This window comes from Acanthopagrus latus, chromosome 21, assembly GCF_904848185.1.
Source record: "Acanthopagrus latus isolate v.2019 chromosome 21, fAcaLat1.1, whole genome shotgun sequence".
Taxonomy (NCBI): domain Eukaryota; kingdom Metazoa; phylum Chordata; class Actinopteri; order Spariformes; family Sparidae; genus Acanthopagrus; species Acanthopagrus latus.
Window position 1 is genome coordinate 2689830 of NC_051059.1, and position 144179 is coordinate 2834008.

At 40.1% G+C, this 144179-nt stretch overlaps 1 protein-coding gene across 1 annotated transcript; it reads right to left on the reverse strand.

Annotated features, from left to right (window-relative positions):
- Positions 1-15371: 15371 nt before the first annotated feature.
- cdh12a (cadherin 12, type 2a (N-cadherin 2)) lies at positions 15372-113010 on the reverse strand. The gene is made up of 13 exons (XM_037084040.1): positions 112880-113010; positions 85134-85815; positions 60297-60421; positions 57682-57851; positions 53005-53124; positions 52296-52463; positions 51955-52142; positions 43716-43969; positions 41420-41556; positions 36566-36687; positions 35037-35151; positions 32493-32744; positions 15372-16268 (listed from the first exon to the last, which is right to left on the reverse strand). The coding sequence occupies exons 2-13, from the start codon at positions 85434-85436 to the stop codon at positions 15658-15660; spliced, it is 2565 nt and encodes an 854-aa protein (XP_036939935.1). The 5' UTR covers positions 85437-85815; positions 112880-113010; the 3' UTR covers positions 15372-15657.
- Between the last annotated feature and the right edge of the window lie 31169 nt (positions 113011-144179).

Genomic DNA, 144179 nt, shown 5'->3' on the forward strand with positions numbered 1-144179 from the left:
TGCCTTCTTCTTTTTAATCAAGAATTGCGTAGCTCTAAATGAGGATTCGGTTGCTTTTTGGGAGGCTTTAACTGGCCTTGTGAAAAAAGCTTGCTGTTTGCACAAAGCTGCCTTTAACTCGCGGGCTTTTTCTGCTCGCAGTGCCCTGTGCATAGTTAGCATGGTAGCTTGTGTGACACGTTGTGAAATGTCTCTCCACATTGTGCCGCTTAGCCGTCGCCACAGTCACCCCGCAAATAAGACAAACACATGCTCCTTTCACAGTGGTAAAAAAAAACTCGACCTCCCATTCGTCGTGAAAATGATATGTCTTCTTTCTTTTTTCTGCCATCTTTTTATGGGTCAGTCATCTCCTCATTTTCGCTGCGCCCGCTAGGTTGTTTGGTCGTAGCAATCTGCGTAGACGCTACGTTTTGGTCATGCGCATCATACTGACCTTTGAACTATACTAGGTCATAGTTCATTTATATTAAACATTTTTAAAAGTTTCTTTTTAATATATTGTTATTTCCAGTTTATGTGTAAGTGTGATTTAAACAAGAATAGCAAACAAAATAAATTAGATGCAGCTCATTGGTAAGTGGTGCTATTTGAGCTATTTTTAGAACAGGCCGGTAAGCGACTCATGTGGTTCTTACGGGCGACCGGGTGCCCGCGGGCAACGTGTTGGTGACCCCTGCTCTAGTACATGCTGCCGGTATGCAGCAGGAATCCCTATCTGACGCACTGAGTCCCAGTCACCCACTGTATTGGTTTTTCCTAGTGGTGAAATCCATCCCCACATCAACACCCTGTTATCTAAGAAAAATTACTGACTCTCAGTACACTTACTGACATCCTCAACTGCTGAAAAACAGCTTATTCAAGTCACTGTGCATCACTTCCTGTGACATAATTCCTTAGTATAAATATATATTTTTGCTTTTTTCTTGCATCTCGGGGAGTAATGTCACTTCTGCAACAGGTCATGTTTTCAGCATGAGGACAACTCACATGTAACACCACGCAGCGACACAAATGTCATGCTGAGTGTAATACACTGGTGCATTATTGCTGGTTATGTTGTTTTATATAATGTGCTGTGTTTTGTGTATTTTGTTTAACTTCATGTTTTATTAATCAAGTTTCATGAGTATTTTCTTTTGATTTGAGTTTGATTACTTGCATGCCTTAGAAGGCTGATTATGATTTTAGGCAGTGAATGCTGACAGCTGCACCAGCCAATCAGCTGTTACAGCAGGCCCACAGACCGATTGATAACCAGGTCAGGTAGCCGGATGCAGGTGTGCTTTTTGGAACGGATGCTGACAGAATGGCAAGCAACTCAGCAGCTGTAGAGGACCTCGAGGGCCGATCAGAGACATCAGCAATGGTGTATGGAGGCCTTTGGACGCAAAGTGGTAGAAGCACCATCTCGTGTTCTAGGACCACTGGTGTCACTGAGAGCGGTTCAGCCGAGGTGGAGCTTGGACGACGGATGGGAGCAGCCGAGGGCCACAAGCAGCAGTGAGATTTTCGGTGGAGGATGGCTCGCGATGGCCAACCATTGTGGCAGGGGAGACTGCGCTAACGTTACAAGAGGACAAAGACTGGAGCTTGGTCGTGAGCTCTTGGACTGTTGAATTTTAACATTGTCTTAATTCTGCTTTTAAAAGAAGATTCACCCATTTTATAGAAGAGACATTGCCCAAATCAATTATTATTTCTTCCTAGTTCTTGCACAATAAATGTTTTCTGTGTGTAAAATTGTGTTTGGGTTTTTGAGTACTGCTTACCCTTGTACAAAAGAACTTGCATTACGGAATTTGGTGGCTTTTGATTAACACATGAACATTGAAAAGTAGAGAAAACCACCCTTATGAGCGTTTTCTAGCTGGAAATACAGTCATTATCTTGAGTTTGTGTCAGCCAAAGATGAGAATAAAAAAGTTTGCTGTACACTCTGTGCTGGCTGTACTCTTTAAAGGAGTAATCGGTATCAGGTTACAAGGTAACTGAGGCTGAAGCCCCAGATGTTTTGCACTCCTAGCGAAGCCCCTGACACCACCCAAAGCATATGTTTCATTATTACTGCATTGCTGACCACCCCATTCCCTCTTCCACCATCTGTTTTTCCTTCTGGTTCATTCAAAACAAAATACACCTAACACAATCATGTGGAATGTGGAATCTCACACTCAACAGTGAAAAAAGAGGCCTCAAAATGTCAATAAAAACATCACATTTGTCCATATTTTATCTATAATTGATTCACAGGGAAGATTTATCATTCGTTAACACATTTATCAAACAACATTCACACTTGCTAATATTTACGACCCCAGCAATGAGGATCCACCCTGTTTCCATAACTTCTGCTCTTTGCTATGTAACTCAACACATATAATAGTTGGAGATTTCCATACTGTCATCAACCACACAACTGACCGCTCTAGTATATCTGGTAATTCAAGACACTATACTTAACTGAAAAAATAAAAATAGCACAGAAATGACTGTGGACTTGGTGATAGTTGGAGAATGAGAAAGCCATCATTCTGAGAATACTCATATTTTCCCTCCCTCCACCAATCTTCCTCCGAAATGAATTTCTTTCTGGTAAGCAACTCACTCACCCAACACTTCCAAGATAACAATTCATTCAATCAAGAATGTGAATCATCAATATTTGAATCGCTAAACTTGAATAATTGCATAAAAAAGCTGAATTTGAATCACAATTTGAATGTGTATTATTTCATTTGAATAATTGCATTAAAAAAATAAATTTGAATCACATAATTTGGATTTTGTATTGTTTGATTTGAATCATTGCATTGAACAACTGATTCTGAATATAATAATTTTAAATTTTATTTATTAGTTTGGAAAATTCAACTCTATATATTCAGTTCTCACAATTCAAATGGACTCTTTGCACATTTCCGTAAACCTGTAATACGACCGTTATACTTCCTGTTTACTTTACGTAGCCTACCTGATCAGCAGACAGCTTGACAGACTTTAGTAAACATGAGTCTTAGTAAGGACAAAGTTGTATTCCAAAGGCAACAAAAACAATATCACAAACATTGTTGTGTACCGGAGTGTACAGCCTCTGCTAAGTTTAACGGTACTCTGTTTCCACGGTTTCCCCAAGTAGTGAAGAGCTGCGGAAGCGGTGGGTGGTGAATGTTCGCCAGGAACATTACACTCTGACAAGCCACACAAAAGTATGTGGCCGACACTTTACCGGCAACCAACTTATATCTGCAAAATCTTGGAGTGGGAAAAGAAGGCTACACAAGGGAGCTTTACCCCAGCTTTTCAAGTGTAACGACTATACACTCCCTCCACCACGAAGCAGTGTATGGGACTGAGAGAGCTGCCTGGAGACTGAAGATATCCATGATGTTGAATCTATGAATGGTGATGGAGAGCGCTCAGACTCAGAACCAGCTGCTGCCCTGGACATGGCACTGATCAAAAATAACATTTTGGAGGAGGAATCGCTAAAGAGGGAGATGGAGGCTGAAGCTTCATTCAACTTTTTGATTCAAACGATTATCTGACGAGGATACTCGGTACTACATGTTCTACAATGAGACACATAGGCTACTCATGATGTCATTATACCTGTATGCCTTTCCTCGTTTTAAATGAATAAATGAATGATGGATGCTAATTCAAGGTGGGATGGGGGACAGACTAACATGAGAGGAATAGTGTTAGAGAGACAGGGAAAGAAAGTAACTGTCGAGTTAATTCTCCCTTTTTCCCGGCATCAGTGCCGGCCCCAACTCGCTCGAGGCCTGGAGGTCAACAGAGAACGCTGGACACAACTCAGCTTGCTTTTAGTTACTTGTTTTATTCATCACGACTGGGATGCAGCAACAGTAGCAGTAGCAGCAGCAGGTTGACAACCTCAAAGAAAATAAACAAAGGCAGTCAGGCAGTCATTAAACAAGTACAAAATCAATGTCCTTATTAACACCTGAACATGAATAAATTATTAATTTAACTTAATCAAATGCATTAATACACTTTCTCACTTATTAAATTATTTAAGTCAATAGGTTTTACACAGTTTAAAATTATTAAACCCTCTCATGTTAAATCATGCTTTATGCTTAAATGTTTAACTTAATTCATACTTTTAACTCAAACTAATGAATTTTTAACCAATTTTAACTACTTTAATGAATGAAATATGTTCCAAACTTGATATTTATGTTTGGTCTATATTCAAATCTAATCATCTTTCTCTTAATCAATATGAGTTCAAACAATGAAAGGGAATAAAAGATAAATCCTAAGATGTGTCAGACCTCAAACCACCAGTGCCACTTTATTAACATTAAACACAATAATTTAAGCCTCATGCATTTAAATAGTAAATAAACACAAACATTTTAATCTCTTTACTAACTTAAAGTTATTTTATTTTTTAATGTGATTAAATTAAAGTTTCCTTACCACTGGTGTCTCTGAGGTCTCTATGCGGTGATACCACCAAACACTGTCTGTGTGACAAAGGAATGACACACCTGTTTCTGAGCCTACTTATACCCTCAGCTCTATCTCTCCAGCCTCAGGCCTCCCTACCTGCATTAAAGAGTCTGACCTGCACCTGATGTCACCCCCTTACATAAACACAAATGCAGGATTTCTTTGGCTTGACTTAACAGTTACAATTAAGATTGATTAATGATCAGTGTTGGGCAAGTTACTGTCAGAGTGCAATGCATTATACATTACTAGTTACTGTCTTTTGCAAGTAAACAATATTGCTATCTCTGAACTGTAAGGCATTACGCTACTTGTATTAGTTTTGAGTGAATGTCATCAAGTGAAATAAAAAAAGAAGCAGCTCTCAATTTAAATTGTATGCCTTACAATAGGCCTACTGCATTACAGCAAACGCCTATACATTACTGTTAATACATTACTTTTGTGACACATGGAGAATGGGGCCAGGATGAGAAAGAGAGCATTTACAGAAAAGAAGGGGAAAAAGAAAGCAATCATAAGAATGTATAAGAATAATCTTTAACTCTTTGCCTGCTTCCTGTCTTTACAGATTCACCAGTTACCGTACTGATTGAGCCATCTGTGCTTAAAATGATTTTCACATCAAGGACCAAAGCTGCTGAGAGAAGGAATGAAACAGTCTCTGATGTCTGTCATACACAAATGGTTTGTATTATTAGCCACACACACTACATCTGCTTTACATCAGTATAGATGAATAATTATTTTGTATTTTTTATTTGCAAAACCCTAACCAGAGGCAGGCGTTGCAACCCATTGATTTCTGCTGGTCTTAAGGAAAGGGACTTGGCAAACAGATTCAACATCTCTCCCTCCACTGTGAGCTGCATCATTTCTTCCAGATGAATTACCAATCCACAGGGTGAGTAATTGACATTGGCACACTGAGAATATTCCTTTGCTGCATCAAATTCCATTTGGGCCCCCTCCTTCATTTGCACTGTTTGTTTTGTGCCCTAATTATTCTTTCTGCCAGTGATTCTGCACTACTGTCACCTTGCACATGGCACACCTCCCTAAATCGTGACAATGTTATTCTAGGCTTTCACAACATGTGCCAGTCATGGACTGATCTCTGGTCTCTTGTTCCTTCCTCGACTTTGTGGGCCATCTCCATGGACAATTGCAGGCTCAACAGGTGCAAATGTTCCTCCTCTGTGCACACCCACTCACACTCTGACGCTGGCATGTTGTGGTCCTCTAGAGGCGGAGGTGGAGGAGCATTCGGATAGAATACCATGTGTTGCGTTGGGAGTTTAGGCAGTTGATAGGACAAAATGAAGCACAGACAGGTCAGGAAGCGTCCCAACCATCCCTCTCGTCAGAGTACTCCTTTGAATAAAACAGAACATAGGCAACTTAATGTTCATACTTCAGCTAGGGCTCGTGCCATTGTTGTTCTTGCTCTGTACAGCTGTGGACAGGAGGAGCCACTGGAACACTTAGTTGCGAATCGTGGGCTGTTTGAAACAGCAGGGCCACTGTGTGGTTGCTTTTGTATTTACCTATTAAACTGCTACCCTCCATAAACACGGAGGGTAAACACGTCTACGTATGTTATGTCTATGGGTACACCGGCCAAGATTTGCAGACTTTCTGCCACTCCACTAAGTGCTCCTCGGCTTCCTTGTATATATATATATATATATATATATATATATATATATATATATATATATATATATATATATATATATATATATATATATATATATATATATATATATAGGTTCTTTCTGTGTGGGACCTTTTTTAAAGAAAATAACAAAAAGCAATTTACAGTATATAAAATTGGCCTTTCTAAAACATTTATGGGGCCTCTGTTTTCTGTTTAAACCTCTACACATGCAACAGCATATTTCACTTAAATCGAAAACCACACAAACCAGAGGCTCTGCTGTAGCAATCGCAGTCTGTAGCACCGGGTTGGTGCGGCTTATATATCCGCCACAAAAAATCTGAAATGTGGAAATAGGAAGCCATTCTTACCTACATCTATGGTAGACACTGAGCTTTTTATATCACATGTTTAGGGAGTGGATAGTATTTTTCTTTTATGTTTAACACTCTATGGTACACATTATAAATCGAGTTAGGAAAAAAATGTTTGGGGTGTTTTTGTTTTTTTTTTTTGTCTTAAGATAGATACATAAATACAATCTAAATTTTAGTTCTTTATTTTTGTATGTTTTTGGGGTTTGTACCCTAACCAACATTGTACCGTAATGGTAAAGAATGACACTGAATTCATTCTGTAAATTGAGGAAAATATGACAAATAATAATAATATTATTATTATTATTATTATTATTAATAATAATAATAATAATAATAATAATAATAATAATAATAATAATAATAATAATGATAATAATAGATAGATAGATGATAATAGATAATAAAATATAAAGATTATGATGAATATATTATATATGCACTATAGTGCCAAAAATATTCACTCACCTGCCTTGACTCACTTATGAACACAAGTGACATCTCATTCTTAATCAGTAGGGTTTAATATGACGTTGGTCCACCCTTTGCAACTATAACAGCTTCAACTCTTCTGGGAGGCTTTCCACAAGGTTTAGAATTGTTTATGGGAATTTTTGACCATTCTTCAAGAAGCACATTTGTGAGGTCACCCACTGATGTTGGATGGGAAGGCCTGACTCTCAGTATCCACTCTAATTCATCCCAAAGGTGTTCTGTGCAGACCAACTTTGGGATGCAATGCAGTCAGACAAGTATTGTTCTTTGGATGCAGCTTCTCAGCCATGCAAACCCATTCCATGAAGTTCTCTACACACTTCTTGAGCTAATCTGAAGGCCACATGAAGTTTGGAGGTCTGTAGTGATTGACTCTGCAGAAAGTTGGCGACCTCTGCTCACTAAGCGCCTCAGCATCTGCTGACCCCGCTCCGTTATTTTACGTGGCCTACCACTTCATGGCTGAGTTGTTGTCGTTCCCGATCGCTTCCATTTTGTTATAATACCACTGACAGTTGACTGTGGAATATTTAGGAGCGAGGAAATTTCACGACTGGTCTTGTTGCACAGGTGGCATCCTATCACTGTACCACACTGGAATTCGCAGAGCTCCTTAAATTTCATTTTTGTTCAAATTATATTTCACAATAAATATTCTAATACATGTGGTAAAGAAAGATGCAACTAACTCAGTAGAGTTAACAACAATCCAGTCAGAGCAATAATCCACTGCCACGATAGTCCATAATAATCCACAGTACAAATGACTCATATGTATTAGTGTTGTTTAGCACACTTCACATTAGAGACCTAGAAACTGAGGACACACTAAAATAATCCTAGTGTAAAGTTACCTGTCAAATATTGAACAGCAGAGGAGGTCTATGATGGACCAGCAGCTCCCACTGGACGAGGATACAGCAGACATGACACAAATGGAATGCCAACATGCTGGACCTGCTATAATTCACCAGAACGGGTGTCACTTCAGTCTGATGGCATTCACATGTGACATATACATTTTTTTTAACCCTTTCCTAAAGCAAACAATAGCTAACTAAAAATTTGGCATTAAAGCTCCCCTTCCACCCACATCATGAAAACAAACCTTACCTTTATCCTGTGAGCGTTTTCCTCCATCTAGTTAGAAACGGCCCTGAGCCCATGCAACTTGGCTGGATGCACTTCACCCCAGCTACTGTGGCCATGTCCTTTCCTGCTGTCCTCTGTAGCAAGAAGATCAGGCTCATCACATCATAGAGGGGTGTTGATGAGTCGAACTATCACTACCTGTATCTCTTTCCTCTGCCCTGAGATTGTTTTAAGACTTTTAAGACTCCATTGACATTTCTCTGCTGCAGCTGGTCCTCCATCTTCCTTATGTAGCTGTTCTCCCCCTCTCGGATCTTCTTCCTCAGCTCCCTCTGCACAGCCTTCAGCTCCTCCCCATTGCCTGACCTAAAGGCCCTCTGTTTCTCCTTAAGGAGAGCCTTTATTTCAGGATTACTCCAGAGTGTGTTGTATGAAAGTCAAAGTACGGTTCTGGTGGGTACGGTGTTATCCACACAGAAGTTTATATAGTCCACTATGCGGCCTGCTAAACTGTAGATGTCCTCCCCATGAGAAACACACAGTTCTTCCCACACAGTTGAGTCAAAGCAGTCCCTCAGAGCCTCCTCAGACTCCTCAGTCCTGTCTTAATGATGCAGGTTTCCACTGGTTCCCTGTTAATAAGGGGCTTGTAAACAGGCGGGAGATGCACCAGGTTGTGGTCAGATCTTCCCAGGGGAGGGAGGGGGGATGAGTTGTATGCCTTCTTCATGTTGGCATAACATAAGTCCAGTGTTTTATTGTCCCTGTTGTGGCAGGTGACATATTGTGTGAATGTGGGCAGGGTGGTGGACAGAGATGCATGATTGAGGTCCCCAGAGATGAGGAAGAGGGCCTGTGGGTGCTGTGTCTGCAGTGAGCTTGTGACTGAGTGGATAACATCACAAGCTGCATCAGCGTTAGCAGAGGGGGGATGTACACAGCGAACACAATCACCTGTGTGAACTCCCTCAGGAGGTAGTACAGCCTCATGCTCAAGTTCGATGTCCTTACTGCAGACCTGTTCTTTAACAGTGATGTGACAAAAGTTACACCATCTGTTAACAAACGCAGCCAGCCCTCCTCCTTTCTTCTTACAGCTCTCTGCCGTCCTGTCTGCTCGCGGCAGTTGAAAGCCATCCCGTGTCCGGGGTCAGCGCCGTTAGCCATGTCTCCATAATGCTGCACTCACGGTATTCCTCTCTGATGTCAGGTCAGCAGGTTAGCTCGTCCATCTTGTTGGAGAGAGTTTTACATTCCCCATGATGACAGACAGGAGTACTCCGGCATGGCATCCATGCCTCCTCCTCTTCAGCTCACTCAGGACATCAAGGCGCTCATGCGGCGGCATGGCGGTGCTACTGAAGGCCAACAGCTGATCCCTACTGTGAACAATAGGACTTTGTTCATGTTTGTATTGCAACTACATTTTAATGTAACTGTCATAAGTGATCGTTTTGACTGCTAGATCTAAAAAAAAAGAAGAAAGAACACCAAAACATACATTTTAATAAATGAAATGAGACATTTATCAATATCATACTATCACATATATCAGCATATAATCATTGCATATATACGCACCTTTTTTTTCAGAGAAATTCATTCAACATAACTCAGAACAAGAAAAAAAATGATTAAAAGCATTTCATTTGATTTTCAAACATTGCATTTTGGCATTTATAACACGTTCACAACTCAGACAATAATTGAAAAAGCTGTAAACAAGCTGATCTGAAACAAAAAAAAAGAGAAAAACAAAGTTTAGGCCAATAGAACCTTAAAGCAATTTTATAATACATTAATTATACATTAATCATACAATTAATTTACTGATTACATCAATAGCACGCTTGGATTTTTCACCTTCACAGTCAAAACAAGTGACCATTTTGTATTGACAAAACTGACTTCATTTTGGTGTAGTGCTGCAGTGCGTGATTGTGCTGCTGACTGGGACCCTGTGCCAACCCCCCGGCTATTTGGCTTTGGCTGCACTCCTTGAAGAGGATCTGGGTATTGATCCCAGCCAGGTTGAGGATGTTATAGAATACAGTTATTGGCCCTCTACGTCTAGCGCCTTTCACAGAGTATGGCCTTGCAATCTGATCCAAGACATCCACATCGCACTTGGTGTTGTTAAAGTAAGTCAGTAACTCTTTTCTTTCAGTCCATCGGTGATGCTCGAACTTGCGTGTGCACTGTGCTCAGAATGCACACATTCCTTCCTTGGCTTTCCCTGCTTTGTGGTGAGCATTGCATCAGCACATTTCAGCACCTTTGTGCTCTTGTGCAGAGGGCTGCAACTGATGCTTCATTTTCCCCAGGGTGCAAAGCAGGTTGATCTTGTTGCCCTATAAGGTGGTGGCCAGTTGAAGTAATTAGCCCCATTCACACTGCTCTTTCAAGGCAGGAATTTTGCGCTGGTATCTGCCTCGCCATCTGTTTGAAAGTTTCAGAGGCACAGAGGGGGCACGGTTAATTTCATTCACCTCTGATCCATCACTGGAGGTAGTAACAGAGCCTCAACAGGGGAGAGACAACCTCTGTGTGACTGGAAATTCCAGCAGGGCGAGACAAGGGTGTGCCGGCTGATGGTGCTTATAGTCTGACTGCTAACCAGATCCATCACTCATCAAATAAAAGAGTGATGTCCTACACTTTGAATCCACAAAGCAATGTTACAAGACCAAACATCAGCAATTTGGTAGCAGGTTGGATCTTATATGATAAAAAATGACCACAGTAATAAGTGAAAAAGCCTCTGTCGTCTTGTCTGTCCTTTTTTTCATTTTCCCCCAAAATACAGTGTCTATTCCCGGCAGCAGAGCCAGGCAGCTCTCGCAGTTGAATGGCGGTGATTATGTGAAAGCAAAAACTTTAACTAGCCTTGTCCTTATGTGATGACATTAAGAGTAAAAAAGTGATCATTGTTTTTTTTCCAGATGCATGGTGGGTCAGGATCTCAATCGCAACACATGACGGCCGCAACGCTGCATGACACACTGGATCGTCTTCATGGTTGCAGCTAGACAAAAATTGATGCTGAACTTATCAGGCTCTGTCCCCATGAACAGAATACCCATTGCTCTACAGATATATAACAGGGCTTTGAAGCCTTTCAGTTCAGCCACTGTCAGTTCCTATGAGCTATCACAATGTTGTGCAGTCCCTAATGTGCATCAGCTTGCCATCATCAAGCACACGCAAGACGGTGGTGAGAGCATATTTAATGCATGCATGCTTTGCATTAGCTGTGGGTCCAGCAGCTTCAGTGAGTACATTTTGGCTCTGTCCTCTTCCTGGACATTCACATGTCTGAAGGACTGTTTGCATCCTTTCCCTTTTCCCAAGCTGCCTCCTGCTGAAATGATGCCAAGGATGCTTTGAGCACTCCAGTTGGCTCAATAGCAGGTACAGATTCAGGGAGGTCAAGAGCTTACAATATAGAATGAATAGAGTATGTATAGGAATGAAACATTTGAGGTGGTTGTAAGATCTAACTAATTAGCTTAGCATATTCTGCTCTCTCACAAAGTTTTATCTCCCATGTTTTATTGTTCATGTATTTTATTTGTTTCAGTTATAGGGACGTATGTATTTTTATTATTGCTTTCTCAGGAGTCACTACAAGTGTCTAAACTAATATCCCCTTCTAAACACACACACACACACACACACACACACACACACACACACACACGCATCCACATCTGTTTGGATGACACACAACATCACATACTACAGTGTTTCCTCTAGAAGAAGAAGAACATTTTGAAAAAAAAAAAAAACTTTAAATAGTGACTTCTGGTGAGATTTTTGAATATTAATTCAATATTATATATTTTTTATGGAAACAGAATCTGTCTCAGAAGTCACTGGGTCACATCACATGGACTCTATTAAAAAAAACAAAAATCTGCATGTTAATATTCATGTAACATAGAGGAAGCACAAACATACAATAAAAATAGGTGTGTCTCATTCATCCAGTTTACTAATACGAACTGCTGCTGGTATGGAGTCACTGGGTTACATCTTCAGTATTGTCTTCAGAGTCGCATTCTGATTAGGATGAGGATGAAATGTCCTCATGCACCCATGAAGAGTCACTGTCATCAGTATCCTCTGATAGATCCCCTCCATCTGAACTGTCGCTGTTTAAGTTTTGCAGAATGTTCCAGGCAGCTGTAGAATTAATAATTCTCCTCCTTTGCTCCAACATTATTGATTACAATGCAATTTCTTCATGTATAAGGAAAGTTTAGTCTACTTACTATGAGGAAAAGATGTGGAAAAAATGCCTTCTGCAAATGGAACCACAGCACCAACACGGTGCCTGCGGGCACCAGGTAGCCCCCAAGGACCACATGAGTAGCCCTCAGGCCTGTTCTAAAAATGAAAATTGAATATTGATATCTTCTCTTTCCCACCTTGTTAAGTCATTGTTGATGATTGTTGAATTATTGTGAGAAATCTTTAATCTGATCAGTGTCTTCACATAGATGAGTATCATTAATCATTAAAAATCATATATAACTGAAGGCAAACTGAGCAAATTTGTTATTTCAGAGGAGTGAATCAAGCTGGTAGCACTTTGTATGACTCAGTACCCATGAAGTGGCTCTCATTTTCAAAAAGGTTGGTGACCCCTGAACTAGAGGTTGCTCGCTTTTTTTTTTCTTTGACAGAGACAATGATGGTGACCAAGCAACCAAAATGTATCTCCCAGTGCAAAAAGAGTGCAAATCTGAAACCATGGTAAGAATTGTGTGGTCAGTATGTGGCCTAAATAGGTACAAATGATCACATTTTCGTTTATTTTAATTCTTTAAAGTTGCAACACATATGTATTTAAAACAGTCAGAATGACTTTCACGGCTATTCTAGTATTAACCTAAACTGTATAATTGGGTGACACATTGGCTTCATCCACTATTTAGTGGATGAAGCCAATGTGTCACCCATTGTGAAACCTCAAGCTAAACTGAAGAAGACTTGAAACTGGTGACTGAAACCATAAACTCATTAGGAAACTGTTTACTTAATAAGTAAAGAGTCTCTCCATGCAAGCCATTAGAATGAATGCAACTTCAAAGCACTTCCACATTGGCTTCACTTTTAAGAATAAGAAGCTCTGTCAGAAATTGTGGACATCGCAAATAAAACAAGGCAGAAGAGGCCAACATGCTCTGTAAATCTGAGGGGAACTGCAAGGTTGATGATGCATATCTATGTCTTCAAGTGACACCTGTGAAATCAGGCATCGTCATTTACTGTTGATTGTTGAGCAGTCTAGCATTATAAATAACTTAATACACATATTGTGCAAATAAAGCAACTTTTGGGCCCATTCTATTAACTTAAAGTCACTTACCGTGACAGTGGACAGTGATAATGGTAAAAACAGGAAAATCACATTTCCTAAATACACACAGGTTTGAGTCTGAGGCTCATGTAATCCTATATTTGTCTCAGCATCATGACCAGTGTAGAAAAACAGAAGCAATCAGCCTGCAGCCCACTCATCGGTGTCGACATGTGACCTGTGGCTGAGAATTCAACACTTGTGTCCTCCCCCAAACTGAAGTAATTTCCCAGACTAATGACTCAGAGCTCACCAAATGAAAGCTCTAACTGAGAAGCCCATCTGTTTTTATTTGTATTATGTTATTCTGTTTTGTCTGGTCTGCTTAATCCAAATATTTGCTCAACATTCGAGGCTGGTGCCAAGTAGATAAATTATAGCAAACTATGATTCACAGAAAAAAAAAAGCTGAGATCACAGCCCATAAAAGAAAATACAGATAAATGAATCTTTGAATGTCTAAAACAGTGGGGATGCTCAAGTTCAGGTGGTTACCACGCAGAGGAAACGAAAATTGAAAAAGAGATCTCAGTAGTGTCTCATTCATTTTTCCTAGACAACTATGAGATCTATGTGAGGCCAAAGTGAGGCTGTAGCTGATTTCTCCTGTTTCTCAGTTATTTCTCCTGAGAAACAGGTGCAGAAAATCTCATCTTGGGCTCCCTGTAAGTTTCGAAGGAGATCTCATCAAGCTCACTGTGAAGTTTCAGAACGTCTCCCCAGTGCTGGCAAGGAGCAAGGTTTAAGTGGTAAAGTCTCAAGTCTCGCCTAATGCTCCTAAGGAATTTTAGGAGAAACAAATGAGAAGTGTTTGAGACCAAAAAAAGACTACAACGAGACTGAAATGAGAACTCTCATTGAGCTCTTTTACGACTCCATAGCTGTAAAGGAGCAAGCTTTGAGCAGTAAGATTTTCCTCTGGGCATGGCTAACATCTTCATATAGCATCATGCTAGCTTATTGGTTCTAAATATAGATGAGCTGATGAATTGTATGAGTATCATCACATCACTGTGGTGCCAGCTGAAAAGTTTCCATATAGTCTTTTTGTGTGTATTATGGCCATAGTAAACATGACCGCTGATGCTTCACACATTCTGCCTTCTGCATTCACCTAACCTGCTGCACAAACTGCTCATATGGCGAAATCACTGAAGCAACGGAAAACTGAGTCAGTGCCAGAACAGAAACACAACTGTTATAGCTCACATCGTCATTGTGAGTCTTAATCATAATGCAGGCCAAGTTCACCATACAAAAAACTAAAATATATACATGTGTTCACATATCAAACTTCTTCAAATGGTATCCCAGACATTACAACTGAGAAGTGACAGGAAACAGGATGGAAGAGAGTGACATGCAGCAATGAGCCAAAGGTGGCCTTGAACCCTCGGGTGCTGCAATGGGGACAAAGCCTCTGCACATGGGGTGCACACTCTACCAACTGAACCCCCGGTGCCTTTCCCAGCGTGGCTATTGGCCTGATTCCACCAGGCATAATTTGATGTGTGTGGTGCAGTTTTGTTACATCCTTCCACAGCGCCTTACCTCAGCAGAAGCATTTCTTGTTGTCTTGCTGAGATTGTATTAATTTTGTAATTTTGCCTTCAGTATTGTGATTCTACCATGGGTGAGTACAGCTGAAGTGAATCCCATCTGCACAGGGTGTTGTATTTTGAAATTTGAACAGACGTTCTTCGCTGTTTCTGGGTCTGACTTCCTGTCTGGCTTGGTCTGCGCTGTGACACTAAAATTGACTTGGTGCACATTGTCTGCAAAGCCACATCTGGGGCACTTCTGCCTGACGGAAGGTGTAGAATAGTTGCAAGTGGCTGAATCACTTAGGAAATGTTTTGATGACACTTAAGAATCTGATGTTGAAATCAAAATATTAGTTGAAGATATTTTTTTATTAAGTTTCATGAATTAAAATACATGTAAACATACATATAGTACCTCAGGCACTTTGAGGAGCTATCAAGTTGACCTTTTCTCACGACTGTAACTAAATTCTCAGCTCTCTAGGTAACCAGTCGACAACTATTCTTACATGGACAGTTTTCTAAAAAGCCCTCACATCATTCTAGCCAGTGCCTGCCATAGTAAAAAAACATTACTAGAAAAGAATGCTTATTCCCACATGGCCACCCAAATTTTCTCTGCTGTGCAATTTCCTTTCAGCTCTCCTCAGTCAGAGTAGGCGGCGGTCTGTCTAGGATACTAGCCAGTGTTTTGAACGGCTGTCCCCAGTCACCAAGCGAGCTGAAGTCTCCTGTATCGTCAATTACCCACGTTTCCTCGATGGAGCTGAGCGAGCCAGCCACCGAGCCCTCACCCTCATAGGCGTAGGTCGCCAGTGAATCATAGGGAGGGGCGGCATAACCCTGCTGACTGTCCTCCAATCTCTGTTGGATGAACTCCTTGATCAGTTCAGTGTCACCCTCCGTCACTCGGCCACGGTAAGACAGTGGGGCCTTGTTCATGGCAGCAATGACACTGGCCGTTTGACAGTGGATGTCAGGTGTCCTGATGTCGTCAGAGCGACTGCTGAGGTGCAGCAGAACTCCATCTCCGTAGCCATTTTTTTCCTTTATGGAGGAGTTGCTGTGAGTGCTGGTGCGTTGTGAGTGTGTGTTGCGCAGAGTGCCCATGTCAAAGGCACGAGTGTCTGCCTCTCCGCCTCCCTCATCGTCATAGTGAATGACATTATCCCGGATGTCCTCTTTTGAAGTCATCAGAGTCTCTTTCTCTTTGTTGTGCCTCTGGCTCATGTATAATCCTGCCATAACTGCAAGACACAAAGAGAAGAAATTGATAGTTTATTTGAAGATATGTTGAAGAAACATTTGGACAGTCTACTTCCCATGTTTTCCCTCTCTTCTCAAAGAGTCAGCTCCTACTCAATGTCTGTTAAAACCTGTATGTATAAAGTGTTTTTGATTATAGCATCTTTGAATGAAAATTGAATGAATAAATAATGTTTATTTGGACATGTTAAAAGACAAAATAAGACCATGAATAAAAGCAAACAAGCTTTGAAAACATCAGGCATACAGCAAAATCACTAAAGACCACCAGAGAAAAGAAAGACATATTTAAATAACAGAACAACCTACACTTCCTATTCCATCCTATATCCATTCAGTATGTTGTCTTTGAACATTTGTTTGAACTTATTTAATGATGTACATGTTTTCAGTTCCTTGTTACAATTGTAATACAGTGATATTTTGTGTTTGTTCTCACTAATTGTTTCTTGAACATATTGGTTCCCCTCAGGCTGTACCGATTTTCTCTCAATTGAAACAACTGTTGGATACTGCTGGGTAATAATTTATTTTTGGCTTAATACATAATGTGAGCTGATTTGAAGTCGACCAAATCATTACATTTTAGAGCTTTTAACTTGATAAACTATGGATTTGTTGTTTCTCTGCAAGTGGCTCTTTTTTGAAGGATAAAGATTGGTTTAGTATTTGTTTTGTACGTGTTACCCCATAAAGGAGCAGTACAACGTGTATAGTGATGCTTGGTTTAGAAATTTTTAACATTGTATAGTACTGCAATTGACTTTGATATTTTAGTTTTGATGTAGTTTATATCTGGCTTCCAGCACAATTTATTATCAATTATCATTCCAAGCAATTTGATTTCAGACACTCTTTTAATGACAATATTGTTTATCATGAGTTTCCTATTTGAGTTTATTTCCAAATTTCCAAAAATTACACAAATTTGTTTTATTTAGGTTCAATGTTAGCTTGTAATCAAACCATCTTTTTTATTTTTTCAATTCCATCACAACCGTAACCATGAGTTGTTCCAAGGTATTGCCACAACAGAGTAAATTAGTATAATCTGCAAACACAATCATTTCTAATAACTTAGAAACCTTACATAGGCTGTTTATATAGAACTGGGCCCTGGGGAACCCCATAAGTGACCTTCTGAAATTATTAATATTATTTCTACACTCAAAGTGGAAACTGTTTCAGTCAAAGTTGCCTAATCTGCCTATTCCAGTGTTGGCATTGATGTCAACCTCGTCCACCTATTTATTAACTTTTTCCTGTAGTTCTACAATATATTAGTTTAGAGCTGCACGATATATCATTTGAGCATCGCCGTCGCGATATACACGTGTGCAACAGTCACATCGTAGGGCCTGCGATGTAGGAGGCAAATGAACTCATCTAATTTCACACAGTGATCCACCAATCACATTAGCTGTTATTCAGTGTGCTGAAGCAGACCACACCCCCGCACATGGAGTGAGTCGCTGGCAACTTTTTCATATCGCAATATATATCGCAGGGTTAAAAAAAATCACAATGTCAGTTTTTTCCAATATCGTGCAGCCCCACTTTAGTTATTCCATCCTCATAAAAGAAAAGTGAACTGAATGAGTTCATAGTTCATATCATGTAGGTAGCCATCTATTCTGGCAGTAAAGTGTTCCCTTTCTGCTGAGTGACAAAATCTACTATCTCATAGAAGAGTTAGCAGCAATAGTGGATTTGCTTATTTTTGTTTGTATCTGGAATCGTGGAGACAAGAGAACAACAGTGACTTCGATAATATTTCCTCCCTAAACATATACTTTATTTACACTGTGTGACACAACTCTATGGAGGACTGAAACTGCCAAAATCCTAAATAAAGAAATTTGGTATATTTAATTGCATAGTCAGTGCTTCTTGGCAAATTTCATATGTATCAAGATGATATTTGTCTATTTTTGATCACTCCCCTTTTCAAATTAGTCAGTCTGGTGTTGCCTGCTATATTCCACTACAGAGATGTCATGCCCATACAAAGTGGCAGTGCACCAGATTTCTGATCTTCACTGCTGGGCCCAAAAAAAGTCACACTAATATTTCATTTGACCACCTTTTGCTCTGATTATGGCTCACATTCGCTGCGGCATCATTTTGTTACGTTTATGCAATGTCATTTATTTTCATCCAGAGTTGCATTCATTTTCCACCAAGCTCAATGGGGTTGAGGCCTGGACTCTGTGGTGGCCGATCCATGTGTGAAAATGATGTCTCATGCTCCCTGACACAATCTGAGCCTGATGAATTGTGGCATTGTCATCTTAGAATATGACCATCATCATGGAGGAAAAAAACAATTGATGGAAAAACCTGGTCATTCAGCTATGTACTCAGCTGACCTCATTTTATGGGCACATAACATTAATGAACCTTGACCTGACCAACTGAAGCAACCCCAGATCATAACACGGCCCCCACAGGCTTGTAGAACTGAAAAAGTCAAGGCAGTCCTTCTTCTCAGACATTATCAACAAACAACAATAATGCTCATGCCCTGTTTGCTACTGCCGACAGGCTAACAAACCCTCATGTGCCAGTAGCCTCTGAATATCCGTCTACCAGGGCCTGTGATGAATTTGCATCCTTCCTCACTGCCAAAATTGAGAAAATTAAATAAGCAGTCAGTGCCACTGTACCAGTTACAGGAGGTGTGGTGTCGTCGTGTCCATCTAAAACCAACTTTAATACCATGGCACAATTTCATCCAATTAATGACTAAAACCAGCAAGACATAATACGGCATTTCAAATTGTCCTCCTGCTTCCTTGATATTTTACTAGCAGGGTTCTTCAAAAACATTTAAGACTGCATGACTTCAGATCTGCTACAGATTGTCAACACGTCTCTTCTCTCAGGCGTCTTCCCCCAAGCCATGAAAACTGCAGTCGTTGTAAAAGCTGAACAATTACTTAATAATAAATGGCTGTCTTGATTTTTTCCAATCTTAGAACCAACTGGAACACTGGGTTGGGTGCTTTGGTACAGCACTAAATTGCTTTAAATCATATCAAAATGATTGAGACTACTATGTGTCTATTGGCAATTACACATCTGAGCGGATGAAAAAGACAAGCGGAGCAGATAATGGAAAACATCAAAATATGTTACCATAGCTATGCAGATGACACACAAATTTATACAACCATATCACCAGGGGAGTATAATCCCATTGAAACGCTGAGTCCAAAATACATTTCTGATCTGCTGCCAAATTATGAACCATCCAGACCTTCAAGATCATCAGGTACCAGTCTGCTTTAAGTCCCTAGAGTCAGAACTAAACATGGAGAAGCAGCGTTCATTTATTATGTGCCACATATCTGGAACAACCTCCCAGAAAATGGCAGGTCTGCTCCAACTCTCACCTCTTTTAAATCAGGACTGAAGACCTTTCTGTTTGCCAAGGCTTTTCACTGAAGCAATTATAAAGCTTTGAACTGCACTATAACTTTTATTTTTCATTTATTTTGTTTTTTTTATATATACTATTTTAATTCCAAATTGGTAAATTCTTTTTTTCCAATCACATTACACACAGGTGCATGTACACACACACGCAGTGTAGAGGATATAAGCGAAGGGGCTGCCACACATGCCACGGCGCCCAACGGGCAGCGTTAGGGGTCGTGTCTTCAAGGGAAGCCTCGGCAATGCCCAGCATTCTCCAACTGCCAGTCCACATTGTTCTTTTTTTTTGGTCCAAGCCAAGCCAAGTCCCTACAGACTGAGCTATTGCTCATTAAATGTATTTTAAATGCAATTTATTTTAATGTTATTTGTATGAACCTGTAAAGCTCTTTGAGTTGGCTTGTGTCTGAATTGTGCTATACACGTAAACTTGCCTTGCCTTGTGCGGTAGGCACTAGGCATGACGGGTACATCACTTCTGCCTCTCTTCTTAAACTGATGCGCCCATCACTCTGGAATAGGGTACATCTGATAAATCTGAGACCTATTTTTCAAATTCGAAGAGGTGGAGAATCATTGACAAGCAGGGCGATAGAGATGCAAAGGTATAGAAGGAATGGGCAAGAGAAGGGCAGCCTTTGTACAACTCAGTAACATCTGGAATTCTAGAGGGATACAGTAACAAACATGAAAAAAATAATTTTCAAATCTAATCTAAAATCAGTGCTGATCCATGACACCAAAACCTGGTGAATGTTGAAGATGACAGTCAGTAGGTTGCAAACCTAAATCAACGGCTGCCTCAGAAAAATTGTTAATGGGATGAGGAGACAACAACTACCAACAGCAGATGAAATTGGAAAAGGATGGACATGCCAATGCTGCCTGCTCTAAATGTATACCACAAGAGTTTTATATTGTATGACACCTCTGTCCCACCAACTGAGTAACAATATAGGCAGATGTTACACATTGGTCAGTGGGTCCTGAGTGTAGCCATGTTATACAAGGATATCTTCACAACTAGCTTGGACAGAGTTAATGTTTGCAATGACCAATAAATCTTTCATCAAACATATGCCAGTCGAATTCATATATTAAGCATCACAAGTGCAAAAGGTAAAAAATCAAAAAATCAAAAGTCAATACTCCAATGTCCAGCTGTTCTTTCAGTTGTTATGTGTCAGCTGACAAATGGAATATCCTGATGGTGGGGTCTAACAGGATTACACTTTACTACCAAGTCAGATCCAGGGTCATTTGCTATGCTGTGAGCTGGAGTCTGCATGTGAGGGATACAAACTGCCAAAACTGAGTGCAAGCAGTTTTGAAAATAGCAAGAGAAGGAAGCTGCTCCCTCAAATCTTGTGATTTCTCTTCAGGCACAAAACATTTTCACACAGACACTAGCAAAGGCTTGCCTTTTTCGCCTGGCTTTGTTTGTTCCCTCTGAACCAAGCAGCACCAACGTGAAGATGCACCAATGTGTCAGTTCATACAGCATGACAGCGATGCAGAGCCAAAATAGGCATGATGGTACACATCATGACATTGAAATCCTTGTGTATTTTTTTTTTTTTTTTTTTACATGTTTCCTCCGGTTTCCACCTGTTACATGTCACAGTGCCACATGGAGCCACGTGTCATGGAGTGCCACACTTAATGGCTGAATGTTATCAATACAACATTTAAAATTTCCTTCCCATCACAAATGAAATTAAAATGGATATGTAAGAGGATAGAAAGGATAGTGAGGTCTGAAACAGTATTTATGATTACCTGGTATACAATAATACCTTAAAAACACTAGCACTGTTGTTATTGTGTAGGGGAGCTTACAGATTTGCAGATTTGTTTCAGGTAGAATAACCTTCAGTTCAGGTGTCAATAATTTGCTGTTGTTGTAGGTTGTGAGAACCTATGTAGCCATTTGTGAGAGATGGACTGTATAATATGACCATTTATGCTTTTTATTGCACAGCTTTCAGTTCCCCTCACAGAGAAACACCAACCAGTTTCTGTGTGTTGTGTCGCTGAATTCTGCTGCAGCAACCAAAGAAAAGTCACATACATGGATTAGTGAGAACAGAGAGCTGCTTTAGAGCCGGCTGTCAGAGTAAAGAGCAACACACAGTGCTGTGGATTAGCTTCCAAACTTAAGATCATTCAACATCAACAATGAGCCTTTTTCATTAAGCCTCTGCTGCAAGAATTAAAAGTAATTTATACAGAGAAGAGTTTCTGTTATTTAGTCTATCCTCAGTGACATAAGTGGGTGTGGAAAAAAATATAGAAACAACCCTTTATATATAAATTAAACAGCACCACAAACTACATCCTCTAAAATGGACATACAGTTAAGGCACCACTCTAAAGTATTTTCAAAAGCTGAACATTCATGAAATGAGGGTTAATTGAAGATGTTGTACCTGATAAATTGGAATCAGAGCAGACACATATAACATTTTCCTACATTCATTCATTATCTGTATCTGCTGGAGCTGATCCCAACTGACTGTAGGCGAGCAGCGGGGTTTGATCACAGGGCTGACAAACACGAGAGTGACCTAACTTGCATGCCTTTTAGATTGTGGGAGGGAGCTAGAGTACCCTGAGAGAACCCATGCAGGCACAGGGAGAAAATGCTAACTCTGCACACTGAACAATGCCGCAGCAGGATATTGAACCCAGGAGCTTCTTGCTGTGAGGTAACAGAACTAAGTGGTAATGCCAACTATCCTGGAAAAGGTTTTGAACTGACCACTGCATCATCACATCTACTGTATGACACAGTGCCAACACACACACACACACACACACACACAATGTTCAAATTAAGGAGATGAAATAAAATGATTTTCATATGACCACTTTTGGAGAATCATCACCACTGAGTGGGTACTCATGGTATGACAAAAAGGCTCAGGGGGTACACAAAACAAAAAAAAGTTTGGGAACCACTGCTCTAAGAGATACACATGCTAGAGTTTGAGATGTTTTAATGATGTATTTATTATCATAATGATGTGTTTTTGTTATTATTCTAATCATGAGAGAATGTTTTATTTTTTTCAATTAAACATTACACTGCAAACATCAGAAAATGGAATAATATCTCCTGAAGTCTTATTTTTTGATACAGTGAGCAAAAACATTAAATAAACTTAATCTCAGTGGCAACAGTCCAATAGAGGTGAAAAGTACTTTAAAATATATCATTTGGGTTTCGGTTACATGTTCTAACTGAGCAGACAAATCAGTTTTTACCTTTACAGCATTTTTACTTCATATGAAGTACCAATTCAACTGAATAAAAAAAGTCTATTTTGTATTCTCTTTTCTAATGGGTGCTGTCCCCTAACCCTACAGTACGCATATTCAGCACTAGCTATGTTGAAGTGATAGTAATTCCACAGTTACTGGCTGATGATAGTGTGTAGTACATAAAGGCATGTACATGTTTAATTTCATTAAAATGCTTCCAAATAAAAGCCCCTGTTATTTAGTTATCAAAAACCTTTTATAATGAAGCAGAAAATTAAGAAATGTTTGGTTGTCATCAGCAATAATCTATCTGGGAAAAAAATGAAAAAAAAAAATGTTTGGTATAGTCTTGTATATATGTTATGTATCTTTTCTGGATTGTATACAGAATGGGGTCAAGAACGTAGGCCTCACCCTTACCTCAATTACATGACAAAAAAAAATGTTATCTTCAGTACTTAAATGTAGTCAGCACTTAAATTCAATGGCACACAGAGATCTTTGACATTTGGTGAAATTGGTGCTTTACAGACGTTTCTACACTATTGGTGTTTTGTAACAAATATCAATAGGACAACTTTCCTTATACATCAGGAACCATTTTTACCAAGCAACATGAATCACTGCAAACTTAAATAAAAATAAATGAATACCAAAGAAATACCAAAAATACAAAAACATTGAATAGCTTACAATGGTGAACACTGAGCATTGCACCTGTTGCAAATTGAAAATCCATGTTAGTGGCATGCCATGAACTGACCAATTCGCAGTACCAGCACTTACACATTTTACCCACAAATTAGAACTTCTCAGAAGCTGCCAATACTCTTATCTGCCCTCCCCATATCATGTCATGGACACCCAGTCAACGAAAGGGCCGCAAAGTGTACCAGAGCACTGTCCACCTTCTTTTGGTGCATGGAGAGCAGAAGTTATGCCCCTTCCGGTTTGCCTCATGGGACTTTATTTGGGGGAAAAATGTACAGTAGCCAACACCAATTCAGCACAGAGAAGATACTGAGAACAATGAAAATCACAACAAATGTAGCCACACTGACATCTACAGTTAGTGTATGTGTAAGGAGAGTTTGTAAGTTCTGTGAGATGGTAATATACAGGAGAAACTCTCCAATGTTTAAGTTACAGGTTTTGGTGAGATGTTCTATGAGACAATGTCACTAACACAACTGTTGGCTGTGTAGTCTTTATGCACATTTTCACAGTCTTATATTTCCTTAGTATTTTGAAAAACTGTGACTTTCTTGACTTGAAATTGACAAACATCACACGTGTAGTTAAAGGCAAAATTCAAACAGGATCACTTGACTTGAACCTCTGAACATCAGACAGATGTGAAATGCCTGGACTTTGGAATAGACTTAATTATGTCTGAATAACAAAGACCATTTAAAGGTAACACAAACTTTCAGGATCTCTCCATTTAATACCATACATATTTTTTTTTCCAATATAAGGTCCTATGGGGCCCACCTGATGTGGCATGACTTCCACTCTGTATTTTGGCTGTTATTTGGGGCACCATGGTGTTGTGTTGAGCTGCCTGGGTGGCTCACACTCTGCAGCGATTGTTTCAGTATCCATTCTATTTCCTCCATTTCCAAAGAACATAAACACACTGATGAGAAATAATGTCACTATTAGTGTTTGGTTGTCTCTATGTCGAACTGGTACGGCTCTGGTTCTGAACCATTGTGGTCTTGGACAATAGGAGGCTCCAGAGGAGGTTAATCTTCTACTTAAAAAAAAATGTTTGTGCTGCTGAGCTAAATCAAATCTAGATAACCTACATCCATAGCTAATATGCTAGCTAATATAGAATACTGATGTGAGTGTGTGTATGTATGTGCGTATGTTATGTGTTTGTGGGACTGTGTGGTGGTGGTTCTCGCTGCAGCTATGGGTAGTGCCACACAGGAGTGAACGGGTATTTGTCTTAGCACCCCTTCCAACCCTGCCAATGTTCATAACTTGTTTCCATTGGTGGAATTCCTAGAGAAGAGACACTTCAGCTAAAACTCTTGGGTTTAGTTACCTTTAAAAGATCTTTGCTATTCAGACATAATTAAGTCTATTCCAAAGTCCAGGCATTTCACATCTGTATGATGTTCAGAGGTTCAAGTCAAATATCATCAAAACCTGTTTGAGTTTAGCAACTGAAACCAGCAAACAATCTAATTACTCTCTTGCTTAAAACTCAATGTGCTATAATCTTAAATTAAGCCAAAGCAATTAGTATTTTCGGTAGATCTTTTACAAGCTACCCAAGTACATTTTTAATGATAATTCTTTATGAATGTGACAGGATTTCAGTTGTGGACTGACTATTAAAATGACTGTATCTGGTTTCCATCTTAAAGTCTTAGAAGATAATCCATCGAAGGAAGACAGGGCTGTCAGAAGTCAGAGAGCCAATTATCAAAGAGCTCCAAGATGTAATCCAAGATGATTTTACCCCATCAGCTGAAAGTCCTTACTAGAAGCCCTTCATGCAGATTTTATGCAATTATGCCATCCTTATATGTAAACTGCTTCCCCTCACCTCCCTTCATTAGAAAACCAATTTCCTGATCCGTGGAGTAGATCAGTGCACTGGGAAGGAAACACAACAACATCCCCTAAGGCTATGTGCTATAGAACTAAACAAGGTCATGGTGGAGACTAGGGGCTGGGTTAATGGGGGCTGCTAGTTTGTACTGTAGTATATTGCTGTTTCAGCATGTTCAGCTATTTGGGATATTCAATACAAAAAACATCTTACGTCAGCATGAGGGCTTTTTTGTAAACTGATGCTGCTGGAAGAAAGAAAGACTCACAGATCGGTACAACTGAGGATTGTGAAAAGGAACCAGTGCTATTCCAGAAATAACAACAAAGGAGCTATAGTAGGTCAGTGGGGATTTCAAACAAGAGGACACATAGCTGACTGTTCACTGAAAGCCATGGGTTATTTATTAGTTTTCTTTGTGATGCACGCATCACTAAATAGTTTTAAAAGTGCATCAAACACAAAATGGACCACAGTAAGAAAAGGCAGAATAATGTCAAATCGTATGTTGCAGGTAGTGGAATAACAGTGTGTTAGAATTAGAGAAGACTGATTTAGGGTTGAGCGATAAGGAACTGGGGTTGTTGGTTTAGTAAATTACAGAAAGTTCATCAGGCTTTAGTGTAGCAGAAAGCCACTTTCTGACATAAAAGAAAAACTCAGAGCAGCTTCTGAGCCAAACTGAAGTTAAAAATAGAACTGATCTGACACTGGCAGCAATGACTGAAACAGAGATTGTAGTTGGAAGTATAATCGTTTTGTTAAATCTGTTTTTAATCATTCATTTTTTCTATTAAAAAAGTGTATAAAATATCAAAATGTAATGAAAATGTAACTAAAAATTGCCCCAAGTAAAGCTTCAAATGTCTGTTTACCATAACCAACAATGAAAAACTGAACCGACAGAGAAAAGCAGCAGATCCCTGCATTGGTAATTGTTAGATATCTTCACATAAGAAATGACCTAAGTGATGTATAAATCGTTAGTTTCAGCGATAAATGAAATGCAATATTTTTTTAAAAATATTTCCAACATTTTGATGAAGGTTCTCAGTCATCCAGGTCATGGAAATTATGAGTGTTGCATCGTAGGCAACTGGACTTGTTTCAGTTTCTAGAAGCTGTTTCACCTCTCATCAAAGAGGCCACAACAACACCATCTTGCTGGCAGACAAAGGGAGATACACAGTAATGCTAAACACAGCGGACTACAACACCAAAGTTATTGACAGTTATTGACATTATATTACCAACTATTCTTCCCTCTCTGAACATTGGCGTTGGCCTAGTTTGGCAGACAGGTAAAGGCTTCCAGGTTCAGGCTGTTGTTGTTGTAATTTTTCCTCACACATAAGGGTAAAATAAAACTAAAATACACACAAGAAATTCACATTAAATCACATATTTTAATCAACTATACAGTACGTGCTGCTTCAACACTTGCCGGCTACAGAAAACCCCAATGGGTCAAAGCTCAGTGGGCTCACCGGTGTCCCCAAAATTATCCAACCTCTACATGGAAGAAGTTGAGAGCAGAGCCTTAACAGGAACTACTCCTAGCCATTGGTTCAGGTATGTGGATGACACTCGGGTCAAACTCAGCACAAGGGAAGTGGAGGCCTTTAAAGAACATATGGAATGCTGTGGACAATAACATCAAGTTTACACGGGGAGATGTCAGAGCAGACTGTCTGCACTTCTTGGACTGTGCAGTACACACTGAAGAAGCCTTAACACTGAGGTGTACAAAAACCCTACAAACACAGTGCAATGCTTGATGTTCGACACTCATCACCAACCGGACCACAAGCTGGGGGTCATCAGAACCCTAAACCCTGAGGCAGATGCCATTTCCACAAAGACACGGGAGAAGGAGATGGAGCACAGGAACATCAGTGGAGCAACTAAAACCTGTGGCTATCAAAGTGGACCTTTTTCAAAACCTCTCAAAGTTCCAGACAGAAAGGATGAGAAAACATTACAACATTGTCATTCCCTGTGTTGCGTTCTGAGAAACTGAGGAAGATCTTCAAAAAACATCATATCCCTGTTCACTTCAAACATTACCAACACACTGTAGCAGAAACGTGTCCATCCTAAGGACACAACACCCAGGCATAAGCAGTTATGTAATTAATGTCGTTCAATGCAGCCAGGACTACACTATTTTTTTTTTTTTAAATTGGGGAGACAAAACAACTTTCCATAAATGAATGGCACAATACAGGAGGGCCAAATCCACAGGTGAAGACTATGAAGTCAACTTAGATCTGAAGGAGAAAAGTAATTACTTTAAGGGAAACAATGTCAACATCTTTGCCAGAGAAGACAGATAGTTCGAAAGAGAACCCTGGGCTCACCTCGGCCTGGCAACCCACATGAAGGCTGGTCGGGTCAATGACCCACAAAAGGACCTAATGACTGTGATACTCAGAGCTCACAAGCGTCCTTAATGACTTTGTAAGGACACTCCCACGCAGAGTTTAAAAGCCTGCAACTCCACTCAGTTAATTAGAACTGAAGAAGCCTCTTGGAAGAGAGGCGAAACGACTTCACTAGAAACACCAAATGTAAATATGTTTTTTTGTTTGGTTAAAAGAAATCTCTGCGGGGCACCTTCAAAAAAAATATACTACTGTTTATATCAACTGTATGTAGAATTATGGCCTCTCAGAAAAATTATTATGTAGAAGAGATTTTTCCACCACGGTGGAATGGAGGCTGTTTGACTCGGGCACCACTTGGTCTGCACAGTCATACTCATGGATCCACAATTTACACACACTACCAATCAAATATTTGGGAATACCTTCTCATTTCATGGCTTTTCATTATTTTCACGACTATTTACACTGTAGATTCTCACTGAAAGCATCAAAACTATGAATGATCATATATGGAATTATGTAGTAAACAAAAAAGTGTGAAATAACTCAAAACATGTTTCATATTTTAGATTCTGTAGGCTAGTTCACTATTTTTCTCATTCTCTTAGCTTATTACAATTCTCACCTTTCCTCCTCTCTGCCTTTCTTGCTGCAACTAATGATAACTTGGATTGATGCAGCCTTTTACCATTATGCTGCATCTTCGCTCTGATTCTGATTCAATTGCCGTTCTAAAAATAGACCCGCAGTCACCACGCAACCATGTTTACTTGCGGTTTTAATGAGTCAAATATATGGACCTCTGTGTCACGTGAGACGCGTTCATGTCATGATAATTAGATGGGCCTTATGCATTTGGTTTTTCGGCCTTATGTTTACATTTTTACTCGCTGAAATGTAAGGGGGAGAATGAAATTAACACGAAACTTAATAAAAAAAATACCAAGGACATGACCTGAAATGGTCATCAGCTGGAAGTCGATCAGAGAGGCTGTCAGTGATACTTTTTTGGGTGGTTTGCAATAGTATGATCAGTCATACAAATGAGGACCATAGCTATAAAAATAGTATCAATGGTTTGATCAATTCAGTATCAATTTCACACTTTAGGCTCTGTAAGTTTAGTTAAGTCTTTGATGTGGTATTTGATCTGAACACTAGCTTTTACTATCAGCTAAAAGGGTAGTTCAGTCATGTTGCCTCCGGACAGGAGACTTCTCTGTTGATCTAGAAAAGGTCATATATGCCTCAGTTCTTCACGCTTGGATTATTGCTCCAACAGCTGTTGCCCAAAGTGCTGCAGCCCTTAAACCAAGACTAGGTGACAGAAACAGAGAAATACCTACATGTCTACCTCTGAACTTGTTAGATTTTTAATGCCATGCTGCTAGCCCTTAAAGGTCAGCATAAGTTCTAAGACCACAGTAAGACCAATGTTAGTCAGTTAGACTTCAAATAAAGCTAGCTGAAAAACATTTAAAATATTATGCCATATGATGACTTTTGGACTTTAATTAACATTGTTAAATGGCCGTATTTGGTTGGGTTTAGACACAAAAATTACCTAGTTAGGTTTAGGAAAACATCGTTTGGCTTGAAATAAGTAGGTTACGATGTAACTTACCTTATGTTTTATGCACAAAATTACTATGTTAATAATTTAAACTAACTCACCGTTGACACTTGACATAAACAACGGTATACTGAATGAAAGTCCTGTGTTTTTTTATCCTGACCATCTACCCCGACTTCCTCCTGACTGTTGCTCTTTATCAAACAAATCACTGTGATGTTGTGCAAACAATACCAGTGTGGACTGACTGGATTTATATCACTGAAAACTGATGACTGTGTTTGGGTTTTTAACTGTTAGTTAGACAAAAAAAGGAATATGAAGAGGTCCGTTTGGGCTTTAGAGGGATGGGGATTATTGACTATATTATGTTTTATTGACTAAACAACAATAACTGCTGAAAAAATCCACAGGATGATTAATAACGAAACTGATATCTACAGTACTTCCAGTCTTGATGAATTTATGTTGTCTGGATCATTTTGGAAATTTTATTTTCTTGGCATAAAGGTTCTTTTGTTTGTCTGTTTCTTTTTGTTTTTTTGCCTGGATCCCACAACAGTTTTTTCCTTAAGGTAACACGATCTTACAGGAAGCTAATAAAACAATGGAAGATGCCAAGCCAAAAAACAATTGCTCAGGAAGACAAAAGCTTTGGAAATTGTTTCAGATTACTCTGTTGTTTACCAGCAGTGTCAGCCGTATCTTTTGCAGTCAGCCTTCTTTTCCAAAATATGGTCAATTTAGTATTCCATTCAATACACAAATGTTAAGAAAGTAATACTTCAGACATTAAACCTATGCCAGGATTCCTTTAAGCATTACTTCAAGCCCCCCTTCTACAGTAAAGTGCTCTGTTGCCATTCTGATATATGAGGAAGTGATTCTCTCCGTCAGGAATGAGAAAAGGTGGATGTTATGTGTTAGCAGCTCTTAGCCCATCCTCCATCCTCCTTCTTTATGTCCTCTTTCGGTTAGCCTCGCTCTCTTCAGACACCAATAAAGAAAGCGCAATGCCCTCAGGATGCAGTGATTCTTCTCAGTACACAAAAACACCACACACACACACACACACACACACACACACACACACACACACACACAAAAACACACTCACAGACAGACCTACGTGCATGGGGTGAATCAGTTGCAAGGGCAGAATAAATAACTGCTTTACACTGCTTTAATTTCATTTCTGCTATCTGTAATGTAAACACATGACATGTATGCACAGGCAAACACACACACACATTGAGATGCACAATGAGAGCCATGTATATGTGGCTCCATGTATATTCACTATGCTTGGACAGGTGCTTATGTAACTATAATTCTCTGCAAAAAGCAGAAATGAGATAATGGAGGACTCAGCCTCTCTGGGTGTACTTCAACATCATGTGATAATTAGAGGCTTTTTGCAGATTGCTGGTGCCCTCTAGTGTTACAGCACATGGTTTAATCCACTTGTAAAATCCCTCTCTTCATCATTATCTATCTACACATAAAAGCTCGCTAAATTAGATACGTTTGGGGTTTTTATGAGCACTGACCAGCCCACAGACAGGCTCCCTCCTACCATGCAGCTAAGCCTCTGCCCTCAGTGATGTGTCAGCAAGCATGAAGTTAACCCCTTAGAAGTAAGCTTGCTAACACTGGTCTAAATAATCATAATGTTAGGCTATTGTGTTACATGAAACGTACATGTATTTTATGTATTGAAGACAGTCATATAGTTGAGTAGAAGTGCCAATCCTAATCCTAAGAAATTAGATTATAACATTATACATTATAATTTTCGGTCACTCGGTCATTTATTTTTTAATAAATAAATGACCGAGTGACCGAAAATTATCCAATATTACATATCTGTGAGTGGCAAAAGTATGTGAACCTTTACTTTAAGTATCAGGTGTGACCCCCTTGTGCAGCAATAACTACAGCTAAACATTTCTGGTAACTGTTGATTAGTCCCACACATTGGCTTGGAGAAATTTTAGCCCATTCCTCCATACAGAAAAGCTTCAACACCCGGATGTGGGTGGGTTTCATGATACTACATCCACCACGTTAAGGTTCTTATGCTGGAATGCAGTGTTTTCCTTTCTCCAAACATAACACTTCTCATTCAAGTCACAAAGTTCGTTTTTTGTCTCATCCATCCACAAAACATTTTTCCAAAGCCTCCTGGCTTGTCCACGTGATCTTTAGCAAACTGCAGAGAGCAGTGAATTTCTCCTTGTAACCCTGCCATGCACACCATTGTTGTTCAGAGTTGTCCTGATGGTGGACTCATGAACACAAATATTAGCCAATGTGAGAGAGACCTTAAGTTGCTTAGAAGTTACCCTCGGGTTCTTTGTGACCTTGCCCATAATTGTATGTCTTGATCTTGGAGCGATTTTTAATGGTTGACCACTCCAAGGGAAGGTAACAATGGTTTTGTATTTCCTCCATTTGTATACAGTCTGTCTGATGGTGGATTTGTGGAGTCCAGACTATTTAAGATGGTTTTGTAACCTTTTCCAGCCTAGTGACCAACAACTCTTTTTCTGAGATCCTCAGAAATTTCCTTTGTTCGTGCCAAGATCAAACATTAACAGATCCTTATTCTGGACCATTTTGCTCAGTGCATTCAATATGTCTCACTTGTTTAATTGAGTTATCTTTATCAATTTTTAGGACTTGTGTGAAAATCTGATGATGTTTCAGGTCATATTTATGCAGAGATATAGACAATTCTAAAGGGTAAATATGACCAGTTGAAAAATTATCAGCAGCGTTTGGTTTTAGGTGCATGACAGCCAGCGTTCAGAACCAAAAGATTGGTCACATAGTCTTACACCAGAACCTGTTCCTGCTGAAAATTGTCATCTGTATGGTGTAATGTGCTGGTTTTAGTCTTAACAGGATTTTGGTGTTTTTATCAATCACATTTCACAGAAGAATGAAGATGATAGATAAAAGTTAAACTTACCAATCAACAGAGTGACACATAGCAGAATAGCCATCAGCGCTCCAGTGCTAAGGCCCACAGGCAGGAAGATGGCCTCAGCTGAGCAGGTGAGTAGTGAGCCTCCAGCCTCACAGGAACACACTCGTATAGTGAGGGTGGTTGTGCTGCTCTGGGCAGGGTAACCACTGTCTTCAACCACGACCGGAAGTACATAAACATCCTGCACTCGCTGCTGAAAGCCCGAGCGTCGAGTCACAATGCCAGCTGTGTTGTCTGGAAACCAACAGAGGATGATATTACATAGCTGTTCCAGACAAACTCAAATATGGTAGTGCAAGTACACAGATAACACTGCTGGTTTGAATGTTGATGAAAATGTGCTCACATAAAAAATACATATTTGTAATAGCCCCATATTTGTGCTTATAGTAAAGCGTAATAATTCTTCCGTAAGCTTTCAGTCGTAAAAATATCAGCCAACACAAAGCTTAAAAATCATTGAGTGCTGTGCGATTGTCACATTCCCTCTCCTGGAGCGCGAAGGAGAGGGCCGGTCGCTTTGGTAACTAACTGATCCAGTAATCATAATCAATGGTAGAAATCCAAGATTAAATCAAAAAGCATTAAAGAATGAATAGCCTACTGTTCATGTTTCATCAAATACAATTTTTGATTATGTAGTTTTTGTGTGAAATCACTGTGGTGGACATGATTGTGCTGTCAGGCGCACACTGTCCTCTGGAGACAGGGCAGTCCCCACACACGCACTCGGCATTCTGTAGTCAGCTCATCTGGACCATCCTCACCACCTGTGAATATGGACTGTATGATTTATGAAAGTCAGTAGGTAAAGTCATTGACAGCTCTCAAAGAATCATTACATTCCATATCCTCATTGTGAGTCCTAATCATGATGCAGGCTGAGTTCACTGCAATGAAAAGACAGTGTTCACCTATCAAATTTCCATTTTCAAATGATATCCCAGGCTAAGGGATACCACTGATTGTTGTGCATATTTATGGCATGTGAAGAAAAAAAAACAAAAAAAAAAAATTACATAAGGTATGTCTTATTACCATTGGTTATTACTTAGTAACACTTTTGTGTTACCATGAATTTACCAGGTAAATACCTGGTAATTAGGGAACTGTAAAAAAAGGCTTACCAGTGCTTGTTTTGGTGAACACACACGGCTGGAAATAACCAATGTCTCATCAAAAATATTGAGTTTTGGCTGCAACAAACATGGCGAGAAATTCTCAAACTCTGTCACTAGCTTGTCAGCTTTCTTGCCTTTTACTATTCCACTCTAGTAGTTTAACAACATACAGTTTTTTCACCCCATTTTGCTTCTTTCGCAGCAACAATCATTTGGCACACTTCTTGTTTCACAAAACACAAAATTACACAATAAATATCACACAAATATGTGTAATACCTTTAATATTTTATACTGAAGCAAAAAAAAAAAAAAAAAGACATGCAGCTTATATACAGTAGAGAGCACAGGATTTAAAATGTTTCTATCATCCAAACAGATGTGGATGCGTGTGTGTGTGTGTGTGTGTGTGTGTGTGTGTGTGTGTGTGTGTGTGTGTGTGTGTGTGTGTGTGTGTGTGTGCGTGTGTGTGCGTGTGTGTGTGTGTATGTGTGTGTGTGTGTGTCAGGAAAGATTAATTCTCCTGCAGTTGGACGGAAATGTAGCCTGACAAGGTAGACACCATTAAGGCACCTTGTTCCTGTCACACACACACACACACACACACACACACACACACACACACACACACACACACACACACACACACACACACACACACACACACACACACACACTCACTCCAGTTGCCCTTGGTGGCTGTAGGCCTGTGTGTCTGACTCTATCAGATGTGATGCTGACTGTATAGGTTCAAACATACAAAAATGTAACAATGCTTGTAGGTGAAGTGTTGCAGGGGGGAAGCAAGAAATGTCAGGAGAAGATTTGTAGCGGAACATCCCACAGCAACATTCAGAGACAACAGAGGCAGACTCAGTGTTCATTCATCAGGAAAGATAATGAATGTATGTTGAACAGCTGCAATCGTGGTTTGTTTATGTTTCAACAACAGAAACTCTTAAAGCAAATGACAAAACCATAAAAAGCAGCATCATTTCACTCTGGTAGATATGTTTTAAGACATGATTAATTTACTTAGTCCTATTCTTTTCTGCTCTTTCTTGCACTTGAGCAGTACTGCATGTGTAGTATTGAGTGAAACTGTCCAGCAATGACCAATAAAACAAGCAAGGAAGATAATGCTTGAAACTACAGTTCAATTAGTTATTTTATCCCAAACTACAAAGTTTTCCCTGCCTGACTACTACTTTTAAGTAGTTTCCTTGCCAGAACCTCACAAATCTGCAGGTGTTCAATAAAGGTCCTGTTCGTCTGTAACTGGCACACTGCTAGCATCATGTCCTTTTTGGGAGTCACTGGCATTTGACCTATTCAGGCACTAAAGAAGTCACAATACAATCAAATCTTTCTATCTTGTTCCCTTTTAATCCTCCCTCTTACTTACTTCCAAAATCTCGAACAGTGAAGTTTCTATTTCGGAGCTCTTTTGGGGACTTAAAGAAGAACCTCTGTCCAACAGGAGGAAGGTCTTTGTCCACAGCGCTGACTGTCTGGATCACCTGGTCATGGAGCAAACAAACAGAGAACCTGCTTAACACACCACATGTTGTTGTCTTACGAAATGTTTCATTTGTGTTTCAGTTCATAAAACACCATATTCTTCCAGTATGCATCAACATACACTACCAGTCAAAAGTTTGGACACACCTTCTCATTTAATGGTTTTTCTTTATTTTCATGACTATTTACATTGTAGATTCTCACTGAAGCTATGAATGCAAAACTATAAATGAACACAAATGGAATTATGTAGTAAACAAAAAATTGTGAAATAACTCAAAACATGTTTCATATTTTAGATTCTTCAATGTAGCCTCCCTTTGCTTTGTTGGCAGCGCTGCAAACCCTTGGCCTTCTCTCAGTGAGCTTCATGATGGAGTCACCTGAAATGGTTTTAACTTCACAGGTGTGTCTTGTCAGGGTTCATTTGTGGAATTTATTGCATTCTTAATGGGGTTGGGACCATCAGATGTGTTGTGCAGAAGTCAGGTTGGTACACAGCTGACAGCCCTATTTGACACCTGTTAGAATTCATATTATGGCAAGAACCAATCAGCTAAGTAAAGAGAAACAACAGACCATCATTACTTTAAGAACTGAAGGTCAGTCATTCAGATTTAATATTGTTGTCGGATTTGTCGTTAAAGATAAACAAAACTCACCATCCGAGAAGCCTCCTTGTTGTGATTAAGCCCTGTGAATCGATTACCGAGTGCAGTAGAGTCCCGCAGTAATGATCATCATTGAGCTGCGGTACTCTACTGCACTCGGTAATCAACTCACAGGGCTTCCCCACATAGAGCCTGCAGCTGGAGAGGTGAGATTTATCTTTTCCGACAAATCCGGCAATGAGATAAAATATTTGATGCCTCAAAATATCTGCTGGGATCCTGTTTCTAATGTTGCTGAAGTTTGGTGTTGTTCTGAGCATTATTTGTGGCTTTTTGGTGGCAGTTTTATACTTGGACCCATTTCCTGCAGTGTATTGTTGTCATGTGGTCATTTCTGAGGATGCTAAAACTACGTTAGCTTGCGGTCTGCAAGCTTTATCTCTCGAGGGGGGTCCTACTTGATGTCACGTTGTGTTAGAACATGGATTAAATTTACACCAGAATATCCCTTTAAGTCACCAAATTTCACTAAATATTTGAGTTACTTGTACTCAGGTAGTTTGTAATGCTTAAGTTGTTTGAGTTAATAAACTTAAACGGCTTAAGGCAATTGGCTTCCCCAAACCATTTTAATTGAACTAACTCTCAAAGTTTTACAGTGTAGATTTTAACATCAAGTGGAAAAAACAAACAAACATTGAATTATAATATGTTCAGTATGTCCCACACTGTCGTCTTACTGTTATCTTACTATCGTATGTACAATCATCATCTTATTTCAGGAAGATCCAGAGCTGTTTACCTGTCCGACTCTGGAGTTTTCACAGACGAATGTATCTGAAGGAACGGTCAGCTGAGGGGGGAACTCATTCACATCCAGCACGTTGACTGTCACAGACACTTTGGTAGACAGGAGAGGTTTGTCTGTAAAGGTCATCATAAAGACATGTAAAACATTATTTTATTTCAACATTTTGACACAGCCTAATGTGTTGATGCAACATACTGACAGTCTATCAGTGTGACCTCAGCAGAAATGATGGTGACAGTGAAGAGAAGGACAAGGACGGTCTATAATTCCAATAAAAATGCCTTCTCAGGTTCATCATTATGCATTATTTTCTTTTTAAACCTCTCAAAAAAGTTAATTTTAAATCCTCTGTATTACATATTTATGACACAGTGTAAGGCATTTAAGTTAAATCTGGAAGAAAACATCAATTATGTAAATATATATACTGAATTAATCTGCTTCCTCGATACTGTGTGTTAGCATTACCCAAGTGTTCATTCAAGATGTGACCAATGTTAATACTAGATGTGAACAAGGTTAGGTATAGTGGTAATGTACTCAGAGTCTCTCCCTATGTTGCCCACCGACAAGCATAGTTTGTGGTAGAGAGACAACGGCAAGGCACAGGCTGGTGCAAGTTAGTCCCCATCCCACCACCCAGTTGTCAGCATGAACCATGACAGAAGAGAGAACAGATAGAGCAAGAGGATGTTGAGAGGGGGAGAAGGCATTCAGCGAGCCTCCATGCATATTGGCAGGACCAATTCAAAACTCAGTCGAGTTGTATGTAAGACAGGAACATTTAGCAAAATAAAAAGAATTAGATATTGTTGCTTGCTAAGTGAGTGGAGACAGTGCCAGAGATGTCATCGTGTGAACAGCACAGCAGCCCCCTCCATGTGGTCCGCACCAGTGGAGGCTGACTGCTGCAGTGGAAGGGTTAGGGGTTAGTCACAGAGCAGTCAACTTGGGATATGATCACCAAAGTTGTATATTAATATGGGAGATAAGTAGCCTCATGGTTAATAACAATGCAGTAACGTGAGCATACAAATGTTTCACAGAGTCTCCTCTGTGATCTGTGTATATGATCTGGTTCTGCTTGTTTGTCACTGTTAACACCAGTTGGCCACTACTGGGCCATGGCACAGCTGTGCTTCTGTCTGTAGAAACCTTCACTGTACTGGAGGTAGCTGGTAGTCAGAAAGAGTCAAGTAAGTCACAAATCAGAATCAGAATCAGAATCAGAAAAAGCTTTATTGCCAAGTACGATGTTACACATACGAGGAATTTGTTGTGGTGATATTGGTGCATGCATCAAATAACTAATAAGTGAAAATATAACAAATTAACAATATAAACTATTTAAAGAATAGAAAATATAACAAATTAACAATATAAACTATTTTAAAAAGTAGAAAATATGACTATACAATATAAATATATATACACAATCTGTGATTCTGCTAGACAAAGCACTGTCCTGTAGCAGGTGTTTCTTCACTGTATGTGTTGCTTCTTTAGAAGTAGCCAATTAACAAATTGCTTTTTATGCAAAAATGTCATGTCATTGTCCGAACAGCTTATCCCTTTCCATGGGGTTGCGGGGTGTTGCTGCTGGAGCCAATCCCAGCCTTGTCTCAGGGCGAGGGCAGGGTACTCCCTGGACAAGTCGCCAGCTCATCACAGGGCCCTCACTAGTGAGCAACGTGGGGTTCAGTATCTCGCTCAAGGACACTTCGACATGCAGCTCAGCACTGCCCGGAGCCGGGATTTGAACCAGTGACCTTCCGATCACTAGTCGACCTGCTCTACCCGCTGAGCTACAGCCGCCCTTTCATGCAAAAATGTCAATACCCCAAAATAAAAGTTTTTATCGTCCAAATTTAACCAATCCTTTTATTCCCTCTTATATTAAACTAGTTTCCAAATCAAAGGTGAAAAGAGAGATGTGGCAGATTTTCTCTGGGGAAGAGAGAGTCTGCAACTTTAAAGTTACTTATTCAAAGTTGTGGCTCTCACTAAAAGGGGAAAATAAAAATTGTGCTCCTCCTTTGAACTACAGTTTTTCCACATCAAATTCTTTATGTCATTTGAAATGAATACATAGGCAAGTTAAGCACTGCACTAGGATATTTTCACCAGTTAAATAACCTTATTGCCATACTTTTCCAACTTGTGAAAATCCAGTTATTAGACTTACATTAAGTCTAACGTCTAGCCATCTGAAACTGAAGTCTTCATGTTGGCAAATTAATTTCTTTATTTTCTAACTCTGCCAGTCATTTAGATGTCACCACATCCATGAAGATGTGTAGGTCTTTAATTGAAAGTCTTTTTTCTCCTGCAGCTGTTGCTCCAGGGACTGTTGGTTTCTTCCACTTGAACTTGAATCCCAATCTTCTGGAGCACTGGCACAGCTTCTGACCATGTCTTAAAAGTCTTTGTGTTCATGTCAGGCATGAGTTACGAAGCATATAAAGACTGAGCCTCACAGTTTAATGATGTCTCACACCCGCCCCCCTTTCATCTCTGTTTCATTAGTGTAATCCTGGTTGAAATATATGTTGTTGTCTTACACATAATAATCAAGAAAGAGAAAAAAAAGTGTCATCCCTCCTTACGGCATTGAACAGGCAGTGTGTTCTCTCAAAGTGCACATCCAATTTTTCTGTTAGTCATAGTGATGGTCAGATGAGTTTAGCTACAATCACGGAAATCATTTCCTATCAATCAGAACAAATGTTGGCATTTCTTGTTGTCATACTCACAGTAGTCTGGCACAGGTCTCTGGGACTTGTGAATGTAAAATGCTATATATCATAGTGTAAAGTGTAAATAAAAAAGTTGGGATTTCCAATGTTTTTTTTTTTGTTTGTTTTGTTTTGTTTTTTTTTCTGTTGTTATTTTAAGAACGCTTGCGCCCACCTGAGCTTCATTAAATAAATAGCTGAACATCACAACATTATTCAGCCAAACCCTATCTGTCATCATGGCAATGCCATCTGAAGCAACAGTTTTGGCCACTAGATGGAGGTAGACACTCATCAGACATTCCCATGCTCCCCAGCTGTTTTTGTGTTTGTTTGTTTTTGCTTGAAACACCTGGCAGATAATCTCCTCCAATCATCCGACCATTTAGCTAACAAAGCCTTGTGTTTCACTCTGTAACTGACTGTGACTCTACAGCCTGTTGCCTCCTCAGGAAGCTTACAGGTGGAAATCATTTGGAGAATGCACAGTCTGGATCAGTTAAACTGCTTGCTTAAATGTATCAAATTTAGTCTCGACCAAGTCACTACCCACAGTCAGTACAGCTGCTGCTGAACTCCAACCAAAGGTGAAGTGGACTGTGGGAGACACTGACACAACTGAAATGTACCCATAGGATTAAAATAGGAACAGTGGTTTGTCTTTATATCTTCTTCTTCTTTCTGTCACAAGTTGCAGAATGCAGAAATTGCTAAAGTGAATACACTGCTGGGTAATTTGTGTTTTATCCCATTTATACTACTAATCAGTCATTCCCTGCCTCATTAAATGATAAAGGTCACATATTAGGATCAAAAGCTACACAACACCTATATGGAGTGAGACCGTTTGTTGTTCAAAGTGGACAAACTTAATCTGCTAATGGAGCTCAGATATGTGATGCAATGTTCAAATCAGAACAGTTAGTAAATGGATTTGAGGTGTGACTGTTTTTATATCCACAATTTGCCCTAGTTATGTGATCAATTACAGTGAATTCAAGTCTGCATTAGTTTTAGACTGCATTTCCACCTAGTACCAGTATGATTACTTAAGTTTTAATTCTTCTTCTGTAAACCATACAACCTTTGTTGTATACCTTGTTGGGTGGTGTGCTTACATTATCCTAAATGTTTCTGACAATGTTCAAACCCAGAGAATTTTGTATTTTTCTTCAAGGTAAATGTGCATTCATTTATTTATTTTTTTTTGTCTTTAACTTAAGGAGAGAGTCAAGAGTGTCAAGTAGGTCTATATGCGGACCCAAAGTAGCTACAAGACACAAGTATTACATGGCACTACATGCACCGAAACTTACTGGTTTGGGTTAGGGAAAGTTATCAGGGAGGTGTGTTGTGTAGCAAGTGAAGTGAACATGTCAGCTTGAGTCAAGTCAGAAAAAGATGTGAAATGTGGCTGCAGGTTAAGATGACATGAGATAAGCTTATCCTTTATTAATCCCCGAAGGGGAAATTCAAATGCTGCAGAGTTGTTAAGGACATGTGTGAGCCACTTGTGGGTCGTTGGCCCAACCAGCCTTCATGTGGGTTGCCAGGCCTAGGTAAGCCCAGGTGTGAATGGTTATTAAGCTGTCTCTGGGGGGAACTCAGTACTGCACTGTAGGTGGATGGTCATCAGTCATGTTTATTTGTCTGAAAAAACTATCCTGAGACTGATATGTGTGCAGAAGTCCTGCCACATTAAGCTCTGATACAGTCCTGACTGCACTGTGTATTAATGCTACTTAAAGTTTATTGTGCTGTTCACTATTTGTGATGATGTTCATTATGATGTGACTGTCTTTGTAAGCGTTATATAAAGATGTGTTTGGAACATCCCCAAAGCTAATAAATACACTGCGCAGACTGAGCATTGGTAAGCAAGTGGAATTGCATTGCAACAATGAAAACAACTATCTAATTAGGTAATATCAGTACATGCAATGTCCATTGTATTTCTGAATGGCAATGGCAACTTTAAAGTTTTGTTTTAGGGATTCTAACTTATAAAATGTGGAAATATGATGTTACAGACACATTGTCTTTGGGTGAGTGCACTGGCCTCTCCATACTTTGTTGCAGACGGGGGATGTTTTTGTTGTGGGTTACTTACTGACTTTAGTTGCCACCACAATGATATCGTGCTGAACAGCCTTCTCTCTGTCCAGATAATCATTAGTGGAAATGGTTCCCTCAACCGTGTCAATATCAAAACAGCTGTCTGACTCTGTGTGCCATTCCAACGAATATCTGCAGACAAAAGAGCAATTCACATTAGTCCAGCTGAGAGGGAAACAAGTGACACTGGTGGGCTGAGTACTTTGTCATCAAAGGGACCACATTTGAAAAATTCCCATAACTCCAGCAGTGGGCACAGCTAAGAAAGCTTTGTCACATAAGGGCAACAGAGTGTATTTCTGCAGCAGCAAAGCAATTTGGTGTTTTCAGGTCCACTTTTGGATGCCAAATCAGCTGTCATATTACATTGTAACACATGTAAACAAGTTCATCCTCAAGACACTTCGGCATGTAAAGGCATCTGCTTATCGGAGCAAATAAATAACAGTGGTAATTGGCCTGATGATGTGCTATTAATAAAACTATTTACACTTTAACTGTTGAGGAGATATAAATGCTGTGTTGCGAATGTAACTAATTAATTCTCATAAACTGCATTGGGATGAAGTTTTTAGTTGTCTGTGCAGAAAATTCTACTTCTGAAGTTAAATAAACTCTTCAAAATCCCTCTTGGGTTTTTTAAAGATAAAATGCATAATCTCAAACCTGAAAACAGGCTGTTTTACAGATTGGTGGTTCTCACAAGTAAGCCACACTACAATTATAGGATGATCTTAGAATATGAGAGAATAGATATTAAACTGCCCAACAGCATATAGAGTATACTATACTATCTACTCCATTGTATAGAGTAGAGTAAAATGAGCTCAAACTTAAACATCCATAGTATTCAAATGCAACTTCCACATTAATGTAGCAGTAGTAGTATTAGTAATATAAGTCCAAAAGCATCAGATAGGCTTGAAATCAGTCAAAAGGACTGGTTCTTTTAACTGCATGATGAATCGCTTCTCTCAGTTGTGATATCATTTACCATGTTGACTTGGCTGTTGTGTCAGAATAATTAGTTCCTGACCATCAAACAGTAAACAGCGATCATCATGTTGTTGAAACAATAACTTTATTGTTTCCACAATAACAGCTAATGAAGGTAATTAAATCAACAGAGCTGGAAGAAAAATGTGGTCTGTATATGAAATCATCTCAGGAGCCTGTGCAAGCCACCAGATCATGTATAGTGCAAGGCCTCCTGGAACTCATAGAGATGTGCTGCAAATAAAGCTATTATAACAGCACAATGACACAGGAGCGCACAGAGGCATGCTTAGCTACAACTACAGTAAGGTTGTAGGACTACTCTTTTTATAACCACATGATTATGTTGCTACCCGCTGATCATTTGCCCAGGAATTCTGTACAGCAGTACAACATACAGCAAATGCAAGCGTGTGAAGTCACAAATACATTTCCTTGCTGGAGTGAATTGCACTGGCAATTCTTATATTGAAAGTATGTATGTTAAATCCAAGTTCTTAACTATAAATAACTATGCATACATGTATAAACCATTTGACAGTGGTGGTCTTCATTTAACCTCTTTTGGAGGTCATATCACCAAGCTAGAGTTCTCAAGGGGCCTGAAAATTACAACCCGACCCGGCCCGCAGGTTTTTAAGCCTGAACCCGACGCAGTCCGACACACCAGCATGAATTGTCTGCCCGAACCCGGTCCGAACCTGACCCCCCGCGCTCCTGCATTGTTTTCCCTCATACATTTGTTATCGTAACTTTATGTAGTGGCGTCAGATCTGCGTCTGCCCCTCCCCATGAAGCAGCAGCCAGACTTACTCTTCACCACATGTGAACAGCAATGATTCACAACAAACAATATATAATTTACAACCTGCAATAAATGTGTTTTATAAAAAAGGAAGCCCGAGGCCGGACCTGACCCGGCTCATTTGCATATATGTTCAGCCTGAACCTGCGGGTCCGGTCAGGTTTGTCGGGCCGGGCCGTCCCCTTGAGAACTCTACTTCAAGCTAACATTAGCTATGTTAGTGTAGTTTGGGTTTGCTACGTAACACTTACTAAGTGTAAAAAAAAAAATAAGCTATTAATATTGTCTATGTAGAAACTACTTTGTGTTGTGTAAACTATTTCAATAAAGTGAGCTAGTGCAACTGGCTCCATGGCTAGAAATAAATGGATACTCATTGCTAATACTAATTCTAAATAATAAATCTAATGGAAACTTTAAGTTTTTAAGTTATCTTTTGTACTTGGCACATGTGGCAGTATTACTCCCACTAACTAATGAAGTCATTTACCTGACAGCACTGCTGGTGGCATCCAGGTCGTGAGCCGTCACAGAGCCAATGATGGTTCCTGGAGGAGTGTCCTCGTACACTTCCATAGAGTAGGAGGGCTTGGTGAAGACAGGAGGCTCATCGATGTCCAGGACATTCACCTTGACTGTTGCTGAGTCCTTGAAGGGCCCAAGATGAAGGAAACGGGGGTCCAGCTGTGTGTTTGATGCCTCAACCTTGAAGGTGTAGGACTTCTTTGTCTCATAGTCAAGAGTCTGCAGAAACAAAGGCATAACGAAAGAGAGAGGGGTGAAATCTTAATATATATCAAACACATGTAGGATTTATTAACATTTATATATTTTTTTGTCCTTTTTGCCTTTATAAGATGGTGGAGATAAATAATCGTATAGATTCACTATGAAAGCAGCTTATTACAGCCCATATATACCTTTCTTGTGAGACAGCAACCTATGGTGGCAGTGGTTATTACAACAACTGCAAAGGAGGAAGTGAGGATAATAAATATTAAGCGAAGATTTAAGGAGGTCCAGAATGAACAATTTGGTTAAACACTGGACTTTCATTCAGAAGGCTTTCACTGTGAAACCATCAGTCAACAATGAGCTATTATTAACATATTATCATGAATGTAAATAGAAATTAAGTTACTTATGTAATGCAGGTAACTTAAAATACTGTGTGTGATGGACCAAACACAGGAATATATGAAGGAACTTAATTTTTTCATAAACAGTTTGCAGAGCTAATTCTTAAATTATTTTTTTTCTTTTATTGATCTCAGCAAAATATTCTCCTTTTTGCATTTTTTAAAATTGTTTTTTGATAACATTCAATCAATAGTTTAGTTCATGCCTTATCGCTCATCCAATCTAGTTGTATATATGTTCATATAGATGATGTGGTCCTTTCTATTAATCATCCACCCAATTAAGTCGCTGTATTTGTGTTTTCCTTTATGACAGAGATGGGGTTCAATATAATCATAACTTCAAACTTTCAGATGTAAGACTGATTAACTTGGTGTGATTTTTTTTAAAAATAAATTAATAAATCCAATCAATAAATCACCGGCATGAGGAGATCAGTAGGGTGACTGACGCAGGAAAAAAGCCTCTCCAGAACCTGCTAGTCTGGGTGCAGAGTGATGTGTAGCAGTCAGGTAAGGATGCTCTTGATGGTGCAGAGCTAGGTGTTCACCAGCATCTGAGGAGGCAGATGGACCTTCTTTAGTCTCCTCAGGAAGAAGGGATGCTGGAGAGCCTTCTTGATCAGAATGGAGGTGTTGAGGGTCCAGGAGAGGTCCACTGAGATGTGGACACCCAGAGACTCAAAACTGGTGACACGCTCAACCTCTGTTCCATTGATATGGATGGGGGTGTATGTGCCACCATTTGACTTTCTGTAGTCCACAGTGAGCTCTTTGGTCTTCTTAGTGTTGAGAGCCAAGTTGTTGTTGGTGCTGGTCCTCTTACCAGTAGACCGACTCATCATTGTTGCTGATGCTGTGTCGTCTGAGAACTTGACAGTGGTGTTTAAACCATGTGCAGGTGCGCAGTCATACGTGAAGAGGGAGTAGAGGAGGGGGCTCAGCATGTTCAGGATGAGGGCTGAGGAGGTCTGTTAGGTGTAACCTAACAGACTGTGGAAGAAGTCCAGAATCCAGTAAAGGAGGGAGGTATTGATGCCAAGGTCACTGAATTTGGTGATCACTTTGGAGGGGATGATGGTGATGATGGTGTTGAATGCTGAACTGAAGTCAATGAAAAGCATTCTCATGTAGGTGTTACCGTTGTTGAGGTGGGAGAGGGCGGAGTGAAGCGCCGAAGAGATGGCATCTTCTATACTCCTGTTTCGATGGCAGGTGAATTGGTAGGGGTCCAGTGTGGGTAGACTGGTTTTGAGGTGAGCCAGGACCAGCCTCTCGAAGAATGTTGTGATGATAGGGTCAGTTCAATTAGGCAGAAGTCAGTAAGGCTTACTGCAGTGGAGTACTATTTGTGGCTCGGGCATGATGGAGGTGGTTTTAAAGCACATGGGGACAGCTGCTTGGGCTGGTGACAGGTTGAATATGTTGGTCCAGGTCTCAGTCAGCTGCACAGCACAGGCCTTGAGGACGTGTCCTGGGAAACCATCAGGACCCGAAGCCTTCCGTGCATTAACCCCGCTCAGTTCTACACACACGTCACTGCATGCATGAAGATAAGCAACTGGCTTTTGTATTGTAATGAATACTTCCCGGGACACACGTTTCATTCATCTACTCACTTCCAGTGACCTTGTCGGAAAGAAACATTCTGAGACCTCTGAGTGCTACTGAACAAGCAACATGCAGTCCAACCCAATACAGTAAATAAATCCTGTTAGACTGACTGCCCCCATAGGAGGAATGCAGACAGAAAGGAGAGGGAAGAAATGTCTCTTTCCAGCAAAGATTCTAATAGTGACGTGCACATGTCTGGTGTAGACCTGTGACAAGACTCAAAAGGCAAGAGCTGAAATCTCTCTTGGATCAATCAAAATTCCCTCTGCATTTCACTTGGCTGACCCTGAAACTTGTGTGGGGTTTAGTAAGGGGAAAGGGAAATGGAAGAGGGCTGACTGGCAGCAAGAGAGCCAGAGAGGATTTAACTGATTGCCATCTCGCCACAGATTCTAGAGAGGAAGAGTGGAGAGGGAAGAGGGAAGGTGTGGAGAGAGGAGACTAGCTGGCCTGATATAAGGTGTCTGATAGAGCTGCAATATGCTACAACTCCCATTGTGATTAAAAAAAAAGTATCTTGAATCAGTTTGTGTCTGCAACCTGTGCGTTCATGCCCTTATTTTTCCCACTTGAGTGTGTCTTTTCAGTGGCGTCTGCAATTTGTCCTGTTGACATCCCACATCCATTGGGTCATTAATTACCTGTTGTGGCTTTTATGATGAGGCTGGCAGTCATAGAACAGAGGACTGAATAAGGACACTGAAGTAAAGTTGATTAAGCTCAACATATAAATGAGCAGCATTTTTATTCTATTTACAGATCTGCTGTGTCTGTTGACAGCCTCTTAGACCTGAAGTGACTTTATGGATGCTGGCTGTTGTCTTTTGCTCCAAGGTAAAAGCCAGAATGCTGCCTTTCTTTACTGTCACATTCTCTGACTTTGCTCATCCTAAAATACCAAACCTTAATCAGGTAAAGGTGTTTTTGTTTGGCCACTTGGGGGCAACAAGCTGTAAACACAACGGTTACATATATTAGATCCTTAAAAAGTTGCCATGAATGAGTAAACAGGTGCACAATTACATCTCCAGCACATTTACATCTGTATGGAGCTACATTACCATACCACATTGTCCCATTTGGTGTTGTGATTGTGTCATGATTGTAAGTTCAACAGCAACTTTACTTTTAGCTCTGATTTTGTCTTCACCAAGTCCTTAGAAACATGTCTGGATCTTTAGCTGATAAATGCTACACTATGTTCACCAGCTAGTCTCTAACTGTATCCCCTATAGTGCTGGGCAGGCAGTGTACAGTAGATTTATAAGATAATTTTCAGTGAAAGCTGTCTGATACTTTACCCAAACTGTCTAATCCCATGTGAAATCTGAACAACATATGAAGTAGCACAAAACAGTGACCAGTCCAGCTGCTAAACTTTGCGATAATGTTTCTACTTTTTCAGCACCATGCAACGTCAAACAATATTTTCTTAGTTTAAAGAGACATTTGAGGAATAGAGAGACTGTGTACTGCCCATTTTGGGGGGTAAATCTAGAGTGTTCTCTGCTTTTACTGCTCATAAATGTCAGTATTATCAGTCTACTACAATTCTCTATGTTTCACAATTTAAAACCTAAGCTTGTTAATTGTCACAGTGAAGCCTCTGTAAATAAAGAACAGGATGACTTGGATGAGGATGACAAGGCTGCAAAGGTATCTAATATCTGCATGGAAGTCCTACACAGTGGTGTCAGACAAGCTATCTTAAATAGATTCAGTAATGTTGACATTGTTGGGCTGACCCCTAAGACCTTCACAAATGGAACAAATTATTCAAAGGGGATGATTCTGTCTCTTGGGGCTATAAGTGGACTATTGGACTTTAGTAGACTTGTGGTTTTACAGCCTGAAATTTAAGTTAGGAAACTATAGTCAGAAGCTGGGTGGTAATCAACAAACAAAAAGGAGGAGATGTAGAGGGGAAGTCAAAGAAGTCAACTACTGTCTGGATTCTCCTGATGAACAGGATCCTGAAAATGTGGAGGAAATGCAGAAGGTGATGTGGCAGAAATGCTGTCAAAAGACTTTGATCACCAGCTGGTAGAATACATGATGACAGCTATGTTTTCCCAGCACATAAAAGAGATTATTGGAGATCAACCACTCACCCCAGAAGTCACTTCCAGGTGGCTCTCCAGTTTAGGGCAAAGTTCAAGCAAATGGAATCTTGATGGACTTGATGGCCTAGTCCCAAGACTGCTGGAGGTATACAAAGCAGCAACCAGGTTGGGAAAGAAGCAGGAACATTTTGGACTGCGTTGAGAAAGATGTAGGTGGTAGAGCTGATGGGGCACCCACTGGCTAAGTGGGTAGAGCAGATGTCCCATGTACAGAAGCTTTGTCCTTGCTGCAATGGTCCTGGGTTCGAGGCTTACAGTGAGACCTTGGATTCAGCCATGAACAGGATCCAAGTTGGCCTACTGATTGGCTACAGAGGTCTGAAACAGGATGCCTATACACATGAGGTCTTCCATGTGGCAGTTGTGGTTGAGGAGACCATTATACTACACAAATTCGAGGATGTGCTATTTGCTTGAGCTTTGCTTATGGGTATTATTATTATACTATTGAATCTAGAGTATCCACAAGCCATGAAGTATTGCTTTGAGTTTCTACAGGGAATGGTGATAAAGATAAAACAAGACCAATCCTGAGGAAAAAACTGTGCAACATCTGTCTACTTGGTTGGCGATGGGAGTGAATGTTACCGAATAAACATACAGACAATCCATAGAATCAGACATTCAAATGCATACAATGAAGAAAGGGGACTGAAAACATTTGCTAAATAACTGTTTTCATAGTTGTTTTTTCTTTCTCTTCAGTTTTTCATGTGGAAATAGTTCTTCTCTGTGGAGTGAGTAGGTCAGTTCAAGAAATACAAGCAGAAAGAAACAAGAGTATTCTAAATGAAAAACACGGAAATTAATCTCCATTTTGTTTGATTGTTTGAACATAATGTCTGTTGATGAGTTTCTTGTTCACCACATGTTGTATGTTTTGTGATAGGCACTTATGCAGACTTTCAGCACATTCTAAGGACTTGAAGCACTGTAAATGTGAAAATGTGAGTGGGAAAACATTTATATTTATTCAACAGTCTAAGGATTTAAACAATTTATTTTGAATGTGTGAGTGGGAAAAAAAAACATATTTAGACTACTTTATTTTGTTGGACTGATTATAATGAGAGCTGATGGGCTTGACTGTTCTCTGCTAAGGCAGATCATTTTTCGAAAACTATGTTTTGTGAATGTTAAATGGACAACGTTCAGTCTCAGAATTTAAAGCAGTTAATTTTGATTGACTAACTAAACTAAGGGCTGTTTCTGCTTTGACATAATTTTTTTGTTTAACATGCATGACTACTGTCTCACTTCGACACACTTACCTGCTGTGTGTAGGAGATTTATAGATTGTCTTTTAGACATGTATCTGTTGGGAAAAAATAATCTTTGCTACTTTTGAGAGAGAGATTTTTGCCTCAAGAAGTTGTGGTTTGTATAACTCTAAATTGTAAGTTGAAACATGCTTTTATATAATCTTAACTAGAAACATTGTGTTGAGACTCATTTTAATGAAAATAGTTTAGGTGGTTTAAGTTGATAGAATGCATTTTAGTAAGTTATGCACATTTTGAATTTGCATTGCAAAGTTAAAACAACAAGTCATTTACAGTCACGTTGACTTACAGTGAGAAATCCAATGCTAAACTAGACACACAATAATGAGTTTACATTTTTGTTTATAAGCTGAACTACATGGATTTTTATGACAGTGAAGTTCATCTGGAAGCCACATAAATCATAGAGGGTTCAGGCAAAGTAACTGGAGGATATTAGAGGTAAAACCAGAAAGCATTGTGTACATAAAATGAGATCCAGTTTCACCCAAATCAGTAAATAAAGTTATACCTTTGTGTTTTTGCACAGTTACCATCGAGGCCTAGACCTCAAGCCATGAACTGTGTGTGTTATAATCAACTAATATCATATCATATAAACCTTATTCTTCCACAACATAGTGAGATTATGATGTTATCTGCATTGTTACATTGCACTAGTCATTGGATGTTAGAGATCTGGTGACCTTAAATTATGGTTAAGCACAAATGGGTGATTGCCAATTTAGGGTTATAAGGCTATCAACTTTGATACTGCATTGGATTTGACTGATTAAAGGGGATTGTTGGGTACTGGCAATAAGTGTTCTTCTAGTTCAGCATTTGAATTTGATGTTTCATCAAAAACACTGGGATTTCTGCAGCAATCTCACAATTAAAAATAGATGCAGAAACACTGAACATTAATATTGAACCAATGTGGTCTAACTATTCTTGTCTGTTTTATTACTATTTTCATCTTCACAATAATAGTTTCTGCACTGACAGGGCTTTGAATAAAGGGGTTTGCTATGTAATCACTTTGAAGAACATTTTTTGTTCAATCTTTCATGATAGTGGGTCAGCTTTCTTGAAATGCTCACCAACTGACTCTTTGTGTTAAAACAATGAGCAGAGAAAGAAAGTCAGTACTGAGAGCCATGGATTTATGGCTTATCTCATTTCTAAAAGAAGAGGCAAAGCTGGGAAAGTTTCGTGCTCAGAAAGTAGCTGTTGTGTCGGTTTTGATTTGGAGGACAGTTTGAGAGAAAAGCCTTTGTAGCCCTCTGATGTTCAACTGCTTGATGAGATGTGACATGAGCGCTGCGTGTTCCAGTGTGCATTTCTCTGTGGGTTTGTGTGTGAGTGTGGTATAAGGTGGTATCCCTTTAGTTGGAGCATTTAACAGAGTTTTATTTTCTGGAGTCCTCATATGACTCCTTTTGGAAGAGCTTTACACAGAGATCTGATTTCCAGTTGCAAGTGTTTGAGGAGTAAAAATTGTGAAGTTTGTGGGGTCAAGTTTGAGCTTGAAGAAAAAAAAATGCAGGACCTCATCTGTCCATTATTTCTTTCCTCTTTCTTCCCCATTTTTCCAATATATTCCACAGATCTTAAATCATCAGTGTAAACTATTTGCTGACGCTGCAAAACAAAGCCAGTTTTTTGCATTATCTAGTCTAATAGCTTGGCTCAGTGGAAGGTTAAGAGGCAGAACAATTGTGATCATAGCCAGTTCAGCACATTCCACCCACTCTGAGATCACTGACAGTACGACACAAGCAAAATGCTGGTGTTTGCAAAATTTGCCTTTGGAACTGACTAAGATTTTATCATTGGATTATTCAGATTTGTATGTATCTGATTTAGGGGAATTATATCATGTAATTTTCAAAGAAACTTTGAAGGCACAACGCTGTTTTTTGGTCAGAATCCCCTTTTAAGACTGATGAATATGTATGCTATTTTGTAAGAGAGACTTTATATCTTTACGTGAATAAATCTAGCTTTCACTTACTCAGCATTTGTTCAAGACACCGTGTATGTTTTCATCAACAAGATGTGACCTAATCCCATCTTGTCAGAGTGTATATCAGATTGTACCTACAACGAGTGTGACAGCACACACGTGTGGCTCGTTTTGAAGGTCAAGTAACCCTTGTTTTTACAGTGGCAAGTTTACAGACATAAGTCAATCATGACTGACCACATGATTAAAAGCTAGAATGACTTCCACATGTTGAAAATATATTGCAGAAATCAGCCAAAACATATGTTTTGAATGATTACATGCATACACATATGTAATTTTGCTTAGGTGTAAGTATTAACTGTGAACATTTTATTTCTTCAATTCATCACTGAAACCAGTTCTGTCAGCCTTAAATCTATTGGATGAATCAATAATTGAAATCAGTTTTCTGTGGTTCGATAATAGTTTTAATACTTGATACTAGCTTGATACAAATTTGCTATTGACTTAAATGTAATTTGTTTTAGTCCATCGTCCCTTCATCATGCATAACAAGCTGGCGCAAGCCACCGTATGTACTGTAAACAGTTACTATGCACTTGATTATGAGTGAATGTACCTTTTTTAAGACTACAACTCCATCTTGACTTTTGCCATCAGAGAAGATGTCAAACATGTTGCCCTCATCTCCTGGAACAATGGCATAATCCACTTCTGCATTGCTGCCAGCATCTAGATCATGGGCTTGAATCCGACCCACAGCTGAGCCAACTGAAGCCGACTCTGGCACCCGCAGATGGAAAATACCTGAAGAATGAGGCCAGGGACAGGAAAGGTACAATTTAAAAAAAATCAAATAGAAACTTTTTGTTCATTCATCTTAAAAAAGAAGACTATGAATGACGTATTCATCCCTCCAATTAATCAACCATTTAGACATCCACAATGAGACTTTCTTACTCTTCGCGAAGCGCGGCGGGTTGTCATTGACGTCGCTGAGGGTGATGTTGATGGTGGTGGTGGAGGCAAGCCCCCCCAACTGACCTCCCATGTCCTTGGCCTGGAGAAGAACCTGGTACTCCCCTTTTACCTCACGATCCATGTTTGATAGAGCTGTCCGGATCACCCCTGGAGGAGGAGGGGTTGAAAAGTATACTCATTGTGATATTTAGGAGACAGGCACAGAAAATTGTAGATCTAACCTTCCTATAGTTGAGCATATTACAGTATTTCAGTATTTTGTCTGTTGAAGTTATTTTTCATTCCTCAAATGACTAATTATGCTTAAATGTCTCCTGTCTGTCTCTAAGCAGAATTTTGATCGGGGCTGATTCATGGCAAAGTTGAAAAATTCAGGCAAGGACAGCCAAAGATACAGCACACCAGGAGAGGACTGAAAGGTTGGATAGTAAGACATGCTGCTCCTCAGGGTGAAAATGAAACATGACATTCCATGTTCAGAGTAATTACTGGTTGGCTGAGATGTCTGTTAAAGGACTGAACTCTTTAAGTGCTCGTTTTATCATGCAGTGGACGCACTGAGCTCACTCTAAGAACCATGCACTATGTCATAACCAATTGAATGTCATGCTGTCTGGTAGGCAGTGAAGACAGCAGGAAGTGTGTGTTGTGGGTTTATGCAGAAATCACAGAACTCCAGTCTGTTCACCTGTCTTGGGGTCCACAGAGAAGTATGGCTGACCATGAAGGATGCTGTATACGATACGTGCGCTGTTGCCATAAGTGGGGTCATCTGCATCTGTAGCAGTCACCTGGGTCACATAGGTTCCTGAAAAAAAACACACACGCACATTATGTAGTAGTCAGTCTTATCGGATAAACTTTCCCAGTGGTTGACAAATCTCAATTTCAAAAATTGCGGTTAACATTTTGGCTAGTAGCCTTCATCAAATCATGGAGCCCTGTGTAGTTGCTGTCTGGATTTTAACTGGACAGTGGTTGGTTTTAATGTTTTTTTAGGAGTTCCTCTTTTAAGTAGAGGTGGTGCTGGATGCTCCTCATTTGCATAAAGTAGCCAGATTGTCCACTAGAATACGTTGCACAGCTTCCTACACTGACAATGAATTGGAAACGTAGAAACAACGGATCCTCTGGACATGTACCATCAGTAACAGAGGAGAGGCACGTTAGGCGGTCTAGGGTGGGTATTTGCAGCAACATCATCATGCAGAAACCTATGTTACACCATGTGGGAAAAAGGTTTTCTAAAGGGTTTGGTAAGATAGCTTTATGACCACAATTTAAATGTTCTGTTTAAATACAAGGAACACTACTGTGAAGCTACAGAATGATGTGAAAACCAGAAAACACAAAAAACTAATGGAACCACTCTTTAACCAATCAAGGACCCATGTACATCCTTTGAAGACAACATGATAATGACTGAAATAGGTAAAATGGTCAATTCCATAACATCTGAAACTGAGAATAAAGGTTCTGTGAGATATATTTAGGTGTCCTGAAACGTGTTCAGAGGAAACATTTGAAAGGAAAATCATCCTTCAGTCCAGCTGGTGATCATTGTGCTGAGTGTTAAATCCAGCACATCTCTCTCTGAGAGAATAGCTTTAGTATGTTGCCCTCTCTGGCTGGAAGAATTACACACACAAGTCCAATAAAGTCCAGAGTGGCTGGAGAGCCATGGTTGGCAACAGCATATTACACATTATGTAATACTTTTACACACTATTATGTAACAAATAGTTGCCTATTTACTGTATTCACAGGTTCAGTGAAACTCTAACATGATGTACCAGATGTTTTGTTGATTCAAGTTAGTGGAGAGCTAAACATGAAGTTAGGTGTTCCACCAGAGGTCTCTAGTGCACACACACTGTGGGCTGCAGAGTGCAGAAGCTCTGTGGAAGATATGCTGTTATAGGAAGGAATGGGGCTCTGCCTCCTTTACAGCTACAATGCAAATGCATGTTTTGGAAAAGTAAAAAGATTATAAAAAAGCAAACAAACAAAAAAAACCTCAGTCCTGACTCAAACAAAATAAGCAAACCTGTGCACTATGAGGCTCATCATTGAAACAATGACAAGTTAGTAACTCCTGTGAGAGAAATTCTCAAATGTCCTTTCTTATGTTGATATATTGTGCTTAAATATTAAACTAAACAATATAGATACAACATTATTAATTAAGGTAAAGTCAAATCTTATTATTTGTGTGCCTCCAATGTGAGTTCTGTCTTGTGATAGCTATGTGGTTGCAGAGTAAGAATGAATGTATTCATGTATTGTATAAGGAATAATGTGCCATGAAAATTAACATAAAGGAACTCAGGTAAAGAGTTATCCTGAAGGGGGCTGGTGAAGCCTCTTCTATGTAAAAGTGTTTTGACTTTAGGTTTACATATGACACACAACAATGGTTGAAGTGTATAAGAAGTGTATGTGTATCATGAGCTGAAGGTAGAAATGATTGGAATAGTGTTTTGAGAGAGATCATGGGTATTCTTGCGACTGTTACAAATTGAATGTATTGTTTCTAATAATTATAAAGGCTGAGGAAAGACTGCCTCTCCTCAGCCAACATCTGTGCTCCACTAGTGTGTGACTCTTGTTTGCAAGCAATAAAGAACTTCAAGCAAATAAATACTGTGTCTGAACTTGATGTTTGACCAGCTCTCATCTGCAGTAGACAAGCGAGTGGTTTTCAATTTCTACAACATTTTAGTGAAAAAAACACAGAGCTTTGAACAGAGAACATATGGCTGCATCTATTCTTGGTAGTCAGCTTCTCATAGATAGGATTATGTTTTCATCATATGGATACTTGGGCTGTTTGCTACCATAGGTAATCCCCCATACAATTTGTTACTGTATTTGACTGCAACAGAGACACACTGGGGTCAAGCGTGTGCTCTCTCAGAGCACTTTGGGTCTCAGCTGAAGCATTAACAGCTTAAAGTCTAAAGACCTTGACTGTTAAATTACCTCTCAGTAATGGTATTTAGCAGACAGATGGGCCACTAAGTCTGGCTTACTGCACAGTGTGTGTGTGTGTGTGTCTGTATGTGCAGCTACAACTTAATACGCGCAAACAGACTGTAAAGTGAAACTTAAGAACTGAACTAAACCAAACACCTTTTTTTAAAAAATATGTTTACATTTTAGTTAATGTTTAATTTAGTCCAACGAGCCATAAACATATCACAAAATAATCTGAATTTCCTCTGACCATTTATCCAATGCAATATCCAATGTAACTTACTCATTGTGGAGACGTAATGTGAGAACAGTTAATACCTCTTGATTCCTCTAGTGTCATCTCCCTGTAAAATTTTAGATTTTAGCACAAAAAATTCAGATTTCAAGGAACATTGCTACTGACTTGGTATACTTGCTATTTTTATCCTGTTACAGTATGTGAATGCATGCCTTTGCATTTACAGATGGTACAATATAAAGCATTTCTTTAACACTTGATTGTGTCGGCATTATGATAAAATTTCAATATGCAATTTAGGTAGGATGGGTGGTGAACAACCATCGTGCTGTCAGAATGAGAATGACAGGAAGTGGCAGAGTTAGTGGGCTGGTCAACACATTGGTGGATTTTATGTATAAGAATGTCAAACAATTTATCACACTTGCTTGAGATCCACACCACATCTACATGCTGTCTGGCTGTTTCATCATATTCCAATTGCAATACTTTCTGCACATATTTACACCTGCTATAACATGTTTCCCAGAGTACAAGGTTGCTCAAATGAAAATTAGCATGGGGAACAGTGAGCCTGGTCCCTCACTGGTAAGCTTTCAGAACCAACAGATTGCAGAGGATGCTGTAAACACTGCCCTTCTCCCACTCTTCACACAGATGAGAATAAGAACAGGTAGATCAGAATGCAGTTTCTTGACTTCAGTACAGCATTCAATACAATCTCAACCATAAAACTAATTGGAACACCTGGCATGCAAAGGTACAACACTCTGTAACTGGATATTCAACTTGTCTTCCACAGAAAAAATATCATTGGTCACCATCTGGCGCGCATCAGGGAAGGGACAAAAGAAATGTCTGCACAGATTCAATGCTTCGGACAAATGTTCTGCCACTTAAGCTACCCAGGTACCCTGGTTGAGGGTGAGAGAGCGTGGCAAAAATGGATACTCTGGCACAAAGTAAGGTGTGTGAGGACAGGAATGTGACTAGGGTTGGAATATCATTCACACTTCAACCTATACTGGTTCCGATACCAGTACCTGGAATTCCATTCCATTACCCAAGGTTATCTTTTAATAGTTCTAATTTCTGTTTTAACAATTTATCGTGATTCATCGTTCAAGTAACAATGCACATCAAATTTCAGTTAGTCTTTCTAAGGTTTCCTTCTGTAGCATCTTGCTATTCTGTGAAACAAAATAATCTGTGAAGTAAATTGCTATATTTTTAGCTGTAAATATAAGCACACACATGGTTTTATGTTAAGTATGTGAAGTAAAACAGATTCAAATACACTTTTATTTTTTTTATTGCGATTTTATAGCGATGCTCACGTCATCTCAATAGCGTGTTAATGGGAATTCCCATTATGTGTTAGTGCCGAGCTAGCTGAGCGCTTGTTATATGAAATCATTTCGGGAATCAAAGAAAGCATGCTGTAAAATGTTCTCGTACACAGTATGCAGTTCACATACTGTTGGTTTCATATACATTTTTCAGACATAGTAATAAACATGCTGTTTTACTAAAGGTAAGGAATTTCAGATGCAACCAGTTGCTGAGTTTTGGGGAGACTCTCACTCTGTCTCTCTCTATATAAGGTTACTATAAAGATGTGCAGGCAGGTACCAAAATTTGGCACCCATTCATTAAATCTGAATTGCTGCTCTGTAGTATCAATGTAATTTGGTCAGTTCCCACAAAAATACAGAGTCTGTGCCAAACCCTAGGTTGTGACCCATTGCGTCTGGAGCCTCTTCCCCGCCATTTTACATTCATCTGTCCCATCAACAATTTTGGGCATGGAAATGGCAGCTGCTTCGGACTGAATGAAACTAACAATGACACATGGTGCCGCTAAATTGTCCATTTTGGAAAGTTACAGAAATTGTTAGACACAGCCCCCCCAATCCAGTTTCCAGAAAAGGGGTGGGGGTGAGGGGGCGATTCAACCATTTGTCCAGAATACTGAGAGAACCATAATGACATTTTAAACTTTATTTTTCTTCTCTAGCACCTTGCTGTTCTTCTGTTTGGATTTAGTATTTATTTCATGCAGAAGATAAAGATATCTATACTGTATTCAGAGAGGCCTAATGCAAGCAGTGACAGGTCTTTTCACCTTGTCTCAATCTCTAGTTGTCCTACCTGTCGGAGACATCTCAGAGACATTGGCACTGTAGGGACCATCAGTAAATCTTGGCTCGTTGTCATTGATATCCTGCACCTTGATGATGAACTCAGACTCTGGCTCCAGAGGGACACCCGTGTGCATGTCAACAGCCTGGGCCCTCAGGGTGTAGAAGGACTTTTCTTCCCTGTAACATATCAAGTACCACATATACTTAAAACTGATGTTAACATGTCATTAACAGAGGCCACACGATGATAATGTAGTCTGGCCTAAGATATTTGTTACATGGTATTCAGGTATCCATTTGTTTTTGATGTGAGCTAGAGTCAATGTCAACACTGTGAGCTTAAACACAATAATACCAGGATGAATGTAAATAAATACCAGCAAGCAAAAGAGTTGCAAACTGCTACAACTACACCTGTATAAACACACACTTACATCAAGAAAGGGAGTAAGGGAGAAAGGGAGTTACAGCAGTCAAGGGACTGTGGTTAAAGGTGTCATGGTCACTCAGTTGGACACTGAAACTGATTCCATTATAATTGTATTACCACGGCAACACCAGCATGTTTTCCTTTTACACATCTGCGTCCCTCCACAATGTCTCTGACTGTTTATTACACTGGTTACAATTAACTTTGAAATCTACTTTATTGTGTGTTCACCATTTCGTAGTGTTAATCTCTACTTCGGAATATTACTAATATATACTAAATAGCAGGTTCAGGGTTTTTGTACAAGGCAGTGTACAAACTAAAAACATAAAGCAATAGAGCACAAAGAAAAATACAACTTATAATGAGAAGAATGGAGTAAAAGATTTTGTTTTGATTGTCATCTGACAAACAATATTTTATACAATATAATCATGATATGTAAATTACAGCGACATGCTTTATGTACTTCACTACAACAGTAATTCCATGTTAAATGATTATAGAATATTTAAAAAATCCAGTATTTGTGGCTGTCAAAGCCTCCAGTGAGCCCATTAAATGGTTTCATTCGGTGTATTTGAAATGACTGGACAGGTTGCCAGTCTGTCTAACACAGTACACAGTACCTGCCAGCACCCTCTCAGCCTGTGCACTTATTCCACGTGACTTAAGTCGGTGGGAAGCTATTATCAAGCTAGTTTTACAAGAAATGCCAAAGTTTCTCAATAGCAACTGAGTCATTAAACTCAGCAGCATAACATGCACAACCCCTCAGCCAAAGAACAGAGCCACTGGGCAGCAACAGACTCATTCAGCCCTGAACCCAGCTGGCACAAAGCTCACACCTGCTGAACTGAGATACCTCTTCAGACACAGGTTTGTTGTCAAGGCTATGATTATGGCATTTAACAAAGCTGTGTATTTATGTACTTATTAGACTACAAAGGCTAAATAAAACTTGTTGAACATAGTGAACTAGCCAATTTTACACATCTCCTAGCTGGCCAGTGAGAGCTGGCAGTGAGTGACTAGAACAAAAACTGTGATTGATCCATTGGGTCAAACGTACCAGTAAAGGTTTTGAACAACAACATAAAGCCCTCATGGAAGCCATTAAAAAGTGACCAATTTAGTCATTTGGTTTGATGATACCTTATGTGTTTCCCTCCTCTATTCTTCTCTTCTGACAAGCTGTCAGCTGTGTTTACCTTCTCTACTTTGATAATTATTTTAGCTTCGAGCTTGTTTCCTGTTTTACGCCAGCAACCTGACTTCAAGTTGAAGGATATCAAGATTCACTACAATACAAGCTCGCAGCTTGTATTACCTTTGTTGAAGAGACATGAAAAGTGAGCAAATGTTGATATAAAAGGGAGAGACTGTGCTATTTTGCACATCTTATGCAGTAAAATTTCATGGCATTGATATGGTATAAATTTGTAAGGACTGGTTAGATTCCACTCACTCTGGTGTAAAACATGTGTGGAGGATATAGATATTGAATATTTCAATACATTTTGGATCTTATGGCTCCCAGAGAGAGTATAGAGGCATTTTATGTCCTGTTTTTTTTAAGTTGTTGTTGCTTTTTTTATTCTTTTAAGAGAAGTCGTTGCAACGCTGTTTTGCTGTGAAGATCCAGGCATGTTTTGTGGACTATGAAACTTGACCTGACTTTCCATCACAATAGGAGTGAGTAATGACTGAATGTTCATTTTTAGCTAAGTTGTTCCTTTAAGGAGAATGGCAACTAAGTGCAGTTTCAACCATCTGTCATTATCATATATAACTTTAAGGTTTTTATTTCTTCACTCAACATTGTTCTGTCAGCACAGTTTCTTCTCCTCTACTTGGCAGAGCAGTACAGTAACATGCCAGTAATGCGCTTACTCAAAGATTCAATTTTGACTTGTCAATGTGAGCAGAATAATTCTCAGTGGTACAGAATTGCTAATATTACAAAACTATATAGCTTGATGTGTTACTTGATGTGTATATTATCGTTGTAATGATTACAACATTCAAAAAAGGGACAAACTAATGAAAATTGCTGAAATCAAGAATTAGTCATATGTCTTTAATAAAGATCAATGGGTGGTGATTAAATGACAGTAATTTCTCTATTAGAAGCTCTACACTGCAAAATAGACACTATTGCTTTACTGTTGTAATTATTAATTAGTACTGACCTGTCAAGCCCCACCAGTGCATGTATATCTCCTGTAATTTGATCAATGGTGAAGATGGACCCAGCTCCTTCTCCTGACAGGGTGTACTTGACCGCATTGTCTCCATGGTCCATGTCTGTGTGGAGCTGACAGAAGCAAATATACACAAGACATTCAATCATAAAGCTCCTGGATGTGCTGCAGCAGCAATCAGTCACAATAATGAGCAAAACAGAAACAGATGTGTTGTTTACTAAACACTTGTATCACCTGAAAATAGATTAAATATTCACATATAAAATATTCAAACACTGTATAGAGAACTAAAATTCAGCACTTAATAAAAAAAAAATCTGAAGGTCATAAACACTGACATATAAGCAGTCATGCAATATTTATAGAATTAAAACAATTAGTGGGTTCAATAAGTGTCATTTATCATGGGATAAATATGTTCTTCATAAAACATGGAAGAAGAATTGATAGGCACATAATGGAAACAGTGTGTTTTTTATTTGGAGGTATGTATCACATACTAGAAATGGTAATTAGTCAACATGCTCTTCTCCACCATGTATAACAGACTGCTGAGTTCTCAAAAACTGTGTCAATCATCTGCAGGACAGCACTCAAATTCAATGATTTATTAATGAAACCCTTCAGGCAGACACCTATCCTCAGCTTACTTATAAGTTTTGATTACAGCAAGCATACAAGTTTCCTTAAATGAGTTATTTTTTTCCTGCTATCCTACAAACAACAAAGTTTACTATATCTTATGTCTGCTGAATTACAACAACACCTAATTGCATGCAATTACATTGCTTTTGTATAAAGCAACTGAAAGTAAGTGTATGAGCTTTGCATCCTTTCAACACCTGACTCCATGGACTGCTTCTAAAACCGTGACTGGAGAGGTGGTGGGTTTCAGAATTTGTTGAAAACCAAAACTTCAGAACTTTGTAAGTAAGACTTTGGGAAGTTGGGAAGATTTGGTGAGATTTCAACTTAAACTCACTGAAAGATAAAAGATGTCAGCAGCTATATATATATATATATATATATATATATATATATATATATATATATATATATATATATATATACATATTTCAAAAGAGAAAGCATATGACTGATTCATGTAGCATTTGGGTTTAAGGACGCTGAATAGGTGATATGAAATGTACACTTGTACGCTTCACTATCAAAATTACAGGTTAAAGATAATTACATATATATTTAGATGTATATATACACCGATCAGGCATGAAATTTTGACCACCTGCCTAATATTGTGTTGCTCCCCCTCTTCCTGCCAAAACAGCACTGACCTGTCAAGGCATGGACTCCACTAGAGCCCTAAAGGTGCACTGTGGTATCTGGCACCAAGATGTTAACAGCAGGTCCTGTAAGTTGTGAGGCAGGGCCTCCATGGTTCAGACTTGTTTGTCCAGCACATCCCACAGATGCTTGATTGGATAAAGATCTGGGGAATTTGGAGGCCAAGTCAACACGATTAACTTTGCTCCTCAAACCATTCCTGAACCATTTTGGCTATGTGGCATGGCTCACTATACCGCTGAAAGAGGCCGCAGCCATCAGGGAATACAGTTTCCATTAGGGTGTACATGGTCTGCAACAATGCTTAGGTAGGTCAGTGTCAAAGTAACATCCACATGGATGGCAGGACCCAAGGTTTCCCAGCAGAACGTTGCCCAAAGCATCACACTGCCTCTACCAGCTTGCCTTCTTCCCATAGTGCATCTGGGTGCCATGTGTTCCCCGAGTAAGCAACACACACACACCCAGCCATCCATGTGATGTAAAAGAAAACTTGATTCATCAGACCAGGCCACCTTCTTCCATTGGCCTGTGGTTCAGTTCTGATGCTCACATGTCCATTTTTACCGCTTTCGGCAGTTGACAGGGGTCAATATGGGCACCCTGACTGGTTTGCTGCTATGCAGTCCCATACGCAACAAATTGTGATGCACTGTGTATTCTGACACTTTTCTATCAGAACCAGCATTAACTTCTTCAGCAATTTGAGCAACAGTAGCTCGTCTGTTGGATCGGACCACTCGGGCCAGCCTTCGCTTCCCACGTGCATCAATGAGCCTTGGCCATGAACCTGTCGCCAGCTCACCACTGTTTCTTCTTTGGACGACTTTTGATAGATACTGACCACTGCAGACCAGGAACACCCCACTAGAGCTGCAGTTCTGAAGATGCTCTGACCCGGTCGTCTAGTCATCACAAACTCGCTCCAATCCGTATGCTTGCCTATTTTTCCTGCTTCTAACACATTAACTTCGAGATCAACATGTTCACTTACTGCCCAATATATCCCACTCACTAACAGGTGCCATGATGAAGAGATAATCAGTGTTATTCACTTCACCTGTCACTGATCATAATGTTATGCCTGATCGGTGTAAACTGTATACTATGGGTGGACTGATTACCCACCGTGCTGATTATCATATCTGATATCATTTTTATAATGATCAGAATCAGTGGGCTCACTGATAAAATACATTAAATGTAATTTGTATGTATTCAAACTGTAGTGGGGTGAAAGAGTGAGCATAAAGCATAGAGTAACATAAAACAGAAATACCCAAGTAAAGTATAAGTACCTCAAAATTGTACCTCATTCTTAACTAAATGCAATCCTTGAATCCTTGCTCTACCCCAGTGTTCATGTTACAAGGTAATAAACCAAGAATGTGTGCTTGCGTGTATTTGATTGATCAACCCAGCACCTTGTCAAATGACTTTGTGGTGCTTTGTGGGGATAGTTGATTCAGTTAGACTTCATGTTGCAGCCCTCTTCTTTGGTACATTTGTTGCATCAGACTGGCCTCATTCAAAAGAATGAAATCAGTCTGAATTTCAGTCCACCATTCCAGTATACTAGAAGTCACACCCATCATTACTGGAAGTAATGTGCAGACTTAACAGTATTTGACCTGGAATGTAATGCATTGTTGCATCAGTAAATCATAACATTATCTTTGCATATTAGCTCAGAGAGAGGCCCTGAAACTCATCTAATTAGAAACATCCTTACATCTACTTACATCACTTCATCTTGTTATTGAATCACTCTGATATATTTGTCCATAATTCACAACAGTCAGTCATGATCGTTGGTGACACCGCTGATTTAGAGGCTTGTATGAAATTATTCCAGAAATTAGGTTTGATATTTGGAGCAGTGTTGGAATATTTAAAATGGAAATCACATGCATTGGGTTTGTATTGTATTTCTACTGAAAGACACTGCTGTTGAAATAGAGTTAGAGTCTTGCTTGTTTGTGTTGAATACTGATGTCCTCACAATATGTTCTAGATCAGGCATTTTGTTTTGCCATCATACCCTACAGTGACAGATGGAAGTGCCACAGCAAAGGTCAGACAGACATATGGGCAGTGAGGTGATATGTCTTTATACCCAAAAGACCCCAAGAGCTGCACAAGAATTCAGCTGGGAGACAAATAAACATGAAAGTATATAATTCCTGCAGCAACACAATACACTCTAGTGTTGCAGTTAGTTTGACAGGAATATTTTCAGAAGATAGGAGTATTTTACAATCACAGCTTGACTTCATCCTGGTAGATTTGCAGGATAGGGTTAGGCAACTTCAAGCGACATTTGCCAAAATCGTTAAACAAAAAAAAGCCACCCTACAAGGCTCAAATGTACTGAAAGCAATAATTGATATGCCTCATTTGATGCATGTCATGTAATGCCCTTAAGGCACATTGCAGGCATGAGATTTGAAATAATAACATCACAGAACCAGCAGGACAGTATACTTTGTGTGCCAAAGAGATCTCAATAGAAGCACATACAATGACTTCAACACAAGCACAATATATGAACACATACAGCCCCTGTGTCTACCCCAACAACAACAACTCTGTCTCTGACTTGATGTCACTTTGACAGTCTCCTCTTCACCTTGCAGTTCAGAGAGAACACTTCAGTTACCTCTGCATTGCAGAACTTTGATAAGTACTTTGAACTTTGATTATTTCCTGGCACTGTGTACTAACATGGAGCTTTAATCAGCTGTGTTCTCAAAATCGTAAAGGTGGAGTAGGAATGTCAAGACAGTTTGACTTGCCTGAAAACACTTTCAGTGTACCTTTATCCATTTTAGACGTACATTTTACAAAACTCATGCCTCAGCAACATTAAATGTGTTTGGGCTGTCAGTGATTCAACAATAAAGAACAAAATATAGAAACTCAGTTTGTTACAAGTTTGGTCCCTCAAATATGTACCTATCTTTCAAAGTAACTAAATAAATGATCTCTGAAGGAAAACAAGAAACAAAAAACAAGAAAAAAAAGCCAACAAAAATAATATCTTTGGCACTGTTGTAGTTACATCAAGTGCCAGTCATTTGATTGTCTTCATGCAGACAGGATAGGTGTCTGGAAGTGCAGGGGCAGGGTAACAGTAGGCTAGAGGTGCTGTCATTGAATCCACGATGCCTACATTTGAGCATCTGACCCAGAAAAAGAATGGCCAATCCTGCTTTTGACAATGATGGTCAAAACTTTATGCTCACACTGTACAGCCCAGTAGAGCGTCTTAGTGTTTTAAACATAGCAATTTTAATGCTATTGCTAAAGTGCCCATAGCACTGAAAATGATTTTGACCCGAAAACTAAATATGGTAAATCTTAAAAGTGCCTCTTTCATCGTAATTATGGTTTTACACGAAGGTTTGACTCATATACATTCACAAAAAAAGCCTCTGTTGTATTTTGGCAAGAGTTTCACTTTAAGAGAGAAGATGTGCATATTTACGCACAAGACAGAGTAGAGTTTCATTGAACTGACAATTGAAATCTCGCAACAGGACTGGTCGGTGTTTATTAGTGCTCTGGGTTCTTCCTCACAGCCCAGAATCATATAGTGAAATGTTTGCTGTCTCCTCTGGAGAGTATCCTCTGTCATTATATACAGATTACAGTTTGCTTAAATGAGCCATAATGTTTGCCAACATGACATTACTATATGTATGGAAAGGAAACCTTGACTGAAAGCAGGCTCTCTAATCATTAAAGCACAGTGTACATGTGTGTAAACCCGCCTATGTAGGCCCATCTTACTATATGAACACTGACCCTTCTATAGAGGAGGTAAAACACAGCAATGCTGACTTTAGATTAGGGGCCCTTTTTATTAATGCAAACGCTTTCTGCTGCCTTGAGATGCAAACTGCCTGATCACATCTCATTTTAAGACCCTTCATCTAAAACTAGCGATGACACTTCAGTAGGGAATAAATGGGCCCTGATGCTGGAAGATCGCTGCAGGTTACATAATTAATACTGTATGTTCCTCATTAAAAATGAATTGTTTCACCCACCGACACCGCACCCCCTATTAATCTGAATGCTGGTCCTTATGACCTGGCCTACCCGATCAGTGCACTGAGATCTGTGCATCACATTACGCATGGAGACGCATCACAACGCTTCTCCTTCTCAAGTAAAATAGGTCTTTGAGGTCTTTGTGCCCTTACTTCAGATTGATAGAATAAACACAGATGTAGAGTGTGTGTTACTCCAATTTCAGAGTATTTTCCCCTACAGACTGTACTCAGCTAAAGTACTTTGGTAAATTAATTTAGGGTAAACTGCTTGTTGTTGTCACATTTGACTGCAGTTTACAGTTTTTCACTTCATGTTCCTCTGAAAAGTTCACAGAACTGTCATGCAACAGACAATCCCAAACACATTTTCTTTCCTCTATATACAGCCTTATGCATTTTGAAGCCTCCATTGTGCTCAATTACAGCGAACTCTTGCCAGGTCTCAACCCAAAAATTAAGAATAACTTTATTAAATTGTGTAAATGAGACATTATAACACTATCACAAATTCTGAAAATACATTTTAACATGCCTTAACTTGTCAACAACATTGACTGACGAGGTGAAGAATCTGCTCCCGGCCAAAAGAACACAGATTCCCACAAATGCCAAGAGTACAGAGACCCTTTGTGCAGAGTGTTCATACAATGGAAGAACAGTTCTGTGAGTTTTATTCTTCGAAGCTCCTGAAGTGCCCACTCCTTCAACACTAGACCCATTTACACTGCCGTTTGGATGTGGGGATCCTGCACCAGTTCTCCGCCACCTCCTCTGTGTGAAAGTCTCAGAGGTAGTGAGGGGTGAAATTTTGCTCTGGCTCTGATCTCTGGAGGTAATATCAGAGGCGCATTATTGGCAAACCTAACCAGCCTGAATGGATAAGCCGGCGGCGTGGAGCGGGGGCATGTTGGCCTGACAGTCTGATAACTAAACAGGTCCTTCACTCAACTAGATGAAGAGAAACGTCACACAAAGCAACATTACAGGACCCAACTAAAGTAACTCAGTAACATAGGACTAAAAAGGACACTTACGCCAAAATGATGTTCATAGACTTCAGTTCACCATTCAACACAATCATCCCCCAGTATCTGACAAGGCAGCTGAACTTGCTGGGCCTGAACACATCCAGTCCAGACCTCAGACAGTCCAGATCAGGAATAACACCTCTAGCACCACGACATTGAGCACAGGGGCACCTCAAGGCTGTGTGCTCAGTCCACTGCTGTTCACACTCCTGACCCACGACTGCACAGCACTACACAACTCGAGCCACATCATCAAGTTTGCAGACGATATGTCCATTGTGGGTCTCATGAACAAGAACGAAAAGAAGTCATCATACAGAGAGGAGACGGAACAACTGATAACCTGGTGCAAAGTCAGCAACCTGTCCCTGAATATAGATAAAACCAAAGAGATGGTTGTTGACTTCCGGAGAGCACGTAGGGACTACTAGCCACTGAACATCCACGGCTCACCGGTGGAGATCGTGAAGAACACCAAATTCCCCTGTGTCCACCTGGCGTAGAACTTAACCTGGTCCCTAAAGCCCAGACGCATCTCCACTTCCTGAGAAGGCTGAGGAAAGCCATCCCACCTGACATTCTGACCACTTTCTACAGAGGGACTATAGAGAGCTCCCTGGGTAGCTGCATCACTGCCTGGTTCGGAAACTGCAGTGGACCACAAGAAGTGAGTGGTGAGGACGGCTTCAAAGGTCTCTTCCCTCCCCACTCTCCCTTCCATCTCAGACATTTACAACACACGCTGTATCTGTAAGGCAACCAGCATTGTGGAAGACCCCACCCAGCCTTCACATAGACTTTTCTCCCCGCTTCCTTCTGGCAGAACGTACCATAGCATACGGTCTGTCACTACCAGACTACAGAACAGCCTCTTCCTCCAGGCCCTACGACTCCTCAACGCCCAGGGACTGATCCAGTCACCACTGTTGGCCTGTTGTATGCTGTCCTGCGTCACGGTTTTGTATATGTCTGATGCTCTAGCTTACATTATTTAATAATAATAATAATAATAATAATAATAATAATCATACAGTCGCTTTATAAATTATTTTTGCACTACACTAGCAGTTAAATGTAGCATTTGGTATCGTTGTTGTTGTTCCATGTTGTTGTTTGTTTGCACTGTTTGTTTCTTGGGAAACAATATTTCGTTGCATTGTGCACTGGGTATATGGCTGGAATGACAATAAACCCTCTTGAATCTTAAACTGTAACTGTCTTTCGCAACTCATATAAGGAAAAGAATACCACAGATATATGTGGAGAAGTGTCTGTCCTCCCACCTATCCTATGACTCTGCTTCACATTTATGCCCAAAAAACAAGGGGAAACACCTTGAATACACACAGACATCATCATCATGAGGTGTACCATCACGCCTCTTTAGGCTCCGTGGCGCCAGCTTTCTGTGTGAATTACACAGCAGTTTGTCTTTACGCCACAGTTGCAAACAGACAACAGCGGAGAATTGGCTAACCGCCGCCGCCGCGGTGATGATGCTGCATCTCTGTGTAAAACGGGCTGCTGTTTCTTCTTTCTTGCTAGGTTTCACCTGCCTGCCTTCAGTAACAAAAGAAAAAGAAATGTGTCCTTATTATTTTGATACATTATGATATTAAAAAAATAATAATATTAGTGTTACAGTCCCATTATAAAAAGACCTCCAGATTAAACTCCATATCAGCAGAATGACATCAGTTGCCTATGCCAGCTACACCAGTGCTATAGTGTGCTATAGCCACATCACAAATCTATATAGCCCCAGTTAAGCCCTCTCAAGCGTATTAGTATTTTCTTTTACCATTAAATAAAAAACAGTTTTTCTGTCCCCAATTTGTTCCCTGACAGCACATATGCGCAGCTAATAGGCATAGGATCACAGGTGACAGGTGAGGCTTGTAACAGCTGCAGATGTAATAATGCCTGCAAACGTAATAAAACTACAGACTTAATAAAAGTCTGCAGCGTTTAATGTAATAAATCCACAAATGTAATTAATTTTCGACAAACATAATAGCTGCTGCCTACTACAAACGTAACACGCAATTTCCCACAAATGTAATAACTTTTACGTTTGCAGGGATTTATCACGTTGTATTGTAATAACTGCCCACACATGTCATAATACAATGAATAATGGTCATTGTGGTGGTTTTGTGGCATATAAATGTATAGTTTAAATAGATTTATTTCTTTGCATAAGCAAAATGCTTCTTGTTAATGAGGATCATCTTTCTCTGTCACAGCTGTCCGCAGTGCTGCGCACCACTACCTGCGTCAATATGTTCTCATCAAAATGAGTCGGAAGCAGCAGCAGCCGCTTCCTAGACGTGGTCTTACATGAAGAACATTAATTTTGGCCTGTTATGGGTTTTTATGTGTTTCAGAATTAATACAATCTCAGCTTTGATATATAGGCCCTATAGTCAACATTCAAATGATGAGCTGTAGTTTAGAAATTAGTTTAGTAACATTAGGTTAGGAGGGTTTTTCGCCAAACACGTTAATAGACAGCACTGAGTAGAGTTTATCAACTGACGAGACAGATTGTGGTTGACAGAGGGAGACAGCTAGCTTGGAAAAAAATAATTTCAGTGAGGAAAACATCGCTGAACATTTAGATTTAAATTCCCAATGGCAATAAAAATCTGAAGAAATCTGGATGTATTGCTCATTTGTAAACACAACACTTATCAGTCAATAGGCAAGAATCGAAAGGTTTATTAAATTCATTTCAAATTCCCTTTATTGGCATGAATGCCACAACAACAATATTTCTAAAGCACTAAGAACCACGAAAAGAGAACCCAGCACAGCACCGCTACTAGTGTGCTGTGTGAGGGATGGAAATTAGCACCCGCCACCCGCCAAATGAATGAGGGTGAATTTGTGTGCTGGCGGGTGAACTGAATCAGTTTACCAGCCACTGTGGCGGGCTCGTTCCAGTCAGATCTGAGCCAATTAATCTTAATGATCTATAGTTAAGGCTTAACAGTGCGCTTTCGACAACCCTAGAGTTGGATCCGGTCAAATTATATGTTTCTAATTGGACCAAAGTGTCAGTTGGACTTCAGAGCGGTTGGAAACTCAAACACTAGAATGGCCGTAAGTGGTCGTTTGGAATATACTCTCATGTAAAATTGAGTTATGAATGCATTCATTGTGTCATGATATTTAAAAAAATAAATAAATGAAATTACCCCAAAATGTACATTTTCACAAAATTAATTATACATTTATCAATATTCATATCATCGATCATAGTAAAATGTAATTATTGCATATATTTACACAAGAATTTAATAGAGAAAAAAAGAACATGAAAATTAACAAAAGTAACTTGTTTGATTATGAAACATTTTATTTGAACTCTTAATAATATATATTTAAAAAATAATAATAATCAAAAAAGCTGGAAATGAGCTGATCTAACAAACAAAGAGCCGTTGTGATCACTGGTCACAGTCTACAGATTACCTCCGCTCTCCTCCCACAGTTACCACACACAGGCTTGTGGCATTTCAAGAGTCCGACGTTTGGTTCTGTTTGCAGCTCTTTCGGACCGGCACTGCCTCCGTGTCTGCTGCTGCTGCAGCGGTGGTTGCTTCTGTTGCTGCCCACCTTGTGCCGACTGCCGCGGCTCCTTTCCCCTCCATGTATTCTTCCCTCAGCTCCTCCGCCAGCTGCTGCAGGACTTTCCTCCGGGCTCTCCTGCTGCTGCTGCTCCTTGAAAAAGATGTGGACATTGATCCCACCCAGGTCGAGGATGTTATAGAAGACCACCACTGGACATCTTCCGTACCACCTTTGACGGAGTACGCCCTCTCCATCTGGTCCTGGACGTCCTCGCCGTACTTTGTGTTGTTGTAGTAAATCACAGACTCTGGTTTTGCCTCCGCCCCACTAAAAGTGCCCACACTTGTGTGCAGGTGCTCAGGATGCAGACCAGTGGCATGTGCAGACTTTTTGAAGGGCAGGGGCGAAAAGAAGAGCACTTTAGTGCGTGTTTTGGCTCCTATGATGGCAGTTTAGTGCATGTTTTGGCTCCCAAGAGGGCAGTTTATCATGTTTTAACCAGCCAAGGGTGCAGTTTAGTGTGTTTTGCCAACAAAGAGGGCACTTTGGCATGCTTTTTTGGCTCCCAAGAGGGCACTTTAGCACATGATTTGGCTCCCAGGAGGGCACTTTAGCGCATGTTTTTCAACAACTGGGCCCCGATTGTGCAAATCACTGATGCAGACATTCTTCCTCGGCTTTCCCTGGTACAGTCAGAGTCGCATCACTTCAGCACCTTCCTGTTGAATAGCTCCGCTATTGTATGGAGGGGCAACTCCCGTTTTTTTTTGCCCATGGTGCCAACCAGGCAATATAATACAATTATATAATAATTCACTTACAAGTAAATTTGCGGGGAAGCACAAAAAATGAAAAGTATGAAGCCCTGCGAAAATGATGTGTGGTCAATATGACCGCTTATGGCCGAAACAGGTGAAGCAGAATCCTTGTGACAGTGGAGCAAAAGTCAACGGCTGGATTTTGCACCCACGGTCAGTAGTATTAGTAGGTGTTTAGGCAAACACACAAACAACAACCACTACGACCATTATTCATTGTATTATTACATCTGTGGAAAGTTATTACAATAAAGATTTTCACTTACTCACAAACATAATAAATCCCTGCAAACATAATACTTATTACATTTGTGGGAAATTGCTTGATACGTTTGTAGTAGGCAACGGCTATTACGTTTGTGGAAAATTAATTACATTTGTGGGATTATTACATTAAATGCCACATTCTTATTACGTTTTTTTGTGAGCATTATTACATTGGCGAGCGTTACAAGGCTGATATAGGCAAACTCATATTTGAACAATTATTATACTTGTTTTAACGACCCCAGAGGACAACATCATTATGTTCATCACTAAACCATCATCAGACACCGTTTAGCAACATGACAGCATTGCTCATATGTACAAAACTCACTTGCTTCAGGTGTCACTGAGTAAGCTCAAAGTGTTCTCTATTGTTCCTCTCTCATTAATGAAATCATTTTTTAAAATGCATCCAAAATGCTAAAAGTGTGCATTAATGCACACAGGCATCATACTTACAGTTTCTGCATGATATACATGTTGCACCCACTATGTGGCTCTAATGTGGGGTATTACTAATTTTGCTTCTTGCATTCTGATATTCATCATCCAGAACATTATTATAAATGTACAATGACAATAACTGTAACAAATCTGAATGCCAGCCTGTTCTCACTAGAAAAACAACTGGCAACCAGAAGTTGGGTGATGTGGTATAAAGAGCCACACAGTCTGCATGGGGAGGAGACTGCTGACCACTCAGACAGCTGTTCATGTCCAGAGTCAAACATGAAGTTGACAGTGAAGTATTTTAAATCACTAATGCAGTTATGCACAGAATGTATCTGTAGATGTGTATGTAATATGCATACTTACGCTCCTTAACTTTGCAAGCCTTTATACAACTTCATTATCCACTGTCCAAGCCAGATATATTGTCTGTAGACAGTCTGTGCTGGTTGCAGTTTAGTGTGAGGGGAATTATTATTTTTTTAGGGGAGGCAGTGCAGCAAATGTAAAAAGAAAACCTGTTCCTTTATCTTGTTTGGCATGTTTGCCTGTTAGAGGTAATTAGTGACTGATGAGGTGTGTATGTATTTAGTTGTAACTTCCTTTAGTCTAAGCAGGACTGCAGCTCTAACATAATCTTCTAAACCTGCCCGCCTGCCACAGATTCAACCAAAGGTTTTAGCACTTAAAGCTCTCACTCAAACTCCAAGTGGCATAAGGTCATGTGATTCCCTCCTCCTCCCTCCTTCCAGGCGGCCAGCACCCTCCAGTGATAATCAAGCTGTGACCCTGCCATTAGCACCAACAGCAGATTAATCCGAAGCCCCTGGGCACAAGTCGTCTCTTGCTGGGCACGAATGTAGCCAAGCTTAATCAGCCTGACTGTCCTGCACGTGTTCTCCCTCGGTGTAGTAGGGCCAACAGAGAACTATAGAGCTTGGAGAAGTTGGTTGCACAAGTACTCTCTCCCCTCTGGTGTGTGATGTCAAGTATGGTGATCCAGGCTGATAGTGCTAGCTCTCTTGATGAAAGTTGGTCTTAGACCGTATAAAGTGGGGCTTCTTAAAACATAAACCATGTGCCAGATCCAGACTGTATGTCGCTAACTTGAGTACATAAAGACATACTCTCGTGAAGATATTAGCTACACAGAATTACCTTGGCTTGAATGAATTTATCTGCATTTATTCTGGTTCAGACAAAAAAAAAGGCTGTCATATCATAACTATTAAGATGTCTGTCTTAGTCAGTGACATAATCCCAGTACACACCTTGCCCCTATCACTTAGCCCTACCCCTCCATTTTGGGGCGGGATGGGTACCCTGATAGAGTGAAGTGTGAAGTGTTAGAGCTGCATGGCCCTCCGAACAGAGGTTTATTTAAAGGAAGACATCAAACCAAGGGTTATGAGAACTCTCTCAGTTCAGCGTATTATGGTCATTTTCTTTATAATGAGCATTAAAGAATCACTGCTAGATTGCTGATGCCTCTGTTGCTAACTAGCTAACTTCAGTAGCTTCAGAGGAGTCAGGTTTTATGTGTTACATCATTTGTCATTTTTTATTTAACCCTAAATGTAGTTCCCAGAGTTCAAAAGACACCATAAGCACATTCTGGGTTCTTAAATGCTGATTTCACAATCAGAATGAATACAGAGGAGGGGCCGCTAGCGAGCCGCAATGGAGTAAGTCGCGCTTTTGTGGGCTCCCACGGAATCTCAACTACAAACATATATTACTTGACATCTACGCTCGAAAATTCAAATTAAACGTGGTAACTGTATAATCAACACTACCCGGCAAAGTCAATGAAAAAGAACCGACGCTAATGGCAGCAAATCTCCGAAAATACAACTGCGAAGCTCGGCCCAACACAAGGCCCCAAACCTCCTCGGCTAAAAGTCCAGATAAATCCGACCTGACCCCACCTGTACCTGGAATAAGTACAAGCATGATCGTCTCCTCATTGAGAAAAGAAATATCGTCAGTTATCAGAGAAGAGTTGAAGAGCGCGCTGGCGAAGGATTTTGAATCGCTGAAGAAAGAAATGATTGAGGTGAAAACTGAAATAGCTAACAACACAGCAGCTATCCGTACAGAGGTTGAGCAGACGCAAGCTAATGTGAAGGCTGTTGAGGACGGATTGTCAGCTCGGTCAGATGAAGTCGTATCGGTGCAAACTACAGTAGCAGACCTCAAGAAGCAAGTTGAAGATTTAAAAGAAAAACGTGAGGACATGGAGGGCAGGATGAGGAGGGGAAACATTCGGATCACGGGAGTGACTGAGGAGCCCGGGTCAAGCTCTCCCACCGCGGTCTCCAAACTCCTCAAAGATGTGCTGCACCTCGCTATATTCCCGGACTACACCGCCAATGTTGCCAGAGCCCGAGCAGCGTTTACACCCGCCAGAAAGATGCTTCAGGGGACACCTGGGGTCCGCTATGGTCTGCTGTATCCGGCCAGGCTCTGCATCTCCAACAACAACGATGAGCGGGAGTTTGTGGATGCTACTAAGGCAATGGACTATATAAAGAAACACATCCTTCCAGCTGATGGACCGGAGCATTAAACAACAGTATCCCCTTACTGTCATCAGGTTTGAAAATGGGAAAAAAAAAAAGAGCTTGGTATGCTAAATCAGTGACCCTTATGGCAATATGATTAGGAATATGCAATCTATTATGCCAGCTGGTTGAATTGAGGGATGAGTCGCCTGCACATTGTGTAAGTGAGAGATTATCAACAGCATAGCTTACTCAAAAGTAAGTAATGATTGCCTGCCGTTTTGGCTAAAGTAATTTACTACAACATACAGTTACATTTGAAACTTAAGCTATTGAGTTTAAGGTGTCTTCATTTTATATGAGGGTCTGGGGTAGCCCGAAGTGAACATCTACTGATTGAATATAGTTTGGCTTCTGCCCAAACCAAAGCGAACTCTGACTGTTCGCACAGCTGCAAGTTCGAGATGCAGCCTAAAACTGTGCCCCACAGGACCAACCGGACATTTATGTTAGCCGTGTTCTTGGCTACTGTAGTTCTATGTTCAGCTCTGTTCGTGTCGATTCCAATGTTCCCCATGGATCTAAGAAGAGCGACAGTGAACTTTCCCATCCACATACTCTTTCAGGATAAGAATCATTTGTTTAAGCTGAAATGTTACAAGACATATGCTGCTGTTATCTTTGTAATTCTCAGGTATTTTTCATGTAGCCTCCGGTCTCTACTTGTACACCCACTTTATCACTTGCTTGATTTTATTTCCCACAACCTTTTATTAGCTTATTCTATATTATTTTACTCTTTCTTTTCTTTCCATTACATGTGACTCTGCCTCTGAGTTATGGGATCTCTTAAGGTAATAAGTTACAATGTCAAAGGTCTTCACAGCCCAATCAAGAGAAAGAAGATTATTAATCAGTTAAAGAGAAATAGCTCCCAGATTGCATTCCTGCAAGAAACTCACCTTTCAGACAAAGAACACGAGAAATTAAAGAAATCCTGGGCAGATAAGGTATTTTATTCATCACACTCATCTGGCCGGATAAGAGGTGTAGCTATTTTGATACACAGACAGGTCAATTTCACATCAACCAAAATTCATAAAGACTCGACAGGGAGATTTATAATGGTGAATGGGTTGATAGACGGGGTGGAAGTTTGTCTTATGAATATCTATGCTCCAAACGAGGATGAGCCCAGCTTTATACATACAATCTTCTCCATAATATTACAGCATAGCTCAGGTATCTTACTGTTAGGAGGAGACTTTAATTGCATCATGTCTCAACATTTAGATAGACAGCCTGTGTCTAGCACTTCTACCTCTAGGATGAGCAATATGCTTAGGCATTTATCAACAGAATCTGGTCTGGTGGACATTTGGAGAAACAAACACCCTAAAGGCAAAGATTTTACCCTTTTTTTCGCATAGGTATTCCTCATACTCCAGAATAGACCTCTTTTTTACCCCCAAGGTAGAATGTTTTAGAGTAGACGACATAAAGATCCCCCCAATTACATTATCAGATCACGCTCCTCTCGCGTTGTCGTGGACCATTGGCAACAGACCAGCAACTAAACAATGGCGATTAAATACGTCGCTTCTCAATGATAGAGAATTCATTGCATTTATAAAAACTGAACTAAAAAATTACCTTGACACTAATACTTCACCTGAAATATCACCCCTTACTCTATGGGACTGTGCGAAGGCATATATCAGAGGCCGAATCATTTCCTTTACAAGTGCCAGAAAAAGAAAAAGGGAAGAAAAACAGCGAGAGCTTGAAGACAAAATAAGGCACCTTGAACAGCAACATAAAAGAAACCCAACCTCAAACTTACTGAATAATCTAAAAGAGGCACGCAGAGACCTAAACAGCTTAATTAATGAAAAAATAGAGGGCAATTTAAGGTTCACTAACCAAAAATATTACGAAAATAGTAATAGGGTGAGCAGATTACTAGCACTAAGACTTAAAAAACAACAATCATCAAACATAGTACAGAAATTAAAGGAGAATAATTCAATTCTAACAAAGCCGGATGAAATATCACAGTCCTTCACAGAATTTTATAAGACCCTGTACAAAAATACAGACACCTGCACAAATGATGAGGAATTGGCACAATTTTTAAAATTGTGCCAATTCAAATTAATTGGCACAAATTAAAAGAGTTACCTGAATCCATGGCAAGAGAACTGGATGAGCCAATTAAGGACCTGGAAATACGTCAGGTAATCTCTACACTGAAAACTAATAAGAGCCCTGGCCCAGACGGGTATACTAACGAATTTTATAAAGCCTTCGTAGAGGTTGTATCACCTTTATTACTACACGCTTACCATCATGCATTAAAATCTGGAACCATGGCCCCCTCTTGGAGAGAGGCTACTATAGTAGTGATACATAAAGATGGCAAAGATCCCACCAAATGCCAGTCATACAGAACGATCTCATTATTGAATACAGATCTACGAATCCTAACAGCTATTCTGGCAAGACGTGTCAACAAAATTATTACAGAAATTATCCATCCCGATCAGACAGGGTTTATAAAGGGAAGATACTATGGAGACAACATTAGAAGGTTGTTAAATTTAATGACACACCCAAGAATTAAAGAAGAGGAGTCAATGATATTATCCCTAGATGCCATGAAAGCATTCGACCGAGTATCCTTGCAATACCTCATCCAAACTCTGAAACGATTCCAATTTGGTCCGAACTTCATCAAATGGATACAAACCTTGTATTCAGATCCACAATCCGCAGTTAAGGTGAACGGATTTCTCTCAGATCGTTTCACTCTAGAACGTGGGTGTAGACAAGGTTGTTCACTATCTCCTTTGTTATTTGATATCAGTATTGAACCATTAGCATAGCTGATTAGGGATTGTGATAATATAAGGGGAATGGCGATAAACCGAGAACAGCACAAAATATCAATGTATGCTGATGATGTTCTGCTGTATCTTACAAAACCCGCAACAACAATACCGTGTTTAAAGGACATCATTTTCACTTATGGGTACTTTTTGGGCTACAAATTAAACGTGGACAAAACAGTGGCCATGGATATAGGTGGCAACATCTCAGATACAACTAAATTGCAAAGTGGGTTTAGATGGCCAGCAGATGGCATTAAATATTTAGGCATTCATATACCACCTTCATTAGAAAAACTGTACGATTTTAATTACAAAAGTCTAATTCATAATATAAGTAAGGACTTAGACAGATGGTCAGTATTGACTCTATCTCTGCTGGGTCGCATTGAGAGTGTCCGTATGAATGTGCTGCCTAAATTACTATATTTGTTTCAAATGTTACCTATTAACATCCCCAGAACTACATTTGACAAATTGGACAAACTAATTTCAATATTCATCTGGCAGAGAAAGCGACCAAGAATCAGACTAAAAGTGTTACAGTTATCTAAAGCGAAGGGAGGGCTCAAACTACCTAATCTGAGATACTACTTTTGGGCTGCGCAATTAAAACCGCTAATAATATGGCTTCAGGACTTATCATATACATGCTGGCTCAATATTGAAAAGAGTTTATGCGAGAGACCTTTACAGGCCTTGCCTTTCCTAGATGTCCATCCAAGTAAAATAAATATGGGTAACTGGACCAAAATTACATTAAAAATATGGAAGACAATAAAATCTACATTTGGGCTGCCTAAAACAATTTCAGCACTTACAAATATTGGATATATGAATGATTTTGTGGCCTCTAAATTAGATACAGGCTTTAGGAAATGGTCTAAGTACGGACTCACCAACTTACATCAACTTCACAATGCTGGCAATTTTAAATCACTTGCACAGCTGGCGGAGGAATTTAAGATACCAAGCACAGATTTCTTCAGATACCTACAGTTAAGGGATTTCTTATTAAAACATAAAGACTGGGATAAAGTTACTAAACCAACGCAAATTGAAGAATTATTGATTAAAGTACAAACAAAAAAATTGGATAAGAAATTAATAAGTTATTGTTACCAAATATTCCTGAGCATGAATTTGAATAAGGAGAGATGAGAAATTGAAATTAATTCCAGCATATCACATGACATGTGGGAGGAAATTTGTACTGAAGTACATCTGGTAACCAATTCAAATGTATGGAGAGAATTTAAATGGAAGGTCGTCATGAGATTCTTTCGGACACCTGAAATTACAGCTAAATTTAGCACTACAAACTCAAATAAATGCTGGAGAAACTGCGGCCCACACATTGGTAATCAGATCCATATCCTCTGGCTGTGCCCAAAACTTCAAGTTTTCTGGAAGAAAGTGTTTGAAGCACTTAATAAAATATTTGGTGGAAATATTACAATGGACCCAATGGTGGCCCTACTAGGCCTGTTACCAAGAGGCGTGGAAGGTAGAGCCAAAAAATATCTGTTACAGATACTACTAGCTACAGCAATTAAATGTATTACAGTAAGGTGGTTGAAGCCTGACCCTCCAACACATAATATGTGGACTGTAAAATTAAAGGAAATATACCAAATGGAACAAATAACTTATTCCCTGAGACTCCAAAAACATATATTCACTAAAAGCTGGAGCCCTGCTATGGGTATACTGAATCTCTGTCTATTATGTTGTACCATAATTGTTATCTTGTATATGAAACAGCAGATATGATGATTATGATTCTGTACCTGATTTTGAATGAAACTTAGATAAAAATTAAGTTTGAAAAAAAAGAATGAATACAGAGGTTAACATGAATAAATACCCTGTATAAATGCATTCTGCCAGTTGAAGTAAAGGCTACCAAATGATACAGTATAAATACTGACTACAGGTTGTTCTTCATGTGCAGCTTTTTGTTAAACAGGTAACAGACGCACTTTGCACTATAAGGTTGGGAGTTCACAAAAAATTAATGAATTAATTCTACAATAGTAATACAGTGTCTGCCCTTAAATCCTACACAGCAGACCTTTAAAATTCACTTACATGTCAAGATCAGTTCACCTGCAGAGGAGCACTATTCAGCATTTAACCATTGTATGATGTCTTCTGTGGCTCTCAAGTCTGATGATGTCATAGTGATGTCATCAGTCATGTGTTACAAATCTGAGATGAACAAACTCGTGAGAACATAAAACTGAAATGATGCTGTCATGATGCAAGTGTAGCAAGTTTGTTTTAGCTTGAGCCTTTCTAGGGGAAGTCAGGATATTACAGCCTCTGCTATAGCTAGTATAACCATTTCCCATTTCTATGGCTGTTACAGTGCATTTAAATCATGCTAACATTTCATCCACTTTCCTTTTAGAAAATTAGACTTACTGACATAAACGCAATACATAATGTGATCTCAGCTGGAATATAAAGTGGATCTGTGCTGTTCAGATGACATGTCGTGGCAGCTGATTATAGCTAACTGGGCAGCTCATTCACATGTCACTGTGAATTCTAGCTCTGCCTCCCTAACACAGAAGAGGATAACTTTTGGTGAAAGCCACTTAAATGAAGTAACATGGAGCGACATGTTTGTAGCGTATAATGGATTCATAGTGATGATAAGTCATCCACCTAATGTGCTGTGACACAGAGGTTACTAGAGGTAAAAAACATTCTCAGTCGCACAGTATTGATGAATTAATCATATGATGTTGGAAACAACACTTATAAGTGTTATATAGCACCTGTATTACATCATGATTATAAAAACAGTTTTGACCGAGCAATCTGTTTGGTGAACTAGACATTTAGAGCACGCTCAAATCAGCTTGACAGCACACCAACAACAGCAACACTGTAACTTCCAGAAGTGGAACAAAAATCAGTTTATATTTTGTTATACACAACATACAGTTAGATGAAGGATCCATCCATGACATATAACTCAATGAATGTTTAAATGTCAATAAAAATGAGTCAGTAATGACTTGAAAATAATTCATGTGGCATTTACATTGTAGAACATTGATCGAGGTCATGATTCAGGTAACTGTGAATCATGTTGCAGAGAATGTTGCAGGTTTGGCAAGAAACAGCTGCTAACTTTGAAAACTGGTTTGAAAATAAGGCTATCAAATCACTGACAATCAAGTCAAGATAATTTAGTCACCCGCATACAAGAAAAGAATATAAGAAAAGAAAAGAGCCTGCATTTCTTAACGGTACTTTTTTTCTGAGTCGCATATGATATTGAAGTGTTTTGACATAAATAAGGGTTATTTGAATTACCAACAGAAATCCTGGTCTCTCTCTGCATCTGATCCTCTCTTTACCTCTTGCTCACACACACACTCTTTCTGTGTGTTTGTGTGTCTGCCAGCTGGAGGTCTGAGGTCTCCTGCAGAGAAAAAGCTGCTGCCGGTCTATGGTGTTAGGTCAGCTGGTGGAGAGCTGCTTGCCAAACTGATCACATCAGCAGCAGCACCCTGAACTCTTCGTAATACTTTCATGGATGTCATTTGAAGTTGGTGTTATGGAATGTTGTTTTTCACAACTAACTGTTGTAACGCCCGCCAATGTAATAATGTCCACAACCGTAATAAACCACAAACGTAACACATTTTCCACAAACGTAATAGCAGCTGCCTGCTACAAACTAAACACGTGATTTCCCACAAATAATAACTATTACGTTTGTGAGGATGTGAAAATCTTTATTGTCTTAAGTGTTGTTGTTGTTATTGTTATTGTTATAATGATTTGTTATCTTATCTCAGCTTATATTATTGCTATTGTATATTGTTATTGGAACAGTATCTTTGAGGGCCTCGCAAAATTAAACGTTCTGGCTTCTTGATTCTTGACAGTGTTATGTCATTCATGGTTGTTTACAGTTGTTTTCTCACTGTGATATAAATTATTATCCTATATTGTCAGTGACCTGAACAAATGCATAAAATAAGTTTGTGATCTTATTGACTGCTTATAGCTGTCTGCCTAATATTAGGCTGAAAATCACTCCTTCAGAATGAAATAATATGGATAAATCATCATTTCGTGAATCCTTAGACTCATGGCAATATTCCAGTTTTTGTGTTTTGTGTCACTGATGTTTCTTGATGCCACTGGACTAAGAGAAACATGTGATTTATGCAGAAATTGACAAAACATGAAAAGAAAATTTGAAGAGCTCCAGTGTCCACTGTACTTGTCACACATATAGACAAAAGCACTTGAATGAAAGCTCTAAGTGTCCCCTTAAAAATGGAAAATGTCCTGAATATGAGCCAATACAAAGATATGCACCAGTGTCTAAAAGGCATTTTTTCAGTGGAGGAGGATAACTTCAACAGCTGATAACACTAATTTAGCTGTGACTCAGGAAGGGTTATCATACCAAAATGATAACTACAGACATGCACTCACCCCCCTTTGTGGCCCAGTTGTTGAAAAACGCACGCTAAATTGCCCTCTTGGGAGCCAAATCGTTGGCTGGTTAAAACATGATAAACTGCTGTCTTGGGTGGCAGAAACGTGTGTTAAAGTGCCCTCTTTGAAGGCAAAACGTGCACTAAAGTGCCCTCTTCAGTGGCAAGAATGTGCTATATTTTCACCCCTGCCCTTCAAAAAGTTTGTGCACGCCACTGTGTATAAGCAAACAAACAACAACTATAACAGCCATTATTCATTTTATTATTACATTTGTGGGAAGTTATGACAATAAAGATTTTGACATCCCCACAAACATAATAAATCCCTGCAAACATAATAGTTATTGCATTTGTGGGAAATCACGCGTTATGTTTGTAGCAGGCAGCGGCTATTACGTGTGTGGAGAGTGTATTAAATTTGTGGTTTTCTTACATTAAATGCTGTTGATTTTTATTACGTTTGTGGTTTATTATGTTCGTGGACATTATTACATTGGCGGGCATTACAACTGTCTTTGGTTAAATTATTAGCAAAAGGCATAGCTGAAAACATTCTGCTTTCTTGACCTGGAAGGAGTTCTGCAGGGATGATATATTTTTGTAGGCTAACCCATATATTAGCGGGAATTTTCAATGGGATTTTGAATTTTGGAAAAAAAACACAAGCATATGAAACTTACACATTTTGTTAACCAAGGTCATTTTAACAAATGAAATCAACAGAAGTAGGAAGCTAATCTTAGGCTATAAACAACTACATCCAAGTCGCATGACTTGAAAGTCACCACTACTGATCTTCCAACTACATTGTAATATACATTAACTGTACAATAAATTGATCAGTCAATAGGTGGACTTACAATAGTTTGTGATTAAAGTCCACCTAAAAAGACAAACTACAGATTAGATGAATCTGTGTTTCACATCCCTAGCAGCATCTTTGTGGAATCTAACTGATTCTCAAAAAAGCTCATTCAAAAAACCCACTGACTTCAAGATGAGGGAACCAGTTGTTTAATGCAAACTTATTTCCAGGTTTTAGGCCTAACACCTGGTACACACCATCAATATTTGTATCAAATAGATTTTCTTTTTTTTCACAAAGTCAGAACAGGCAGTACAAATTAATATTAATCATTAGCTACTCAAACCAGTTATTTAGAGCCTGCTATTTAGCACCTTATTTATCTTGATTTCCAGCAACATATTCAATGTTCATGTATGGGTAAGTTATTTTAAATACAACATTTTTACAAATATTCTAAAGGTGCACTATGTAGTTTTGCGGAGGAAATTTTAATCAGAAGAGAACGATCTTCATTAACTGATTTGATTTTCTATTCCTCAACAAACTAAACAAACAAACAATCTTCATTTCACAACTGAATAAACTGAATAAACAAACTGACCCTAAAGGGCAACACAATTTTATACTGTTTACTTTGTTTATATTTGGCGGACCCTGTCAACTTTCTAGCTACAATATTCTGGCCACCTTATTTTCCTAAACAGCTTGTTTATTTAGTTTAGGAAAATGAACACACATTCCAAAGTTTTTATCATTACCTCATTGATATTGTAAATATTAACATTCTGAGTCTGAATTTTTGAAAGTACATGGTGCCCCTTTAACATTGCAATCTGAAGAGCAGACGTTTTAGATTAATGGGATTTTTGTTGTCCCAGCAGTCATGCTCCTTACATTCAATCATACTTGAATTTTAAACTATGATAATCAACTGCGGGTGACTCTCATCTTCAGTTATTGATGGACAATCAGAAGCAAACCGGTTAAAATAGAAATACGAACACACAATATTGATTCAGGCAAACAGTTACATCATTTTTTAAAAGCATTTTTTGTATCAGCAATTGTATCAACCGCTTTAGTCAGTACAGTATATTACTACAGTACATGACACCTCTCCAAGTATGTATAACCCTGCTGTCATTATTTTCCATGAGGAGTGATGCACTCTCTCAGTCCCACAGCCCCATGCACTGTCTTGACATTGTCAGGTTTCATTTCCAAGGTAAATTAATTAACCCTCAGTGTCCAGTGACATCAAGGCTTAATTCATCATCAAATGACCATTTGACAGGAAGTTATGACAACAACAGCTTCACTGTAATAAACATGATGACTGAAGCTCTGAGTCCTTAATTAATCTGCAATGGGGCAAGAATGAGTGTTTTGGGTTTCACTCTCTGAGGTCTGAGTGTAGACTAGAGTTCAGACACCAATGGCTTAAAGTCATTGACTGCTGAGCTCTGTAGCCTCAGGCACACACACTCACATCAACTACAGTGAGCCACCATGCAGGGAGTTGGTCTGGAGTTGGCAGGGAGCATCAGTGACAATTTTTGGGGAATTACGGGAGACACAAAGACCAAATTCAATAGAAAGGCTCACCCAAACATGTCTTATTTTGAACCAATGTGGCGATATCCTCAGTGTCATTAGTGCTGTGCATTACTGGTATCCCTATGGAACTAGTGGTTTCATAAATGCTGTTAATGAGCCTGGTGATTCATAGTTTTTCATTGTTGTTTAAGTGTTACAGTCATTGTGGACCTTGTCTTAAGTAAGCCCCAAGTGAGTCTCTTGTGGCTGTTATTTCATCTACTAGACTTCCTTACTTCTTCCCCTTGGATGCTGTCTTCAATTACTAAGCAGTGCAGCTATCGATCCTGGAGGCACAGTCTTCAAAGAGGAGACTCAAACAACAAAGGCTTCAGAACTCGGTCCTCAGCTTGACCCTAACCCCTCAAACACCACTGTCAAAGATAAATGGAGGATTAAAAGGTTTGAAAAGGCATGCACAAGGTTTCTACAATATGCACAATATCTTTGATATTGATGGTTAATAGGCTCTCTGCCTCTTTGTCAATGAGTATGAAAGGAAAAACTGCAGGAAATTAGATTCAACTATATTTATTCTATAAATATAAGAATAAGTGAACTAAGATGACATGACCTTATTGTTTTTTGACTAATTGCTTTGATGCCAATAGAAAAATGAGAGGGTTTATCCTCTCTAAAAATCAGAGCTAAAATCATCTAGATAACTGAAACCTGGTTTCAACCATAAAGATAACCACACAGACCACATCTAATGTAATTGTGATAACCCCCTCCAAGTTGGACTCCTTGAACAGGAGTCAGGTCATCATGGTGATCCAGCTCACCATGTCTCGTTGTCAGACTACAGTAGGTGACGGCTGTCTGCCAGTTTTTTTGTTTAGATGACTTATGCTCCTTTTAGTTATTTTTAACTATAAAAGCTAAATCATTTAAGGTACAAATTAGTCTAACCTTTCTTTTGACCTTTGACATGGGACTTTTAGTTGAATTGTACCACTTTAAGTTCTGTAATTTGTTGTTTTCCTCTTTTTTATTTTTCATTTTTTTACCAGCTTCAATTTAAGCGTCTGATGGTAACAGTATTTCCTTACCTTTCCAACATACTGAGGATCAGATCCCATGTACTCCTCAAGGACGAAGAACTGGTTCCAAACCCAACCTCTTTTAACACGCTGGATTTTCAACCTATGTCTCCTTAGCCTTGTCCTGCCCTCCAATGATGTGACTTGCTCCAATGATGCCTTTGCTGTCATACCTCCAGTCTGTCCCTGGGCTGACATTCCTTCAGCCTTAGTCCTGCTCTGGAACTGAGCCTGTAGGGGGACCTGGATGCTGTAGTCCAACAGGAAACAGGAGCCCACCAGAAACAGAGTGACATATTCCCTTGTGATCATCAGGGAGTATCGTTGTTAAAAAGGAAATAAAATGTTCAAAAGGCTGGTTATGTCCAGGTTGGAGAGGGACATACATCCAAAGCTGGATTTGTCCTGCAGGTGAGCATTGGACAAATTGTTTAAATTCCAATATGATCCAAGTTGATTAGAGGAAGCTCTTCTAATGCACTGTACTCACTTAAGTATGAGAGTTGATGATGATCAATGATGATGTCTTGCTGAGGGAGTCACTGAACACACTGATTTGATGTTCTTTCTCTAAGGGTTTGTGTTGGAGAAAAAAGTCTTTGGTCTGTTTTTGTGATATCAATGTGATATTTGGAGTGTGAACATAAAGATGACCAACTCTTCAGCTCTTCTCTGTCAGCCACTTGGACACCTAGAGGGAAAGGCAAAGATAGAAATGTTGAGCATCAAAGTTTATTCTTGACTTTGGGAAAGATGTGATATACTTGGATGAATTCTCCCCAATGTCTAATTTCCTCTGGCATCTCACAAGGGTATTGCCTCATACCATTGATGTTTCATATATACACAAACAATCTTCCTTGAGTGTTGACTAGTGTTGTAGTCAAGACCAAAACAACCGAGACCAAGACATTACAGAGACCAGAGAGTACTGAGACCGAGACTAGTCCAAGACATTTGGCGGTCGAGACCAAGACAAGATCAAGACCTTTCTATTGAAACAATGTTTTTTATTTCTATACTAGCACACACAACTCCAGTTTGACTTGACAAAGCCTTGTGTGTGCATCACATATTTTGGGGACGAAATATGGCTCATTTCATCGATGTTGTTCTGTTATCTTGCTTGTGACAACATTTGTAGACTTATTTGTAGACCGATTTTATCAGCCAATATTAGCCTATCACAGATATATCAATATCAGCGTATATATTGTCTGATATAAAAACCTTATATATAAACTACAAATACAGAATGTAGAAAGTCACTCCAGCAGAGTGTGTTTCAATGGGGGATAAGACTGCTGGTGTCAGGAAATGTAACAGCTACCTCACTAATGGTTAAACTATAAACAGTAGTGTAACATCATGGTGATAGGTCCCGGTGCCAATATTTTTTTGTGCCCCTAAACAAAAGCGCACGCTGCATGCGCGCACACACACTTGTGCAGACACACGCACAGCCACTCAAGAGAACTGCAATTGCAGGGGTGGACTGGCTATCGGGAGTGCTGGGATTTTTACCGGTGGGCCGATCAATAATGGGCCGATGGATAGCCGTTTTTTATATTTATTCATGTATTTCCTTATTTATTTGCTGCGCCTAAACGTTTCTCTGTGGACGCAGTCAAGAACGTGAGAGATTGATGAAAAATCAAACTGAGCTTCAGCGTCTGTCCGAGGAGGACAGCAACAGGGCCAGGCTGCCTGGTGGAGGGAGGAAGAAGGCTAGCGAGGAGCTGGAGATAAACATGCGGGGATGGGTGATCAGCAAACGGGCACGCCGCAAAATGATCAGGGTGATTGTGAAACAAATGTACGCCACCGTGAGTGACAGCAGAGATGAGGAGTTTGCCATGAGTGCTGGTTGGCTGAATCTTTTCCTCCGCCGCAACAACTTCAATTGCAGAAGAGATATATATATATTTATATCTATATATATATATATATATATATATATATATATATATATATATATATATATATATATATATATATATATATACAATTTTTTTGAAAGAAAAAGGGATATACAATTTGAGAATATTTTAAATGCCCAAACCATAACTGTAACTTGGTTATAGTGAATTGTTGCGCCTGTGGGTGTATTTGCATTATTCTCTGATCAACTAAGCATTTCAGATTCATAGTTATAGAGGAACATATAACTGTAGGAGCACAGTCCCTGTCTGTCATACCAGCTAGATCGTCACTGAAAATGTCCTAAATAAGTCATGGGAAATATTCACTAGAAAAGAGAGAAGATCATGTGATTGTAAAATGTAGCTATTGTAATGTTGGTATAGTCTGATTATTGGTAGGCTATTAAATGTGAACATTATATGTGTATACAGTATGCAGGTACATTATATGGGTGAAAATGTACAGGACATAGGACATGTTTAAGTATGATTGTATGGATATGAGGAATATGATATGTATGTCAGCGATTACGTACTGAATTATTTTTTTTTTTTTTACATAAATATCAATAAGGACCCTTTGAAGATTAGCCGACAGGCTAAAAGAGATTGAAATCAAATCAAGTCATATACTAATATTTTATATACTTAATATCACATGAACAAAGTTTCACTCTAATGTCCCATGATGGTAGCTGTGCCAATCCAATTATACAATTTTCAGAAAATTTTCAGAGTACAGAAAACTGTGTTTTGACTTCATTGTCATATATGCAGGACTCGTGTCAATCAGAACTTTTCCCTCACAAATGTTATCAGTACCAAACATGGACCTGCTTCAACTTGACGCAGGCCTGCTTTTTCGTATTATTGTAATTCATGCAAGACATCATGGAGGTGATTTAAAATGTTTACTCTGTTACTCAGTCATCACTGGAAACACTGACACCGGCAGGCCAATGACCAAGCATCAAATCAGATCAGAGGGCTCTAATTAGAAAAAAAAAAAGGCTTTAGCAGGCAAGGTTGGCAGCCTTGATGGATTAGCCTGAGAGCTGATGCATGGCTGAATGTGCAGAAGTTACTTGCACAGCTTACATAGAACACTTATTGAAAGCCTCATTATATGTGTAGTTGTAACTGAATAATTAATCATATTTCATTGCATTGTAGCAGAGTGCTCCAGTCTTTTATTTAGCGTTTCTTTCCCACAGTACAGACCGTCCCTCACATCTCCTTCAAACTAGGGCAATGCTGACATGCCATCACTCATCAAAGGACAGAATGAGTTCTCTCATTTGTCAACATACTATTTAAGTACTGTAGGTTTGACTATTGATTACTGTTATTCACTGCACAGTTCACCAGAAGACAAACAATATTTAATACATTTTTTAATACAATACCCAAAAGCATCATTTTGTCTGGATTGAAGGTGGGATTGGTCTTTCAAGTCTGGATAAAAATCTTCAAGATCAGAAATATTTCTGTCTGCTTCGAAATACCTAATTTTTTTGATCACATCATAATTTATTCCAATATAATGAATAATAATACACATTTAAATAATGCCCCCTGAGGATCAATGCAGGTTTATTTATGAACAAGTTCAGTGTACATATACATACACAAAAATGACACCAACTGTATGTTTCTGGCAATGCTATGCCAATGTTTGTATTTCCTTTTGCAAATACCAAATTGTATGTCTTGGAGGGAATGTCATTTCCAAATAAATTAACACCAGACACGTTTGTGAAACCCCAGCTAATGATTCAGAATTCTTGTTTTCTATGATATCTGGTCATGCCAACTAAGGTGTAGTAAAGGTTGGGGCAAGATTAACAACATAAAGACCCATCCACCGACCAAATCTTTGTACTGTGAGCAATCAGTGTCTTTGCTGTGTTGTCGTCAAATTGAATTCAAAGTGTTTATTTTAAAAGCACATTTGAACTTAACAACTCAAATCAGGGCAATGAATCATTAACTTTAACCCTTAAGAGTCGCCGATCACGCCGGCGTGATCAAATCACGTGACTGATTTAAGATGACATAGCACCGAGACGGAGCCTCGGTGAATCTCGGTTCTGACTTTATGAATTGGCGCGGCCTTCAAACTATATACAGCTTTTTAAATTGTGTTGATAGGCCAAGTAAAACCGGAGTTATGATCAATAATGTCCGCCACGTTTTTTCGTTAACATTGCGGTCATGTTTGCTGCGCGTTTGGTGCAGGATGAAGTGATAAAAACAGGCTGCTCTAGTGTTGTGTTGCTCGCGAACGTGTCGTTCGAACGAACAAATCTTTTCAGTGAACAAAGTGAACAGGATGACTTAATGGACTGATTCATTCCTTTCTCAGTTCAGTTGAGCTCAGCCGCAATCATGCCGGCCGGGAGTGGAACTGCCGCGACTCACTCAGAGAACTGTGAGGATGTGATTCTCGTTCAGGTACTGCACTGAAAGTGGTGCTGTGTCACTCACCCAGGGCAGAGGAGATGATTCACATTCAGTAACCGTACTGCTAAAATTAGCGCTGTGTTGCTAACATCCGTGTAGCATCATCTTAAGTGATTTTGCTGCACAGTAAAAGTCACTTATGTTCGCGAACGTGACTCTCAGCAGCTGCCGTCACTCAAGTTCGCAAACGTGATTCATGTTCACGCTGATTCAGTGACAGCGCGAATGTGATTCACATCCTCAGCAGGTCGTTCGCTAACGAGAGACGCCAGGACGTGAATCACATTCGCGCTGTGATTCGTTCATGATTTGCGAACCTACTGCAGGCAGAGAACTGATGCTGAGAACGTGATTCTCGTTCACGTACTGTGCTGAAAATGGCGCTGTGTCTCTCACTCATGATTCTCATGATTCACATTCAGTAACCGTACTGCTAAAATTAGCGCTGTGTTGCTAACATCTGTGTAGCATCATGTTAAGTGATTTTACTGTTCACAGAGGACACTTTCACCGTGTAATAATTTTAGTGCATGTATACCACTCAGAGCAGCACTGCGTCTCCTGCGAATGATTGTGTACTATAGTCCCTGAACGCACCGTCCCTCAGTAAGTGAACGTGAACCTCAGGGCTGAATTATTAACTTAATGATGGATCGTTTGGCTTTTTTTAATGAAAGGATTATAGAGATTCAGTTCAGTAAAAAGAACTGCCGTTCCCATCACCAGGCTGCTCTCGCGAAAGTGTTTGGAGTGTATAATTAGTGTTTCATATAGTGTTTAGTGTAGTGTGTTTAGTGTGTTGTGTAGTCGTTTTTTGTTTTGTGAGTCAAAACAATGAGGCGACTGCTGCATGTGGAACAGGCAGGAGAGCTGAGAAGCCCTGAGCTTGAGGCATTGCCTGCATTGAAATGTAAATAGTTACGTATATATATATATTGTAAATTTCAAAAACTTATGCACAATTTGAGCAAACAACTATTTGCATTTGCATTCTAAGTAATAAAATTGGTTCATTTAACATATTTGTGGTTTTCACAAACAACTTTCCTACTCGGATTTTATGATTTTTTGTGATTTTAGGTCCACTGTGTTAATACAGTGTGTCAAAATGAAAAAAATAACTGTAGATTTACACATGTGAGGTTGTGCTGAAAATAATGACACCAAACAAGGCAAGGTTAATAGTTTTTAAGGTGAAATATAATGGTAAAATCAAAAATAGTCAAAAACGACCAATTATACCCTGGACTCCTAAGGGTTAAGAGGGTAGCAGGCCCTGACCACTGAGGTCAGCCCTGCCTCTGTATACGGTCTAAATTTGCTGCAGGCTATAGTTCTGCTTGACTCGATTTAAAGTAAATCTCCTCTCAGCTGTAGCTGAAATTCTAAAATTTGAAGCTGCTCTGTTTCTATTATTGATCTGTCTGATCACATTCAGGATATATTGCTGATTGTCTGGTGTTTGCCTGGTGATGCACAAGCAATATGAACTTGGATTGATAAAGGAAGATTCTAAATCGATAATTCAGATAGAACTGCTATGAAGAATACTATTTTTTCCAAAAATCTGCTGTCATCTTTAGGATGTACCTCAGAGAGCCTTTAGCTCAGGCACATAACCTGACAGTATTTAAATTGTTTTGAACAGAAAATGTAAATGGAGTGGTACTTCAGACTTGGGCACATTGCACTGTAGGCTTCACAACAATCAGCAAACATTTTTACCACAGCAAGATACTCTAGACACTGTAGTTTTTTGTGGGTGTTCCCCTGAAATCTTTATAGACAAAATCAACATGATGTCATTGTAAGAACAACACTCACATCCTGTTAGACAACTGGTGGCTTTTTTGCATTGCAGTGAGACTAGAAATCAGCAAACTTGTTTTGTTCTGTTGGCACTTTCAGTTGAGAATGTAATGTAAAGGATATGCAGTTACAGGCATTTTTTCTTCAGTGGATGCCATTGCCATTACCTTTTACAGCTTGCTTAAAGGGGAGGGTGAGCTGGTAATCCATAAAAATAAATAAAGAATCCAAGGTAAAGAATCAGTTAAGTCTCATCCTGCCTTCTCCACAGTACAATAAAGCTACCACACCAGGCAAAATATCTGTCTGTAAATCCCCAGATAGACAGAGGATATCTATCAGCCAGTTTCTTGTTGCTCCAGGTGTTTACCACAATGTCATGCTCTGCTTTCCCTAAAAGAAAGCAAGAACTAGATGCCATTTGGCTCTCACTGGCAACCTTAACCTGAAACAATATATTCTAGCTACAAATAAAGCTTCTCCAGCAAGCTGTGCATTATATCATATTCTAACATCTGCCTAAACTGGTCTGTACTGGACACCAAACAATTTGTGATGATAACTGGAAGCAATGTCATGTGCAAGACATTTTATATAAATGTCTGCTCATGCCACAGCTGCATTTTCTCCATATCTGCAGCCACTGCAAGTTGCCTACTCCAGGTCGGTCCGCCCCCAGCAGGAGAGCTAAACAATCATCCTCTAAATTTGTAAGTATTGACTGCCTGCAACCAAGTGTTTTTTTCACCTTATTCCTTGCTTGTCGATCATCCTCTCACTGGCCTTTCTCTAAGATTTGGGTTTGGGTCCTCTGCCCCCCACTGCTACATACACAGCAGAAGTTTTGAGTCTGCAGTAAAAGAACCCATTTTAGTTTTCAGTTATTATAAAAAGGGGTATCCAAAATGGTATTGTATCAGCCCATTCAGTGGAATCTCTCCAGCATTAAGTGAGATTCAAAATACAATTTTGTGGCGTGCCAGACTTTTCAAGTCAGCAACAGTTGTCCATATTGAACCAAGTTTCGAGACGCTCTGCTGGATTCCTTTAAACACTGCTAGGATCCTTCATTGCTTCACCTACTGGATGAGTACCTCCTCATAGAGCCTCCTCATGACAGTGCAGGCAAACACTGTTTTCAGGCTCTCAATGCCCCCCCCGCAGACAAAAAAAAAAAAAAAAAAACGTCTGGAGTTTCTTGGCATCACTATGGACTCCATTTAAATGAGAGCGTCCCTTCCAGTGAAAAATAAATCAATAAAATAAAAATGCGTGCATAAGTCTTTCTGCTTGCTGAAAACTGTTTTTCAGAGATGCCACTCCATCCATCAGGTTTGGGGGGTTCTTTCAAGGGCAGTGGTTGAAGTCACCGGCAACCTCAAATTGTCCTCAGCTATGCAAATGTATCCCTTGCCTTCGCTTGCCACGTGTCGGTCAGCAGTGGAAATGCAAACACACCTGTGATAATCCGCTGTTGTCACCATCAATATTAGAAGGTGCTCCACATCAAAGGATATCAAGCCTCACATGGTCATCTATCACTCACAACTTCATCATCATGGCCCATCACGTCGGTCATTTCAACACACTAGCTGATTCACACTGTGTCTCAATCTTCCAGAGCATCTGTCTAGAGTCCTACCAGTGCATATTCAGTCCCCCCTCTTCAGCTTCTGGCTATGTACTAAATCAAAGTCCCCTGCATAGATATTTGGAACCAGACAGATGTATGAGAGGATGAAGCATCTTCCACCCTGAAAATGCATGACTTTGCTTAGAATACTTTACAATGCCTATCTCAATTTATATGCCACTTAAACCGGTATCCATATCGTATGTATGTTTAGCATTTTAAACTAAAGTGTATCTGTAGGTTAATTGCTGGGATTCAATTTAACATCAGATATATTGATCGATAAATCTGTCAAGACAGAGATATTTTATTTTCGGATCTAGCTTTAATCCCAGTCATATGGTCTACATCTAACAACTAACATTCAGTCTGGGTTTCATGACTTTATCTCGTTGTGCATCATCACTTTAATCTATGTTTGCTTGCGTGTGTGGTATGTTCAAATAATAGCTTGTTTGCCTGCTGACCTTTTGCCATCATATGACTTCTGTCTGGTCTTTACTTTAAGTATTCATTCATATTCATGGTCATATTTGTGACTTCACAGACCTCATGACATTTTCCAAACGGTCATCATCATAATTCATTTATTTTTGTCATCCAGTCTTAATTTCAGAAAATAACAAGTCTCTCCTGATTTAACTACTTTTACTGTGGACAGAGTGGGCTCATTCATGATGTCATCCATAGCAACCGAGTTAACCCCTGCCTCTGTTGGAATTTTTATGGTGAAAATTTTCAGCCAAACAGACAGGTGTCTCGTGTAATATTTCATGCACCACTTAACACTAACTAGCTTATTAATGACCCTGTCAATCAAACATCAAGGGCGACACCCACACAAGAGCAGAGCGGTATTCCATATTAGGAAACTTTCCCTTCTCCTGTGTATTTGAACCAGAAAATAATAATGAAAATATTACAGGCACAGCAGGAAGGATGTCCTTTTTTGTTTAGTTTTCACTATTACTTGTAATGTTTTATTATGATCTGAATTTCCAATTTCAAGTTTACTATGGCATTGCAACATGAAGCTGACTTTTTGGACCCATCACTCACTCTCCATAACACCTCAATCACGCACTCTTTACTTACCGCTAGTATCCATGTATTATCACACTCTCTTGTAGTATGACACATCACAGAATGACCTCCGGCGATGCTATTGGCTGTTTGTGTATCACAATTGAAATAAGGAGAGTGCAATACAACCCTTCAAATGTTTTAAGCATGACACAGAAATTACAGGATGTGTTATTATGCAAAAACTGTGTGAGCTCAATAACTGCACCAGTGGCAATGAGAATATAACCACACTGATTTGTTAATCATATTATTATGTTAAAATTGGTCTTTGTAAGTGTGGAGAGAAAAAGAGGAGATCTTCTTACCCTTACCATCTTAATCACCAGAGACTAATGAATAAGTAAAAGATACAATTTTTATTACAGCAAATGGTATTTGATAATGAGACTTGTCAGAAAGTCTTTTACACTTCGATCGAGAGGTGTCTGTCCTGAGTGTTAGCAAGAAGAATCCTCCATGGGGTCCAGACACTGGAAAAGGGGGATTCTTTATTAGTGTCTCGGCTATATTCCACCCTTGAACCCTACAGCCAAATGACTTTCTTAGTAAGTAAATGCAGGCTTTGCTAGCCTCTTCACTGGTTATCATAAACCTATTTTAAAACATCTTTAAATGCAAAAATGCTCACAAGATATTTTGTCAGTAAGTCACATATCAAAAACTGCACTGATCTAATCGACAGTATTTAAGGCCCCGCCACATCAAGCTTTCATCCAAGAAAAAGGTCAATAAGGAGAACAATACAAGACCTACGGTATTGTAACATTAGCATAGTAATAGAAACTCCTATTGACAACACAACAACATGAATGGCAATATTCCTCAGGTGTTTTGCATTCTGTACAGGTTTAGAAGCCCAAGCCAGAGAAGCCACCTCTCGCTCCTTAGCCCCAGATGCCACAAGGCATGTCTGTGTTGTGCTCTGGCAGCATCAGGGCCACCACAGTTGGTCCTGGCCATCTAGACTGGCTTGCTGTTCCACCAGGCACCCCACAGCTTGTTTCAGCAACATCCCAGAAGTGGCTCTCTGCTCTGCATCCAGAAGAATCCACAGCAAGTGGATTTTTGACAGAAGTGGAACGAAGCCGCATCAAGTTGAATAGAGCAGATCCGAGCCAGGCAGGAAGTCAGACACAGGATTGGCAGGGAGAATTAGTTACATTTTCAAATGAAGCACCCTGTTGGGATCTACAGCACGCCACAGTATAAATATCCATGTTCAACACAGAAATACTGTGTTGAAGACAATTTTGGACTGTAGGTCTGGTGGGATGCCATCTTAAAGTGAAACCAAATCTTTATTTGTGATTGAATATGAGTCAAACCTTCATGTAAAAGCATAACAGGCAGGCTTGAGGAGCGGTCCACCATCACTCTCCTTCCTATTAGGTCGCACTTGGGGATCAACACTTTTTGTCTGCCATGACGGCAGCGAGCCAGAGGTGCAGCAGCTAACGTGAGTGGTTCAAAAACTCTCTTTTTAGTAAACTCTGTGTACACAAACAATGTTATCAATACTGGTGTTCACGTGTAGAGATCCTGGTGATACTACGAGCAAAGTTTCATGTTGTGTCGAGCCTTCTTAGTGTTTTAAAAATAGTGATTTTGATGCTAGCATAAAAGTGCCCATGGCACTCCCATTGAAAATTAGCTAGACCAAAAACGAGAAAATCTTAAAAGTGCCTCTTTCATCGTAATTATGCTTTTAAAATTGCAAAAAAAGCCTTGGTTGCTTTTTGGCAAGAGTTTCACTTTAAAACGTTAGCACTGGACAACTTGGGAATGCAACGCAAAAATCAACCATCCAAGCAACAGGAGCTTTAACCATGAAGCACAAACATCAAGGAAAAATAATGAAATAACATAATCTGAGAAGTCAACAGTGTCAGACAGGCGCAATGCTCCCCTTCTGAAACAGTCCCAGTGAGATATGAAGGCATGTAGAGGACAGAGAAAAACATTGCTGCACATGCAGGTAACAGCGCGGGGCTCTGGGGAAACAAGGTGTCGGACCCTGTCCCAAACAGTAAGTTTCTGTAAAGATAAGTCCAATTTAAAGATAGGTCTGGAGATATTTTGTATTTTAGTTTTCAGCACATCCCTGAAAAAGAACCAAGCAACCTTCCTGACATTGTATGTAATAGCAAATTTGAATGACTCAGTCTCAACAAATTGAACCAAATTAAACAGAAGTGTGTGCATTAATGGTAATGGTAGAACATTATCATGTTCCCAGTGAGACAGTGATGATGTATTTTTTTACATTTTTGTTTTTACACAACAACGGAGCTCTATGGAACAAAGGAAGAAGATCATGTATGTGACGTCTTGGATAACACATACAATACTTATTAGGAGGATACATTTACTGTTAGCTTGGCTTTGCACAGTGGACTTTTACCAAAGAGAATTTAGAATCAGTGTTTTTCAACATAACTGAAAGTGAATCTCAAGTGTTCCTCTTTCCTTGTAAGACACTCACAGCAGAGCGTACCAATCAGGAGTTTGTTTTCATGACTGGCTCACTTCATGAGGACTGCTGTGATAAGCCACCCACTGGCAGACTATGTTTCATCTCAAGCCACCCTCATTTCTGGTCTCCCTCTTTCACCATTTTCTTTCTCCCAGAACAATAGCTAGAAAATTATGATGAACTCCAGCTCGTGTGCTTAAGCATGCAGTAGATTGTAATTTTCTTCTTTCTTCGTTTCTTCTATCTGATAAAAATATTAAACTTACACACATCAATTAACTTTACGCACATTTTGTATGCATAATGTGTGGGTGAGTATGAAATAACAAAGTGTAAAGATTATTTGAATGTATGAAAATGATCTCAAAAGTGTGTATGAGGAGGCCGCAGTGAAGTATGTTATTAGAAAGGCTTTGTTTGGCAAATGGTAGTTTGCCCCTTCAAATTGCACCCCTCTGTTCATTTGAGAAGGTAGAATTTCTTCAAAAAAAACCCCAAAAAACAAAAAAAAACTGTGGTGTTGTAGGCCTCCTATCACCCTCCTAAGAGCACCTAAACAGGGTATTGAAAGTCAATATTATAGTCAACTACTTAATACACACTGAGGAACCCAAAAAAGTATATATGGCATACAACATATGACAGTCATTCAACTTAACCATCTTAACTCATTGATACATCATGAGTACCATTTAATTATCTCATGGAACTATTAACACTTAAAAAGCGAAACATGTATATATGTATTAATATCATTTTAATATCCTGTGTGTACTAACTGAACTAACTAAAACAATGTGTGTATGTTTGTGTGTGTGTGAGTAATGTAGTAGAAGGGGTATCCAGTCCAGTTCCACTGCAGTGATCTATAAAGACCCAGACAGCGTCACAGTGATTCAGGCTCAGCAGCCACCTACCAGGCCACAGCAGCAATTTATAGCTTTTTAGGCATGTGTGTATGTGTATGTGTAAGTGTGAGAGAGCATATAAAAGACATACTGTTACTCCCTGACTTTGCAGATGCACTCTATTTGATGCATATTTTGTTCAATGCTATATTTAGATTGTGGGCACTATTCAGCTCATATCCCATACTGTGTTCCTACAACAACATATTCAAACAAGACCAGCAACTTGCAGCAAAAATAGATTAGATCAAATATTTAACATGAGGGGCTGTCACATGTTTGGATGTCATACAACAAGTACTAGAGGACTGTAAAATCCTAAAGAAGCTAAAGAGTACACCAAGGCTCAATCACATTTCCAATTTGAACTGCTACTCTTGTTTATTTCTCCTATGAAATAAGATAACTTATGAAGAGCCTCATCCATCATCAGTTGTGGTTGGAATTTATGTAAACAGACGCTTCCGTCTTCAGCTGTGGTGATTTATCTTGCGTTACCATTGCATTTATGGTATTGTCACAATGAAAAGCAACAATTCATTCACAATTTCATACTATCAATTAAGTCTTCAAATAAAAAATATCGCTGCTTCTCTACATGGCCACTAGCAGTGCTTTATAGGCTAACGTTAGCAAACTGTGAGCCTACCCTGTCAGTCTGCACTGTTAATCAAAGAGCAGTACCAAGTGAAGCAACTTCACCACAAGGATTCTTATATATTGAAACTGCTGCCATAGAGCAAAATAGATTGTGGTATCGTGATACTGCAAAATAGCAATGTCAAATTTGATGCCCTGGGGAACACCAGGGCAAAATCTTCATGATTTTTCAAAAAACACAAATAGAACAAGGCTTTTTTGTTTGTTTGTTTGCTGTTTTGTTTGTTTATTAAGTACGACAACATCTTATTTAATTTCAGCTCACCTGCCTCGCCTGACCAGACACAGCTCACAACAACCAAATTTGCTGTGTGAGCACCTTTCATTTGCAGAGGTACACTATATTGTCAAAAGTATTCACTCACCCATCCAAATAATTGAAATCAGGTCTTCCAATCACTTCCATGGCCACAGGTTTATAAAAGCAAACTACAAACATTTGTGAAAGAATGGGTCGCTCTCAGGAGCTCAGTGAATTCCAGTGTGGTACTGTGATAGGATGCCGCCTGTGCAACAAGTCCAGTTGTGAAATTTCTCTCCTCCTAAATATTCCACAGTAAACTGTCAGTGGTATTATAACAAAGTGGAAGCGATTGGGAACAACAGCAACTCAGCCAGCCTGAAGTGGTAGGCCACGTAAAATGATGGCGCAGGGTCAGCGAATGCTGAGGCACATAGTGTGCAGAGGTCGCCAACTTTCTGCAGAGTCAATCACTACAGACCTCCAAACTTCATGTGGCCTTCAGATTAGCTCAAGAACAGTGCTTAGAGAGCTCCAATGGGTTTGCATGGCTGAGCAGCTGCATCCAAGCCATACATCAGCAAGTGCAATGCAAAGCGTTGGATGCAGTGGTGTAAAGCACGCCGCTACTGGACTCTGAGCAGTGGAGACGCGTTCTCTGGAGTGAGGAATCATGCTTCTCCATGGGGCTGTCTGATGGACAAGTCTGGGTTTGGTGGTTGCCTGGAGAACAGTACCTGTCAGACTGTATTGTGCCGAGTGTAAAGTTTGGTGGAGGGGGATTATGGTGCGGGGTTGTTTTTCAGGAGCTGGGCTTGGCCCCTTAGTTCCAGTGAAAGGAACTCTGAATGTTTCAGCATACCAAGAAGAGATGTTTCAATACTACAAACTTTGTGGGAACAGTTTGGGGATGGCCCCTTCCTGTTCCAACATGACAGTGCAACAGTGCACAAAGCAACATCCATAAAGACATGGAGGAGAGAGTTTGGTGTGGATGAACTTGACTGGCCTACACAGACTCCTGACCTCAACCCGATAGAATACCTTTAGGATGAATTAGAGTGGAGACTGAGAGCCAGGCCTTCCTGTCCAACATCAGTGTGTGAACTCACAAATATGCTTCTGGAAGAATGGTCAAAAATTCCCATAAACACTCCTCAACCTTGAGGAAAGCCTCCCAGAAGAGTTGAAGGTGTTATAAATGCAAAAGATGGACCAACGTCATAATAAACCCTATGGGTTAAGACCGGGATGTCACTTAAATTCATATACGAGTCAAGGCATGTGAGCAAATACTTTGGCAATATAGTGTATGTAGCTTTGCTTGCATATGGGCACTATTGTATCCTTTCCCTTTCCTATACATTTGCCTAAAATGTGAAACATTTCCTAGCAGCACTCCTGTTGCAGTCTTTGTCTACCAGTTGCAGCAGTTTTGTACTTGCCATCTGTCATGGGCTAACACCAAAATCCAGAAGAGCAAATGAGACTAGTGTCAATGTGACAACTACCCTTTTCAGATAGAGATTCCGCGATATTACCACAGTGAAGGCTCACCTCTACACGTCCTTTGTATTTTCACACTGAACCAAGCAGCGCTGGCATGAAGCTGCCCCAGTGTGTCTTTTCATGCAGCATGTGCATGGTTTGTTATGGAGCCATTAGAGGCATGGTTTTGTAGTGTGGGTCCACCCAGTTTCCACCTGAAAATCTAAAAATGTATCCACCGACTCTTTATAATGATGTGGATGATGTTATAATGTGTTGTGATTGAGATCCTGACCCACCATCATTGTGCAAGAGCCACCTGACATATCACCCCTGTCCTTTGCTACTGGTTCACCCTTTCACACTAGCATTGTCTTGCCTCTATTGCAGCTCTGTTACTACCTCTGCTGGTAGATCGTGGCTGAACGAAAGTGTCCCCCCCATTCTGCCTCGATAACATTCATACAATGTGCAAGGCAGAATATTGGCGTAATATTCAGTAGGGCTCATGGCACTGTGAGTGAGTGAGTGGGAGGAGGTGTGCTTATGGGCACTGAAGTGTCGTGTGCATTTTTGAGAAAAAAGAGTGCAAGAAAGCTGGTACAGGTGTTGATATGCAGAAGATGAGTGCTGAAAGCATTTCAGAAATTCAGAAACTATATGTATAGAAAATATGCAGTCTTTTTTTTTCCCAGGCAGCCACAGAAATTAGATATTTTCAGCACCTGAAGCATAAAAATAATCATTGTGGCAATGCTGGTACTGCAACTGATTATTTCCCTGAAAGCTCAGAGCATGTAAAGGCCCCCACACACCGCCCAGCCGTCCAACTCCCTTATCCGACCACTCTCCTAACGCTCTGTTGCCTCTTGTCTGACCCATTCGGCAGAAAAGTTGCACTGAACACAACGCTTCGACGTGCTGCCAACTCCACAGCAGCGTGTACATTCTGCACTTGCGCGAGATGCAATAAGCGGGTGGCCTTTGTGTTGTGAGATGTAAACGAGAGGCTTATGCATGTAACTCTCTTTACTTTCGATCAAAATGAAACTTAACTATATCAGATAAAAACAGCTGCATACTAAACATGCAGCGAGGCATTACCAAACGATCACAGGTAATTCGTCCTGAACGGACATAACAACTAATCTCGTGCCAGTACTGCAAAGCATGGCGACGGGGAATGACGGAAAGGAGTGCATAGAAAACGAGTGCGCACACAGTATTCCGACCCTCCCACACATCGCGCTGATTCGCCAGCACACCGCCAATCAGAGAATCCAATGGCTCAGACGTCCAACGGCCCTCCTCCTCAGACGTTGCGTGCTGAGTCTGAACAGAAAGCGTCCGAGCGGCTGTTGTTCCCGACCTCGTCCAAGTCTCTCCAAATGCTTCAGATGTCCAACGGTTGGGCCGGTGTGTTTCCTAACCATTCTATGGTTAGGAAACCATAACTGTAGCAAGTACTGTATGTTGCAATGCACTACCAACAATTATTAACAAACAAGGTATGGCAGGTGGAGTTATACTTTTTACACATTCATCAGTCTTTTTGACATCGTACATTTTCCAATGTTTGCATAAGCACCAGTTCATGAAAAAACAATGTGAACCTATCCTTCAACATGCCACTATGTAACACTGTTAGTCCACGTGCATCAGGTCTGCTGATGAAACTTACACGTGCTCACTCTATATTTAAATGTAAAAATTACATTTTGATGCATTGCACTAATAACATACTCTCTCATTAATATTTAATAATGTTAATAAAGTCACTGAACAGGAGAGAGAGCAGAACATGTAGAGGGAGGACAAGGGAGGAGAGGGAGACAGTGGAGGAGAGAGGAGTGGAAACCAGCGTAAATCCCAGAACCCAGAAGTCATCAATCTTCCACTGAGGCGGAACAAGGCGAGCTGGCCCACTTGGAGCCACATAGAAACTCTCCACACTGTCAATGTATCACACTCATTCATTTCCATCTGCACCAGCACTCCCTTCACCATGCCAGGATCAATCTGACAGGAAATATAGATAGAATTGTTTTGTTTATTTATTTACATATCCATGGTACCAGGTAAAAATATAATATAATATAATATAATATAATATAATATAATATAATATAATAATATAATATAATATAATCTTTACTCAGTTATAATGTTAAAAGTTCAACATTAAAAGGTGATAACTTACATTGTTATAAAGTTTCATGTTAAAGGTCTTTTGGTACTGAATGTTAAAAACAAAATAAGCAAACAAGTGAGCCAGCCCCATGGTAATATCATCAACCAGAGGACATCTGTGTAGTCCAGAAGCATGCCTAGCATCAACCTCTATTTACTTAAGTGGAGAGCTGCCTTTCAGTTTTTTTACTGCTGTAAAGATAGCTTTCTGATAAAACATTGCTGGCCCTGCAGTAGAAAGTCACAAATACATATGAAATTGGTGCTTCATGACTAGAGAAAAAGGAAAAAAAGACATTGGTATTCCCTTTTGCTTAAAAAGACAAAAACCTACAACAATGTTATGCATTGTGCCACATCAGACCAATAAAGACATCTCCTGATGGGTGACTTACCAGTTGGTTTTGGCTTGTCATGCATTTTGAAACAGGAAAAAATAAGTCAGCCAGCTGGTAACAAACAATATTAAACCTCAACAGTCTAAACACAAAAATGTTTTTCTGAAAACATCTTAGACAAGAAACAGAAAAAAAAAAAACAGGATAGTGGTTCAGATTGATTAGAACTACCTTATTTTACAGTTTGATCTGGATTTTTCAGTCTCTGGTTTCACAATACAGAGGCATTATGGCAACCACAAAAACTTTCTGAATACCTTTTAGGTAAGAAATGGACAGTGTAGTAAAATAATCTTGATTTATAGCTCTCAGACAGTGAAGATGAAGTAGAGTGTCTGACTTTGTGTATATATGTGTATTGTCTGTGTGTTTAACGCCTACTGATTTATGACACAGAATCTGTTTTTGATTCTTACTTTAACTTTAATTGGTGTACATTCTGTCACAAATACATAATGTTTTAAAGTTATCAGGCATTTTAGTGTGTGTGGCAAAGAGGGCCTTTTTTTTTTACGAAATTACACATAGTGGTATAATTTCACCATTTTTCATTCTTTAGTGTTCTGAAAAGGGACGTACTACTCCATAATAGCAGAGGACACAGAATAAGTGGAGTGGAGCAAAATGAGATATGTGCCTCGAGGTTTCCAGCCAGTGTTCCTTTGAGGGAGGGACAGCTGAGATGCAGGTCATCGTCAGGCTTAGTTTTTCTAGGAGGTGTCCCAGTTTTCTGTCTATAGCCACAGCTATAGACTCAGTCAGAGCTTTCAGAGATTACTTGTGTTTTGACTGTTTCTTTTGAGAGGTTGAGAGGCTGCTGATTATTACTCATGATAACATGTTCAACAAATTTAATTTCATCATTAATAACCATCCCTGAGTTCCCCCTGTTGAGGGCAAACACTGCTGAATTAGCACTAATGTCACTGTCATTCATCTGGCTGGTCCACTGGGGCATGAAGTCGGAAGTGATCAGAATCTGGACATTAAAAGTGTGAAGACATTTTACCATTAATAGTGTGTTGTATCCCACATGATCGAGGATGAACTTGAAAATAAGGAAAATCACATTTGGACATCTACAGAGAGGTTGTGAACCAACTTCATGTGTGAATATCTGCTGGGGACATTCATCGCAACAAACAGATCAGATTGTGTAGTCATCACACCATGACCTGTTAACCAAGATCTGCACCATGGTGGCAGCAATATCAAAGTGAAGGCTGAACCCAGGATTTAGTCTTTTCATTGTTTTGTTTAAATGTAAAATTTGAATATTTGTTGCAGACTTCTAAATATGCTTCAGAAAACCTACATTATTTCTGCTTGTTACACATCCAGTGTAGATGGTGATGTGGTCTGTGTGGGCTGAGTCCTCTGTAGGAAAACTCTGCCCTTTGTGTAAAGACATGTATCAGCAAGGAAAATAGAAACAGACTGTCAAAAGCAGACACTAGACCCACAGAAAAACAGTGAATAGCACCAGACTCACACTAACATACAAAGAAATGCATTGTTTTAATGCAGTTTCAGCTTTGTGGCAACAGTTTAGGTTTTAGTTTAAACTTGATACCAACTGTGAGGCAGGCTTTATCATACCAACTGGTCAACCTTAGTTAGGACTTTGCCACTAGTGCTTTTTGTTGTGCTGACTCAAATGCGCTGATTAGCTTTTCCATTATTATTATTATTATTTCAGCAGCGTCAGGTTGAGCAGAGCCACGTCTGGAATGGAGCCTCTCCAGGGTAGGGCCAATGAGCAACTTAAGTTTCCGAAATAAGTTGTCGCTTGTTTGTTTGTTTGTTTTCTTTAGCTGGATGGGAATGTGTGATGACCAAAGAAGTTCTCTGTGATGGTGATATCCACAAACTTAATACAAAATATCACTGCTCAGGCTCAGCTCCACTGATGTACAGCGGACAGGCTGTGAAGGCTGGGACTTTGCCTCCTTTTTTTCTAAAATCATCAACCAGCTCCTACATTTTGTTGATACTGAGCAGTAGGTTGTTCTCTGTGCACCAGGATGTACGATTTTTGATATGATCTATCATCATTGTTCATAATGCAGCCAATGATGGCGATGTTGTCCACATAATGCACAATAGAGTTCTCTTAATGTCTAGGAGTGCAGTCATAGGTGCAGTGTCACTAGGAAGGGGCTGGGCACGCAGCCCTGGAGGGCTCCAGCGGTCACTATTGAAGTGGCGGTGTGACTACAAATCTGTAATCCCTTGGGTCTGCTTGTGAGGTAGTCAAATATCCAGTGGCAACATTTTATACTCAAGCCCAGAGTGTTTTTCCAGCTTCATGGGTGAGATTGTGTTGAATGCTGAGCAGAAGTCAACGAACAGTAATGCAGCCGATAAGGATGGTGTCAGCCACATACTAGATACAGAGGTATTCACTGACGTACCACCGTACTACAGAGCAGCTTCTTTTCCTTTCCCACACTACACCGCTAAATATTTGTATTTTTCTGATGTTACTTCATCATTTATTTATGTATATTTTTTGTGAGTAGCACAAGAGGACTACATCCATAATTTTATTATAAAATGTAATCATTGTATAATTGTATTGTTAAATTTGGAATAACACACTTACTACTCAAAGCTGATAATTCTACTTTCTTAACATAATAGAACATTATAATATATATTACACTATATGAACTTTTTGCTCATTTGCTCATGCTACTGTCACCACCTTTAAAGTAAGATATGTTAGCGAAATTACGTTACTCATGCTTCAGAAAGGCAGCGTGGCATTGCACCTGGTAATGATTAGCTGGTAACTCCGTCTACAGCGATGTGAGGAATATTGTTTGTTACTCAGGATATCTACAGTGACTTCGCACGAGGCACTCGTCATTGTAATTTTGTTGTATTGGTCAGCAATAGAACATCAGGGCTTGTGTTGTTGTTGTAGAGTTGCTCTGTTGAAAATGTGGACTTAAAGCTATATACCAGTTTTTAAACTGTATTGATTTTGTCAAAGATTATTTAAGTGCATAAGTGCTGTGATTAATGTTCTAACAATATGAACATTCAAATGCATACATTTTATTTTATGTTTTGCCAGTGGTCGGGAGTTTGTTCCACCACTAAGGTGCCAGTAACGAAATCGATGCTTTTCATTATTCTTAGCTGCTTTGTTTTTTTGTTTTTTGTATTTTTTTCATCTTTCAGGTACTGCACACTATTGACAGAATAGGTTTTAATTATATTAACATAGCTTTAAGCTACATACATCCTCATCCTGTGGAGTCAACCAGTCGGAATACGGACAGTGCCATCCTGCCATTGCTGAGCACAATGAGGTCCAACGGAGTCATCAGGATTTTACAATCATCGTCAAGATTCAATTCCTCTGCTGCCACTTAGCGTCTACAGTTATCAAGTGCAGCCCCCCTTTTTAGGACCGTGGGTTACTGCAGTAATGCAGCAGCAAACAGGTCAAATGAAAGGAGACACATCTGTACTACTGTGCAGATCATCATGGCCCTAATTAAGCTGCGTTACCTGGGGGCAACAGGTGATCTGTTTCTTATCTGCCTGCTTTTCTCTGTAGGTGCTTGAGGCAATTTGTGTGACACACTTTAAATGTCTGCCCCACTAATGTTAAAACCCACCCATAAAGTCATGCAACTCAGCGCAGTACCCTTACTTTGTGGAAAAAAGTAAAAAATGAACACCACTAATTGGCCAAGACGAGGAAACAGGAAATGAGGGAGAGTGAGAGGAAAAAGTTTTGGGCTCAACCCGTTTCTGTGTTGGTTCCCTCTTCCTGATTCAGCCCCCACCTACATTCCAAAGACATGTAAGTTTGTTGGTTATCTGTTTATGACAAGAATACCGAGGAAAATAAGAAAAAAATAATTCAGTTGAATAATTGTTATTGTTTATTCACAGTTTTATAGTAGCCTATGTTTAAAACGAGGCTTTAATTGTGTTGCTTATATTTTACTTGCTATTGACCTATGTTTTCATTGCTTTTAGCTTGTCATATTTACTTGTGTTTGATCTGGTTTTATAAACTTCTGAACTACATAGTTGCACTACTGTAACTGTGTTTTGAATAGTGCAATATAAATAAAGTTTATGATTATTATTATTACTTTGAGGGGCGATGCACACTCTCTAGCAACATAGTTATTTCTATTTTTTGTATTTAAATTTTAGACGTTCAAGTTTGGTCAGTTTCTCTAGAGACAGTAATGAATTACAGTACACTGAGGGCAAGCAGGGAGGTAGAGCTGAGGATTCCTGCTCAACTTTATTGTCTCAATATTGCCTGGAAAGCATCTATAGATGGTGTCTATGGAGACAAACATATGAAATGACAGTGCAGCGTGCCGCTCATCCAGTCGTCGATCTCTCCCTCCCCTTGCAATCAACTTAAAACAAATCATTATCCAGTCAGAATGTCTACAGGATCTGCAAAAGGAAAACAAAATAGATTGGATGTTTCAATTTTGAATGTGCATGTTGCTTGTTGGTAGATAAGAGGTAGATAAGAGGTAGTGTGGATGTTGTCAAATGCCAAATAGGTAGCACTCACCTAACCCTAAATTAATGTTACAATTTTTGATACATACCGTAATTATCTTTCGATTGACTTTTTCTATCACCTCTAATTGAGCAAGTGACAGTTCATGTTTTAATCATTGTTTCCATGGACATTCTTATAATTCCACTTTGTTCCTCTTTTGAGTTTTTCTTGCTTATTTACCCACTACTTTCAGATTACTTACAGTGTGATTGAGCCTGTTCAAGTGTCTTGACTGTTTTTACTGTAATTGCTAATCAAACATTTATGGTCACAAGTGAATACTAACTCCTGTGTTGCAAGTTTCACTCCATTCAAACATAAGCTTTCATCTTTGGATGACACAAACAGATCCCTCTCAGCACTGTTTGAAACTTAATACACTTGAGACAAGAATACATGTTTGGAATAAAATGAATACAACATTTTTAGAATTGGTTGCTTAGGCTTCAGACTTAACATACTAAGTTTTTAATCTTGAACACCTATCAGACAGTGTAGTCACCAGAATAAAATGTTGGCCGTTAACTTTTCTCTAAACCAGTGATATGTTCATGTTGATATTTCCACAAATGTGCCAAAGTCAGGTCACACAATATGTGTATGACCTGACTGTCATGTTGGGATGTTCAGGACAACTTGTGGTGACACAAACTGGATCAGGTAGAAGCTCTGAAAAACTCACTTTACACTGTCCTCCCATCTGACTAGTTCTCAACCAGCTGGTGAATTTTACACACACACACGCACAAACGCACGCATGCACACACACACACACACACACACACACACACACACACACACACACACACACACACACACACACACACACACACACACACACACACACACACATGCACCACATCTGGATCACTGTGTTTTTGGGTATGTGGTAGAAATAAGCATTTATACTCATATACTAATATATACTAGATAAATTTGATACAGGTATTTGTTTTTTGACTACCATAACTATGTTCAGTCGTTATTTCATTTTAGTGAGCGGACAAGTGAGAAGGCTGTAAAGAGACACACCTCTAAATAAAATACTAGATGTAAATCTATTCTGTGCAGTGGAAGTGCCAAGAGATGCATTATTCAACAGTACTGTGTGAAAAATGAAAGCCATATGGGTGAGAAATTAATGTGAATGTTAAACAGTAATAAATAACTGTGCAACTGTGTCACATGATAGAATCAAGTACTGAAACAGAACAGAACAAAAAGACATAGTAGCTCTATTCAAAGTGGGGAATTAGGATAACAAACACATTAAAAATATGCAGATGTAAACACCAATATCAGATTGTTTATTATCCAGATAATATGTCTGGATACTGATCAGATTTTAATTCCACATGTAAATGGGGTATAAGTGGAGCATTTAGCAGCTAAAGATACATTTCCTCCGGAGCTGGTGGAGACCAAGCTTGCCTTAAAAAGAGAGCACACAACTTAATTACTACTACATACTACAAATTAGGGATGGCAACACTTACCGCTTACCAGATACACATGTCAGTCTGTTGGTTAATTTGCATACCAACACACTGTCTGCTAACCCAAGAGCAGTTTGAGGTAAAAAGTGAGGCACATTAAAAGTAATAGCACTATGGTAAACTGTACCACATTAAGAAGACCTGCAGCCATGTCTGAGGATGGTTCGCTGCCAAAGATCATGTTTCTGTGGGCCAGGGGGAGAAAGTGTGATGTACTGGTCTGAGGAGTATGGCTGCCAACAATTAAAATCTTGGAGATTAATTAACCAAAATTAATTGCACACACCAATATTACTTAAGTATTCAAAAACTGTTTCAGTGCAAATGTATTTTGGTCATTGAATGAATCATTGAATAAATGGACACTTTAAAATTTGAAAAGAGGTGATATTTCAAGCCTGAAGTACTCCAAGGGTACAACCATTCCTTGCTGCAAAAACTGAGCTTCTGTCAACAGTTCAATCTGGGTTTTTAAAGGGTTTTTAAAGCCTAACTCGAGTGTGTTTTGATATTTAGGTGATCTTTCCTGATACGTTTTATAATTTATGATAATTGACTACAGTAGAATATGGGACTTTTATGTCATCCACCAAGTTTGGCTTCTTTTGTTATAATAAAAGCTGATATAGGGTTGCATGTAGTCTCTACACAAGGCGGTGCCATAACCTACACAGGGGCCAACAGAAAAGTGAGCAATTATACATGTGTGCTGGCATTTCTCTCGATGGTGAGCAGACAGCAAGCTGACTTTCCAATTTAAACACACCAACCTATCCATCTCACAGCTGTGTCTCTGGGCTAAAGAGAGCAGACAGGCAGAATGTCTGCAGAGAGGGCAGTCCACTCCATACAAACCCAGGTCAAACCACTTGGTTTCGGCAAGCCTGCTTTTGCCACCAGGCTGCCCTTCAGCCGGCAGCCAAGAGAGGCTCTGGAGACTATAACCTAAAGAGAGCAACCAGCTGGTTAGGAGCGACAGCAAAAGCCGATTAGTGCAGTGTATTTATTGGGGAAACTTTTCCCAAGTGAACCAATCAGCCGGTCTGGTCAGTGCCACTGCAGACGGTCCGGTCAGTGTCATTGTGATATGCAGTTGCATTTCTGGGGAAGTGCATGTCAGGATAGGATGTAGGTTTGGCATCGATTCAAATATAATCCACATCTAAGTCTTGGTTTGAGAAAGCATGTTAACAGTCACCTGCCTCCATCATGTTTACAAAGCTGCTGGTCAAGGGGCATCAAAGAGTGCGATTAATTTGCGTAATTTTAAATTTAAAAGTTATTTATTCTACACACATTAATCAAAATTAACGCACTATGTTGACTGCCCTAATTAAAGGCTGGAAATACTCAATGTGTGTTCAGTGCTGCTGTGTGGCATTATCTTTCGCTTTTCATTCAACAGGTTAGACCATTCACACTGGACACCTGAGACATGCTTCTAATGCATGTGTCAAGCATGACTGCTACATTGCTTCATCTACATTAATATATACGATATTTATCAGACACTTTAGTGACTTACATTAATTCAGACATACATTCATACACTGATGGTGATGGCTGCCATGCAGAGTGCCAACCAGCAAACTGAGAGCAGTTTTGGGGTTCAGTATCTTTTCTAAGGACACATGACATGCAGACCAGGAAATGGAACCAACGACCTTCCACTGGCGCTGGCTCTACCCATATTTGTTAAGCGTGGCTGCTGCGTATCTTCACTAAGAAAGTCTGGCCTGTTTAGTGTAGAATATGTCATAGACATGGAGAGAATCCACACAACAGGTGAGGGGCAGTTTATTTCCTGTGCACTCTCTTTCTTTCATGTTCTATAATAGTCCAATAAATAATGCTACAGTTAAAATATGCACTTTATTTGTTGTAATTATCACGATGGCCAAAGACAGGAGTGATTTCCTGTGGCGCTCTGTGGTGCATCTTGGTGGGATCAGTCTAGTACTGAATGTACTCCTGTAGCTGACCACCATGTCATGGAGTGGATGGGAGCCATTGTCCAAGATGACATGCAACCTGGACAGCATCTTACTCTCTGACTTCACAGTCAGAGATTCCAGCTCCACCCCCACAACGTCACTGGCCTTGTGGATCAGTCTGTTCAGTCATTTGGCATCTGCTACACAACAGCATAGAGGATAGCACTGGCCACTACAGACTCATAAAACATCCTGAGCATAGTCTGGCTGATGTTGAAGAACCTCAGCCATCTCAAAAATTAGAGAGGTCTCTTTTCCTTCCTGTAGATTGCGTTACCCTGTCCAGCTTATTATCAGTGTGGACCCCCAGATACTTATAATCCTCCACAATGTCAACACTGACACCCTGGATGGAAATGGGTCAACAGCAGCTTGGTTCTCCCCAGGTCAGCAACCAGTTCCTTGATCTTCTGTGGACAACTTTGTCACATGGTGTAAGCGGAACCATCTACAGCTCAATGTGACAAAGTTGTCCACAGCATTCCTGTACTCATAAATCCAACTATTGCTGAGTAATCTGAGAACTTCTGGAGATGACAGGTCTCTGTGCAGTAGTTAAAGTCTGTGGTGTAAAGGTTGTTCCCCCTCTGGCTGTCTCGCTATTTCAGAGGGGTGAAGGAAAATCATGCCATCATATTTAGTGATGCTAATAAACGCGAGTGAGCCCAACAGCTCTCTAACACCTCCATGCTGTACACAGGCATCTAGTGTGACCTGTTAGGAGATCGGCCACCAATCAGTGTGGTAGAGGGCGAAGGATTCGAAGAGCTAGTCACTACCTCAAGCTTGAGGTCATTGTGACTGATCACATCGAAAAGCACTTTGAGAATGGTAGGCTAAAAGTCAAGCTGGCCAGACAAGCCAAGGTTAGCTTCGACACGTGACTGCTCAACAACTCTCACTGATAGAAGTTAATGTCACAACTACATTAACTTTATCCATGATGACATAATGAGATGCAGCCAGTGTGCTCCTTTCGTCAGAGTTGACATTAGCTGAGACTAGTGTGCTCCTCTCTCAGAGCCTCCCGTTCAGCACAGCAGACAACCTTGTTGAGAAGATGAGCCATTGTCCTGCAGCTCCCTGATTCAATGGAGCTGTTATTTAATAGGAAAGCACCACTTGTATTTCATGTAGTTTGGTGTTTTTTATTTTTTTATTTCAACTTTGTATAATAATTAACCTGTGAGTTACATTAGCCAAAACTGACAACCCTACTTAAAATGAAGGGTTCTGTTGGTCTGTGTTCATTGGATGAGTAAATGTGCAACTCACATAATTATGTGACGGTATGTTGTGTTTAAATCTATTTGCACTGCACACAAGTGGCATTACACAATTAAAAAAGAAAAGAAAAAATAACAGCTACAGACCATCTTGCAATGAGATCACAACAGCTGTAAACGAACCTGGTCTTCATTATGATCTAAACTACACACCTGTAAATTTTCCTAACTGTATATTTTGTATATAAACATATACATTCTGTATATCTGCTGATAATAACAAACTGCTTCTGTGGTAGTACTTTCTACAACAGGTGACTCTAGTACCACATTTTTCAGTGACTACAAGCACACACACACACACACACTCATTCACTGTGCCACCTGTTGTATAAACCTATTTACTCTCTTCCCAATTCCTGTCATAATGTACATCCATAAATGTGTACTATGAGTTCTATATCACATACACGACACAGACAGTGATATTGGGGACTCAAACACAAAGATAAAATTAATAATAAAGACAAAATTACTCTCAACAATTACAGTGTTTCTGTAAAGAAGAGTAATATTCATCATTCAGCAGGTGAGTGCTATTAAAATTATTTAACCATCAATGTAATATAATACACAGGAAGAGTTAATGTGTGAATGTAGTGATGATAGCAATGCAATCTGATACATTGCATATTGCATAAACAAGTACAAACAAGTCATAAAGAACTGGCTGAGCTTCATCATTCCATCACCAACAAGTCTGCTCCACTCAATACTAACTTCTTCTGTCCACTTGACTTATAAACAAGCCCTACAGTTAGTTTAAGGAATGCTGGACTTCCTGAGAAAAAAAAAAATAATAAAAAACTCTGATCAAGCATCACATCACATCACCATAAACTGATCAAAGGGCTTTAATCACAGGCATGTTCTTCCACAGAAAGCGAACAGGCTTTCCTTTTTAGGGATGCACAGCATGTCCTGGTTGCAGCTCCTCTACTGTAGCTGTCACTTCTTTAATTGATTTAAGAGAACCTAGAAGCCCCAACCACCTCTGGCTTAACGTCCAACCTCTCACATTGAATACTTCAAGAATAACCTTGATACTTGGCAATACGTGACAGAAAGCATTATTTAAATTTCTGTGTAGAGTCAGTGCCCTTTTGTTCAATCTCTCATTACTGAGCAGTGTAGGAGAGGAAAGCAGAGCAGTTACCTCGCTAAACCCTTCAGTGTCCCTCGGTGCCTCCAGTGTCTAAGTCCAAGTATTTCCCATTAGTCTCTCTCTGTGGTGATTTCTCTGTCCGTTAGTTCACCCTGTTGAACTAAAAGCGCGGTCTGTCAGCCCGGTTCCCTCTCCTCCCCTCTCTTCTCTGTGGATCCTCAAAGCGCTCACTCTTTTTTTCCCTTTAAGTCCCTCCCTTTCTCTCTCTCTCTCTCTCTCTCTCTCTCTCTCTCTCTCTCTCTCTCTCTCTCTCTCTCCCTCTCTCTCCCTCTCTCACCCCCCCTCCATTGCTGTACTCTCATCCAATTCCATCCAATTCTCTCCAGAGTCATGTCCCTGTCATTTTCTTTCTAGGTTTTTCTCTAAAATATACATATGTAGTTATGTGTTGGACAACAAATTTAAAAAAAAATGTTCAAAATGTGAAGAAAAAAAAAAAGTATTTTGGGGCTTTTTTAATGTTACATGAAAAGATCAACATCATTTTCACATCTGTGTTATTGGGAAGTACAGCAAACCCTTCTGTCATTCTAACTTAAGCCTTCATGCATTATCAGAAGATCCCACTGACCATTTATTTCTGAAATGTATTACATATTGCTAGTTATGTTCATTTGAAAGTAATTTGTGTTACTTTAATTGCAACTAGGCACTGTAAAATGGAAGAAGGTAATACTGTTTTGCTACTGTTTTGCCTCAGTGTAACCTCTATGGCAACGTTAGCAAACCTTGTAATTAGTTTTGGCTAATTTTGCGTCACACTTTTTAAAATATTGTTATCTAACCTTCTGTAGACAGAAGCTGCAAATCTTTGACAGCATTCAGTTGCAAGACTCCTTACTGGTTAATATATATATATATATATATATATATATATATATATATATATATATATATATATATATATATATATATATATATATATATATATATATACACATACATACAAAGTCAGAGTGGACACTTCACTTTGCTGTACAGGGTAACAACAGAACAACAGGATCTGAAAAGGCCTGTGACATGTGGTCACTGTAATCACATTTTTAGGAGTGTAATGACTACCCAAGGTAACAACAAACTTGCACAAATGAAACCATTTCGGTCTGCTTGAACGAACAGTGTGTGAATCCTTTTTAAAGGAGCATGTTGAGAAGCATAGCAATAAGGCTACAGATTAGCCCTTTTACTTGTCCTTGACTGTATGTGAAAAATGTATTTCAGTCGTGGGTGAAAGAAGAAAAAAGAAGGTTTCAAATGTGTCGATCCCCGAGTTTGATGTGTGAGATACATTGTGCAAAATAGCCATGTGATGGGAAAATCTCAAACCAAAGTGCTAGCTGTATCCCACTGCCTCCAGTCCTTAAGCTAAGCTAGACCACATGCTCATTTATTTCTTTCTTAACTCACAGGCATAGCAGTTATATTGATCTTTTCATCTTAATCTTGGAAAGAAAGTATCAAAGCACATTTCCCAAAATAATGGGAAAAAAAGAAAAAGATGTTAGTGTGTAGGGTATGTATTCTTGCACAGAAGAAAAGCCGTAGTTAGTTCAAAGTGAATCATCACATTAATAAAATAAAACAGGAGATATATTCTGAATGTAACAGATTCTCTCTGTCTCCGTGTTAGTTTCTCTTTCTGCTCAGTTTGTGTCACAAAACTTCTAATTCTCTCCTCCACTGGCAGAGCCTCTTCCTCTCTTTTCATTTTATCTCATTCCCTTGTTCCCTGCTTCTCCTTCTTCTCCTCCCACCCCACAACACCACCCCCCCACACATCCCTCCAGGTAAAGATATTTCAGAGTTGTTGACAGAGTATCAGTCGTGAAGATTCCAGGCAAACAGTCTGTTTCTCTACCGGCTGTTTCGCTGTATTGTAGCTGAGACACTATCTGACTGCCTTTCCCCTGAGCTTCTCAAGCAGGGTTTCTCTCCCAGCACTTAATCACACACACACACACACACACACACACACACACACACACACACACACACACACACACACACATAAATACTCATAGAGTTACAAGTGTGCCTGTTATGACAGCCAAGCGCACAAACATTGGCTCCTGCATAAATATGAGCACACACACGGGATGACTTGTGTTGCTGACTTATGTTCTTTTTATGTATGCACACAAAAGAATATAAACACACTAATAAACATTAAAAACCCCACACATTTGTTATTTATGACATGCATGAAGACATTTGCATGCTGAAAAGCACACAAACAAACTTCTGATGTGACATGCCTTCATGGCCACACATGCAGCAGGTGAACAAACAAAGACAAAGACTAAATTGTGGATTAGCATCACCCCCCTCCCCCATCGTAAAGCCTGACACTGCAGGTCTCCTAAAGACCATGCCTTTCTTAACCAATTACAGACTTAACATGTGAAGAAAAGCATGTGTGTGTTTATGGGGAGACCTTGTTGTCACAGCTAATGCATTTTTCAAATGTTGTGGTGAAGAACATTCAGCCTCAGTACATGACAGCAACTCCTTGGCTGAGTAGTTCGACAGTTGATCTGATCAGCTGTTCTGTATCTCTTTTTGATCTAACTGCTAATCGAATAAGCTGCAGCTCTTGTGTTTTTGATGGCATTTGATGGATAACAGTCATTCACACTCACAACATTTGAAAAAAACTGTTTTTTGTTGTTTTATATTAGGTGACACACCACTGAAAGTGAGATAGAGGAGGGGTGGGGGCTGGACATAGCAAGAATGGCTGTAAAGGAAATAGATAGAAACATTGATGAATAAAAAAATGTAATTTAACAGATTTAAAAAAGAGCAAAGAAAGAAAGAGAGAAAAAAAGATTGTAGGATGTTGTAGAAGTGTGAAGTCTCATGCGTCTAAAACCACACACTGTTTAACTCTTGGCATCTGAAGAATGTTTTCTTCATTCTGGTTTTGTATGCAGTCAGACTAGTGGAGAAATAAAAATTGATTGATTTTTCATATTTTCAAAAATATGGAGCGACAGACCTCTGATTTTGTCATGGGTAGCTGTGCGGCATGTTTTGTCACAATCTAGTGGATGTGCTGAAAACATTTCGGCTCTGTAGGAAGTATGTGTGATTTTGTGTGACGTCTAGAAAATGTGAAGTTTGGGGAAGATTCAACCATCCACAGTGAAGTTACAACTTCCTTTCTTCATGACGACACTATGAAATTAGCCGGGCTGTCACACCCAAACTGTTTAACAAAAACTCACAGTTTTTGGTATGATGCATCATCAAAGCCTGAAAGTCTTCTTGAGCAAATTTGAGGTGGATATATTTAATCTGGGAGGCGTAGTACATCTAGGTATAAAGCATGTAATTACCTGTTACCAGTAGGTGACGCTTTGACTATGACTAAATCTGGCCACATGGCTGTAGTCACACCTATACTCTTGGGGTCGATTTGAACATGTACATTGTTTCATGTTTCACTTCCTCTGACATTATCAAATGTGACGTCTTGTCACAAGAGCCATTCAACCAAATCACAAGCTCATTATAGCTTTTCATCATCGATGTGTGTTGTTGTGATTAAGAAAAGCAGCTTGTGTGGCTCTGGATAATGCCTTCACATCTTCATAGTCTTTATGATCACCACATCATCAAAACATTTGCTGACATATGTCTGTAAAAATGTATATTCTTCAAGACTGATGTTGTTATCCTGAGTGGCAACATCTCTGAACATTTGCCAGTCTGTACACTCAAAACAGTCCTGGAGGGCTGCATTACCTGCATCTGTCCACACTCATAGTATGAACCTCTGAATAAACTCTGAGTAAGTAGGCTGAAAAAGCAGAGAAATGTGATCTGACAGTGTGTGGAGGGCTTTGTTGTTGCTCCCGGGAATATCTGTGTATACATAGTCCGAAACTGGAGAGGGACCTCAATATGAACATCAATAACTATAAGATAAGTGGCAGGCAAAAAATGTTAAAGGCTACAAAAATAGGAGTGCCCCTTTCATGTGCGAGGCCACATTACAGATAGACTGAACACCGTTCATGCTACCAGTAAAGTCTACTCCGCCTCCAGAGGACCAGCCCCTGTCAGTAAGCACAGTGGATATGAGAAAAATCCTGCTCAGAATGAATATACTAAATAATACGCGACACCTGGCCAGGTACTAAAAACATCACCTAGCTGATGTTAATATTGACATTCCTAACAGGAACAAATTTGTTCTTAAGTTCCACTTATGAAGATTTTACGAAGATTGTGGCATTCATGATTTTTTTCTTACCCAGGATTTATTCTTAGGTAAGAACAAATCCTACAAACACTCAGGAGTACTCTTACACACATCTCAGTGCTGACATGTTGGCATGGTTGTGTTTTTCCTCCTCTTGTGCAGTTCAATAAAATACAATATTACAATTTCATATTTTTGGTCATTTACAGAGAATTTCAATGTAGGAACACAGCTACGAACAATTCTGAGGCTTATGAACGCGTTGATGAATCTCACGTAAGGTTTTCTGAGGAACCCCTTAAGAGCAATTTAAGAAAGAATTCTTAAGAAGTTGTGTCTGGTCTTAATGACTACCGCCCTGTGGCTCTCACCCTTACCCGATGAAGTGCTATGAAAGACTGGTTCTCCAGCACATCACACACGACATCCCCGCCAGCTTGGACTCAGGATGCACCGATCCGACTTTTTCAGTCCCGATACCGATGCCTGGACTTTGTATATCTGTCAATGCCCGATACTGATCCGATACCGTTGTTGTATTACTGACACTGGGTCGGCATCTAAAACAATTAATTCTAAAACTTTCTGTGTTATTGCCAATGCTTTCAAGCTTTCCATTGGAAACTTTTCGCATCATTGAAGTGCATCTGCCAGTGTTAGTTGCTGGGCTGTACCATCTCCTGCTCCTTTGGTTTTGTTGAGCAGCACGAATTTGGTGTGCTCCTTAGCATGGTGCTTTTGGATGTGCTTGATTGAATTTCCCTCGGGATAAATAAAGTATCTATCTCTCTATCTATCTATCTCTCTCTCTCTCTCTATCCATCCATCCATCCATCCATCTAGGTTGGTAGTATTGTACTTTGCAGTACTACCAGCACCCCTCAAAACATTTACTTTGCAGACATTGAGTCAAAAGGCGAAGCTCTCGATTTACTGGTCAATCTACGTTCCTAAACTCACCTATGGTCATGAACTTTGGGTCATGTCCGAAAGAATAAGATCCCGGATACAAGCGGCTGAAATGAGTTTCCTCCGCAGGGTGGTGGGGCGCTCCCTTAGAGACAGGGTGAGGAGCTCTGTCACCCGGGAGGAGCTCGGAGTAGAGCCGCTGCTCCTCCACATCGAGAGGAGCCAGTTGAGGTGGCTCGGGCATCTGTTTCGGATCCCCCGGGACGCCTCCCTCGGGAGGTGTTCCTGGCATGTCCCGCCAGGAGGAGACCCAGAGGAAGACCCAGGACACGCTGGAGTGACTATGTCACCCAGCTGGCCTGGGAATGCCTTGGGATCCTCCCGGAAGAGCTGGAGGAAGGGTGCAACATGTGCAACATGCCCTTTCCGTGTACATTTATGGTCAGCGGCAGAGCGAACAACTGACATTATCTTAAAGACTGGCTTTGAATTTTGTGCATTACGCAAATGCTAGCTAAACCAGGTCAGATGTGGAAACATTAGCAACTACTACGGTTTATCTATCACTGAACAAGTATGGAATTTAATGAGATGCGACACAATAAACACAATGCAAGTACAACAGAAATGGTACTGACTTTTCTTTATTCACCTGACAGAGTGTCACAAGAGCATCCTTCCAAAGGAAAATATCTAAAATCACAAGCAGAAACTATGAGCAACTGTCCACTACAAGTTTACTACAGCTGAGAGAAAAAGTCTTTTGGTCTTCTGCTGTATGATTAAATCACTTCCTGCTACACAAAGGGGAACAGACTTGTGTGTGTACATACAGAGTAGCCTTTTATACAATACATTTTGTGTCTTTTGTCAGGTTAGTAAGAAGGACGCCAAAAGAGAGAAAGAAAAAAATGATGGCTAGAATGAAGTGTGCCAGAGAGAATGTAGACAAAGACCAGTACTTCTGGAATGGTGTTCTTTGGACAGATGAGTCTAAAATTGAATTGTATGGACACCAGAACAGAGGAATGTTTGGCGTAAACCAAACAAAGCATTCCAAGAAAAGATCCTCATACCAACTGTGATGGTTTGGGGATGCTTTGCTGCAGCAGGACCTGGCCAGTTCAATCCACCATGAATTCTTCGCTGTCGGAGAGGATGCTTGAGGAACATGTGATACATCTGCAAAAAATGTAAGCTGAAGTGGAACTGGACCCTGCAACATGAACGCGACCCAAAGCATGCCTGTAAATCCACCAGGGACTGGCTGAAAACTAAGAAATGGAGAGTTTTGGAATGGCTGAGTCAAAGCCCAAATCTTTAGCGTTTAGCCACTAGCTACCTGGCTAACATTTCACAATAAGTTAATGATCACACAGTAGCTAGCTTTCCTTCCTTTCCCAGACATTCTTATAGCTTTCTTTTTGACTTTTGGACTGAGGGATAAATTGCTGGTTATGTCACATATTTTTTTTAACAGAAGACCTTGCATACTGTTCTTAACACAGTCAATATCTGTATGTCTGCCATGTGCTTCAGGCTGCTCTGGTCCAGAACTGGTTCACCAACTATGATCAAGTTGAAGTTGTGTACTTGCCCCCTTACTCCCAATTTCTAAATCCTATTGAGTAATTTTATTTCCACTTGGAGATGGCGCATATATGACCGCCATCACATGCCTGTATGCCTCTTCTGCAGGCAATGGAACAGGCCTGCAGAGACATTGAGGTGAGGTCAATCCAGGGATGGGGGATATTTTCCCCGATGCTTAGCGAGAGAAGACAATGCTTGTGATGTTGATGAGATCCTGTGGCCAGACCCCAACAGACGGTATGATCCATAAGCCCACCTGCGCACACTTGTGTTTTTCCGTTTACAGTAGTGCATTGTTTGTTTTATTTTTGTTTTATTTTTGCTTTAACTGAATTGACTGTACTGTAAAATTCTCTAATGTAAATGTATTGATTTGGTTGTTGCGAAAATGTGCCTTCTATGGAACTGAATCAAAACAAAAGACTGCAGTGTTTTATATAAAGTAGACTAGTGTGTTGCTGCTGATCTTAAAGTGTATTCATATGATGCAAGTGAGTATCATTTTGTCATCAGGGTGGCATTTTGACAAAGGATTGTTAGGTTTTGACGTAGATGTTGAATGGTTTATTTCCCAGTGTTGTGTCTTATATGCTTGTGTGTAGAGTTTTAACACATTGAGCCAAGTTTTGCAAAGCGTGTTCAAGCAACGGGCAAAACTGCAAGAGTAATCCCTTCTTTTGATTATGTTAAACTTACAGGAAAAGAAAGGCCAGTCAGCTCAATTAAGCAGCTGTTGTCTAATATTGCCATACTGGCTTTTACTGAAAACAAATGAACACAGAGAGACAGAGTACAGCACATCGACAAATCATCAGTCATACACAGTATTTGTTGACCTATGCTACAGCAGAGCAGGTTCTTTGTGTTGGCAGAGGTATTATACATCTGAACGGCTTTAGTAAAACAAATGTCTCCTCCATCAGCAAAAATGAATTAAAAGCTGCCTATAGATTGCACTTAAGTCATACTATATAGTAGCTGCTGAAATGTGTGAACTGTCTTCTCTGCAAAGTCAGTTATGGTGTTCTACGATCAAGTGATTATGAGTAGACTCAACAGTGCAAATATGTGGTGTGTGTGTGTGTGTGTGTGTGTGTTCTCTGGTCCGCCCCTGCACAGATGGTATGGCGTGCCCCTTTAGAGATGCACAACTTAATCCCTCAAACACATGGTGGGTTTAATCAGAGTGTGTGTGTGTGTGTGTGTGTGTGTGTGTGTGTGTGTGCGTGTGCGTGTGTGTGTGGGGGGGTGTTTCAAGGGAGACTGTGTGTGACTGATACAACATTTTGTGTGTGTGTGTGTGTTTGCGTGCATGTGTGCATGTGTGTGTGTGTTTGGAGGGTTGCTGGTATGTAACGCACACAAATAAGTGGTAATGGCTGTTGATATATGAAATATGATGATAATGAATATGAAATGTTAATATTAGTATTCTGGGTGTAACATGACTGTATACCAACTTGTCAACAAACCTGCTGTATCACATGATGCCCTTTGGTTTTTCACAAGATGAATGAATTAAGATTTGTTATTTTGTGTATGTGCTCCCCATCCACATGCATACACACTGCTTTATGTGTGCAATATATTGTATAATCCTCCAATGTGTAAAATAACTAGAGCAACAGTGCCCCCCCAACTGGTTCAGTATAGTAAGTGGTGATAGTCTGTTTGGATGAATGAAATGCTCTGGTTGGAAATGCTGCCTCACACTTTATTCTGCCATACAGTGGCCAACAAAGGCAAATGTGCAGCAGCTTAAGAGAACATGCACGTAGACAAAAGTGAATTAAGAAAATGTCTATTTGTCAACAACTGTGCAGCATTTAGGAAATGCACTGCAAATACACACAATATAACCAAACACACTAACGCGCTGCAAAGGCCTGAGAAATGTAGGCCTTTCATTAGGAAAAATATGCAAAAGCATTGCAAGGTAAAAAAAAAACAAAAAAACACAAACCCAGAAAATACATGAAACAAAAATATGCTGCATATCTAGTCGACACAACAAAATTGCTCTGCGAACAGAAACAGAGCTGGGCTTTCCTCCAAAAAGTCTCCTGCAAAAAGTCTGAATTTAACAAAGAGACTATGAGTGGCTACTGTAGTTTCTGTTTCAGTTTTTAAATCTGAGAGCATAATCAGATGAAGCATTTTGAACCCCAGTACAGCCATACCAGATACACCAGCTGTATTAGCTGTATTATACATTATACTGTGACATCTTACTCTCCAGCTTGTGTTTGCCCCTGCTGTTGTCTTTTTCACAGGTCAGTCTGTCTTTCAGATCTGCTCTTGCACCACACTGACCTGTGTGATGCGAAATACTGTCACTTGTATCTGAACTGCTTTAAACAGGGGACAGGTTAATATGAAAATACCATCACCACCTGTAAATGTTGGGATCTTTCAGGGGCTTTAAAGCACTTAGATGCTGTGAGTGCACAGAACATTGGTTAAGAAACATCATCATTGCCATAAACTTTTCCTACTTAACCGTAACGACAATCACATTATGTTAACAGAACACTTGATGAGAGCGATATGTGTTCATGATCACGGTGTAAAATATCAGTACAGTTGAAAAATAAGTCAACTGGCCTTGCCTTTGACTGTCTGTCTTCTCAGGCCACAGTGTATTGATTTCTATTAACCCTTTAAGCGCCAAAGTCGCAAATTTGCGACACAGCACTGTACTCAACAAAACAGCTGTTTTCTCCTAACGGGGGGTTACATGTCGTTCATACTCCTCACCACTAGCTAGCAGACATCTCTTACTTAGACCTTAGCTCATAAATATGTCATGCTTCAATGCAAAATGTTCGAGGAAGTCCCATGCAAACTGCTGGGTGAGAGACCGGAGACAGCGCGCAATGGAGCTATTCTGCTGAAGCGGCAATGGTGGATTTAGAAGTTATTGAGACGAAATAAACGACGATAGCAAGCAAATAGTTGACACGTAGGGAAGTGATTGAGCTCCCATTCGCTGATTCTGAAATGGAAAATCTAACTTTGGGAGATGACGGTCGGGCAATTAGTAAGCTTGCTAGTCGCGGTGTGTCTTTGCATAACAATGGCGCTGCCGCGCAGAGCGAGGAACATGCACAAGCACAAACATACGACCCTTTGCCCAACATAGGTGGGAATGGAAATGATACACGAGCTCGTATCCGTAGGGGAGTGAATGGATGTGGTAAAAGTAGCGGTGGTGGTGAGAACAGCGCTGGGACCGGCGTTAGTGTTCACTCTTTCTACCGCGACGGTCACGTAGCATCCATCCGCGGCAGTGGTGCAGCTGTGCAACACAGCAGTGTTCACGAAGCACCGAGCACACACGAGTCCAGCTCTTCTCACTAGAGTGGATAGCAGGGGGAGACGTGGGCGAAGTGTCCATAGAAGGGCTGATGGGTTTCGTAGGGGAAACAGGGGAAGGCAGAACAGGGCTGGACATGATGATGATGATGATGATGATGATGGTAATGGTGGATGGGCTTACTTTAGAGATGAGGAAATATATCAGGAATGGATAAAGCTCTCTGACAGAGCTATAGTTCTTATTCTCTCTGTGCCTTGCCATGACAGGCTCCACATTCTACAAATACTGCAAACTTTTATCTGGATAGATGGGCACAGATAAGGCCTCTGCAGCTAAAAGATGCCTACTGTTATATAATAGTAATAATAATAATAATAATAATAATAATAATAATAATAATGAAGAGAAGAGAAAACAAGAGAAGGGAAAGAAAAAAAGACAAGAAAAAGAAAAAGTGTCCTGGGGGGTTGTGGTGGGTAAAAAAAAGAAAACGCATACTGTTTACATGAGTTTTGTGGCTTAGAATTTACTTTTTCCCTGTTCACTTGATGTGTGGACAACATAACAAATGGATGGAGGGGATGAATATGATGAAATAAGTTCAACTCTCAAAATATCAGGTATTTCATGGAAATGACATAATCCAATATGGCCGCCACCATATGACGTCATAATATGCAAATTAGATGGGGAAATTTACTCCCAAGATAAACTTTAGGTCATTCTCAATATTTGTCTCATTTACACTTTGTCTCTATCTCAAACCATTTTCAAGCCAGAGCCTTCTGAAATTTAGATGTCAAAATCTAGTATTTTTTAAAATAACCTGTAAAAAAGGTTAAGACCTCTGGAGGAGGAGAAAACACCCCTTTTCCCAGATTGGAACATGTTTCTTTACTTCAAGTTTAGTAAATCACTTGTCTTTGACCTGAAGTGGCCTGCCTCCATCCCAGCAGACACAGTGTCTTCCTGATGGAGGAGCTCTCTCAGTTCAGTTATTGTGCTTTGTGCTGCAGACGGACATGGAATGGGAGTAAATACATGCTTTAAGCAGTTAAGATTAGTTTGGCCATCATGCCAGACAGAGGTACGTCTTACTTTCTTGAGCTCATACTCCTAAAAAGGCTCACATTTCATCAGTCTTGCTCAGACTGCTAAAAGTCTTTTCAAGTACAGAAAAAAGTTGGTTCACTTTTACCTTTGATGCCTGTGTGTCTTTTGTGTAGTTTCTTTTTTTAAAGCATAGAGAAAAACTGTCTGGGAAAAAAGTAAGAGTATTATTTGTTTGTCAATTAACTCCTCAGAAAGATAGCTAATGCAGCATGTCATCATTTTTACATTCTTTGGGCAAATCACTGAATTTAACAATACACATTTGATTAGCACATTGTTATTTAAGCCACAGTTAAATCATGATGTAGTTAAGCTGTCTCAAAATCCTGACTGTGTTGGGACCTCACCGAATGGTCCTAAAAATAAAGAGCACTAACAAAGCCTGAAATCAAAGGAAAAGCCCTTTAAAGTAATACGTGAGTTCCAGATTTGTTTTATTTATTTTGGTTATTGGAGCCAGTGGCTCTAACTGTTATGAGGTTTAACAGCCGTCTCTATTTATTTGTGATGTAATGACAAATTATCTTCTGATTAGATCAAATGGCAGATTTACACCAGGACAATAGTCCCCGTTTTCTCCCAGTGTCACAAACCGGGCCGCATGGCCATGACAAAAAAGGGAGATACACACAACACAGTCAATTTAACAAATGATTTATTAATATAAATAATAATATAAGAGGAAACGTTAACTAACAGTGGGATGTGAAATCACTGTAGGGTGGTGTGCATGAGTGAATAAATGTATACATGTGCAGTGTTTGTATGGTGCAGCAACACACACCATATAGCAACCAAAAACCGGGATGATGTGACTGAGAGAAGAGAGAGACAGCTGCTGAAGCCAAGAGGGCTTTTAAAAGTTCAGAGGCCAGGTGTTGCCAAGTGTGGCTAACGAACCCAGGAGCTGCCACTCTTCTGCCACGCCCACCTGCAAGGAAAGCAGCCACACAAACAATACAGGCAGACAGGGTCGTCACACCCATCACCCCAGTGGATTCTTGCGTCACAATGTAGATGACATATTTTAGTTTTCAAGCTTCACTGAAAAGCACATTATTGGTCTCTGTACGCCAATCTGGACCTTGTGTCCTATCACATCATAAAGGAGAGCTGACAGCTGCATCATATAATAGGTTAGATGGGCACAGGAGCAAAGTGTACATTCAGAATGTCTTTCACAAAAAAGTACACACTCCTCCAATGCCAAACGAAGAGGGGCTAACCTCAAAGTACAGAGGGAGGTCAAACATCAGAAACATTATCATCTTTGCCTAAGGGAAGAAAATTTAATTAAGTGTTTCTTTGAGTTAAAATGTGCCTGTCCACCCAGTTCTGGGGAAATCCACCAGGGTACATTGTAAAATATCTTCCCACCTGACAAGGACATCAGAGAATATATGAACATTCCTTAATCCTCCTCGGCAGAAGTAGCAAAAAACAAACATGTTTTTCACTAGGATTAAATGTAGAGACAGTTGTAATCCTTTGAGCTTTTTGGCCATCAGCAGGCCAACGTTATTACTGTAAGTTATCTCTGCATCTTCTGGAAAGAGTGACAGATAATTTTGATAAGATCGTTATGGTTTCCAGATGATTAAACAACCCAACTGCCAGAATAAATTACAAAAATGTGTTTTTCAGCAAATTATTGATATGCTGAAACTGTATATTAAAGGTCCCATATTATGAAAAAAACATGTTTTCTCTGGTCTCTACATACAGTATATAAGCTGGTCCTCCCTGAGTCTGCCAACTCCCAGAATGAGGAAAACAAGTGATTCCTGCATGGTCTCTGCACCCACCCACTGGTAAAAGGGCGCTCCTACAGGCTGTTCAGATTCAGCTCCTATTGTTACATAACGAAAGGAGAGGTTATCATAGGCCGGCCTCGTCTGCTCGGTGATAGGAGATATCCGAGAGGGGGGAGTCCATCTCCGAGGTGTGTCCTGCAGTAAACTAGCGGTGTCCTGCAATGTCGTCACTCAGAGCTAGACATGCAAATTACTCTGTGTTGCTGGTTGTAAAAATCAACTTAAGCGCCTATATTCTGTCCCAGCTACAGAAGAGACAGTGGTTGCGTTTCATTTTTAATGACAACATGCCGTCGTAAAAGGATCAGTCCCAACCATACGGGACCCAGCAACTGCACCCGAGCCACAGGTAAGTGTCACTACGTTTTGATAGTAATTACAGTTGCCAAAGAACTATAAGTTACCTTTACCGTTAGCAGGAGCTAGCATTAGCTACATGGTAGTAACTATAAGAACACATACGAACAAACTAACATTATTCAGACACACTAACCATTCTGAAACGTCCTGCTGCAGCCGCAGAGTCTGTGCTTCATCAGGAGCCTCTCCTCCTGGGTCTGATTCTGGGTCAAACTGGTATGGTCGAACGACAGCATCTTGGCGAGCCATAGCGATACATCTTCCATAAACATTAGCGGGTGCTACCGCTAGCGTAAGCGGCATCCTCTCCCTGAGATCAGGCAAGGCAGTCATTGACAGACGGAGCTCATCAGCATCTAAAGGTGCAGGCACATAAACAGCCTGCACTCAGTAAAGCTCACTTTTAGACAGCTGAATTTCAGGATCATTGATGGGTTTGGGGCATATTGGATACAGTGTTGTTGGACCTTCGACAGCTGTGTGAAATTGATGAAAAACAATACAATATGGGACCTTTAATTATGTTACTACTTTTCTGTAGGTTCAATTTTCAGTTTTGATCTGGCTAGGTTTAGACACAAAAAACAGTGGGTTGGGATTAGGAAAACATATTATTTTGGTTTAAAATAACTTTGGTCACATCAAACACAGCTAGAGATGCCCTGAGGAATCAGATATACACCTGGTTTTGTTGCCACAAACATGGCTTGAAATTGAGATTTTATTAAAGCTGACATAAGTGATACATTTTTATTGAAATAGCATTTTATTCCAACAGTAATCCAACAGTGTTTGGTCAGTAACCCATGTCATTCCTCACCCTACTCCTGTAGTAAAAGAGAAAAGACAGCAGAACAAACAAGAGCTTAACTAAAAGGAATATAAGACAATATAAAAAGAATATCTGGTGGTGTCAATGTTAAAAAGCCGTGGCTTGCACTGTGATCACTAGCAACCACAATCATCTTCACTTCCCAATATGAAATTCAGGTCATAAACCTGCATCATCGAAGGACATTTGAGATGTACAGCCTTGACGTATCAATGGTTTCCAAAATTATTAACCACCAACATTTAATTCTGGCAAGCTGGCTTGATCACTGCTGGTAATGTCATTAATATTTTCCTCATTAAGGATATATCACCTCCCTCTCTCTGTTAAACAGTGGAGCAGAGGATCCAGCAGTCGAGGATCAAATCCATGTCCCTCACTAAAGACAAGTGCCACTGGTTAATATGTGCCAGGCTCTGGCACACCTCGCTCTTAAAGGGAATGAGAGACGACACTCAGATTGGTTGGATTTATGTTCTACCCAAAGCACACTCGTGACTAATTCAGAGCTTAAATACAACCACTTTGTGCTGTGTGCCACACTTTGCGCCCAGATTATTAAACATAGTCTGCATGTGAAATTATGTTATATGAACAAGAATATCAAATTAAGAAATATTTTTGGAAAAAGGTAATATGTTTTATAACATATAACTCATTCATTTAGGCACACATTTAGTTTGGGATTGTCATCAGGCTTGCCTCAATAAATTAATGTTGCACAAACTGGACAAACAAATCAATATGCAATAGTTTTTTTTTTTTGTTTTTTTTTTTTTAAAGGCTGGCTACACTTCATGACTCATTCCTCTCAAGATTCATTCACAATATTAATACTTGCAGTGATTACATTTCATTTTATCATCAGTAACATTTTGCTGATATCAAGCTCCGCTCATCATTCTGAGCCAATCAGGTCACCTCTTCCTTTTCTTTTACAAGTCTGTGCACTTCCCACTGTGGTGCTCTGACAGTTTTGTAATGGATGAGGGGACCAGGCAGCCTGCAGCAGAAAAGCTTTTCCCAAGAGGGAACTGATGTCCTTGGATGCAGATGGCCTGCCGCCAAGGGCAGATGATGTTCTTTTTTAGCTGAATTCATATTTCTGCAGGCACCATATTTCTCATCATGTTTAGCATTATTTTGTCATTTCCCTCCAGTTTGTTTTACTTGAGTGATTAAGATGGTTACATTCACTTAATCCCTGAAAACACTAAAGGCAATAATGATACAGCATCCAATAATGCAAGAAGTGGCTGAAGCTACTTTCACAAATCATCAATTTAAAAGAAGAAAGAGTACAAAGAACATCAAAAATAAAGTTTATAGACCTCTGGACATTGCATAATTAATTCATAATGCAAAACTTGACTGATTAAACATTACTTACAATGCTCCAGGTGTCCTTTTCTTGTATTGAGCAGGACAATGTTGCAGACCTGCAGTATCCAGATATCCACAATTTAGTGAAAGAACATCATTTTTAACAACACATAATGACATAGAAATAAAGCTAAGAGCTGATAAAAGTTCAATCTAAAATGGATCATGTACTGCATATCTCTCTCTGTATAAAAATCAGAGGTGCATTTGCTGCCTTTTTTAAATATTCCTTCAATAACTCATTTTTTTCATCTCATTGCTTCACCCCTGAGACTGCAAATTATTTATGCACAAAGGTTTTAGAAGTTGGGCTTCAGACTCAAATGACAAACACTAAAACTTGATTCTGCACTAAAGCAATGTTTATCACATAAAACTCTATGGTCTGTGAGAATAATGTTTATGTTTATCGATATCTGTAAGACATTAGTACTGTTATTAAGTATCTAAACTAATCAGTTGGAGTTGTAAGCATGAGGGATTGGCAAGAAAATACTATGAGATGCAGCATTGCCTCTCCCACTAAGATGTCCTTGTTGAAACAGCTGGATTCAGGATTTCACCTTTGCATGCATTTATCAGGGCATCACCTGATGGTCTGTGCTAAGGACATCTGTGTAAATGAGGCAGCAAACTTTATTCCAAACTTTTGCCCTGAGCACGCTAAATGACCCCCGCTTTAAAACGGAGAGAAGAAGAGATGACGACGAAGACAATGACAATGAAGAACAATATATGTATGTCATAACTACTTACATTTCATTAGTTTTTACTGTTGTGGGTTGTTACTGTTGTTCTTCATTGTTGTCGTCATCTTCCACTTCTCTCCATTCTAAAGCCAGGGTCGTTTAGTGCGCTAGCTATCTACACATAGGTACTGAGCTGTGTCAGTCAAAATCCAATTAGTCAATGGGGGCACTCTGCTGAAAAGGCCCGCCCACCCGAGAGGTTTGTGCCAAAACTGCAAACAAAAAGTCAGGGAGCGCTAACAAGACAGAGCTGCAGAGAGACCGCAAAGCTGAGAGTCAGCACAAGAGTCTGAGAGGAGAGAGACCAGCAGAGGGAACTGTAAACAATATAATGCATTATTAGAAGAGTAAAAGACCAATATTTTACAGTATTTGACAAATTACTTTATTGCAAGCTCTGTTTGCAAGTTCTATTGCAAGTTTATTTTTGAAATGAGTTTTATGTTCTCTCAAATTCCTGTTTTTGTTTGACATTTATGAAGTTTTGTTTGTTTCTTTTGGCACAAATCTAATTCCATACTCTCCTGAATGGTCAAGTGAGCCGAAATTCCACATGTCATGTTTGACTGCCATGCCTCTCCAGTGTGAAGAGACTCACAAATTGATCCGAATGGATCCCAAACCATGGTTTGGAGACTAACACAGGTGTGGTGGTATGTCAATATCACTACGGGAGAAAGTATTCTAGAAAAGGAATAGTTTTAATCAAAAATGTCTGCAATTAAAATGCTGAGTTGGATCTTGAGAACTGGTCAACTCATAAATAAAGAAGTTTTTCTTGGCGACTAGGATGTCTTACCCAAAAGCAATTATTAAAACTCAGTTATATATCCTAGTGGGAGTTGTGATGTTGTTGTTAATATGGGGTAAGGGAGACCTCTAGTGGCCAAAATGTGTCATAGTAGCGCTTAATTTTGTACTGTTGGGTTTGCCGTAGGCAGTTCGTTTTGTATGAGAAAGCAAAGCAGTAAGGTTTTTCCTTTTCAATGTTTATGGCCAAGAAGACATTTGCCTGTAAGTAAATTTCTGTTCAGCTGCTGTATAAATATAAAATGAGAATATCTATGACGAAAACCATAGTTAAAAACCGAAATTACGTTTCATATCTTTAGTTAGCTGTGGAATTGCTAACCGTTAGCTCTGTAATGGGATTTCCCATAGACGTTAGCATTAAGCTAACACTTTATTTTCTACTACTTTCAGTGTGTTATCTCATGCGAATATCCTTGAGAAACGAATGTAACCAAGGCATATTTTGTATGTTTGGTTGCAGTTTTACAGTGCATCTTAAGTAAAAGGTCTGAAGATAATTCCGGCATCCGACTTTTCTTGGGAACCTGTTAGCTATCTGCCGAGCTTGTAGCCTCACATCAACACACACGAGCAGGGGCAGAATAGTAAAAAGGCAACTCTTCCAACCGCCAGCGATCCTCCAACCTGTGAGTAGAAGAAAATAAACCGAATAACCATGACGCAGAATAACGAAGAAGTGGATTTGGATGAACTGGAAACACGTTCGCAAGTATCAAATTGCTCACGATCCAGCAGACTGTCAGTAGCTAGTTCTCTCGCCTTGAAAGCACGGGCTAAAGCTGAAGCCACGCGCGCTGAGCTGGCGTTTGCTAGACAAGAGGCAGAGATGTTAAAGCAGCAAGCGATAATACAAGCTAACTTACATGAACTGAGAGTAGAAAAGGCGGCTGCAGCCGCACAAGCAGAGGCTGAAATACTAGAGGCTGCTGCTAATGAATACGAACAGGCGAGCCCGCCTCAGCAAAGAAAACACATAATGTTACCTCAGAACCCTATTGAACTACGTAGTGAAAATGCAACAGTGCAAATGCCTGTTCAACAGCCAGGTCACCTGTCCCTTCAGAGTGTAACAGCCGGCACAGTAAACTCACTCACAGCCTCACCTCCTGATGCAAAGCCACCTATGACCTCACATTCACCAGTGCGCCAGCCAACCATGGACAACGGTGTTCAGAGCTGTAGGAATCAAGGTGATATACCATCAAGTGAAATCAGTGAACATGAGTTTATTGAATTGGCCCCACATCACTCGTCCCAAAGACAAGCTACCTGGGCTTCACAACAGCAAACTAGCACTGCGCGGAAGACGCCATGCAGCTACAGGGAACTTCCTCATAACATGGGCTATTCCAGCAATGAATACAAGCCTCACCAGCCATACCAAACGCATTCACTCCCTATGTACAACACTAGCCCATCCAGTGCAGTGGCTTCGGCTGACTTAGGGAAGTATCTGATGCGACGCGAGTTGGTGAGTTCAGGCCTGCTGAAGTTTGATGACAGACCAGAGAACTATTGGGCCTGGAAGGCATCTTTTCTCAGTTCAACTGATGACTTAAAGCTCTCTGCCAGAGAGGAACTTGATCTATTGTGCAAGTGGCTTGGGCCATCGTCGTCTGAGCAAGCTAAAAGAATCCGAGCTGTACACATTCACAATCCACCTTCAGGCCTCAGGATGTTGTGGCAGAGACTGGAGGATGTTTATGGCTCTCCGGAGGTGATCGAGAACGCTCTTCTTAAAAAAGTTGAAGATTTCCCCAAAATCTCTGTCAAGGACAACCACAAGCTGAGAGAACTTGGAGACATTCTCATGGAGCTTGAAGCAGCCAAGACAGATGGTTACTTACCTGGTCTCTCGTATCTCAACACCTCCCGGGGTGTCAGCCCCATAGTCCAGAAACTACCGCACAACCTACAAGAGAAGTGGATTACTGTTGGATCACATTTCAAAGAACAACACAGAGTGCCATATCCACCGTTCTCAGTCTTCGTGAACTTCATCTGTGAACAAGCAAAGACACGCAATGACCCCAGCTTCACCAGCATAACAGGATCATGGTGTGGAGCCAAGACAGAAAAGAGTGGCATAGCCAGCAACCAGGTGAGAACATCAGTCGCTGTGAGAAAAACTGAAGTCTCAGCGGAGAGCAACGACAGTGGCGGTACCACAGCAACCCAACCTGATGATAATCCTGACAGGCAGTGCCCTCTTCATAACAAGCCTCATCCACTGAGAAAGTGCCGCGGCTTTAGAAACAAAACACTGGATGAAAGAAAAGCATATCTAAAGGAAAAACGCATCTGTTTCAAGTGTTGTGCGTCATCTACCCACGTTGCTAGAGACTGTGACAAGCCTGTGCAGTGCAAAGAGTGCAACAGCGACAAACATCTCTCAGCGCTGCATCCGGGGCCTGCCCCATGGAAAGTTGATGTCCAGCAGGCTAGCACAGACCATGGCGGGGAGCAGCGACAGGAAGCTGAGGCTACCCCATCAGTGAATCCCAAATGCACAAAGGTCTGTGGCAGTGTTCACGCTTCAAAGTCATGCTCCAAAATCTGTCTTGTGCTTGTGTATCCTGCAGGACAAAGAGACAGAGCTATGAAGACATATGCAGTTCTCGATGAGCAAAGCAACAAGTCACTGGGCAGAACAGAGTTCTTTGAGCACTTCGGCATTACTGGAGAAGGATCAACGTACACTCTAAAAACATGCTCAGGGGTGTTTGAGACTGCAGGGCGACGCGCCAGCAACTTCATTGTGGAATCGCTAGATGGCAACACACAAATTCCCCTGCCTACCTTGATCGAATGCGACATGCTGCCAGACGACAGGTCCGAAATACCATCGCCAGAGGTAGCCAGACATCATCCTCACCTTCAGCACCTGGTGGAGAAAATCCCAGCTGTAGACCCAGATGCGTCTATCCTGCTCCTCCTCGGACGAGACTTGATTCAGGTGCACAAGGTACGAGAACAGTGTAATGGCCCTCAAAGCGCACCGTTTGCCCAGCGGCTCGATCTTGGATGGGTGATCATCGGAGATGTGTGCCTGGGAAGAGCTCACAGGCCAAACAGTGTCAGCGTCTTCAGAACCAGTGTGCTGGCAAGTGGGCGTCACTCCATCCTCAGCCCATGCACCAGCAGCCTAGTGGTGAAAGAGAAGATTGACAGCCGTGAGCCTCCCCACAGCTTCCCAAGTGTCTCTGCATTCAGTCACAGTGACGAGGTGGAGAGCTTAAGCAGAAATGTGTTTCAGAGAACACAGCATGATAACAAGCTTGGCATGTCTATTGAAGATGAACTATTCCTTGATCTTATGGACAGAGAGGTTTACATGGATGAAGCAAACTGCTGGGTAGCACCTCTGCCTTTCAGGCCAAACAGGCCGCGTCTGCCCAACAATATGCAACACGCCATCAACCGTCTCACATCCCTGCGCCGCATGCTGGAAAAGAAACAAGGCATGAAGGAACACTTCTTCAAATTCATGCAAGCGATGTTTGATGCAGATCAAGCAGAGCCTGCTCCTGCGTTGACACCACAACAAGAACGCTGGTACTTACCGATCTTCGGTGTCTATCACCCACAGAAAAGAGACCAGATCCGTGTGGTGTTCGACTCTAGCGCCAAGCACGAAGGCATTTCTCTTAATGACGTACTTCTGCGAGGGCCTGACATGAACAATACTTTACTCGGAGTCCTGATGCGCTTCCGCAGAGAGCCCATAGCTGTGACAGCAGATATTCAGCAGATGTTTTACTGCTTCGTCGTCCAGGAAGAACATCGCGATTTTCTGAGATTCTTGTGGTTTGAGGATAACGACCCAAACAAGCAGATCACTGAGTACCGCATGAAAGTGCATGTCTTTGGGAACTCTCCCTCCCCTGCGGTAGCCATCTATGGCCTGAGAAAAGCAGCCATGCAAGGTGAGAAAGAACACGGTGCTGAAACGAAACAGTTCGTCATGAGAAATTTCTATGTCGACGATGGGCTTTCCTCTTTTCCCACTGAAGACGAAGCCATCTCTGTCCTGCAGAGAACAAAGGAAATGTTAGCAGAGTCAAGCATTAAGCTGCACAAAATAGCATCCAACAGCCGTGCTGTGATGGACGCCTTTCCCCCTGAAGAGAGGGCCAAAAATCTAGTGAACTTGGAACTTACTGTAGACCCCTTGCCACTACAGCGTAGACTAGGACTTACCTGGAACCTACAGTCTGACACTTTCACCTTCCGCGTATCCAGAGACCAGAAGCCATTCACTAGAAGAGGAATCTTGTCTACTGTCAATGGCCTTTATGATCCTCTGGGATACGTGTCACCTGTAACCATCCAGGGGAAGGCCTTGGTCAGAGAGCTGTCCACTGAACAAGCTGAATGGGACGATCCTCTACCAGCGCCAAAGGAAGAACAGTGGAGACTGTGGACTGACTCGCTCTGTGAGCTTGAGCAGCTTCAGATAGACAGACCCTATGTAGCCGTCTCACTACGCTTCGCAAGACACAGAGAGCTCTGCGTCTTCTCTGACGCATCCACTATGGCCATATCAGCAGTGGCCTACCTCAAAGTAACAGACATGGAGGGAAACAGTCACATTGGCTTTGTCATGGGCAAGTCAAAGTTAGCCCCACATCCTCCACACACAATTCCACGACTGGAACTTTGTGCCGCCGTCTTGGCCACTGAAATGGCAGACTTGATCACTGACGAATTGGACATAGATGTTCACAAGATCATATTCTATACAGACAGCCGAATTGTTCTGGGCTACATTCATAACACAAGCAGAAGATTTTATGTATATGTAGCCAACAGAGTTGCTCGCATCAGGAAGTCTACGAGCCCTGAACAGTGGCACTTTGTCAGCACAGAACATAATCCGGCAGATCATGGGACCCGCTCGGTGCCAGCAGCTGTGTTAAAAGACACCAACTGGCTCACAGGCCCATCTTTCTTGTCGCGAGACACCTCCTCACAGCCAGAGACGTTTGAGCTTATACACCCGGATGCAGACGTAGATATACGCCCACAGCAGGTTACAGCTTTCACCACCAATGCCTCTGAAAGTGAGTTGGGGTCTCACCGACTGGAACGCTTCTCCAGCTGGAGGACACTCAGCAGGGCTATTGCCAAGCTCATTCTCAAGGTGAGGTCCTGCATGAAAAGTCCGAACAGCGAGACAGATGCACAGACACAAGCAAAACTAGTCATACTAAGAAATGCTCAACATGATGCATTTGCAGAAGAGATTAAATGTCTTTCCAGAGGTGATGTCATCCCCAAAGCCAGTCCTTTGAGAAAGCTGAATCCTATCGTGGATGCGGATGGCCTGCTGAGAGTTGGAGGGCGCATCCCTTTGGCTGACATACCCTGGGAAGAGAAACACCCGATCATTGTCCCCAAGAAGCACCACGTAGCTACCTTATTGGTGAGGCATTACCATGACCAGGTCGCACACCAGGGAAGGCATCTGACAGAAGGTGCCGTCCGTTCTGCTGGTCTGTGGCTGATTGGAGGCAAAAGGCTGGTGTCAAACATCATACACAAATGTGTGATTTGCAATAAGCTAAGAGGAAAAATGGAAGAACAAAAAATGTCAAACTTACCTGCTGAACGACTCAACCCAGGTCCTCCGTTCACAAATGTAGGAGTTGACGTGTTTGGCCCATGGACCATCAGCGCCAGGCGAACTCGAGGTGGCATTGCAGAGAATAAACGCTGGGCAGTCCTGTTCACCTGCTTAGTCTCAAGAGCCGTGCACATTGAAGTGCTGGAATCTATGTCATCCTCAAGCTTTGTAAACGCATTAAGAAGATTCACAGCTGTCCGTGGCCCAGTTCACTTCTTCCGTTCTGACCGGGGAACAAACTTTGTCGGTGCGTGCAAGGAGCTCAAGATAAACTCTGACGACCCCGAACTGAGAACTTATCTTCAAGATCGAGGCAGCACATGGACATTCAACCCTCCCCACTCCTCACACATGGGAGGAGTGTGGGAGCGGATGATAGGTGTCGCCCGCAGAATATTGGATGCTCTGCTGCTCAAGACAAAAACACTCCACCTGACTCATGAGGTTCTGGTTACGCTCATGTCCGAAGTTATGGCCATCATGAACGCCAGACCTCTAGTTCCTGTCTCTTCTGATCCAGACATGCCCACTGTTCTGACACCTGCTATGCTCCTAACACAGAAGATCAGCCCAGTGTCACCACCTCCAGGAGAGCACGACCTCAAAGACCTCTACAGCAAGCAGTGGAAGCAGGTCCAGGCTCTGGCCGATGCATTCTGGAAACGCTGGCGTCAAGAATACCTGACGTCACTTCAACCAAGGCGAAAGTGGCACGTGGACAAGCCGAACCTGTCCGAAGGAGATGTTGTGCTCCTTAAAGATGCACAAGTCAAGAGGAACGAGTGGCCTGTTGGAGTGGTGGTCAATGCCATTCCCAGCGAAGACTCTAAAGTTCGCAAAGTGGACATTAAAGTGGTCAGGCAGGGTACTCAGAAGGTTTATTCTAGACCTGTCTCAGAGGTTATTTTACTTGTAAAAGGGGAATAGTGTTATAAAACATTATAACAGGCGGGGAGTGTGATGTTGTTGTTAATATGGGGTAAGGGAGACCTCTAGTGGCCAAAATGTGTCATAGTAGCGCTTAATTTTTTACTGTTGGGTTTGCCGTAGGCAGTTCGTTTTGTATGAGAAAGCAAAGCAGTAAGGTTTTTCCTTTTCAATGTTTATGGCCAAGAAGACATTTGCCTGTAAGTAAATTTCTGTTCAGCTGCTGTATAAATATAAAATGAGAATATCTATGACGAAAACCATAGTTAAAAACCGAAATTACGTTTCATATCTTTAGTTAGCTGTGGAATTGCTAACCGTTAGCTCTGTAATGGGATTTCCCATAGACGTTAGCATTAAGCTAACACTTTATTTTCTACTACTTTCAGTGAGTTATCTCATGCGAATATCCTTGAGAAACGAATGTAACTAAGGCATATTTTGTATGTTTGGTTGCAGTTTTACAGTGCATCTTAAGTAAAAGGTCTGAAGATAATTCCGGCATCCGACTTTTCTTGGGAACCTGTTAGCTATCTGCCGAGCTTGTAGCCTCACATCAACACACACGAGCAGGGGCAGAATAGGAGTATTTAACCCTCTACTGTACTATCATATTTAAAAATTGTCCCAAATGAAGATATTTCTTACTTGTCTAAATATGTGTTAGAATACTGGACTTTAAACAAGAAGCTATCCTTTCTTGAGCTAAGCAGCCAAGCTGAATGATAGACATGAAACACATTTGTAAATGAAGCCAGTTATTTTATTTTTTTTGTTTTACCTCCCCATTGTTGACTCAAAATAAAAACAAATCACAAGTAATACGCATTAAAACAAGTAATCAACACACAAATGGATCTGTTTGAATGTTTGACCTCATTTGAACAGTTACCAATCACAGGCTGCACCACTTTCCTGTGGTGTTTTGTGGTGGCGTTTCATTAACACAAACATAACTCACTGTGTGACATCAAGTTGTGAACTTGACCCCAACCTCATCCAGAATTTTAAAAAAAGTTGGCCAACCATAATTAGACAGAAAAAGGGAAAAGTGCCGACCATAGAACATAGAAACTGGGTACATAGAGTAAACCAAGCCATTGTTTCATGCAACAACTCTGCTTGGATAGCAACTGGATTCAGCGATATTTCAGGATGAACAAGGAGGAGTTTGATGCATTGCTGAAGAGACTAGGCCTGTCTATGCATGACTACAACATTCTTCCATCTCAGAGTATTTGTCTTCACTAAGTTATTTTATGTAGATTCAAAGGTTCCATATTATAGAGTTTTTCATCAATTTGACACAGAGGCATCTGTGCGAATGTTTACAGTGGATGTATCAATATGGCTTGCCGAGATGCTGCCGTTCAACCATACCAGTTTGACCCAGAATCAGACCTAGAAGGAGAGGCTCCTGAAGAAGTACAGACTCTGCGGCTGCAGAAAGACATTTCAGAATGATTAGTGTGTCTGAATATGTTACTTAGTTTGTTGGTATGTGTTGTTACAGTTACTAGATAGTAGGGGTGTCACGATTCTCCAAATCTTTGATTCGATTTTTGATTCTAAGGTCACGGTTCAATTCAATTCCCGATTTTTACATTTATTTAAAGCACAGGTTGCTGTGCCATTTTTAGACTAGACTTTTATGCAATATAATATCTGACCTTTGTTCGCAATATACCACACTACATTGTCAAATTTAAAACAGTTATTAACTACATAATGTAACAATATCCTCGGTCAGTTGGAAACTTAAACAAAATAACCTGCCATCTAGTTTCTGCAGAGCTTGCATACTGTGGCTTTTTTGCATGACTGAGTGACGCAGCCCCTTTCAGGAATAGGGCGGTGTGTGAGGTGTGTGTGCGTAAGGTGTGAGTGGCCGAGTGAGTGTGAGGGAGCGTGCGTACGTGGGGACAGTGAATGAATGGGAGAGGAAGGAGAAGCCAAAGTAGTAGCAGTCATGTCAACAGCAATTAAGTATACAATATAGTCTGCAGTTTGGCTGTGAATAAAGGCGACGGTCTTTATATATATATATATATATATGTTCTTTTTATTTCATAACTGTTTTAATACATGAAAATTCTGAAATAAATATGGATTATAGGCTATTTTAATTTTACAGGGGGCTGACAGACAACTGATGCACTAGACATATCTGTTCAAACAACCTGTTTAATTTAATTATGCTGATATTTAATTGCCTCATTGATCATTATGTGAGAACAAGATTTGTGTTTGAATTTCTGCTATTAATAAATATTTTCTTATATATATGTTATATAGTAATATTTCATTTATTTATTTTTCTTAAATATTTTCTTTTTTGTAATGGTAAAAAGAGCAAGAGAGACAGAGAACTCCCCACAGACTCCCTGCAGTTATGCTAATGTCATTGAACACAATGCTGCTCAGCTTCTTCACTGGGACAGGGAGGGGACAGTTATGGGGAGACTGAGCTGCTGCTGACTCATCAGTTGTTAAGTTGGCTAAAAGGAGCAGTGACAATGATTTAATATGAAAATCTTGCTGAACGATTCCTTGCACTGATTAAAAGTTGATGAAATGTAGGCTAACACTAGTTGACACCCTTGCCTTTGTCTTTCCTCTCTCTCTTTCCTCTCTTTCATTTTTTGAAAACCAGATTTTGATTTAGGCAACACTGTGATCACTGTAGTTCTGGCACATCTACTGACTGCAACTAAGTGCACAAAGCCAGGACTAAAACATTTCATGCAGATACAGGGGGGTGATCGGTCAATATGGATATTTACTCTTTGGTCAATGGGAATATTTAACTTTTACTGCCAAAAACAAGTAAAAAACAAAGGAATCATTAATTGTATGATTATATTTGAAATATATACTCAATGATGATGGTTTAATAATTTTATATTATTTTATTATTTATTTATTTTTTTTTTACCCTTTTTTTTTTTTTTTTTTTTTTTTTTTTTTGTATTTGTCCTAACTTTCCCCCCCTATCCACTTTCTTCAAAATTCTATGGGGGTTGCCATGACAGATAACTACTTCCGCCAGCATTTGTTTTTTTGTTTGTTTCCAGTTGCCTTGCAACTGTAGGGCTGACCACTGCCACCAAGCTAGCCTAACAACCTAACAACCAGACCAGCATCTGAAGCTCTACACATCCCCCTTACCAGCAGCTGTGCTCAGTCCATACACAGTGGGAGGACCCTGCACAACAGCATCATAGTTATTGCCAGATGGCCAGCGAAAAATATGTGCAGGATAAGATGACTCAGTGTGATGAGATTGGCTACTTCATGCTTCAAAACGATGCAGATGCTTTTCTGTACACTGGTATGACCCTAGAAACATTTAACACCCTTGTGTCAACACTGGGAGGATATGCTAGTAATTCATTTACAATGTTTCTGCAAGATCAAGTTCTCATGACACTTTTGAAATTAAAGACCAACCATGTAATAGGTGATCTGAGCAGACTGTTCCATATATCACATTGGACTGACAAACTGGAGGAAGTTTTGCAACCTCTAATTCCATGGCTTCCAAGAGAAATTATTAAGCAACCATGCCCGCAGTATTTAAACGTTCCTAATACAACATTTATAGACTGCAGTGAGAGTCTTTTACAAAAACCCAAAAACCTTGATTCAAGAGGGGAATCACACAGCCATTGTTATGCACATAACATGGTGAAATACCTAGTAGCTGTTGCCCCATGTGGACTAATCATGTCCGTTTGCAGCATATGGAGGGTGATACAGTGACAAATTCATTACCATGTACTCAGGAATATTGGACTACTTAATGCCTGGCGATGAGGTCCTGGCAGATAGAGGCTTTACCATAAATGATTTGCTTTTTGAGAGAAAGGTTAAATTGATAATGTCTACTTTTACAAGAAAACATAGACAGTGAACTGAGGAACAGGTGACATGCACTAGATGGAACATTTAAGGAGTTATGGGTTTTATGTGAACATTCTTTGAATGTTTGTTCTGTTGTACAGAATGTGAATACTTATGCATTTCATTTACATGATATAAACTGTATACATTTATTGCCATTACTTAAAACAATGAATCCTTGTCACCTTGAATGTTTACATTGAATTTGTTTAAACTGTAACAACCTTTCATGTTTAGAACATTACTTTGGAAGATGGCGAAAAATATGTAACCACTTTCAATATTGAATGTCATCAACTTTTTATATTTCATTCTGATTCTCTTAATGTATGGCACACATTTATGTTCATGCCACACGTGCAGATGTGCACTAATCCTTGGCTATTATCTCAGTGTACCTTTCATTTATCTTAAACTCCTGCAGCATATTCTTCTACAAGCCGAGGCAGCATGTGTGAGAAGTAAAAACCTCTCAAGCGTTTTACTAGCTCCCTCACAAACACCTCATTATACTGCACTGTAAAGGAAACCTGCTCACTGGGTGTTCAGATCAGAAGTGTAGCAGACTTTAGGCCTTTGCAAAACATTATAAGCCGTACTTGCATATAATATCTCCTACTGCCAGTTTTCTGCAGCTGCAACTCTCCATCTACTAGTTTGATATCACTGCATTTCTGAGTTAGCTGCTCAGTGAGTGAGAGCTGGGTTGGCACAGGACATTTTTTTTTTTTTTTTCAAGAAGCACACACGTGTCTATGACCCCAGCGGGACTGGCAGAGAGCCATGGTTCTTGGACACTTACAACAGTGCCCTTGTGAGTAATGTTCATGCCCTGTTCTTTCAGTTGAAGGCAGGCTCTAACTTCATTTTCTTTACTATAGTTGGTTGCATAGTTGCCATGAAATGAAGGGTATATGTGCTCTCATAGAAATGTGTCACTTTTTTCTCTAATTGTAATTGAGCTGCTTCTGTATCACCAACTTCAACGTATGTCTTGTAGAATGTCTTGCACAGCCGAAATCATTACTGTGTGTCTGGTGTGGCTGAAAAATCTTGTCATCAACTGCACTGGTTCTCCTGCTGGGTTATTCTACTGATGGTGAGGCATTATAACACTTTTCTAATAAGCTGTTCTTGAGGACAAAAAGTGGTTCTTTGATGAATTCCACCTGCGCTGTTCATCTGCACATGCAAGCCCTGACTTTCCACTGACCACAGCATTCTGTACCTACAATAATGACATCAATAGTATCTTTATCATTTCTCCAATTATTATTATACTATAAAGCATGAACATATGAATATTAGACGACTGCATATATGAAAAAAAACAAAAAAAACACCACCTTCATGTCATGTCAGTGTCCGTAACCGCTTATCCCTTTCCATGGGGTCGCGGGGTGTTGCTGCTGGAGCCAGTCCCAGCCTTGTCTCAGGGCGAGGGCAGGGTACTCTCTGGACAAGTCGCCAGCTCGTCGCAGGGCCCTCACTGATGATCAATGTGGGGTTCAGTATCTCGCTCAAGGACACTTCGACATGCAGCTCAGTATTACCCAGAACCAGGATTTGAACCAGCGACCTTCCAGTCACTAGTAGACTACCCGCTGAGCTACAACCACCCTTGGATGTCCTTCTTAACATACTAAAAGTTTACCAAAGTTTGACCACTAGAAAGGTGTTATTTTCAAGATGGCGTCTAAGATGGGCAGGAAGCCCTTAAAATATCCTAACTCCTTCATTATTTGACCTTGCCAAGTAATATTGGTGTCTAACCCCGTGTTTTCTGGGTCTATGAACTTGACTAAATTGCACTGACATGATTTCACATTTATGGAATACATGATTTTGTGAGATTACTGTAAGATTGTATCTTTGTTTGGGGTGAAATAGAGATGTTAACGATTTAGCCTATGTCATGTAACTCCTACTCAGTATTTTCTGGACACATACCCTTTTTTGCTTAAGCACAGACTTGACATTCAATGTACAAGTTATTGCACCCAAAAGTAAACTGAACTGGATTTGTATAACTTTGATCATAAACCACTCTGAATTAACCCAAACAGAGGCCTGGGTGTGAACCCTCTAAAATGGTCACTCGGGGGCCCCTCCCACTCCACTGTGACCCTTTCTCTCTATCTCTTCTCTCTCACTGGTAGCCTGACTCTGTCTCTCTGTTGTGTGGCAGTGGGCCCTTCCCGTATCACTCTCTCTCTCTCTCTCTCTCTCTCTCTCTCTCTCTCTCTCTCTCTCACTCACCAGTAGCCTGACTCTGTCCCTCTGCTGCCAGTACAGTTCCAGAAAGACCCAGAGGCAAAGCATAGAAAGTCTGGCCGGCCCAAAAATGAATATCAGGCATTCATGAAAGTTTGCTCTTACCTCCAGAGTAATGATGAGGAACAGTTAACAATTACACAGCTTCGAGACAACATGAAGGAATCTCTGAGAAACCCAGATTCTGAACCATATGTAAATAAATACCTCAAGAGAAAATTGACAGAACAGTGCTATAATTCCCCCACAAAATTGATTATCAGTTAATTAATATGTTAACCAACCTGTGTATATCATTATACAAGTCTTAAAACATCACAAACCTGTAAAACAGGATAAAGAATGAGACAGATGCTTCTGTTCAGTATGGCTTCACTCTGCAGAATGAGGAAGCAAGAAAGTCTGCGCAACAAGACTCCATGGGAGAGAAGGAAAGCACCACACTGCCTCCTGCTGGCATCACTAAAATGCTGTATTATAAAGAAACCTTGTGCTCTTTACAGGAAACAATAATCCACCATTATGGCTCATATTACAACATTTCTCTCATAGAATTAACACACCCAAAATAAAAATAAAATATGATCATACATTTGGTGTGTGTCACACACTCACAAAAAAGCGAGTGCTCTTTATTGCAGAATAGTACACACCAGCTGTGTGTACACGGAAATTGTTTACTGTTTGTCAGCAAATTTTCTTTATAAGGAAGAAATGACATTGCTTTTATCTTTGTCTTAATTTCTTTATTCACAACCACATACTTTACATCCATTAAGTTTTGGTGTGTACGGTGGTGGAAGTATTTATAGTACATCCGTTATTACAGAAGAAGTCATAATATTACACTGTGAACATACTCCACTACAAGCAAATACCTGTTTTGAAACACTTAATTAAGCGAAAGTATGCATGTCCAGTAGAGGTAAGATCTTTAGCCCGAGCCCGAGCCCGAGCCGGACCCGGCCCGAAATTCGTGTCGGGTCGGGCCTAAAATGTCAATCATTACGTTCGGGTCGGGTCGGGTCGGGCTCGGGCTTCTCTCTCGCTGACTTTTTTTTAAAATAAATATATGTTTATAAAAATGTATACTAAAACGATGTGTGGATACTAAACTAAGGAATACTTGTTGTAAATAAATAATTTGGATAAAACAGAGAAGGCGGCGCTGTAAGGTAATTGCTATATAACTACTACTAAACAGGAGGCGCAGAGCAAGAGCACGCTTTGCGCACGGTTTTGCAGACATTTCGTGAACGTAATCTTGAAATTTCGGGTTTGCTTCGGGCTCGGGCCTGCAAATCAAGTTAATTGGTCGGGCTCGGGCTGGGTCGGGCTTTAATGCCTGTGGGCCTGGGTCGGGTCGGGCTGGATTTTTTAGGCCCGATCTTACCTCTAATGTCCAGTCATCAAATTATATGCAATGCAATGCAATACTGATGCTGGAGATGTTTTACTTGTGAGCTAGT

What these genes read in the sequence shown, in the direction of transcription:
- cdh12a (XM_037084040.1), bottom strand. Translation starts at nt 85,436, where the DNA reads ATGATCACAAGGGAATATGTCACTCTGTTTCTGGTGGGCTCCTGTTTC. An exon ending in ATCCTCAGTATGTTGGAAAG is followed by an intron (nt 60,422 to 85,133) that starts GTAAGGAAATAC and finishes TGCTTCTGTCAG; the next exon opens with CTCCACACAGACATGGACCA. An exon ending in GAGTTGTAGTCTTAAAAAAG is followed by an intron (nt 43,970 to 51,954) that starts GTACATTCACTC and finishes TTGTTTCTGCAG; the next exon opens with ACTCTTGACTATGAGACAAA.